This window comes from Oncorhynchus gorbuscha, unplaced genomic scaffold (assembly GCF_021184085.1).
Source record: "Oncorhynchus gorbuscha isolate QuinsamMale2020 ecotype Even-year unplaced genomic scaffold, OgorEven_v1.0 Un_scaffold_713, whole genome shotgun sequence".
Taxonomy (NCBI): Eukaryota; Metazoa; Chordata; class Actinopteri; order Salmoniformes; family Salmonidae; genus Oncorhynchus; species Oncorhynchus gorbuscha.
This window is the reverse complement of record NW_025745775.1, coordinates 36,353-180,531: the sequence shown is the minus strand read 5'-3', so window position 1 is coordinate 180,531 and position 144,179 is coordinate 36,353. Positions and strand designations below refer to the sequence as shown.

Sequence of the window (144,179 nt, the reverse complement as noted above, 5' to 3'; positions counted from 1 at the left end):
ATCGCGGTAGTCAGTCACCTTTCACTAAACAACTACTTTGGTAATAAGCAGATGTACACTGTTAATATCACTCGGTTCAGCTGAATATGACCATGATGTATCAATCAAGACTATGAACTCACCTGTGTTTTGATTGACAGTAGACAGTGACAAAGATGTTGACCTTATGGTTTCTTGCTGTCCAAGGTCTTCCTCCCCTTCACTATGTACCTGTTGTTAAACAAAATTGGAAAACAGGTGGTCAGGCAGGCAGCCATGGGTGGATAGGTAGTCGACTACGCCACCTAGATGTGTCAATAAGCCCTAGGAAGTCAGACTGGAGTAGATTGTGCCATATACCGTAATTGCTGGACTATAAAGCCGCTACTTTATTCCCACGCTTTGAACCTCGCGGTTTATACAATGACGTGGCTAATTTATGGATTTTTCCCACTTTCACAAGATTCATGCCGCCAAAAAACTGAGCACCATCACATAATGTGATGTAAAATCGAGCGCGCGCTCAAACTTCCCATCATTCTGATTACAGTAGTAATTTTGTCACCCTCATCATGGCAAAGACACAAAGAAATGCATATGATGCAGCTTTCAAGTTGAAGGCGATCGATCTGGCTGTTGGAAAAGGAAAGAGAGCTGCTGCACGGGAGCTTGGCCTTAATGAGTCGATCATAAGACGTTGGAAACAGCAGCGTGAGGAACTGACTCAGTGCAAAAAGACAACAAAGGCTTTCAGAGGGGAGAAAAGCAGATGGCCCAAAGTATTTGCAGCCACTCGACATCAGTGTAAATCGTGCATTTAAGGTGGCACTCCTTGTTCAGTGAGAGTCTTGGATGACAAGTGGGGAGAAATCCTTCACTAAATCGGGCTGCATGCGAAGAGCAACTTATGGTGAAGATTGCCAGTGGGTCCTGACAGCGTGAAGCATTGTCAAAAAATCCACTATCATCAACGGGTTTCGAAAGGCTGGACTGCTGCGTGTTGAAGGGGCAGCATGAGCTCAGCGGGGTATTTGCCTCCGGATGAAAGTGACGAGAGCGACAATGAAAACGATCCAACATCGGATGAAACAATTCTGAGGCTATTCAACTCCGACACCGAAGGAGATGACTTCAGTGGTTTCAGTGCACAGGAGGAGGGAGATAGTGACCAAGTTAATTTGTTTCAATGTACCGGTAGGCACCTGCGGCTTATAGACATGTGCGGCATATTTATGTACAAAATACATATTTTTAAATAATTCAGTGGGTGCGGTTTATATTCAGGTGCGCTTAATAGTCCAGCAATTACGGTAGGTTAAATCCCAAATATTCAGTCATTTACCTCCTCTAGCTCAAAGGAGTTGGCCTGTTGACTGTGGGATGCCTCCCCTTGGACCCGGATTGGTGGCGGTTTCAGAGGACTCAGGCACCACTTGTTCTCCCATACACCTGGATAATACTGGGCTGCTGAAGGCACCTCAGTGATACCACCACTGGGAGTGAGAACCATCTCCGGTGTGTATGCAGAACTAAAACTACAAGCCACATCAGTTACAGTGATTAGACAAGGGGACCTCTTTCCACTAGGGAGCTTTATGGGCACGAACGTTGACTCCACCAGTGTCCCAGTTTCTCCCAAACGAGAGTCACCCTCAGACTCAGCCTTTGGAATGGGAGTTATGGCGACCTCTAAACTCTTGGCTGAGTTATTGGTAGTTAAATCCTTCTCCTCCCTGGGTTTGTGTAGTGCGTCTGATGTGGTGAAGGACCGGTCAGATCTGACATTCTCACAGGACACAACAGACGACAAAATGGTCACCATCTGTGTGTTATTATTCCACTGTTGTAGTTGACAGCTGTTGAGTGCCTGGTGCACACTCTCAACGACCTGAGAACATATGACGTCATGGGTAACCTTGGCAACCGGTGCCACCACCGCTGCCCAGTCTGTGGGATGAATTGTGTTGGGAGTTTCTCCAACCTCACAAGTAGAACTTGGAGTAGTAAGGCAAAAGTCCAGCTTCATTCTACTACTGGGTTCTCGCTGACCTGATTCTGAAAGTGATGATGCTCGAAGATTTGGAGTTCCATCGGTGTCTCTCTCTCTCTCTCTAAATCAGCCCCATCCCCATCTGATGACGATCCCTGGTCCAACCCCTTGCCTCTGACTGTGTCTCTATGTCCCTGTGTCTCTGTCGCTCTGTCCTTGACCAGATGTGGCTCCACAGAACTAATCAAACTACTATGCCCTGTGTCCATATCCTGTACATCTGATAACAAACCCTGCTCCATCTCCTTGTCACAGACTGGGTCTATGTGTCCTTGTGTCTCTGTCTCTCTATCCTTCACCATAGTACTCGTGTCCACAGCAGCACTCATCCCATTACTGTCCCCTGTATCCTGATTATCCTCCTCCATGTCTCTGGATACAGCCTCTGCCTTGGCATTCTCCAGGACCAGTCCCACCAAGTCAGGCAGGCTGCTTCTCTTCTTGGGGGACAACCCAGACCCAGGTCCGGAAGAAAATCTCAGACCGTGGCAGGCAGAGTCCGAGCCTAGCTGGGTGGAGCCACCAGAACTAGTATACAGGCACATCTTAGAAACCGTGTCCTTGAATCGCTCCACTGGAGACCTCGGTTCGCTGCGAACGCTTCCCATGAAGCGCCGTCCAGTCTGCTTGTCGGCGGTGGAGGAGATGCTGAACTCGGGAGGGGAAAGCTTCTGAAGGAGCATGCGGGACACATGGGAGTAGAGGGAGTAGAAGGCATTGGCCATGGCTGTTAACACCTCTACCTGCCTGAAACGACCTGCAGGGGGGAGGTGCGTTCATCAGGACAATTGAAAGAGAAACAACCATTTGTTTTGAATGTTCTGGCTGCCTAACACATAGGACAATGAGAGATGCATTAACGTTTTTTGTTCATAGCAAAAACTGAGTATAATGTATTTATTGTATGTTAGGATGATTGGTGGAGAAACATACTATACTGACAGTGCTATGTAAATGTAGACCGAATCATATAGACACTGTCTATTTAGAGATTAAGCTCTTTAAACCATTTAAACTGCATAAAAAGTGCTGCATAACTAAAGTTATTATGCAAATGAAAGTTGACTCATGTACATACCTGGTTGTGTTGTGGGTGGGTGTTTATGACAATGATGATCATTACCACAGTAATGTGTGGGATTCCGACACAATGGTGGTGTGTGTGGGTGCGTGTGTGAGTTGTGTGTGTGTTTGTCTGTGTGCATGCGTTTGTGTCTTACTGGCCAGAGAGAGTCCTGGGTCCTCCTGTCGGAGGCGGTACAGTTGGGACAGGAGGAAGAGGCGGAAGTTGATACCGTGAAGCTGGGAAGGGAAGTTGAGGAAACGGGTGGGGATGCGGTCTGTAACATCAGGCTCGTCACATCCGAACCCCAAATCATACAGAGTCTCCTCTGCATCCTCTGCACACAGTTGCAGCACCTCAGACACACTGGGGTGTGTGTGTATGTGAGTGGTGGGGATGGAGAGATAGAGATGTCCTGACAGACTGTATATACTATATGACTGTTAAGACTGTAACATAAGGTTGATAGTGGTTGGTCCTAACACACCTTGATGTCTTACTGGTGCTGTTGGAGAAGCCACTGGAGGCAATACTGTAACCGAGGTGGAGTAAGGGCAGAGCCAGCCTCTGACGGGGAGTACTGCAGGAACAAAGAGATGAGATCAACATGCGACAGGTGAAAAATAAGCAATGAAACAACTTAAAAAACAAACCAGAATTATTATAGTAACAATATAATAATGGTTGAAGCATGCCTGTATTCAACAGATATCATATGTTAATGTAATCGTATTTAATGTACTAGTAGCTAGAAAAATGCATAAAGAGGGATAGTCAAAATAAACTCTAGAATATAAATATAGCTTGCCATATGTCATAGTTTGTGGGTTGCTCTAACTGACCTGGTGGTGACTCCACCTCTGTGAAGATGTTTGGGTGGCGGAAGCAGCACCCTACACAGGCACCAGTCAGCAGGCACCACAGTGGGAAGATAAAAGCAGGTCAAGCTCAAGTCATGTCAACCAAACTTGACAAATCTAAATCTCCCTCTGAATAGGAAGGAATTTGGTGCATAATTTCTGTAATGAAATCACACATTCTTCATATTCCATTTCTTACCTCAGTTCTGAGACTCCTTTGACATTTAATGCTGTAGCTGTAAAACATAAAAGTTTCAGAACACTGTGTGTGTGTGTGTGTGTGTGTGTGTGTGTGTGTGTGTGTGTGTGTGCGTATGTGTGTGTGTCTGTGTGCGAGCGTGCGCATTCATGCTTGTGTGTGCGCATCTTCCTCCCAGATCTCTGACATTTGGCCCTTTGTGTTGTGAGGCTCCAGTGAGTGTTGCTCCTCTCTTTGCAAACATGCTATTATTATTGCTTTGTAGATTGGGCCAATCTTATAGAGTTTCCGTCAGTCAGCAGCTAAATCGCATGCACCAGGATGTCAGTCACTCATGGAAGAGGTGAAGGATTAAGTACATGTTCCTGGTGTACATGTTCCTGGTGTACTATCAGTGGAGAAGCAGTCCTTAGACATGAGGATGGGGTATGTCACCAACATGTACAGACTTCTACTCTGAATTTAAATGGAACATTTAAAAATTGAAAGTGTCCACTATTCAAACAGGTACAGTGCCTTGCGAAAGAATTTGGCCCCCTTGAACTTCGCAACCTTCTGCCACATTTCAGGCTTCAAACATAAAATATACTGTATTTTTTGTGAAGAATCAACAACAAGTGGGACACAATCATGAAGTGGAACGACATTTATTGAATATTTCAAACTTTTTTAACAAATCAAAAACTGAAATTGGGCGTGCAAAATTATTCAGCCCCCTTAAGTTAATACTTTGTAGCGCCACCTTTTGCTGCGATTACAGCTGTAAGTCGCTTGGGGTATGTCTCTATCAGTTTTGCACATCGAGAGACTGAAATTTTTTCCCATTCCTCCTTGCAAAACAGCTCGAGCTCAGTGAGGTTGGATGGAGAGCATTTGTGAACAGCAGTTTTCAGTTCTTTCCACAGATTCTCGATTGGATTCAGGTCTGGACTTTGACTTGGCCATTCTAACACCTGGATATGTTTATTTTTGAACCATTCCATTGTAGATTTTGCTTTATGTGTTGGATCATTGTCTTGTTGGAAGACAAATCTCCGTCCCAGTCGCAGGTGTTTTGCAGACTCCATCAGGTTTTCTTCCAGAATGGTCCTGTATTTGGCTCCATCCATCTTCCCATCAATTTTAACCATCTTCCCTGTCCCTGCTGAAGAAAAGCAGGCCCAAACCATGATGCTGCCACCACTATGTTTGTCAGTGGGGATGGTGTGTTCAGGGTGATGAGCTGTGTTGCTTTTACGCCAAACATAACATTTTGCATTGTTGCCAAAAAGTTCAATTTTGGTTTCATCTGACCAGAGCACCTTCTTCCACATGTTTGGTGTGTCTCCCAGGTGGCTTGTGGCAAACTTTAAACGACACTTTTTATGGATATCTTTAAGAAATGGCTTTCTTCTTGCCACTCTTCCATAAAGGCCAGATTTGTGCAATATACGACTGATTGTTGTCCTATGGACAGAGTCTCCCACCTCAGCTGTAGATCTCTACAGTTCATCCAGAGTGATCATGGGCCTCTTGGCTGCATCTCTGATCAGTCTTCTCCTTGTATGAGCTGATAGTTTAGAGGGACGGCCAGGTCTTGGTAGATTTGCAGTGGTCTGATACTCCTTCCATTTCAATATTATCGCTTGCACAGTGCTCCTTGGGATGTTTAAAGCTTGGGAAATCTTTTTGTATCCAAATCCGGCTTTAAACTTCTCCACAACAGTATTTCGGACCTGCCTGGTGTGTTCCTTGTTCTTCATGATGCTCTCTGCGCTTTTAACGGACCTCTGAGACTATCACAGTGCAGGTGCATTTATACGGAGACTTGATTACACACAGGTGGATTGTATTTATCATCATTAGTCATTTAGGTCAACATTGGATCATTCAGAGATCCTCACTGAACTTCTGGAGAGAGTTTGCTGCACTGAAAGTAAAGGGGCTGAATAATTTTACACGCCCAATTTTTCAGTTTTTGATTTGTTAAAAATGTTTGAAATATCCAATAAATGTCGTTCCACTTCATGATTGTGTCCCACTTGTTGTTGATTCTTCACAAAAAATACAGTTTTATATCTTTATGTTTGAAGTCTGAAATGTGGCAAAAGGTCGCAAAGTTCAAGGGGGCCGAATACTTTCGCAAGGCACTATAATATTGGATAAAAGGCCTATGTTCTTTAAACATATTCAGTAATGGAAAATTAGTTTGAATAGTTATAGCAAAAACAAAGAGGAAGGTGGTCACACAGAGGCAGGAACAAAGATGAAAATAACCTTTTTCCAAAACATTCATGATGCTCTCCTACTTTTCCTACAAAGCTATTTCCTGCTTTGATTATTTAATATGGTATGCGTGTCATTGGGATTATGTTCTCTTTTATCCTCACCCTCGGCACCCAGACTCAGGTCATCTTCAAAACTGTTCGCTTTCAGCAGAGACTCTGGAAGAGGAGAATAAATTATAAAATAGAAGCAGAGACTATAGTCGGTGTTTTATGCCGACCAGTCGGTAGATTGCAGTCACGCCGGCTTTATTGTCAGACTTACCAACAGTCAGATTATTGCTAGAGTTCTCTGAGCCGGTCTCCAGCCTAGTAAAAATATATTACATACAGAATCCTAAAATGTTGTTTTGGTGTATGGAGGAATGTGTAAGGGTGTGAACTGGCGGCAGAGAAGTCAACGCAGGAGAGAAATAACTGTGTTTCCAACGACGCAGTTTGACAAAAAAAACCACAGGAAAGATAACATAGTAATTCAAATCAATGGGTAACATAACCCCGACGCACACCAGTACAGACGTACACATACACTTACAATAAACAATCACCGACAAGGACATGAGGGTTAAATACACAACATGTAATTGATGGGATTGGAACCAGGTGTGATGGAAGACAAGACAAAACCAATGAAAAAAAAAATATGATCAGCGATGGCTAGAAGGTCGGTGACATTAAAGAAATTTTAAAAATATATTACTTGTTCAACAAAATCTCTGTCTCTGAGCAATTGTATTAGTATAAAATAATATCTAACTTTTTTTGAGCATACTATATAAAATAATAATTGTGTGTGTGCTTCTTATTTGTCCTATTTCACACAAGTACATGTGTGTATTAATACACATATCCCAACTCTTCCTGAGATACTCTTGGAGAGTGGGGTCACAGCCAGGGTCTGCCATAATCAACGGTGACCCTGAAGCAATTAGGGTTAAGTGCCCCATTTCTTTTACAGATAATTAAAACAGAAGTTCACTTTGTCAGCTCGTGACCTTTCCGTTACTGGCCCGATGCTCTCACCGCTAGGCTACCTGCCATCCTAGATATCTATTTTATACAGTCATTTTTGCTCATCTTTATCAAGGGTGTCAATTTCGCAGACCACAGTATACTATACACCTCTGGATCAAACCTATAGGCATGATCTCTAGCTAGCTATCCTCCCAGTCTGTTCAGTTTCAACTGGCCTGGGCCCTAGGACCATGTCCCAGGACTGCCTGACATGAGGACTCCTTGCTGTCCCCAGTCCACCTGGCCATGCTCCTGCTCCAGTTTCAACTGTTCTGCCTTACTATTATTCAACCATGCTGGTCATTTATGAACATTTGAACATCTTGGCCACGTTCTGTTATAATCTCTACCCGGCACAGCCAGAAGAGGACTGGCCACCCCACATAGCCCGGTTCCTCTCTAGGTTTCTTCCTAGGTTTTGGCATTTCTAGGGAGTTTCCTAGCCACCGTGCTTTTACACCTGCATTGTTTGCTGTTTGGGGTTTTAGGCTGGGTTTCTGTACAGCACTTTGAGATATCAGCTGATGTACGAAGGGCTATATAAATAAATTTGATTTGATTTGAGTAAAGCTACAGCTTTTAAAAGTCGGTTCACTTCCTACATAGGAGATGCTCTCAGGCTGAGTGATTAGCAGTCAGATTGTCAAGTCACGTTAACCACAGATGTTTTAAGAACGCCCCAACATTTCTTATCTGACATTATTTTAAATCAGATTCTATAAAACCCACAAAATAGCCTGAACATCCAAGTTCACACACCAGTTTAGCCACATTTTCAGACTCAACTTGATCAGCCATGATCATTAGTAACACATGTGTAATTGCACAATAGTGAAGTTTGCATCCAGTGATGGAACAATTGCTTTTCTGTGTTTACATGACTACAATTTTCTGGTCAACACATAACTGGAAGAATCAACAGAACAAACAGTACTTTTGTACCATTTCCTATGATGCAAACTTGGGACTATAAACACCAAAAGCATTCAAATAGAATGTCCTCTAGTATAAACAGAGCCAAACTAGTTCTAGAACCAAGGTGTTTTGGAACAAGAATCCACTTTGGGCAATGCCATTGACCTGTTTCCATATTCTAAACAGAATTCACATCTGTAACATTTCCCCAAACGGTGGGTGGTTCACCTAGACAATTTATTTTTATTGTTTAACTTACCACTTGCCACTGGCTGACACACATCATCCTATTAAGAGTCTTTCTTGTAAATGTCATTTCAAAGTCAAACCTTGCACCGCATGCTCACTCACTCACCCACAGCCCAGAAGCCAGCTCTCAATATTTCCTGCAGAGCATCCTGTGGAAACAGTGGACATAGAACAGTCTGGGTGAGCATTCAGCATTCAGAAAATTAAAACTTCTTACGCACTTTTTTTCTGTGCTTTGTCGCAAAGATGTGTGATGCATCATGAAGTGGCCAACCGCCCACATATGAGTTATAAATATACCAGACTAAGCAGAGTTTTAACCCCCTGTATGTTCTTTTCTTTATCACACAGATATCTTACAGTAATAAATCAATGTCACTCAAATGTAAATTCTTAATCAAGCTACCAAAATGAGAACTGACCATCTGAGAAGACGTCATCCTCTGATGCAGACTGGTGTTGATCAGAAGGATGGGTATATCCTGGTCGTTGTAGGGTAGATGGGTGGGCAGAGGGGTGGATGTATGGTCCTGGTACCTGTGGATCTAGTTCCAGGGTTAGCCACTGTCGACTGGTCTGGACCCAGGCCTGACGCCTGGTCGTAGAAGATGGGCTCTCCATCAGACCGCTCACCTATTCACTCAACAGCTCACCTATTCATTGAATAGGCTACTTCAATAATTATCAACTGGGAGAACCCAAATCGTGAAGTAAGTACTGTATCAGTAGGTTTATATTGACACAATTCTTCCAAACCAGGACCATCCAAATGATAGTTTCAGTGAAACGACTACACGGCATTTCATGCAGGAACCAATTAACCCCCTGATTTATAATCTAGTACAGCTGGTTGGAATAGCAAATTATTCCAATATTGAAATGAACAGCTGCAGTTTTAAAAGAATTGACACCACACACTCACTCAAATCAATCCATAAGTAGATAATCATAAGTCAAACTCACAAAATAATTGCAATTATGTTAATGTTGTGCTGAAAAATAATAGCCTACATGACAATCACATTAGAAGTTCCCTCTTAGAAAAATTGAGTTATTATATTATATATCTTAACAACTGCCAATATTTGTAGAAAGCTTTATGTGCACATAATTACTCATGTCAAATTTGATACAACTTTATTTCACTGCTCAAGCAAAAACAAGGACATATTTAGAAAACATGGCTGAAAATCCAAACGCATGCAGATGCTGATACCAAAGTAGGCCTACCGTAATATATTTCAATAACTAATGTAGAGAGAAGCAAATCTTCATTTCAAGCCTACCTTCACTGGCGCACCGCAGGTTTCAATTCTGGTTTCTCCCACTGCGCTCACCAGTCTCGATTCGTGTATCTTATTATCAGAATAGCACTGCTTAACGTTACATCATCCAGGTTTTCTTCAGTTTTTCTGATGACAATCTACTTAAACTGTTTATCAAGTACAAATGTTGAGACTATCAACACATCGCCTAGGCTACATGTTCGCGGCTGTCTCGTTCAACTGTCTCTTTAGGCGCAAATACAGAGAAGGTAAAAAAAGGAAGTATGGCTTCAAGTGAAATAAATTAACATTGCGACACATCCTCCCGGCAGTAAAAGAAGCCGACACATACACACTGTAGAATAGCTAGTCTAAAGACGAAGAGCTGACGGTAGCCCTCTTTATACCTGCTGGTGATAACATGCGCCCTGATATTTTCGTAGCAGGTTCAGGAGAATCTACGCTGCAGGTTAGGATAATTAGATGAGGGAAATGGTTGGCTAAATGGGGGAAAAATGGTTTACTTTTGAGGTCAATTTGACAAAAGCTGTATCCCATCTAGACATGACCCTCGAAGTTGGAGAGACACGCAGATAGTTGGCCCAACCTGGTCTCCGTGCATGTTGTATTATTGTGGATGTAAATCCGAGACACTGTTTATTATGATATGTTATGTTTAGTTTGATATGCATTAATTTGTGGATATCCATCACCCATTTTGTATATGTTACAAATTAGTATTCGTATTATATGTTACGAATTTAGAAAGTGTATAATAATCAATAATAATTTAGAAAGTATTAGCCAAATGTTTGAAATATTACAAATTCTAGCTAGGTGGCCAGCTGGCTAGTGTTAGCTAGGCTAGGGGTTAGTATTAGGGGTTGAGGTTAGGGTCAGGGGAAGTGTTAGCTAGCATGCTAAGTAGTTGCAAAGTAGCTACAAAGTAGTAAGTAGTTGAAAAGTTACTACTTTGCTAAAATGCTAAAAGTGTCCGTGATGAGATTTGAACTCTGGAACATTCGGGTTGCTAGACTTAAAGTTATAGGCCCACCCATCCACCCAAAACAAGTAACCATCTGTCTTGTCTAAGTATACCAAATGTAACATAGCACACACATTTTAATGATTTAAGTTTACTATGTTATGTCTAGTCTATGAGACCAGGCTGGACAGACAGACACCAGACCACAGGCTCTCCTGCTAGTGTGTGCCAAGGCTGAGCAGTCAGTGCAAACAGGTTATCTATTATTTATCCCTTCAATTCCTTTACGTTCCTCACAACTAAGTAAAATGGATTTTTATTATAATAGATCCCTTTAATAACAGCAATATTTTTGATGATCCTGAAACAAGACTGAAATCTGAGTTAGGCCGATGCTACTGGAGCCATAATCTTATGAAAGTTGTATTTATTTATTTTTTTAACATTAAAATCATTGCCTGCAGTAGGGTTAGACATGCAGTACTAGTCATAAGTGTAAACACACCTACTCATTCTAGGTTTTTTCTTTATTTTTACTTTTTTGTACATTGTAGAATAATAGTGAAGACATCAAAACTATTAAATAACACATGAAATCATTTAGTAACCAAAAAAGTGTTAAATATATCAAAATCTATTTTACATTTGAGATTCTTCAAAGTAGCCACCGTTTGCCTTGATGACAGCTTTGCTAAACGTTAAACGTTAATTTGTGACATCTTAATGCGTTTGAGCCAATCAGTTGTGTTGTGACAAGGTAGGGGTGGTATACAGAAGATAGCCCTATTTGGTAAAATACCAAGTCCATATTATCGCAAGAACAGCTCAAATAAGCAAAGAGAAATGACAGTCCATCATTACTTTAAGACATGAAGGTCAGTCAATATGGAACATTTCAAGTTTCTTCAAGTGCAGTCACAAAAACAATCAAGTGCTATGATGAAACTGGCTCTCATGAGGACCGCCACAGGAAAGGAAGACCCAGAGTTAAAATCCAATCAATTGTATTTGTCACATGCGCCGAATACCTTACAGTGAAATGCTTACTTACAAGCTCTTAACCAACACCTTTAAAATAATACCTTTAAAAAGTAAGAAATTAAAGTAACAAATAATTAAAGAGATGGTAGCAGCAACATTATGAACAAAATAAGTTACAAACAATGCAAAAAAAAATAAAAAAAATAGCACAGTTGGTTAAGAGCCTATAAAACGGCAACCATCCTCTCCAGCGCCATTCTGTACAGATGATCTGTGTACTGTGTATCCAAGCAAACTATGGGACATTCTAATTCATCATAAACCCAGTTTTTAGTCTGTAACCTATGCCTATCTTAACATCTGGCACATAACAACAGCACAATTGCCAGAAAATAGCCTCAGGTGTCTTGCTCAGAGATTTCAAAATCCTCTCTCGAACTTTTATCACTCATACTCTCCTTTCGGATGTATCTATAGTTATGCAAATGCGCAAAGAGGATGTATTTACAATTATAAACCTGGTTCTAGTCCTGAAAGCCATGGTATATCAGACCATATACCACCATGACTTTTTACTGTTCTAATTACGTTGGTAACCGGTATATAATAGCAAAAGGCATCACAGGAGTTTGTGGTATACAGCCAATATACCACAGCTACCAGCTCTATCCAGGCACTCTACAAGAACAGCCTTTATCCATGGTATATTGGCCATATACCATACCCACTTGAGCCTTATTGCTTAATCATAGCAGTCCAAGTTAAATCTACATCCACTGATGGAAAATGATTTTTGGGTAGTCTAGTTTTCAGGCCTTTTAGATGGGTTTTGAGTGGTCATTGGCCTAGAAATTTTAGCTTGACCTGGCAATCCTGCACTGACAGAAAGTTGGAAAACTTCTGCTGTGTCTAGGAAACATGACAATGGCAGACATGGAATTCACCTTTGTGAAATGTATGCTATTGAAACCACTTCTCTGACACAAAGCTGAATGTGATCAACATGGTCCAAGGAATGAATATCAATATCTAACATCCACAATACTTATTTGGCATTTTTGTGATGGTTTTCTTAAAATATAACCAGGTAGTGAGTGCATAGACTACTAGAATGAGAACATATAGTGTTTTTGCAGAATATTGGATATTTTTATCTTTTTAACCTTTATTTAACTATGCAAGTCAGTTAAGAACAAATTCTTATTATGCTCTTATATGCTCTGTAGTATGCCATAGTATGCCATTTCTCCGTGCCCTTGTACATTCCTCATTATTATTTGTGATTGTGCAACATGGAATTGTAACAGATGTGATTAAATGGAGTCCACAAAGATACGTACTGTATGGTAATTGATTGCATGTAAGTATCACTAAAGCATGGAGTGTATTTATTTAATTCTCAACCTTTTTGTTGCTTTTGTCAGAAAACACGTAAAGAAGAGAATTTGATTAAATCACAAAACACTCACTGAACAGAAAAGGATTAGACTATACATGTACATCAGTTCACATATTGAGTAAACAATATGAAAAGGAACCTCCCTGGTGGTGCAGCGGTCTAAGGCAGGGAGGGTTTGGCCAGCCGGGATGTCCTTGTCCCATCACGCTCTAGTGACTCCTTGAGGTGGGCTGGGTGCATGCACGTCGACTTCGGTTGTACAGTGTTTTCTCTGACACATTGTGTCGCACTGCTTTGCTTTATCTTGGCCAGGTTGCAGTTGTAAATGAGAACATGTCCTCAACTGGCCTACCTGGTTAAATAAAGCTGAAATAAAAAATAAAAAAAATGATAGACATGTCACGACACTGTTATAGCCCTCAATATGAAGTCCAAAGAGTTGTCAATGCCAGTGAAGCAAGCCATCATTAGGCTGAAAATTCTATACAAATCCATCAGAGAGATAGCAAAAACATTATGTGTGGCCAAATCAACTATTTGGTACATTCTTAAAAAGATTGAACACACTGGTGAGCTCAGGAACATCAAAAGGCCCAGAAGACCATGGAAAACAACTGTGGTGAATGACAGACAAATTCTTTCCCTGGTGAAGAAAAGCCCCTTCACAACAGTTGGCCAGATCAAAAACACCCTCAAGGAGGTAGGCGTATCTGTGTCAACGTCAACAATCAAGAGAAGACTTCACCAGAGTAAATACAGAGGGTTTACCACAATATGAAAACCATTAGTAAGCCTCAAAAACAGCTAGACCAGATTAGAATTTGCCAAAAAAACATCTAAAAAAGCCAATGGACAGATGAGACAAAGATCAACTTGTACCAGAATGATGGGAAGAGAAGAGTATGGAAATGGGAAGGAACTGCTCATGATCCGAAGCATACCACCTCATCTGTGAAGCATGGTGGAGGTAGTGTTATGACATGGCTGCCAATGGAACTGGTTCACTTGGTTCACATATTTATTGATGATGTGACTGCTGACAAAAGCAGCAGGATGAATTCTGAAGTGTTAATGACCATATTATCTGCTCAGATTCAGCCAAATGCTTCAAAACTCATTGGACGGCGCTTCACAGTGCAGATAGACAATGACCCGAAGCATACTGCGAAAGCAACCCAATAACTTTTGAAGGAAAAGAAGTGGAATGTTCTGCAATGGCAAAGTCAATCACCTGACCTGAATCCAATTGAGCATGCATTGAGCATGCATTTCACTTGCTGAAGGCAAAATGCCCCAAGAATAAGCAGGAACTGAAGACAGCTGCCGTAAAGGCCTGGCAGAGCATCACCAGGGAATAAACCCAGCATCTGGTGATGTCTATGGGTTCCAGACTTCAGGCAGTAATTAACTGCAAAGTATTGGTGACCGAATTATTAAAACTCACAATTTAATTTATGATTGTTCATTTGTCCAATTACTTTTGAGCCCCTAAAATTGGGGCCTATGTATAAAAGTGGTTGTAATTCTGATAGAGGAAAATATAGTTTAGATGATCAATTATGTATACATTAATGATTAGAACCATTTATGCTAATACTATTATGTTATGATTTGAAAAGTATGGATTCTTAATTGTAATGTTACTGAAAATGTAAGCAGAAATGAATTGTGTCTGTGTCTCCTGGGAAAGTTTAAGAAGGAGGGATAAGATAGTTTTTCAAACAGATAAGAATGTTTTGGTTGGATTCCATTAGTGGAGAGAAGTATATCCTTTAGACAGGTTGGAATGTAGTTTATGAGGGGAGTGAAACTATCTCCAGGACCGAATACTACGCCATTGTAAGGCTGGGAGAGGGTGTGAAACTGATGATGTCATTTTATGTCTTCTTTCTTTAAAATGTAATGTTCTTTGTATTTTGGGTCAGTACTCATTAAGAATAAATGCTGAACTTGTTTTTAAGACTGGTCTATTGCTAATTCATGCAAATGATAAACTTACAACTTATCATGAATTAGAAATGAGTGCGAATTGAATTGATTTTGGCAATAAAACATAAAGTGATTAAGAATTCCTCTATCAATTTGGTCCTTCGAACCGAATCTAAACATCTCTCTCTGTGCCTGGAGGTAGTAAGCTGGAAAATCGTGCACGGACGAGTTTGACTCGTTTTACTAAAGACCTGACCTCTGAATTGAGGTTAAAATTGAAACAGGCCTGCGTATTATCACAGAGGACAGAGAGAGTGACTAGATACAACGAACATTGCTTTCCCAGTCGGCGATAAGGTCAGTATTTTTTATTCTTGATTTTGGGGGGGATTTGAGTTCTTTGATTGATGTTCTAAAATTTTTAGAATTCATCAATAAGGGGAGCTTTGCCATTCCCACCGGGTTTGTATGACCATCATACACTGGGTTTTGTATAACCGATATACACTGAAGCAGGTTCGGAAATAACCTGTGGTAATGTGCACTACTGTAAATAAACTAAACTTAATCATGAGAGGTAAAAACGCCCGAGATTAAGACGGGATATTAAAATAGGTACTGGGGGATAGGACGGTGATCTTGTAAAAATACTAGACGTGGGGAGACGGCAAGAAGCGCAAGATAACTGGATTGGTCATGTGAATAGTGGCAGTATTGATCACCGTCCCGATTCAACTAATACTACGGAAAATATCCAAATAAGGAGGAGAGGGAAACTTAAATCTAAAGAAATGAGATAAAAGCTATATTTGTAGACATGAGGTTTCCAGGCGAGAGGGAAATCTAACAATTAGCGGCGTGAGATAACGATTATTAGCGTTCTTTAAAAGCCCTCTGACACAACCGGAAAATACTAGGGCTTTACAAACCCTGGACTTATGGTTGTAAGGTTAGACCTAATGTTTGTTTCAAAAGTCAAAGCTATTGGTAAGATTTCCATAAAAGAGCTAAACTTGAATCATGAGAAACGCACCCGACCGAGATGGAAAATACAAACTAATTATTTTTAAAGGGACATACACATAGGCAGGCAGAATAGTAACTAGAAGTAACTAAGTAACGGTAAATTACAAATTTATAGAACTGCACGCACATAGAATTTAAAATTATATAGAAAGGCATAGATAAGTGTTTAAAGACCATAGCTACTAGTAACGGTAAGGATTAAGAATAGGAAGAAATGCCTCGAAAGAAGCCCCAGAACTGACGGGAGATCGAGCGATGTTTTTAGTAGTCAGTGTTCTTGATAGTGAAAAGTGATCGTATGGTTGAGGTTCCGTGGGAAGAAACGGAACAGGTGTTACTGTATACGGGTGAGTTAAATGTCAGACTTTAGTAGATGAGGATTCCAATAAAAGAGATATTAACCATAAGGTGTTAAATATTGGAATTACTAGGCGTAAGTAAATAAGGATTCCAATAAAGAGAAATTAACATAAAGGGTTGAAGATTGGAATTATTAAGAGGGGCAGGAATTTATTATAATGGGTAGTAACCCTTCTAAACTGCTTTCTGCAAAGATGGAAGATTACCGTTATATGAAACAAAAAGATAGAAGGAATGTAGATTTCTGTCCTAAATGGGAAAAAGGTATGGTTTTGACGGACGCCTAGATGTCGAAAAGTTAGAATCCCTTCTAAAACAGATACAAAGGGAGCGAGATTAATGAGAATCCTAAACTGAGAGAAAACGTTGGGCGTTTAAATTTGGGCTATTTTCTGTTGTCTAGATGTCGGAGTAACAAATGCAATTAACTGTGAAAATGGGTATATTTGCGGAGAGTCTCAGTCAAAATCCATTGTGCTGGTAGGGGAGTGGTGAGCGCGGCAGTCTCACCAACGGTAATCCACAGTTCGGTTCCCGTTTAACTAAAATTGATTTTAGATCATAATTGACCTATTTGCATGTTTTGCCTGAAAAATATGGTCGCCAGTGTTTGCAAAAGATATAACTGAACAGATATTATGTGTTCTAGATAGAATTGATAAAAGAAGTCATTAAAAAAAACGGCGAAACAATTTCGCTCATATTTCGATACAATTTTGAATCATATTCCGCCCAAAATGATCTGGTGGAATAATAATGTATTGAGATGGGAGTCGTAATTAAATAGATGTATCATAGAAGAGAGAGAGTTACCTAAAGTTAAATGGAGGGGATAACGGAGAGATACAATACAGTTCCAGCCTGCCTGGACGTTATGGCTATTTATGAATCAATTGACATGAGAAGTTTAACACAAAAACAGGGTACGTTAAATGTTAGGGTAAATTAAATTGAGAAGTTCGGTTGGGTTTACTCTGATGATTAGAATTTAAAACTGAACTCAATCGGAATAGGGAATATATATTTTACAAAGGCGGGCAGATTTGTGTCTATAGCCAAGCAACGGAATTGCTAGACACTCAAATGGGGCTATATAGTGCAACGCTTTTGACTATAAATTAGGTAAGAATAGTTTAATCGTAAGAAGTTGTGATTGTTTTTCTGATTATTGATTTTTGGTTAAGGTAACGCCAGTGAATTTGAACAAAAAAGTAACGTATTCTAAAATCGATCTGGTTTCCGTTCTCATTGCGGGGAACAAATGAAAAGTCTTATCTTAAAGGGACAGTGCACGGTAATCACAGTGGTTTGAGTGTATGACAGTGGGAAAAAATATTGTGGGACGACAATTCGAAGAGAGAAAAATAAGTTACATGATACATAAAGAGATTTAAAACGAACGACGTGAAGGGATCATAAGAATTATTGGGTGTCGTTGTAGGAGTAAATGTTTGGGTTAAGGAGGTTTCCCTGTTCCCAGAGACAAGGCATTTTTAAGGCGAGCACTCACTAATGCTGGTCTGAGTTTGTAATTAGACAAGTGAATAATGTATTGGGAATAGAGTTGTAATTAAAAATACTAAGTCAAAGACGAGACAGGTACTTAGAGCAAAATGGATTCTAAATTATGACAAAGAGACAACTATAATTCATGCCCATTATGCCCATCGAAATGTTTTTATAAAATTAGCAATTGAGAGATGTTGATTGATGTTGTAGACTCTAATTCAGGATTCAACAGAGGTGATAAATTAGGTTTGGTTTATCGAACCCGAAATACTGTTGTTGCAGACCATTATTTACAATGAGTTGAAAATCGTTGCGATATGAGTCAAGGTTGAGCGCTTGTTGATGACATCACTCGCGAGGCTTCCGTCGCCACGGAAAATGATGTCGTGACTGGGGGTAACGGAGAAAGTGGTTCGTGTCTTTTAGAAGGAAAATGCGTGCATTATTGTTGAGTCACTTTCCAGAAGTTGATAAAAATGTCGAAATACATTTTTAAAAGAAGTATGTAAGTCGTCAGGAAAGATGCTAAAAACTAGCAGCTGATTCGCTAGATGGATATCATTGTTTTGTGGCGTTTATTTGGACTAATTAGGCCATGAGAAAGGGAAATTGAATGTCTGAATCGTAAAACATCGTGAGAATAGATTTTCATGGTTATTGATTCTTGGTTTGATTGTTTAAGTAACACCAGTTAATTTGAGCACTGTTTCCATTATGTGGAACAGTGTCAGGGTATTAATGGTGAAAAGCAACCTCTATAGTAAAAACATAATTATATATGTTTCGGGAAAGTAGCTAGGTTGAATTTGGTCATTTGAGCTTTTCCCTTGATACGTAGACATACGTAACAGGGGCAAGTTGTTTTTCCTTGAGGATGGTGTGTTGTTTTATTGAGATGTAAATGTAAATTAAAGGAGCCATGAGAGAATGCGAATGCATAATTATTAAATATCGGGGATTAAATTACGGATTCCTTACACTGCGAAATGTACGACATTTGCGGCAGAGAGAAAAAGTAATGCATTGAATAATAATGTTATCGGGTTAATTGTATCTAAAGGTAGCATGGTCATTTAAGTAAACATATCCGTAGACGATGTTTAAAACTTATGATTATTGATTTGAGTCAAAGGGGAATTATCATTAGGTTTTAGAGGCACGCTCACACAGGTGACTATTTCTATTGTAAGGATAAAGGGATCTTTATGTCTAATATGGTATGACCTTTTGACCTTATCATGACTGGCTTATGAGGTCTGATCAGCCTCAGGGGAGAGTCATTTGTATAATGAATGGGGTCATTTTGAGTTACTAGTTTTAAGGTAAATTCATTAGAAATGAAGCAGTTTTGGTTGAGGGCTTAGAATTACTGTTTGAACCGCAAATGAGAAAGTGGTTCAGGATTCTGTTTTATAACATTGCTGTGAAGTTTTTTTTTGAATAGGCTATTAGGGATTTGGTATTGTAACAGAGAGAAAGTCATATTTATCATTGAGAATAAATAGGGGGATTACATGATAACCAATTTGGGACAGTTCTGGGATTGGAGAAGAGGATATCCTTATAGTATAGGGAATACCACAAAGGTGGATAGGTTTTCCATGATATGGGGGAAACCTGGGAGCACTGTTGAACTTTGTAAAGGTGATGAAATCCTACTAACCATCAAAACTATTAAGCTCTCTGATGCAGGCACTTACACCCCCGGACTACAAAGGACCGGGACAGACACGGTGGGTGTGTTTTCTATTAAGGTACTGCCAAAACCGGAGGTCTCAGACGGACCAGGGTCGGACACACTCCTCTATCACCCCTGGACCGAACCTGTCACCACTATGCTAAAAATTCCATTCAGGTAATTAATGTTAGACTATTCAGCTATTGTTCAATTAGGCACGGAGACTGGTTTTGATGGTAGGGACAATTTGTGGCTGTCTTATACAGAATGGACTTGCTTAGAATATGCTTCTTGCTAGTCAGGGGGGAGTCTGCAAAATGTTCAGTGAACAATGTTGTATGTATATCCCTAATAACACCAGTCCAGATGGTAGTATATCTAAGGGCCTTAAATGGGCTTGATGCACTATCTGCTGAGATGAGGACCATGGCGGGGGTAGAGGAGTCTGACTGTCCACCTGGTTGGGAGACTGGTTTGGTAAGTATACTGGTATGGTGGTTGCTGGATTTCTGACCCTAATTCTTGTATTGTTTGTTATTGATGTGATGTGTTGCTTGCATCATACCATGTTTTAAGAAGTCTGTTACAGATGTGGTGAAGGCTTCGGGCATGATGCCTTAGCTTGATGCTCCAGTTGGAGAGGCTGAGGTGAAGCATGCTTTGAGGGGAGGATAAGACTGACTGAGGATGACCCATGTATGTTTGTTCTCCCTGTCGTGAAGGGTGGCATGGTGCCCACCTGGTGCTGGATAAGAATAGCTGAGAGGACCAGATGGGTTATAAGAATGCTTTGTTCTGCTTTACTCTGTTTTACAGGACCAAAGTTTTATTCCACACTTTGCAACACATTAAATCCATGTTATTGTCAGATAGAATACTGAGGGTCCCCAAGGAGAGGGCTTGTTAGTGTAGGAAGGATTTTTAATATGGTTAGCATTTATTAGATTATAAGTTTTTAAATAGTATTATATTTAACAGGAATATAGGACATCTATGAGGAGTTAGGATTATTGTTAGGATTAAGATAGATTGATTAAGGAATTTGGAGAAAAGCCGCTCATAGACATGTTTTTTTTCTAAAAGAGGGTCCATGGGTTTGTAGTTCCCATGTAGTTCAAATTTGGAAAACATGAGAAACATACAGAGGAGCCCTCCCCCGCACTGCAGAGACCTTTAAGGTTGAAGAGCAGAGAAGTTAGAGGGGGGGCCAGGAAGAGCAAAGATAACATAGTGGGTAGATAAGTTACTGAGTGGGGACAAAAGTGAGAATTGGACATGTGGAAAATGAAAGGGACACTCCTAAATGGAATTTCAGACATAAGGATAATTCACTAAATCTTATCTAAGTCATTGTATAAGAATAAGGCAAGGTTGTTACCTGGGCAGTGCCAGGTAACAAAAGGGGGATGGGTAAATAGTGTTCTAGAATAGGATGTGACCTACGGGATAATTAACTAAAAAAAATATTTTTAAAAATTGTTAATTGGTTTGACGAATAAGAAACTGTTTTATTAACCAAACCTGTATGGTCAAAAGTTTTATGCCCAGCAGGAGAACTACAGAGGGAGGTGGCACACGAGATTCAACCAGGAGACTGGATCTGGATCCAATCACTAAAGAAAAAAAACTGGAAGCAGCCTCGGTGGGAGGGACCATTCCAAGTACTACTGGTGACTGCCTTCGCTGTGAGATTAGCCGAAAGAGCTACCTGGGTACATATCACACATTGTAAGGGGGTAAGTCACACTAGCACTGTCGGACGATCACAGGAGTAGGAGAGGAACCGTGACCCATATGGAACGGGGGTCAAACTCCTTCTGAAGATTCCCTATACCCGACCTTTACCCAGCTGTGAGCGTTCATAGAAGTGAAGTGATGGCTTGGCCTCTGGCTGTTGATATGTTCTCGGGGAGAGGTGGGGCTTCACGTGCGCACTGACCGTCCTGAGCTGTTTTATTGTGGGGGCCATATTCCTGATTCACCATGATCCCCCGGAAAGTGCCAAAGAGGATAATTTGACTCATGTGCTAGATGAGGGAAATGGGATGTTACCTAAGATTCTCAGAAGGTCACTGAAACAAAATAGTAAGGAAGTGAGGGTGGAATTGGGCAAGGATCTCTCAGTAGAATTTTGTGTAGATCAATTGGGGTCATTCACCCCTTGGCAGTCTAGAACCATGGGACTCTATGGGAAGTATTTGTGTAAATCACCATATTGATTGTGGACAAGTCATAGCTCACACTGAAAGGGATGGCTACGTAAACCCATACACTCAATTTGGGACCAGGTGGAGTATAGTAAGGGTTGGCGTTTTGGACTGTGTTCCTGAACAGAGGAAGTATTGTATAAAGGTACGAATAGTTCAGACCAAAGACCTCAAAGAAGTTATAGAAGTGGAGACTGGGTTTGGGGAGTCCAACTTATGGTTGGAATGGATTCAATAACGCTAAACCCCAGTTAACAACTATCCCTTTTCCACTGAACGGAATTAATTCCCCTAAGGGAATGGCATGTATGGTAAAGCTGTTCATGAAAGCAGGAATGCCAAATAAAATAAAATGGGCCAGTGTCGACATCTGGTGGTTGTGTGGGGGAATGAGTTTGTGCGGTATTGCCAACTGATTGGACTGGACTATGTGCTTTAGTACATTTAGGAATGCCTTTTACACTCATACAACACCAAGACATGAAGTTAGCCAAAACGAGAGAGAAGAGATGCTCCATCTAGGTCTTTTGGCGAAAGAGTATATATTGATAACATTGGGGTTCCACGAGGTGTGCCGGATGAGTTCGAGGCAAGAAATCAGATACTAGCAGGATTAGAGTCAAGTATTTTTTGGTGGTCTACTCTCAATAAGAATGTAGACTGGATTAATTATATTTAAGCCATTTAGTACTTTGACCTAGTTGAAATATTATCATATTTTTCCTTGACTGTATGTACTGTGCTGTATGTACTGTGTGTATATACTGTACTGTATGTACTGTACTGTATGTACTGTACTGTATGTATTGTTCTGCATGTACTGTACTGTATGTACTGTGTGTATATTCTGTACTGTATGTACTGTACTGTATGTACTGTATGTACTGTATGTACTGTACTGTATGTACTGTTCTGTATGTATTGTACTGTATGTACTGTGTGTATATGCTGTGCTGTATGTACTGTACTGTATGTATTGTTCTGTATGTACTGTACTGTATGTACTGTACTGTACTGTATGTATTGTTCTGTATGTACTGTACTGTATGTACTGTACTGTACTGTATGTATTGTTCTGTATGTACTGTGCTGTATGTACTGTTTGTATATACTGTACTGTATGTACTGTTCTGTATGTACTGTGTTGTATGTATTGTATGTACTGTATGTATGTACTGTTCTGTATGTACTGTTCTGTATGTACTGTTCTGTATGTACTGTGTTGTATGTATTGTATGTACTGTATGTATGTACTGTTCTGTATGTACTGTGCTGTATGTACTGTGCTGTATGTACTGTGTGTATATGCTGTACATTATGTACTGTTCTGTATGTACTGTTCTGTATGTACTGTGCTGTATGTACTGTGCTGTATGTACTGTGTGTATGTATTGTACTGTATGTACTGTTCTGTATGTACTGTGTTGTATGTATTGTATGTACTGTATGTACTGTCTGTGCTGTATGTATGTACTGTATGTACTGTATGTACTGTGCTGTATGTACTGTATGTATGTACTGTATGTACTGTATGTACTGTGCTGTATGTATGTGCTGTATGTATGTGCTGTATGTACTGTGCTGTATGTACTGTGCTGTATGTACTGTGCTGTATGTACTGTATGTGCTGTATGTACTGTATGTGCTGTATGTACTGTACTGTATGTGCTGTATGTACTGTACTGTGCTGTGTGTACTGTATGTATGTGCTGTGCTGTATGTACTGTATGTACTGTGCTGTATGTACTGTGCTGTATGTACTGTGCTGTATGTGCTGTATGTGCTGTATGTACTGTATGTGCTGTGCTGTATGTACTGTGCTGTATGTACTGTATGCATGTGCTGTATGTACTGTGCTGTATGTACTGTATGTGCTCTGGCCCCCAAATGGTGGAACAAACTCCCTCACGACGCCAGGACAGCGGAGTCAATCACCACCTTCCGGAGACACCTGAAACCCCACCTCTTTAAGGAGTACCTAGGATAGGATAAGTAATCCCTCTCACCCCCCCCTTTAAGATTTAGATGCACTATTGTAAAGTGACTGTTCCACTGGATGTCATAAGGTGAATGCACCAATTTGTAAGTCGCTCTGGATAAGAGCGTCTGCTAAATGACTTAAATGTAATGTAAATGTATTTATTATAATCAACAGCGCTTTATCAATTATTCCAGAGATGCGATTAAAGGATTGGCAGAACAGACTGAAGCAACCAGCCTGATGGCTTGGCAGAATAGAATTGTATTGGATATGTTATTGGCTGAAAAGGGAGGAGTATGTGTGATCTTCGGGAACATGTGTTGTACTTTCATCCCGAATGACACAGCTCCGGACGGATCTGTGACCAAAGCCTTAGCTGGTTTGACCACCCTGGCTCACGAGTTGGCAGAAAACTCTGGGGTGGATCCTTCCCTGACTAATTGGTTTGATAGTACATTTGGAAAATGGAAAAGTGTTGTAATCACGGTGTTTTGGGCTGTATTTACCTGTATGACTGTTTTAATTTTATGCGGCTGTTGTCTAATTCCCTGTGTGCGAGGCCTTGTTTCCAGGACTCTGGAAAGATCAATGACCCTACAGATGGTGCATTATGGGCCGATTCCAGGTTCTGACCTGTGGAGGACTGAAGGCATGTCTACAGAGGAAGTGGACGAATCTGGATCTGTCATTTGTGGGGAATTTATGTTTGATGAGGCTAGTGTTGAGATGAAGGGGAATTAGATTGTAATTTGTTTCCATGATTAAACTGTTTTTTTTTAATGAAGGTCGTGACGAAAATCCGGAAGGAAGAGTTATGATTCTGATGTAGGTTTAAAAACAGTTGGAGTTAAGGTTAGAATTGATTAATGAAATGAGAAGAGTTGGATGAACATTTATAATTGATTTGTTGATTATGTGTCTATTCATATGATAATCTGATGAACCTCTATAAAAAGGTTAGTTAAGTTCGTTTATACTTTCATTTTTTATGATTAAATAAAACTAGATGTAGAATTGAATGTATAATATTTGATCAAAGGTAGGATTGATAGAGGAAAATATAGTTTAGATGATCAATTATGTATACATTAATGATTAGAACCATTTATGCTAATACTATTATGTTATGATTTGAAAAGTATGGGTTCTTAATTGTACTGTTACTGAAAATGTAAGCAGAAATGAATTGTGTCTGTGTCTCCTGGGAAAGTTTAAGAAGGAGGGATAAGATAGTTTTTCAAACAGATAAGAATGTTTTGGTTGGATTCCATTAGTGGAGAGAAGTATATCCTTTAGACAGGTTGGAATGTAGTTTATGAGGGGAGTGAAACTAACTCCAGGACCGAATACTACGCCATTGTAAGGCTGGGAGAGGGTGTGAAACTGATGATGTCATTTTATGTCTTCTTTCTTTAAAATGTAATGTTCTTTGTATTTTGGGTCAGTACTCATCAAGAATAAATGCTGAACTTGTTTTTAAGACTGGTCTCTTGCTAATTCATGCAAATGATAAACTTACAACTTATCATTTTTTGTTCCCCAATGGTGGAACAAACTCCCTCACGACGCCAGGACAGCGGAGTCAATCACCACCTTCCGGAGACACCTGAAACCCCACCTCTTTAAGGAATACCTAGGATAGGATAAGTAATCCTTCTCACCCCCCCCCCTTTAAGATTTAGATGCACTATTGTAAAGTGACTGTTCCACTGGATGTCATAAGGTGAATGCACCAATTTGTAAGTCGCTCTGGATAAGAGCGTCTGCTAAATGACTTAAATGTAATGTAAATGTAATCATGAATTAGAAATGAGTGCGAATTGAATTGATTTTGGCAATAAAACATAAAGGGATTAAGAATTCCTCTATCAAATTCCTACACGGTTCATACAAAAAATTTGACAAAACCCTTAAATGAAAGATGAACGTCTACACTTAAAGAACATCTTGATCGATTCCTTTCAAATCCATTGTGGTGGCGTACAGAGTCAAAGTTATGCAAATTGTGTCACTATCCAAATACCTGGCTGTATTTCATTTATTTACAGTGCCTTCGGAAAGTATTCAGACCCCTTGACTTTTTCCACATTTTGTTACGTTACAGCCTTTTTCTAAAATGTATTAAATAAAACATTTTCTTCCTCAATCTACACAAAATACCCCATAATAACAAAGCGAAAACAGGTTTGTCTTATAAGTAGTCAGACCCTTTGGTATCAGACTCAAAATTCCAACTTGGAGTCCACTTGTGGTAAATTCAATTGATCGGACATGATTTGGAAAAACACACACCTGTCTATATAAGTTCCCACAGTTGACAGTGCATGTCAGAGCAAAAACCAAAACTTGAGGTCGAAGGAATTGTCTGAAGAGTGCAGAGACAGGATTGTGTTGAGGCACAGATCTAGGGAAGGGTACCAAAAAATGTCTGCAGCGTTGAAGGTCCCCAATAACACAGTGGCCTCCATCATTCTTAAAAGACTGAGCAATCGGCAGAGCTCTATAGTTCCTCTGTGGAGATCTGTGCGAGAACCTTCCAGAAGGACAACCATCTCTGCACCACTCCACCAATCAGGCCTTTATGGTAGTAGCCAGATGGAAGCCACTCCTCAGTAAAAAGCACACGACAGCCTGCTTGCAGTTTGCCAAATGACACCTAAAGGACTCTGAAAATGAGAAACAAGATTCTCTGATCTGAATGCCAAGCATCACATGTGGAGGAAACCTGCAACCATCCCAACATTGAAGCATGAGGGGGGCACGCTGTGCAGATGTTTATCAGCGGCAGGAACTGGAAGACTAGTCAGGATCGAGGGAAAGATGAACGGAGCAAAATACAGAGATTCTTGATGAAAAGCTGCTCAAAGTGCTCGGGACCTCAGACTGGGGCGAGGGTTCACCTTCCAACAGGACAACAACCCTAAGCACACAGCCAAGACAATGCAGGAGTGGCTTTGGGACAACTCTCAATCAGAGGTTGACTGATTAATCGGAAGGGACGATTAATTAGGGCCGATTTCAAGTTTTCATCTGTATTTTGCAGGTTTTGGACGCAGATTATTTAACGAGGCAAGACAGCTAAGAACACATTCTTATTTTCAATGGAGACATAATAATAATAATAATATATGCCATTTAGGAGACGCTTTTATCCAAAGCGACTTACAGTCATGTGTGCATACATTCTACGTATGGGTGGTCCCGGGGATCGAACCCACTACCCTGGCATTACAAGCGCCATGCTCTACCAACTGAGCTACAGAAGGACCACCCGGAACAGTGGGTTAACTGCCTTGTTCAGGGGCAGAACGACAGATTTTTACCTTGTCAGCTCAGGGATTCAATCTTGCAACCTTACGGTTAACTAGTCCAAAGCTCTAACCACCCTGCCTCACGAGAAGCCTGCCTATTATGCGAATGCAGTAAGAAGGCAAGGTAAGTTGCTAGCTAGCATTAAACTTATCTTATAAAAAACAATCAATCTATCATAATCACTAGTTAACTACACATGGTTAATGATATTATCTAGCATGTCTTGCGTTGCATATAATCGATGCGGTGCGCATTCGCGAAAAAGGACTGTCATTGCTCCAACGTGTACCTAACCATAAAACATCAATGCCTTTCTTAAAATCAATACACAGAAGTATATATTTTTAAACCTGCATATTTAGCTAAAAGAAAGGTTAGCAGGCAATATTAACCAGGTGAAATTGTGTCACTTCTCTTGCGTTCATTGCACGCAGAGTCAGGGTATATTCAACCGTTTGGGCCGCAAACTAATTTCCAGAATTGTACGTAATTATGACATAACATTGAAGGTGTTATGCAGGTGAATGAGGACCCAAAAGCGACTTGGCGAAAACAGAGTCTTTAATCCAGTAAAGTAAATATACAATCATAAAGCACAATTCCACTCGTAGTGACGAGAACAGACTGGAGACTCGATCATGAACTGCAGGTTGCCTCGGGAAGGCACTTGACCGTAGCAGACTCAGACACCTGCTCACCACACAGCATCTGAGGGAAACACGACACGACAGGGCGATACACAGACACAGCACGGTGAACAATAGACAAGGATCCGACAGGGCAGAAACGGAAAACAAGGGGAGAAATAGGGACTCTAATCAGGGAAAAAAGATAGGGAACAGGTGTGGGAAGACTAAATGATTGATTAGGGGAATAGGAACAGCTGGGAGCAGGAACGGAACGATAGAGAGAAGAGAGAGAGGAAGGGAGAGAGAAAAAGGGGAACGAACCTAAAAAGACCAGCAGGGGGAAAACGAACAGAGGGAAAAGCAAAATGACAAGACAATATAAGACAAAACATGACAGTACCCCCCCACTCACCGAGCGCCTCCTGGCGCACTCGAGGAGGAATCCTGGCGGCAACGGAGGAAATCATCAATAAGTGAACGGTCCAGCACGTCCCGAGACGGAACCCAACTCCTCTCCTCAGGACCGTAACCCTCCCAATCCACTAAGTATTGGTGACCCCGTCCCCGAGAACGCATGTCCATGATCCTACGTACCTTGTAAATAGGTGCGCTCTCGACAAGGACGGGAGGGGGAGGGAAGACGAACGGGGTGCGAAGAAAGGGCTTGACACAGGAGACATGGAAGACAGGATGGACGCGACGAAGATGTCGCGGAAGAAGCAGTCGCACAGCGACAGGATTGACGACCTGGGAGACACGGAACGGACCAATGAACCGCGGAGTCAACTTACGAGAAGCTGTCGTAAGAGAAAGGTTGCGAGTGGAAAGCCACACCCTCTGGCCGCAACAATACCTTGGACTCTTAATCCTACGTTTATTGGCGGCTCTCACAGTCTGTGCCCTGTAACGGCAAAGTGCAGACCTCACCCTCCTCCAGGTGCGCTCACAACGTTGGACAAACGCTTGAGCGGAGGGAACGCTGGACTCGGCAAGCTGGGATGAGAACAGAGGAGGCTGGTAACCCAGACTACTCTGAAACGGAGATAACCCGGTAGCAGACGAAGGAAGCGAGTTGTGAGCGTATTCTGCCCAGGGGAGCTGTTCTGCCCAAGACGCAGGGTTTCTGAAAGAAAGGCTGCGTAGTATGCGACCAATCGTCTGATTGGCCCTCTCTGCTTGACCGTTAGACTGGGGATGAAACCCGGAAGAGAGACTGACGGACGCACCAATCAAACGACAGAACTCCCTCCAAAACTGTGACGTGAATTGCGGGCCTCTGTCTGAAACGGCGTCTAACGGGAGGCCATGAATTCTGAACACATTCTCGATGATGATTTGTGCCGTCTCCTTAGCGGAAGGAAGTTTAGCGAGGGAATGAAATGTGCCGCCTTAGAGAACCTATCGACAACCGTAAGAATCACAGTCTTCCCCGCAGACAAAGGCAGACCGGTAATGAAGTCTAGGGCGATGTGAGACCATGGTCGAGAAGGAATGGGGAGCGGTCTGAGACGACCAGCAGGAGGAGAGTTACCTGACTTAGTCTGCGCGCAGTCCGAACAAGCAGCCACGAAACGGCGCGTGTCACGCTCCTGAGTCGGCCACCAAAAGCGCTGGCGAATAGACGCAAGAGTGCCTCGAACACCGGGATGACCAGCTAACTTGGCAGAGTGAGCCCACTGAAGAACAGCCAAACGAGTGGAAACAGGAACGAAAAGAAGGTTACTAGGACAAGCGCGTGGCGACGCAGTGTGCGTGAGTGCTTGCTTAACCTGTCTTTCAATTCCCCAGACTGTCAACCCGACAACACGCCCATAAGGAAGAATCCCCTCGGGATCAGTAGAAGCCACAGAAGAACTAAAAAGACGGGATAAGGCATCAGGCTTGGTGTTCTTGCTACCCGGACGGTAAGAAATCACAAACTCGAAACGAGCGAAAAACAACGCCCAACGAGCTTGACGAGCATTAAGTCGTTTGGCAGAACGGATGTACTCAAGGTTCTTAAGGTCTGTCCAAACGACAAAGGAACGGTCGCCCCCTCCAACCACTGTCGCCATTCGCCTAGGGCTAAGCGGATGGCGAGCAGTTCGCGGTTACCCACATCATAGTTGCGTTCAGATGGCGACAGGCGATGAGAAAAATAAGCGCAAGGATGAACCTTATCGTCAGACTGGAAGCGCTGGGATAGAATGGCTCCCACGCCTACCTCTGAAGCGTCAACCTCGACAATGAATTGTCTAGTGACGTCAGGAGTAACGAGGATAGGAGCGGACGTAAAACGTTCTTTTAGAAGATCAAAAGCTCCCTGGGCGGAACCGGACCACTTAAAACACGTCTTGACAGAAGTAAGAGCTGTGAGAGGGGCAGCAACTTGACCGAAATTACGAATGAAACGCCGATAGAAATTAGCGAAACCTAGAAAGCGCTGCAACTCGACACGTGACCTTGGAACGGGCCAATCACTGACAGCTTGGACCTTAGCGGAATCCATCTGAATGCCTTCAGCGGAAATAACGGAACCGAGAAAAGTAACGGAGGAGACATGAAAAGAGCACTTCTCAGCCTTCACGTAGAGACAATTCTCTAAAAGGCGCTGTAGAACACGTCGAACGTGCTGAACATGAATCTCGAGTGACGGTGAAAAAATCAGGATATCGTCAAGATAGACAAAAACAAAGATGTTCAGCATGTCTCTCAGAACATCATTAACTAATGCCTGAAAAACAGCTGGCGCATTGGCGAGACCAAACGGCAGAACCCGGTACTCAAAATGCCCTAACGGAGTGTTAAACGCCGTTTTCCACTCGTCCCCCTCTCTGATGCGCACGAGATGGTAAGCGTTACGAAGGTCCAACTTAGTAAAGCACCTGGCTCCCTGCAGAATCTCGAAGACTGATGACATAAGGGGAAGCGGATAACGATTCTTAACCGTTATGTCATTCAGCCCTCGATAATCCACGCAGGGGCGCAGAGTACCGTCCTTCTTCTTAACAAAAAAAAACCCCGCCCCGGCCGGAGAGGAAGAAGGCACTATGGTACCGGCGTCAAGAGACACAGACAAATAATCCTCGAGAGCCTTACGTTCGGGAGCCGACAGAGAGTATAGTCTACCCCGAGGAGGAGTGGTCCCCGGAAGGAGATCAATACTACAATCATACGACCGGTGAGGAGGAAGGGAGTTGGCTCGGGACCGACTGAAGACCGTGCGCAGATCATGATATTCCTCCGGCACTCCTGTCAAATCGCCAGGTTCCTCCTGAGAAGTGGGGACAGAAGAAACGGGAGGGATGGCAGACATTAAACACTTCACATGACAAGAAACGTTCCAGGATAGGATAGAATTACTAGACCAATTAATAGAAGGATTATGACATACTAGCCAGGGATGACCCAAAACAACAGGTGTAAAAGGTGAACGAAAAATAAAAAAAGAAATAGTCTCACTGTGGTTACCAGATACTGTGAGGGTTAAAGGTAGTGTCTCAATTCTGATACTGGGAAGATGACTACCATCTAAGGCGAACATGGGCGTAGGCTTGTCTAACTCTCTGAAAGGAATGTCATGTTTCCGAGCCCATGCTTCGTCCATGAAACAACCCTTAGCCCCAGAGTCTATCAAGGCACTGCATGTAGCACCCGAACCGGTCCAGCGTAGATGGACCGACAAAGTAGTACAGGATCTAGATGGAGAGACCTGAGTAGTAGCGCTCACCAGTAGCCCTCCGCTTACTGATGAGCTCTGGCTTTTACTGGACATGAATTAACAAAATGTCCAGCAAGTCCGCAATAGAGGCACAGGCGGTTGGTGATCCTCCGTTCCCTCTCCTTAGTCGAGATGCGAATACCTCCCAGCTGCATGGGCTCAGTCTCTGAGCCAGAGGAGGGAGATGGTTGCGATGCGGAGCAGGGAAACACCGTTGACGCGAGCTCTCTACCACGAGCCTGGTGACGAAGATCTACCCGTCGTTCTATGCGGATGGCGAGAGCAATCAAAGAGTCCACACTTGAAGGAACCTCCCGGGAGAGAATCTCATCTTTAACCACTGCGTGGAGTCCCTCCAGAAAACGAGCGAGCAGCGCCGGCTCGTTCCACTCACTAGAGGCAGCAAGAGTGCGAAACTCAATAGAGTAATCCGTTATGGATCGATCACCTTGGCATAGGGAAGCCAGGGCCCTAGAAGCCTCCCTACCAAAAACTGAACGGTCAAAAACCCGAATCATCTCCTCTTTAAAGTTCTGGTAATTGTTAGAGCAATCAGCCCTTGCCTCCCAGATAGCTGTGCCCCACTCTCTAGCCCGGCCAGTAAGGAGTGAAATGACGTAAGCAACCCGAGCTCTCTCTCTAGAGTATGTGTTGGGTTGGAGAGAGAACACAATATCACACTGGGTGAGAAAGGAGCGGCACTCCGTGGGCTGCCCGGAGTAGCAAGGTGGGTTATTAACCCTAGGTTCCGGAGGCTCGGCAGGCCAGGAAGTAACAGGTGGCACGAGACGAAGACTCTGGAACTGTCCAGAGAGGTCGGAAACCTGAGCGGCCAGGTTCTCCACGGCATGGCGAGCAGCAGACAATTCCTGCTCGTGTCTGCCGAGCATGGCTCCTTGGATCTCGACGGCAGTTACGAGCGTCTGTAGTCGCTGGGTCCATTCTTTGGTCGGATCCTTCTGTTATGCAGGTGAATGAGGACCCAAAAGCGACTTGGCGAAAACAGAGTCTTTAATCCAGTAAAGTAAATATACAATCATAAAGCACAATTCCACTCGTAATGACGAGAACAGACTGGAGACTCGATCATGAACTGCAGGTTGCCTCGGGAAGGCACTTGACCGTAGCAGACTCAGACACCTGCTCACCACGCAGCATCTGAGGGAAACACGACACGACAGGGCGATACACAGACACAGCACGGTGAACAATAGACAAGGATCCGACAGGGCAGAAACGGAAAACAAGGGGAGAAATAGGGACTCTAATCAGGGAAAAAGATAGGGAACAGGTGTGGGAAGACTAAATGATTGATTAGGGGAATAGGAACAGCTGGGAGCAGGAACGGAACGATAGAGAGAAGAGAGAGAGGAAGGGAGAGAGAAAAAGGGGAACGAACCTAAAAAGACCAGCAGGGGGAAAACGAACAGAGGGAAAAGCAAAATGACAAGACAATATAAGACAAAACATGACAGAAGGTTGTGCAATGTAACAACAATATTCAGACAGAACCGTTCCGTATTTCACTGAAAGAATAATCCTTTGGTTTCCAAATTATAGATTCCACACCATATTAATGACCTAAGGCTCGTATTTCTGTGTTATTATGTTATACTTAAGTCCATGATTTGATTGAGCAGTCTGACTGAGCGATGGTAGGCACCATCAGGCTCGTAAGCATTCATTCAAACAGCACTTTTGTGCGTCTTGCCAGCAGCTCTTCGCAATGCTTCAAGCATTGCGCTGTTTATGACTTCAAGCCTATCAACTCCCGAGATTAGGCTTGTGTAACTGATGTGAATTGGCTAGCTAGTTAGCGGGGTGCGCGCTAATAGCGTTTCAAACGTCACTCGCTCTGAAACTTGGAGTAGTTGTTCCCCTTGCTCTGCATGGGTAATGCTGCTTTGAGGGTGGCTGTTGTCGATGTGTTCCTGGTTCGAGCCCAGGTAGCGGCGAGGAGAGGGATGGAAGCTATACTGTTACACTGGCAATACTAAAGTGCCTATAAGAACATCCAATAGTCAAAGGTATATGAAATACAAATGGTATAGAGAGAAATAGTCCTATAATAACTACAACCTAAAAGTTCTTACCTGGGAATATTGAAGACTCATGTTAAAAGGAACCACCAGCTTTCATATGTTCTCATGTTCTGAGCAAGGAACTTAAACGTTAGCTTTCTTACATGGCACATATTGCACTTTTATTTTCTTGTTTTTGCTTTATTTAAACCAAATTTGCCAGCAGCATACCACTGCTGGCTTGCTTCTGAAGCTAAGCAGGGTTGGTCCTGGTCAGTTCCTGGATGGGAGACCAGATGCTGCTGGAAGTGTTGTTGGAGGGCCAGTAGGAGGCACTCTTTCCTCTGGTCTAAAAAAATATCCCAATAATCTCCAGTTTACAATTGGCTCATTCATCCCCCTCCTCTCCCCTGTAACTATTCCCCAGGTCATTGCTGCAAATTAGAATGTGTTCTCAGTCAACTTACCTGGTAAAATAACAGATAAAAAAATGGAATATGTTTCATTATTTATTTGAGGCTAAATAGATTTTATTGATGTATTATATTAGGTTGAAATAAGTGTTTATTCAGTATTGTTGTAATTGTCATTATTACAAATAAATTAAATGAATTGGACGATTAATCGGTATCGGCATTGAAAAAAATCATAATCGGTCGACCTCTCGTCTCAATATCCTTGAGTGGCCCAGCCAGAGCCCAGACTTGAACCAGATCAAACATTTCTGGAGAGGCCTAAAAATAGCTGTGCAACGACACTCCCCATCCAACCTGACAAAGCTTGAGAAGATCTGCAGAGAAGAATGGGAGAAATTTCCTAAATACAGGTGTCATACCCAAGAAGACTCGAGGCTGTAATCGTTGCCAAAGGTGCTTCAAGAAAGTACTGAGTAAAGGGTCAGAATACTTATGTAATTGTGATATTTCCGTATTGTGTGTAGATTGAGGGGGGGAACTATTTAATCCATTTTAGAATAAATCTGTAAAGTAACAATGTTGAAAAAGTCAAGGGGTCTGAATACTTTCCGAATGCGATGTACCTCAAGAGTGAAGTATTGTTTCTGATAATGCTCTAAAGGTTGGTGGGACACGTCAAAAAGCCCAACAGCAAATGAAGAGGCAATTTACATTTATTTTGCCTGCAGAGATCCCAGTAAGAAGAAGCAGCATATCTGTCACATCGCAGGTTGTGGGAAAGTGTATGGTAAGACGTATCACCTTCTAACCCACCTCCGCTGGCACACTGGAGAATGACCATTTGTCTGCAGCTGGTCTTTCTGTGGGAAGAGATTCACACGCTCAGATGAACTGCAGCGCCGTAAGAGGAGACACACAGGTGAGACATGCCAATACAATATATCTTTATTTAGCCTAGTGGTTAGAGCATTGGTCCAGTAACCGGAAGGTTGCTGGATTGAATTCCCGAGCTGACAAGGTAAAAATCTGTCATTCTGCCTCTGAGCACGGCAGATAACCCACTGTTCCCCAGGCGTCGAAGACGTGGATGTCGATTAAGACAGCCCCCCTCTGATTCAGAGGGGTTGGGTTAAATGCGGAAGACACATTTCAATTGAATACATTGAATAACTGACTAGGTATCCCCCTTTCCCTTTATTTCCATTTTACAGCGATAATGGAAATGATATTTTGCTCTCAGTACCCAGCCTCACCACAAGTCATGGCCAAGTCAGGAGCTGTAGATACTGTTGTCACTCCTTACGAGGGCAAGATTTCCTTGACAGACCGTATGGCCAGACCAAGAAAAGCTCTGGGCCCTAGTTACAGGCTCTGAGTTATAATAACTTGGTTTTAGGAATAACCCCTGGCCCTAGCTATTGACATTTCTGTCATTTAGCAGACTCTTCAGTCTTGGCAACTTTTATGGTCAAATGTGACAATGACTGTGCAGTTGATGTATGATGTATTAATTTCTGAATAATTGTTATGAATTAAACCGCTTGATGCCAGAGTGAATACAAAAGAAGGAAAATTTACACGGGATTTATAAAAATTATAAAATATCTGAGAACTAGCTACCAGCAACCATTCATTTTCAATGAAATGAGAACTTGAGAGCCAAGTTCAACATTTCCCAATATTATGCAAATTCCAGACACGTGATGGCCAATCAGGATAAGGCAGCTCAGGCTAGCCAGATTTGACATTGGCTAACAACCTGACAAAGATCCGGTTCGGGTATAAATGTTGATGGGGGGGGGGGGGGGGTTTACAATCTCACATATGCCAGCTGGGACACTAACCTTATGTTTCGTTATTACTTCCAGGTGAGAAGTTCTCATGTACATTGTGTCCAAATCGCTTAATGCGCAGCGACCACCTCTCCAAATACATCAACACCCACCTCAACTTAAAGGAACCACCTGCGGTGCCACGGCCTCCAATAACTCTGCCCCTCAGTCAGGAGGCGGAATCACAAAGGGTGGGGCAGGGGGGCGTAGTCAGCGATCAGCACGCACTTATCGCCATGGAAACACTATCGCCTGAGGGCATTGCCCGATTGGCCAGCAGCGGCATCAACGTGTTGCATGTGGCTGATCTGCACTCCAACTGTAATGGATATGAATTACTGATTGGATGTGGGAGTCAGGTCAGAAGAGGAAAGTAGTGTAGACAGTGGACATGGACTTTTATCTAAGGGCTAAGAAGGGATAATGGATAATATACAGAACAAAAGTACAACTAAATGCTACTGATATGAAGGGAGGGTAGAGTTCCATAAGTTATTTTTGAGAGCTGCGGCAAGGCAGAAAGACCCTGTCCCTTTATTTAGATGTATGGTGTTGCTCCATGGACTTCAAGCCAATGGAATGTTAAGTGGAGTAGAATCTATATGTTGGTTAGCTAGATCTGATGATGGAAGGGTATGAATGGCACTACTAAAGTGGTGATTTAATTTTGTTTTTTATAATTATTTATCTAGGCAAGTCAGTTATGAACAAATTCTTATTTACAATGACGGCCAAACTCGGACAAGGCTGGATGTGATACAGCCTGGACGCCTCTTGCACTGAGATGCAGTGCCTTAGACCGCTTAGACCACTCAGGAGCCCTGTCATAAATTGTCGTTAACATAATCACAAATTCTCCTCTCTGCAACTGGTGTGAGTTTGAGGTAGGCTTCCAATGCAATATGAATCCATCTCTTCCAGTCTTTCTGTACAGCATATGGCTGCACACTACTACTATTGTTACTCAGAGTCTAGCCCCCCCTTCTCAGTTCCCTCTTGGGTCTCTTCTTTTCCAACCCTCCCTCCCTACCTGGGTATAGCACAATGTATACCAGGGCTTCCTTCTATACTCCACTGCACTAGCGCTTGTGAGTGGGTTGGGCCTTGCCACATCTGCTCTGACCCCACCCAGTTTGACCACTAGTTCCTTCTCATTGGAGGCCAGTTTAAAGTTTTTATTTGCAAAGTTTGGAGCGTTTCAACTTGCTGAATATGCTGCAGACCTAGGAGCACTAATCATCAGAGGATGGAAGAACTCTCTGGAAGCCTATTCCCTACTTTTGACCAGAAGTCGTGCACTATGTAGGGAATAGGGTGCCATAAAATCCTAATTTGACATATTTTTTGTTGTTGTTGCCATTTATGATTAATTATAGGTACACATTCAAGCCATCATGCTTTGATAAGTTTACTATCATAACAAAACACTTTTTTGATAACTTTCTATGTACATATATATACTTATTTGTTTTAATTGTAAAGCTATGTAAATTACCATAGGAAGGATCAACTGAACTTTTTGCAAGAAATTGCTTTTCTGTTGTGAGTGATTGTGTATGAGAATCAATCTTAAAATTATATTATAATTATATATTTTATATGAATGTAGATTTAGTTTGTTAACTCTATTTCGAGAATTCTGTCTATAGAATGAACTATGCATGTATTCAATACAGTCCAGTTCTTTCCAGTACAAAAACGTATTTCTGTGGCATTTGTTAACTTGCTTCATACTCAAGCTCTTTCTCTGATGTATTTGGAAATCTAATTCCTCCTTGACTAACAGTTTATTTCCAAATAATGCAAAAAAAATAGACTATGGAATGTAAACTTTTGGATGTAACTGTGGTTGATGTGTGCAGAGGGTCCCTGGTTCGAGCCCAGGTTGAGGCGAGGAGAGGGACGGAAACTATACTGTTACATCTGGAGTGTATGGTCGGTGAAACGGTAGTATGTATGTTGAAGAGACAGAAAGATTGAAGTCGGGGTTGGAAGGGATTTGGGGCATGCGGGAGGGTCTATTATAAGTCAGTGCTCTTTAAAAAAAATATATATATATTTTTCTCAGAAGTACTAGGTAGGAGGATTTAGAAATGTGGAGGTTATGTTGTAAACCGTGATTGACCACACTCCTAAACAGTAGGTGGCGGCATGCAGCTTTAACGTTTGTTTACGGACCGCCATTTTATCATGGAAAAAGAAGCAGCTCAGCGAGTGGAGCCCGATCATCATCTCACACTTCCCTCTTCCCCGAATCCTTTTAAAACTCTCCCCCGGGTTTCTACCCTCCCGAACCTCTCCCTTTCTACCCTCACAACCCCACCCCGACAACGCATCCCAAAACACGGATCAGGTAAGAACATTTTATATGTGTGTGCAATACAATCACAAAAAAAACCACCGCGTGAATTTGCCAGGCCACACGACTTGCACGCAGCTCACAAAGCCAGCCAAATGGCTGCTATTTACGCTTGTCCATTTGTAAATGACGAGTGTTGGTGTTTGTAGCCGGTATATTATTGAAACAGTGCTAGCGTGAATGACTACAGCACAGCCATTCATACAATGTATACATGCTCCACATATGGATGCTAGCCACCCAGTTAACTTGCTAGTTAGCGCGCTATGCTAGGTCGTAAATCTAGCTAAAAGCTAAACTAGAGTCGGCCGGTGAGGCTGAACGTCGTGCTTTAGCTATGAGCGCAGTTAAATTCATTGGAGCCAAGTAATCGGACACATTGTCCATTCATTTACGAACTGAGCCGTAAGTTACTTTCGTTCCGGATTCAGTCTTGGGATCATTAACCTGTTTGTTAGTCTAACATGCCAGGAGTGTGCTACGAGCAAGCTAAAATATGCACACGTGAACCATTGCTATGATGACCACGCCAACTAAATGTGTTCCTTTTAGTCTAATGGCAGGTTACTTTGCATGAATTATGATACAGTTCTAATGATAATCATGGACGCAATCTCATACTATAGAAGACCCCATTCTTTTTGGGGGGTCAGAAGTTAGCTAGCTGAGAACTCAACTCTTTCCATATAACATCTCTACGGAGTTGAGTGTTGGCGGAGTGTACCACTATCAGTCCATACTTGTACAAATATTGTTCATTGCTTACCTTGTACTAGCTTTTCTTTGGGTGCTGATATCCGTAGTTTGAAAAATTAAATAAAAGTAACATTTTTTCCTCTGCATAGCCGTTGTTGAGAAGGAGCAGACCGTCATTTAACGGCAGATTCTTACAGTAGTTTTGGCAAGGGACACAGAATGCATCATAGATTTATCAAACTATGGATTGCAACTGACAAGCACGGGTACCAGTAAGCGTTAAAAAATTGATATGTATTAAAGTATCGAGTAGTAGAGTACATTTTGAAGTCTGAACTTCGCACTACATTGAAAAGCTGTGGATTAAAGGGTGCAATATGACAGACCTCACACAAAATGACTTCTTAATAAAAAACTACTCAATTCAGCACCCCAAAAAAGCCCACAGTTACACAGGACAAACATGGGTACAAGGTGGAATAAAATAGTGTACACTTTTACATCCCTGATAGCGACTCGATGTAGTTGGTGGTACTCCCAGCCAACACTTATAGCAACTCTACTCTGTAAAGGTACAGAGTTGAGTTTATGCAGCAAGGTGACGAGCTGCAAATTGATGTTTCACTCTTATAATAATGGCAATCAGTTTAGATCAGGTGTTATGCATATATTTGATTAGTCTGTAAGAGCATCAGTGCCTACAGATAATCTCATCCATTGAACTAAAAGCAGCTACTGTTGTAAGTGACATGGCATTATTTGGATGGTTTCAGCAGCTTGGATCGTTTACTTGATACCTTCCTATCAAGTTTTGAGTTCAATAGTTTGCTAGCTATTTAGTATTATTGTACAAAGTCATAGGCTGAATTAAAAACCAAAACCACCAGTCTTGTTCTGTTCTCACATTCTATATTCAATTGTTCTCCTGCTCTTCCCTCGGCTCCATAATACTTCCAATGCACTATTCTAACTTTTCCTACTTTTCTCACTGTTTTCTGGTCTTACCTCCAGATCCAATCTTTGTGACCATACCCCAGTTTTGACCCATCTGCAGCAGCTACTCTCCCATCCAGTGGTAGTTATGGACTCCGGTGTTATTGAAGGAGGACTCAATGTCACTCTGACCATTAGATTGCTCATGCATGGCAAGGTGAGCAAGATCCCACAGCAGATGACTGTTAGCCCATGGTGCTAAAGGCTAGGTAATGTCATGCTGACCATTAGATTGCTGATGCAAGGAGTGACCTCCCACAGCAGGTGACTAAAAGTTTAGGAATTACGTTTCTAAATGTATTTGTTTTTCTTTTAGGAAGTTGGAAGCATCATTGGCAAGAAAGGTGAATCTGTGAAGAAGATGAGAGAAGAGGTGACAGATGCCTTCTGTTTCTAAATTACACTAAAGCTGTTTGTGTTTTGTTAGTTGCACCTCTTTTATATAACTCTCTAATGGTGAATTTCCCAACCCCTTGCGTCCAGAGTGGAGCTCGCATCAACATCTCAGAGGGCAACTGTCCTGAGAGGATCATCACTTTGGCAGGCCCCACCACCGCCATCTTTAAAGCATTCTCCATGATCATCGAAAAGCTGGAAGAGGTAACTTAAGTACCCTGTCTTGTCCAGGCCCAACTGTTTATTTGTTACTTTGGCATCTACAGGGAATGTGATGTGGCTACTTTTACGGAACCGATTAACACTACCTCTCAGGTGCATGAATAGAGGGACTGACTGGATGTGTGAGGTGTTCAACTAATCCTAGAGGACTATTAGAAGTTGATTTGAATAAAGGTTCTTTATTAACAATACATCTGTTTACAGTTGTCCTCCAAGAGTGTCTGAACACCTCTCACATATCCATCAATGATGTTGTCAAGTGGACGTTGTGGAGTAAGTTCATTGATCAATCATTCTTCTCTCCCAGGACATCAGCAGCTCCATGACGAACAGTACGGCCACCAGCAAGCCCCCTGTCACCCTCCGCATCGTGGTGCCAGCCAGCCAGTGTGGGTCCCTCATTGGCAAGGGAGGCTGCAAGATCAAAGAAATCCGAGAGGTGGGTGGGAGAACATATGTACTCACATTTGCACTTGCTTTTTCTTACTAGCCAGCAATGCAAACTAGTCACATTTCGGGTGAAATTTTTACGCGTGATTCGTGTAGATGAGGAAAGTTTGGGCGGGGGAGGAAGGGGGAGTTGGCTTTGGATCACTACTGGCTGTAAGCGAACAAGTGAAGCGTGTTTGGAATAATACTGGCTGTATCCAAGGCTCAACCAATCGTTCACATTAACAGAACGCAACACGCGACTGAAGTTAGAAGAGACAACCAATTTGCTTGTTACAGCATCAGCACGTGCTCTGGGATGAGAGTGGAAAGGCAGTTTGCCAGTTGCAGCAGCGCGTTCCCTGAACGATAACAGATGTAGGTGAGAAACCTGACCACGGAGATGGGGGTGAGAAGGTGATGACCTGTATTTCATGAGCTGTAACCGAAAAACAACTGGCATTTGGAAAGTTTGAGGTAAGGTAGGGCTGGGCGCTATACCGTATTTTAATATATACCGGTATTGATGCACAGACCTGTTTGGGGTTTTTACTTTACCTTCTATAATGGTATTTTAATATTTGGTTTGTTAAATGTGATGCGCAGTGTGTAACGTCCGTTTTCATAGTTTACTCCGCTACTTGAGTCAATCCTCTACGCTCTCTCTTTCCATGCCGCTTTCCACACAGACCTAGTCCCACCCCTGTCACTCGAGGAGCGCATTTGTTGCTTGACCACGGGACTGTTTCATTCAGTCTGCATGGTCAATGCAGCACATGCAACAATGTTGATGACAACAATGTTTCCACTTTGATCTTAATATAAATCCACAAGTGTTCTATAATTACAATATTAGTTTGTTTCTTACATCTGCAAACAGCTAGTTTGTATTTTCTTAGTAAGTTCAGCTAAATAGTGTTAGCCACTAATGCTAATCGCTAGCTAATTAATGTTCGCTTATAAAAGTACTGAGTCAGAGTAAATGTAGCTAGCTAATACAGCCTGATACCAGTGCTGGTGGAGGCCTAAAATCAGCATGTTTGTGCAACAGTATATTCTAAATTAAAGAGGAATAGGTGACGCATGAATGTTGGCTACATGAATTTATTTATTTTTATTTTACCTTTTATTTAACTAGGCAAGTCAGTTAAGAACAAATTCTTATTTTCAATGACGGCCTAGGAATAGTGGGTTACGCTCTAACCACTAAGCTTCGCTGCCGCCCCATAAAAGATTGAATGTAGCCAAAGACTGTAAGGTTCCCTAAGAAACACTGAACATCACTTTGGTTCCTACCCTGTCACAATAACTCTTCCATGACATTTTCATTCGTTGTCATGTCAAACAACACTTTTCAAAGTGCCCACTATTAGTTATATTCCAACTATAGAATTATAATAAACATTCTATTTCTGTGATTCCAAAAGTTCACCCAAGTGTTTTGATCTTAATAACAATTGCAACATTTGGTTAAAAATACATTTTGTATTTTTGCCAATATCGTGGCAGTGTGGAAATTGATGGTAATGCAGAAAATTATTTTGGGTTGAATTGAACAGCATAAAACAATCTGAATGGAGAAAGACCCATTGAAATAATTTAGGATATATGTTGCCACCCTAGGGTCACCCACTACTCATAAAGCAAATGTAGAACTTTTATTAATCAAAAAACATAAAATACTGTCAAATGTGAAAAATACCATATGATATTTTGGCCATATCACCCAGCCCTTATGTGAGGGAGAAAGCGTGGTTGAACAAGTATTGTCAGCATTGTTAAGTATCTTGATCGAATTCTCCGTTAGCTAGCCAGAGAAATGTTGGGCAACATTAGCCAACTTAACTGATCAAATAGAGGTTTATGGTGTGAAAATTAGCTGATTTAATAAAGTCAGACAGCTAGCTAGCTAACGTTACAACATCAGATGAGCTAACTTTAGTAACCTAACCAATTCACTATAGTGTTAACTGATATGCGACTCCTTGACGTTTCTCAAGTTATAACGTGTTACTTGCTTACTGGACCCTGGCAATCTGTGTGGAATGTTAACTAGCTAATGAACTAACTGCTCTCTGTGAGCTAATGTTTTCCCTCTACAGAATGTGGTTAATTTTCAGAATGAGAGAATTAGGTGAAAATGAGGCGTTGCTTGTTAAACAAGTGGATTCAGGGATCAAGTGTAGCTGGAGCTGGGCCTGGCTTAAGCTGGATGCCACTGTAGAGGTTAGAGGTCGGCCGATTATGATTTTTCAACACCGATACCAATACTGATTATTGGAGGACCAAAAAAGCCGATGCCGATTTATAAATAAATAATAATAAATAAATACAAATAAATAATAATAAATAAATACAAATAAATGGATTTGTAATAATGACAATTACAACAATACTGAATTAACACTTATTTTGACTTAATATAATACATCAATAAAATCTATTTAGCCTCATGTAGATAATGAAACGTGTTCAATTTGTTTTAAATAATGCAAAAACAAAGTGTTGGAGAAGAACGTAAAAGTGCAATATGTGCTATGTAAGAAAGCTAACGTTTCAGTTGCTTGCTCAGAACATGAGAACATATGAAAGCTGGTGGTTCCTTTTAACATGAGTCTTCAATATTCCCAGGTAAGAAGTTTTAGGTTGTAGGAATTATAGGACTATTTCTCTATACCATTTGTATTTCATATACCTTTGACTATTGGATGTTCTTATAGGCACTTTAGTATTGCCAGTGTAATCCTTTTAAGATGAGTCTTCAATATTCCCAGGTAAGAAGTTTTACAGTGGGGTAAAAATGTATTTAGTCAGCCACCAATTGTGCAAGTTCTCCCACTTAAAAAATATGAGAGGCCTGTAATTGTCATCATAGGTACACTTCAACTATGACAGACAAAATGAGGAAACAAATCCAGAAAATCACATTGTAGGGTTTTTAATGATTTTTATTTGCAAATTATGGTGGAAAATACATATTTGATCAATAACAAGTTTATCTCAATACTTTGTTATATACCCTTTGTTGGCAATGACAGAGGTCAAATGTTTTCTGTAAATCTTCACAAGGTTTTCACACACTGTTGCTGGTATTTTGGCCCATTCCTCCATGCAGATCTCCTCTAGAGCAGTGATGTTTTGGGGCTGTTGCTGGGCAACATGGACTTTTAACTACCTCCAAAGATTTTCTATGGTGTTGAGATCTGGAGACTGGCTAGGCCACTCCAAGACCTTGAAATGACCTTGAAAGCCACTCCTTCGCCCGAACGGTGTGTTTGGGATCATTGACGCACAACGAACATCTGCTGGCAAAACGCACGAACGTGCTGTTTGAATGAATGTTTACGCGCCTGCTTCTGCCTACCACCGCTCAGTCAGATACTTAGATACTTGTATGCTCAGTCAGATCATATGCAACACAGGACACACTAGATATTATCTAGTAATATCATCAACCATGTGTAGTTAACTAGTGATTTTATGATTGTTTTTTATAAGATAAGTTTAATGCTAGCTAGCAACTTACCTTGGCTTACTGCATTTGCGTAACAGGCAGTCTCCTTATGGAGTGCAACGAGAGAGAAGCAGGTCGTTATTGTGTTGGATTAGTTAACTGTAAGGTTGCAAGATTGAATCCCTGAGCTGACAAGGTGAAAATCTGTCTTTCTGCCCCTGAACGAGGCAGTTAACCCACCGTTCCTAGGCCATCATTGAAAATAAGAATGTGTTCTTAATTGACTTGCCTAGTTAAATAAAGGTGTATATATATTTTTAAAATTCAGCGCCCAAAAATACCGCTTTCCGATTGTTATGAAAACTTTAAATCGGCCCTAATTACATTTACATTACATTTAAGTCATTTAATTAATCGGTCGACCTCTAATGGAGGTGAAAGGAACACTACCACCACCCCCAATCTCACTTTTTCAATACACTTTTTCAATTATGCCAACAACGGGTATCATGCTCAGCTGGCACATTGTAGATTTTCTGCCTGTGGACATCTGTTCTACAATGTAATAATGTGCAGTGTAGCCCAAAGATATTGGTTTTGTTGAACTTTCCTATAAAACTTGTGTGAGTGAGGGGGATTATTACATTTTTACTCTGAATGTTATTTTTGTACACATGTAGCCTTGTGCACTTGATTGATGTCTACTATAGTGGCCACTATAATAGAAAAAAATAGAATCCCTGTTTCATTCTATTTCTACTTTAAATGTTTTTTTTCTGAAGTGCAATATATAGATTGTGTGTGGTCACAAGCTTTCTATTATAAAGGCTGTCATGGCTAACTGCCATTTTAGTGTATTGTTTTTTTTCTCGACTTGTGTTTGCAGTAAAATCTAGGCAACAAATAACATTGCATTGCTTTCTTACTTTTTTTTAGCTGTGAGTTAGGTTCATGTTAACCACTTTATCTTACACACAGACTGATCATGTAGATTCTTTGTTTTAATTAACTTGTATTTCCCCCTAGCAGGGATTTTATGGATGTTTCAGTGCAAAGAAAGTGTCACCTTCTTGGGCCCTCACCAGTTTGCATACCTGACTTGCACAGATTTAGCAGAAAGTGGCTTTTTTGAAAGGTTTTACTTGCAGTGACTAAGTTACTGCTGGTGGTCGTTTTACCTACCTTAGTTCAGAGCACTGATTGTAAGTTTTGTCTGGATATGAGCGTCTGCTAAATTACAAAAATATTAATGTAATATGTAAGTCCAGACCAGTCAATCTCTCCTCTCTCTCTAGTCGACAGGTGCTCAGGTACAGGTGGCAGGGGACATGCTTCCTAACTCTACAGAACGGGCCATCACCATCGCAGGGACCCCCCAGTCCATAATTGAGTGTGTCAAGCAAATCTGCGTGGTTATGCTCGAGGTAAGTGTAAGTAATATCCTCAAATCGTTGATCTATTTTTATTCAGCTTAAATATTTATAATTTTATTAATTTGTCAAATGACCCATACAACCTCTTTGCTACCCATTTTTGCATCTCTTGCTTACTTATACAAAAGTGTTTTGAAAACACGTCTGAAATAAAACCATTTTCCTGTCCTGTCTCTCCTTTTCTCTTTCCCTTCTCTCTTTCCTCCAGTCTCCCCCTAAGGGGGTCACCATCCCATACCGACCAAAACCTTCAGGATCCCCTGTCATCTTTGCTGGAGGACAGGTATGTTTGATATATTTTTACACATTTATATACAGTGGGGCAAAAAAGTATTTAGTCAGCCACCAATTGTGCAAGTTCTCCCACTTAAAAAGATGAGGCCTGTAATTTTCATTATAGGTACACTTCAACTATGGCAGACAAAATGAGAGAAAAATATCCAGAAAATCACATTGTAGGATTTTAAATGAATTTATTTGCAAATTATGGTGGAAAATAAGTATTTTGTCAATAACAAAAGTTTATCTCAATACTTTGTTATATACCCTTTGTTGGCAATGACAGAGGTCAAATGTTTTCTGTAAGTCTTCACAAGATTTTCACACACTGTTGCTGGTATTTTGGCCCATTCCTCCATGCAGATCTCCTCTAGAACAGTGATGTTTTGGGGCTGTTGCTGGGCAAAACGGACTTTCAACTCCCTCCAAAGATTTTCTATGGGGTTGAGATCTGGAGACTGGCTGGGCCACTCCGGGACCTTGAAATGCTTCTTACGAAGCCACTCCTTCGTTGCCCGGTGTGTTTGGGATCATTGTCATGCTGAAAGACCCAGCCACGTTTCATATTCAATGCCCTTGCTGATGGAAGGAGGTTTTCACTCAAAATCTCACGATACATGGCCCCATTCATTCTTTCCTTTACACGGATCAGTCGTCCTGGTCCCTTTGCAGAAAATCAGCCCCAAAGCATGATGTTTCCACCCCCATGCTTCACAGTAGGTATGGTGTTCTTTGGATGCAACTCAGCATTCTTTGTCCTCCATACACGACGAGTTGAGTTTTTATCAAAAAGTTCTATTTTGGTTTCATCTGACCATATGACATTCTCCAGAACCTCTTCTGGATCATCCAAATGCTCTCTAGTGAACTTCAGACGGGCCTGGACATGTACTGGCTTAAGCAGGAGGACACGTCTGGCACTGCAGGATTTGAGTCCCTGGCGGCGTATTGTGTTACTGATGGTAGGCTTTGTTACTTTGATCACAGCTCTCTGCAGGTCATTCACTAGGTCCCCCCGTGTGGTTCTGGGATTTTTGCTCACCGTCCTGGTGATCATTTTGACCCCACGGGATGAGATCTTGCGTGGTGCCCCAGATCGAGGGAGATTATCAGTGGTCTTGTCTTGTATGTCTTCCATTTCCTAATAATTGCTCCCACAGTTGATTTCTTCAAACCAAGCTGCTTACCTATTGCAGATTCAGTCTTCCCAGCCTGGTGCAGGTCTACAATTTTGTTTATGGTGTCCTCTGACAGCTCTTTGGTCTTGGCCATAGTGGTGTTTGGAGTGTGACTGTTTGAGGTTGTGGACAGGTGTTTTTTATACTGATAACAATTTCAAATAGGTGCCATTAATACAGGTAACGAGTGGAGGACAGAGGAGCCTCTTAAAGAAGTTACAGGTCTGTGAGCCAGAAATAAACTTTTGTTATTGACCAAATACTTATTTTCCACCATAATTTGCAAATAAATTCATTAAAAATCCTACAATCTGATTTTCTGGATGTTTTTTCTTCTCATTTTGTCTGTCATAGTTGAAGTGTACCTATGGTGAAAATTACAGGCCTCTCTTCTTTTTAAGTGGGAGAACTTGCACAATTGGTGGCTGACTAAATACTTTTTTGCCCCACTGTACATGTTCTTATTTAGATCATTTAATCAACTTACTGCTGGCTGGGAAGGGGAATGGGGGGTTCCTCTGAGAACTAACCTGTAGTTGATCTGTTGGGTTCTGCTGTATTTTTATAGGGAATTTACCAATAATAAACTCTATGATACTTTTGCCCAGCCTTTGGTTTTGTGTTACTGTTATGACATCTCTGGTGGTTACCAACAGAAATAGTGATGTGCACGGTTATTTGAACATCTGAACGGACATTAGTATTCAAATACTTGTGGGAGTATTTTTTTTGGGTGGAAGGGTAGCCTAGTGGTTAGAGTGGTGGACTTGTAACCAAAAGGTTGCAAGTTCAAATCCCCGAGCTGACAAGGTACAAATCTGTCGTTCTGCCCCTGAACTGTTCCTAGGCCGTCATTGAAAATGAGAATTTGTTCTTAACATTTAACATTTACATTTAAGTCATTTAGCAGACGCTCTTATCCAGAGCGACTTACAAATTGGTGCATTCACCTTATGACATCCAGTGGAACAGCCACTTTACAATAGTGCATCTAAATATTTTAAGGGGGGGGTGAGAAGGATTATTTTATCCTATCCTAGGTATTCCTTAAAGAGGAATTAATTCTTAACTGACTTGCCTAGTTAAATAAAGGTAAATAATTCATTTTTGTGGGCAAGAGTGTAGGGGCCTACTAAACAGAGAAAATGGCTTTTTTCCCAAGTTAAAATATCCATGTTACATACCATGACATTTTCAAATGATTAATTTAAATAAAAACCTTTTCAGTGTAGCTATGCCCTCCCATACGTCATAGGAGAGTCAGCTTGCTCCCATTTCACTGGCCCCTCTGCAGCTTCAGCAATATCGCGCCACCCTCTCTCCCTTGTGCCTTAGTGCTAAGGTTTAAAACTTAAGTAAAAAATATCCAGAAATCCCACACAAATGCATGCTATTATTCGAATAGTGAACTTATTTCAAGCCCCATCCCTAAACTGAAGTAGACCTCCGTCCACCCACCATTGTTACTGTTACTGGGAGAATTAATGAATAAAATCCCCGAAAATCCAAGCCCAGTTCATGCTCCGCTAGGCAGAATGGAAACGTGCTTTGTTTTTTCTGTGTTTTCAATCGCTTTAACATTCCTTTAGAAATGTTATCTTTCTCTATTAATATGGATACTATGTTCAAGATTTGGCTACTTTAAAATGTATTGAGAGCATTTAGAGATATAGACATATAGGATCTGTGTGTGTTGAAGAAAAAGATTGTTTGGGGACATGAAACATTCAGGCACTGCACAGACACTATGGAAGCTCTAGTCCTGAGCGCAGAGTTAAATAGTTTCAAACTATTTTTAAACTCGAAATTGTTGTTTGAGATGGATGTACAATGCCTAGTGAAAGTCGACACACCCTTGCAACGTTTTTACATTTTGTTGCCTTAAATTTCTATAAAATAAAAAAAAAGGATCAAATTGAGATTTTCCCTCACTTATCTACACAATTACACTCCAAATTTTCAAAGTGAAAGCGAAATTATAGAAATGTTCGGAAATTGAATAAAACAGACCTCTTTATTGCAAATGTCTTCAGACCCCTTTCTGTGGCACATCTAAATACGTTCAGGAGCAAATTTTCATTTAAATTTCTTGGATGAGGATTTTATACTTTTAACATTCTAACATACGTTTGTCCTGTATACTATTGTGGCTGCGAATCGTGATATGTGAACAGGATGCCTATGAACACGTTCTTTTTTCAGGCGTACGCCGTTCAAGGACAACATGCGATACCACAGCCAGATGTAAGTGCTGTTGTCACAATTTCTTCCTCCTGGTGTCCGTATTCTCTCTACCCTCTGTCCTTCCCCCAAATTCCTTACCTGTCCCTGCCCTACCTTTCCGTACCTTCCCTACCTTATGCTATCATCCCTACCCTTCACCTCTCAATTTATACCCCCCCAGTTCCCTATCCTCTGTACCTCCCTGCCCTCCCATTTCTTTTATCTACCATTCCTAACCTACCCTCCCTCCAACCAGTGCACTAGGAAAAGGTGTTAGGTAGACTGTAGGGCCGAGGCTCCAAACCCAGCCTGGTTGTAAAATGCCTTAAGAGGAATGGTTTGATGAGACATTTGCTTTATGGTGAAGAGATGATATTAATAGACAAATCATTTAGAGGAGTTGGTGTATTTAGTAGTGTGTTAACCAGTAACGTCATTCTCAACATTTTTTATTTAACATAGCACTGGGTGGTTTAAGAAATTGTTTATGTTCACTATTGATCTTGTATTATTGTCCTAACTATTACTGTGTTGATTATACCATGGCCTGTAGTTGTGTGGGCCTGGTTGGTTTTGTTTGGTACAGGCCAGGAAATATCTATTCCTACATACTGAGAACATGTAGTGTCATATCCATCTGCCAGAAGACTATAAGCAAACATTCCGAGTCAGAGTTCTCCAGAGCTACAGTGGAAAGACCATGGGGTACAAATTTATTAAGAATGATTACACAACCCATCCAACACTTGTCCATTTTAGAGAAATAAAATAAGATGGCTGGGTTGTGTGTTTATCAGTGCATGCAACTGAGTTTAACAGAAAAGGTCCAGGTAGTCCCTAACTGTTCGTTAGTTTGGTATGTAATGAACACAACTCCAACTACTATTATGAGTGAATGTCATGGTGAATGAAATGGTTTTGGTACTTTACTCACTGTGCTTCTTGTCCCTTCTCTTTCCTTTCCATTTATCTCCTCCCTCCCTGCCCCATCTCTTGCCCTCACAGTCTTCCTCTATCTCTCCACAGCTCACCAAGTTACACCAGCTGGCCATGCAGCAGAGCCCCTTCCCAATGGCCCCAAGCAACCAAGGATTCCAAGGTACTAAGGACATAACAATACAATAGTTTGTATAAAAAAATAGAATAAAAACATTGAAACTACTGCGCTCAGAACTGGTGTGTTGCCCAAATTAGAACATCAGCAGGAGTGCAAACTGCATTTTATGTTGTTTTTTTTTTGTTTTTGTTTTTCTTTCGTTGAGGCAAAATGCAAATGTTCTGGCTGTCAGGCCATCGTTGGTTTGTCACATGGATAGAGAAAACAACTCCTCGACGAAGGCTTTACCTACTGAAATGTCAGTTAAGATATTGTTACATTGAACCTGCCACCACAATGGCATTTACATATCATGAAAAGTGCCAAATTGTTCCGGATCCTTGTTTTATGTATTTTTGGCTTGTTGATTTAGGAGGGATGGATGCGTCTGCCCAAACTAGTTCCCATGAGATGACCATTCCAAATGATGTAAGTATTTCCACAGTGATGACTGACCCTCCCCTTCCATTTCCCTCCAGTGGTTAGACATTTCACACTATCAATCGACTCCTCTCTAATTGATTGACGTAACTGAATTCCTGGTTCTGTCTCCCCTCTTGTTGATTGGCTTAACTTACTTCCTGTTTTTCTTCCTCCTAGTTGATTGGCTGCATCATTGGTCGCCAGGGTGCTAAGATCAATGAGATCCGCCAGATGTCGGGTGCCCAGATAAAGATAGCTAACCCTGTCGAGGGCTCCGCAGACAGACAGGTCACCATCACTGGTTCCCCCGCCTCCATCAGCCTGGCAGAGTACCTCATCAACGCCAGGTCAGACACATTAGTGACAAGCTTTTTAACCAACTACCATCTTTTGTCCTTTTAGAGTCGGGGATAAATTGACTTTGGGTTGCAAAATTCAATAAACTTACCTCCCTGCACATTCCCTCCTGATTCTGGAAATCCTCCAACATGTTTTCTGAAAAACCTGAGGACTTTGGGTTCTGGGAACTTTCAGGAATTTTGCTCCTGGTCCTGGAGCACCACAGTTGCTTGGTGCAGTAGGCTTTTGATCCAGCCCAACGCAAACTAAAACAGCTGGGTTGGAACAAAAGCCTGTGGCTCTCCAGAAGGACCTTCTTCCGCCCAGTATTCAACCAAGCCCCCCTACTTTTTTTTTTTTTTGTAGAACTGAGAATCCACCCAATCTCATCTACCCCCACACCATGGTACTTCCTTTTGACATTTGGGTGACTCCCAGTTAGTCTGCCTACAGTGCAATGTGTTTGTGTTAACTGCTTAACCCCCACCCCTATCCATGGCATGTTTGAGGGGATCAGTTTGAACAAGACGAGGCACATAATCACTGACCTTTATCACGTAATGAGTAGTTATTTGGGGATGGAAGGTGATTTGTAGATCAGTGATCCTGTGCAGTCCGGCTGGAACTTAGTCGATCTCAAACACTCACATTGTCTATTGAAACATGAGTTGGTCTTCTAATGATGTTTACTCATTGATGGCCACTATTGTCAGTTTTTCTATGCCTGTCACTCTCACACCCCTCCCTGACTGTCAGTCTGTGCTTATGATTCCCCCTCATGCACCCTCCCAACCCTGAAGTCTACCCCTCACTCCTTCCATACTCACCAGCCTATCCCGGAACCCATCCCGACTGTGTGTCCCTCTTTTTCCTTCTTGTCTCTCTTGTTTCTACAGCGTAGAGTCCTCTAAATTCTCCTCCTCGAACCCTGAACAGACCCACAGCACCAGCCTCCTCTGCCCTCCTCTCTCCACTACTACCACCTCTCCTGCCGCTACCTCTACTGCTTCCTCCTCTTCTTCCTCCTGTTTGGCGCCCCCCTCCGCCTCCATCTCTCTGTCCTTGTTGGCTCCTCAAGGACCTTCTTCCTCTGACTCACCACTCCCACCCAACTCCCCTGCTGTCCCCTGTGTCTCCAGTCTGCTCAGTCTTAAGCCCCTCCCCCTCCTGGCCCTCCATGTTGTTTCCACTGGCCCCACCTCCTCCGGTAACCCTGTCCACTCAGCCAATCCCGAGCCAAAGCTTTCCTCAGAGCTGGGCTCCAAGTCTAAGAGGCGAAGGCTTTCTCTGTACTAAAGCTACAGCCATAATAGAAACTACAGTACAGATGTGAATTGTGTCCCAAATGGCACTTCCTTATTATAGTGCACTACTTTTCACCAGGGCCCTCGTCAAAAGTGGGCTCTGGTCAAAAGTGATACACTTTATAGGGAATAAGGTGCCATTTGGGATGTTGCATAGCGTTGTCTGTACTTGGTCGTCACTGCTTTAAACCTGGCTGTGCCCTATGCCACATGCTTCTTAACTATACAATTAATCAAAAAATGCCACAAAAAAAGTTACACTTCCAGATCTGGCTTCTCTCCTCCATGTCCTTTGGTCCACTGCTTGGTTTATGTCTCGCTCACCCTCTTGAAGGTCCCTGATTGTTCTATCTAAAGACTGCATCCTCATGGGCACGCTTGTCTCAGACCGACTTCAACGTTACTAATTAAAAGCTTTTGGTTGGATTTTCTCTCTTGCTGTAAGCTCAGGTAGCACCTCTCATGCCATCTTTATGTTAAGATCTCCTGCTGTACTTCATTTATTTGAATATTAACTTTGTCCTGGATAATACAGTTTAAGTCAGAAGTTTACAAACACCTTAGCTACATTTCAACTCAGTTTTTCACAATTCCTGACATTTAATCCTAGTAAAAATTCCCTGTCTCAGGTCAGTTAGGATCACCACTTTATTTTAAGAATGTGAAATGTCAGAATAATAGTAGAGAATGATTTAGTGCAGCTTTTATTTCTTACATCACATTCCCAGTGGGTCAGAAGTTTACATACTACTCGATTAGTATTTGGTAGCATTGCCTTTAAATTGTTTAACTTGGGGCAAATGTTTCGGGCAGCCTTCCACAAGCTTCCAACAATAAGTTGGGTGAATTTTGACCCATTCCTCCTGACAGAGCTGGTGTAACTGAGTCAGGTTTGTCGGCCTCCTTGCTCGCACACGCTTTTTCAGTTCTGCCCACAAATGTTCTATGGGATTGAGGTCAGGGCTTTGTGATGGCGATTCCAATACCTTGACTTTGTTGTCCTTAAGCCATTTTTCCACAACTTTAGAAGTATGCTTGGGGTCATTGTCCATTTGGAAGACCCATTTGCGACCAAGCTTTAACTTCCTGACTTGATGTCTTGAGATGTTGCTTCAATATATCCAAATCATTTTCCATCCTCATGATGCCATCTATTTTGTGAAGTGCACCAGTCCCTCCTGCAGCAAAGCACCCCCACAACATGATGCTGCGTCCTCCATGCTTCATGGTTGGTATGGTGTTCTTCGGCTTGCAGGCCCTCCCCCTTTTTCCTCTAAAAAATAACAATAGTCATTATGGCCAAACAGTTCTATTTTTGTTTCATCAGACCAGAGGACATTTCTCCAAAAAGTACGATCTTTGTCCCCATGTGCAGTTGCAAACCGTAGTCTGGAGTTTTTATGGCGGTTTTGGAGCAGTGGCTTCTTCCTTGCTGAGCGGCCTTTCAGGTTATGTCGGTATAGGACTCGTTTTACTGTGGATATAGATACTTTTGCACCAGTTTCCTCCAGCATCTTCACAATGTTTTTTGCTGCTGTTCTGGGTTGATTTGCACCTTTCGCACCATTCATCTCTAGGAGTCTTCTTACTGACCAGTATGACTGCTGCGTGGTCCCATGGTGTTTATACTTGCGTACTATTGTTTGTACAGATGAACGTGGTACCTTCAGGCATTTGGAACTTGCTTCCAAGGATGAACCAGACCCTTGGAGGTCTACAATTTGTTTCTGAGGTATTGGCTGATTTTCTTTTGATTTTCCCATGATGTCAAGCAAAGAGGCACTGAGTTTGAAGGTAGGCCTATCCACAGGTACATCTCCAATTGACTCAAATGATGTCAATTAGCCTATCAGAAGCTTTTAAAGCCATTACATAATTTTCTGAAATTTTCCAGGCAACTTAGTGTATGTAAACTTCTGACCCACTGGAATTGTGATACAGTGAATTATAAGTGAAATAATCATTCTGTAAACAATTGTTGGAAAAATTACTTGTCATCCACAGAGTAGATGTTCTAACCAACTTGCCAAAGCTATAGTTTGTCAAAACAAGACATTTGTGGAGAGGTTAAAAAACAAGTTTTAATGGCTCCAACCTAAGTGTATGTACATTTCCGACTTCAACTGTATGTGAGGTAGCTAGTTATATTTGTAAAGTGTTCATTATAGTGCTAAAATCTTGTTTTGTTTATGTATCTATCTGCCACATGGGGTAAAGTTGGGCTTAATCACTATAATAATTTGACCTCTGGTATCATATAGCCCTGCTAATCATGGGCTGTTGGACCTTTACAATTTCAGGAAATTGATGTCCTTGATTAGGACTCTTGAATCGAGCCAAAACTGCTTCTTTTATCCTTTCGCTGGCAATCACTGATGCACTACAATTTATTAGCACTGATCAGGTCAGTGACTGTAAGGTGAAATGGAATACACTCTTTGAAGAGGTTGATGTCAAGGAAACAACATCCTCTTATCCACTGATGGTTAATACACCTCTAGAGGTTTATCTATTGGGTAGACATTTTATGAACTGAAAAAAAGCGGTGTGGAGGTTTGTGTGGAGGTTTGTAAGAAGGTTCAATTGTGAAAAGGTGAGTTTGTCCTGTTTTATCATTGTAATTTGAAACGCACAGCATGGCTTATTCTCTCCCCCTTCGATCTCTCAATGTGTCTCTCTCCAGGCTCTCCTCTGAAGCTACAGGACTGGCGGCCAACTGATAGAACAGACTCTAGATGTGATCTGCACTAATCACCCCCACATTTTACCTCTACCACCAACGGATCCATCAGTCAGCTCTCTCCTTTTAAAGTGGTCAATGTAACTATCCAACTTAGTTTATTTGTATTCTTTTATGAAAATCACGCCCACCCACCGGATTTTACTTTGATCTGCATTCATTTATGTTTTTAATTATTGTTTTTAATTAAGGCCCTTTGTGTCCCAGTTGGATGTTTTTAATGATTTGTTCTTAGGTTCTTTTTTGTTGAAGGGAGAAAGTTTTCCATATCTTTCTTGACACCATCACAAGAATATAGGTAGAAAAATCTGAATAGGTTTAGTTCGTTAAAAGTTTTTGTATTTTTTTATTTCGAACAAATAAATGTCCAAACAAAATATCTTTTTTCTTCTGCATTTTTAGCCCCCCCACCCTGGATCCTGGATCCCGGATCCCCTAGTAATTTTATCCATTGCAGCAATTCAGAACTCGCCGTCATTTGGTTATGTCACTTATGCTCACAAAGTTAAAGAGGAAATCGGTCACTGCTGGTATTTTGGGTATGACAAACAGCTCTTACACTACTAGAAGACATGGATATTGCATTTGTTGAAATCAATTTCAAACTGTATGTATTCATGTCACCTTAACTTTTTTTGTTTCTGTGTCATTCCTATTTTTCCACCTTTGCCCCACCCACCCGTGTGATCATGTTTCTTCAATGGAGGAAATATTTGTTTTAACTACCAAAGGAGAGAAACTCCTGAACTGACTGGTGTGTCTGTGAGTGTGAGGAGAGTAACTAAGATATTATGAATCGCTGAAACTAAGACAGGGCGATTAAAAACAAATGAATTTCCTGCTCTTTGCTTTCTTTGCTCAAGTCATATTTAATTTTTTATTATTTGCAGGAAATAAAGTAACTTTTGTGCACGTTTTGGAAAGAAATGTCGACATTGGGTACCATAACATTGTCAAAAAACTACAGAAATAAAGATGAAAAGAGAACTACAAATTCTTGTTCGTGTTGCGTGCAGTGTGTAACATTGTTCATTGGAAATTAAAGTTGATGGAAGTTCATTGGAATGGTCACTGCTATGACTTTATGAAAACCTATACTTACCCAGCATTAAAGTCTGACACCCACATTTCCAGTTTTTGAACTGTGATTTTTATTTGTCTTAAATGGTTTCTTAAATATTTATTGTACACAGATGCAATTATAAAAACAAACATGTACGTTCAAAGGAACGAGGAGTCTGTTTGATTCAGAATATTGGAAACTAGCTTGGAGCCAAATCTGTTTATAGTGTTCTGAAAAAACATTAACGTGACATTTACCATAGGGACTTAGTAAGACAAATCAACATATCAGGCTAATCGGAAAAATACAAGAGCCTCTTTCTCCAGTCACCATAGGGCAGTGGTCTTTTGCTGTATTGGCAACAAAACAAATCCACATCTACGGTCAGGTCCAAAATTACTGGCACCCTTGAGAAAGATATATTTTTTTAAAGAGTTAAGAGGACAGAATTCATTCAGATTTTTTTTTTACGTTTAAAAATCTATGCTTTTCCAGAAAATAAATACTAGTGGATCTATAAAACCTTACAGAACACAGGAGCTGCCATTTTATAGCTTATCAAATGGAACCTGCTGAGTCATTTGATAGGATGGAACGGAGGCTGTTGAAACATAGGCCTCTATTGCATCCCAATGCTGCCCAAAATAAAGGGAACACAAAAACAATGTAACTCCAAGTCAATCACACTTCTGTGAAATCAAACTGTCTACTAAGGAAGCAACACTGATTGACAGTAAATTGCACATGCTGTTGAGCAAATGGAATAGACAACAGGTGGAAATTATAGGCAATTAGCAAGACACCCCCAATAAAGGAGTGGTTCTGCAGGTGGGGACCACAGACCACTTCTCAGTTCCTATGCTTCCTGGCTGATGTTTTGGTCACTTTTGAATGCTGGCGGTGCTTTCACTCTAGTGGTAGCATGTGACGGAGTCTACAACGCACACAAGTGGCTCAGGTAGTGCAGCTCATTCAGGATGGCACATCAATGAGAGCTGTGGCAAGAAGGTTTGCTGTGTTTCAGCGTAGTGTCCAGAGCATGGAGGCGCTACCAGGAGACGTGGAGGAGGCGGTAGGAGGGCAACAACCCAGCGGCAGGACCGCTACCTCCGCCTTTGTGCAAGGAGGAGCACTGCCAGAGACCTGCAAAATGACCTCCAGCAGGCCAAAAATGTGCATGTGTCTGCTCAAACGGTCAGAAACAGACTCCATGAGGGCCCGACATCCACAGGTGGGGGTTGTGCTTACATACAGCCCGTGCAAGACATTTGGCATTTGCCAGAGAACACCAAGATTGGCAAATTCGCCACTGGTGCCCTGTGCTCTTCACAGATGAAAGTAGGTTCAAACTGAGCACATGTGACAGACGTGACAGAGTCTGGAGACGCCGTGGAGAACGTTCTGCTGCCTGCAACATCCTCCAGCATGACCAGTTTGGCGGTGGGTCAGTCATGGTGTCGGGTGGCATTTCTTTGGGGGGCCACACAGCCCTCCATGTGCTCGCCAGAGGTAGCCTGACTGCCATTAGGTACCGAGATGAGATTCTCAGACCCCTTGTGAGACCATACGCTGGTGCGGTTGGCCCTGGGTTCCTCCTAATGCAAGACAATGCATTGTGGTTGGAGTGTGTCAGCAGTTACTGCAAGAGGAAGGCATTGATGCTATGGACTGGCCCGCCCGTTCCCCAGTCCTGAATCCAATTGAGCACATCTGGGACATCATGTCTCGCTCCATCCACCGGGCATATCTATAGCATCAATGCCTTCCTCTTGCCATGTTGCACCACAGACTGTCCAGGAGTTGGCGGATGCTTTAGTCTAGGTCTGGGAGGAGATCCCTCAGGAGACCATCCGCCACCTCATCAGGAGCATGCCCAGGCGTTGTAGGGAGGTCATACAGGCACGTGGAGGCCACACACTACTGAGCCTAATTTTGTCTTGTTTTAAGGACATTACATCAAAGTTGGATCAGCCTGTAATGTGGTTTTCCACTTTAATTTTGAGTGTGACTCCAAATCCAGACCTCCATGGGTTGATAAATTTGATTTCCATTGATAATTTGTGTGATTTTGTTGTCAGCACATTCAACTATGTAACGAAAAAGTATTTAATAAGAATATTTCATTCATTCAGATCTAGGATGTGTTATTTTAGTGTTCCCTTTATTTTTTTGAGAAGTGTATTTGGATTGGGAGTTGGTGATTCCACCATATTTCTTACAGCAGTCCTTTCCTTTTCAATCCAAGAAGGGAAGTGAACAAGTACGCATTTAGTTGATAAGGATTTAGAATCTTGGACACAACCTTAGCTGACAGGAAAGTAACTAGTTGCCAGACAACTAGTTTGTTCTTAAACTAACTAGTCTGCTACTCGTGAGTGGTAGATTTCCTTTTTTCAATAGATTCTGTTTCTATGGGTGATTAAGTCCCTTTGATCTGAGCCTCATGCTCTGACTAACATCTGCATTTGGACAAAAATACAAGTACAACCCATACATACTATATTACAACCATGCTTTAGTGATCTGATCTAGGATCTTGACACTTGTAGATGGTAATGCAAATGGTCGGTGACTGAGGCTTCGTCTCGAATGGCACACTATTTCCTATGAAGTGCACTACTTTTGACCCAGAGCTGTGGGGATTAGGGTGCCATTTGAGATTTGACCTGAGTTTTTGTTCTCAATGGTATCCTAGTACGTAGTATTGCATGTTAATACAGTATAAAGACTGCAATACCAAATAAATACAATAGTTCATCAACAAAAACAAGTGCGGTTAGACCCTGAAAGAAAGGGGCTGTAGTTTTAGTTTACTCCACGGTGAAGTCAGGGGAATGATTCAGGGTTAGTGTACATATTGCTTGGTGTTGTTCATTATCTATTATTGTTCTGTTCTCTTCAACCTGTCTAATGCCATAGAAATATAATTATTAGATTTCTATGCTTATTAATGCCCTGTAATCATCATCATCATCATGAACAGCATCCGGTATCAGACCAATAGAATATCTGTTCAGGGCCATGTTCAGTAGGCAAACATTGAATGGTTCAGATAGAAATGTCATGAATAGAGCTGACATGATTCATTTGTTCTACATGTCAGAGAGGTATGTATGTTCTACATAATCTATTTCTATCTGAAATATCCACAATGTTGTGCCCTGCTGAATGCTCTGTTCTGTTGTCTGGTACAATTCAATAGCGCCCTCTAGTGTAAAACATTAGTCAGCACCATTAGATGATCCAGTCTCACATTTCAACTCTTACAAATGTTTGTTAATTGTCCAAATATTTACATACAGTTGAGGTTACATTAAATAAAATACAGATTGTATAAAAAAAAGTTGGACAACAAAATCCCTGATGAAAAACATTTATAAATACATGTGAAAATGTAAAGAAGAATGTAAACATTGATTCTCTAATACCCAATAAATAAATTAAAACGACACTCAGTGCACAATCCTTGCGAGGAAACAAAAGATTTTGGACATGAAATAATCAGTACCAAACAAGTAAACAAAGTGCAGATGCCTCTCTGACAATGTTGACATATAATCTGAATGGGAGACTTTACATAGAATAGATAAAGTATGACAATATTTGGACAAAATATAGAAGTAAGAAACAACGGATAATGAAAGAACAACAGATAGTGAAAGAATCACTATAACATGTAGAAGTTACATCTGTAGTATGGTGTTGCAGAGGTACCTGTAGTAGGTGAGGTGAGTTGGCTTGTTGAAGTGTTTTTGCAAGGCTGGGACTGGGAAGTGAGAGAAGGGAGGTTGAGGTAAGGGGGTTTGGTTGGCTGTACATAGGCCTGTCCAGGAGACTGGGGCTGGGGGGGGGGGCTGGCCTCCTCACCAGTTGGTGCTTGGGGGTCTATGGGGCTGGGGCTCTGTGCAGCCTGAGTAGCTCAGCACTGTCACACTCAGAGTCATCATACAGGCCCTGGGGTGAGGTGGAGAGGCAGAGTTAGAGGATGGCAATGGGCATTACTGCATTGTTATTAATACCGTTTTCCTAGCCATTGATTAAATACATATTTCCCTCATCAATCTACACACAATACCCCATAATGACAAAGCGATTACAGGCTTTTTGAAATCTTAGCAAATTATACTTATTTACATAAGTATTCAGACCCTTTGCTATGAGACTCAAAATTGAGCTCAGGTGCATCCTGTTTCCATTGATCATCCTTGAGATGTTTCTACAACTTGGAGTCAACCTGTGGTAAATTCAATTCCTTGGACATGATTTGGAAAGGCACACACCTGTCTATATAAAAGGTCCCACAGTTGACAGTGCATGTCAGAGCAAAAACCAAGCCATGAGGTCGAAGGAATTGTTCGTAGACCTCAGAGACAGGATTGTGCCGAGTCACAGATTTGGGGAAGGGTACCAAGACATTTCTGCAGCATTGAAGATCCCCAAGAACACAGTGGCCTCCAAATGGAAGAAGTTTGGAACCACGAAGGTTCACCTTCCAAATGCAAAACGACGCTAAGCACACAGCCAAGACAACACAAGAGTAGCTTTGGGACAAGTCTCTGAACGTCCTTGAGTATCACAGCTAGAGCCCAGACTGAACCCGATTGAACATCTCTGGATAGTAGAGGTCGACTGATTAATTGGAATGGCCGATGTCAAGTTTTCATAACAATCGGTAATCAGCATTTTTGGACACAATCATGGCCGATTACATTGCACTCCGTGCTGTTATGTGAGTGCAGCAAGGAGCCAAGGTAAGGTGCATTAAACGTATCTTATAAAAAACAATCAATCTTAACATAATCACTAGTTACCTACACATGGTTGACGATAGTTTACCGAGCTTGTCCTGCATTGCATGTAATCGATGAGGTGCCTGTTAATTTATCATTGAATCATAGGCTACTTCGCCAAACGGGTGATTTAACAAGCGCATTCGCGAAAAAAGCAATGTCGTTGCACCAATAATGTGTACCTAACCATAACATCAACACCTTTCTTAAAATCAATACACAAGTATATATTTTTAAACCTGCATATTTAGTTCAAATTGCCTGCTAACATGAATTTATTTTAACTAGGGAAATTGTGTCACTTCTCTTGCGTTCTGTGCAACAGAGTCAGGGTACATATGCAGCAGTTTGGGCCGCCTGGCTTGTTGCGAACTGTGTGAAGACTATTTGTTCCAAACAAAGACAGCCAACTTCGCTAAAATGGGGGATGATTTAACAAAGCGAATTTGCAGGAAAAAATCCACAATCGTTGCACGAATGTACCTAACCATAAACATCAATGCCTTTTTTTAAATCAATACACAGGAGTATATATTTTAAACCTGCATATTTAGTTTTAAAAAGTCCAGGTTAGCAGGCAATATTAAATTAGGGACATTGTGTCACTTCTCTTGCGTTCATTGCACGCAGAGTTTGGGCCGCCTGGCTCGTTGCGAACTAATTTGCCAGAATTTTACGTAATTATGACATAACATTGAAGGTTGCGCAATGTAACAGGAATATTTAGACAAATGGATGACATCCGCTAGATAAAATAAGGAACGGTTCCGTATTTCACTGAAATAATAAACGTTTTGTTTTCGAAATGATAGTTTCCGGATTTGACCATGTTAATGACCTAAGGCTCGTATTTCTGTGTGTTATTATGTTAGAATTAAGTCTATGATTTGATATTTGATAGAGCAGCGTTTCAATCGATGACATCGTTCGCCCTGAGCCCTGGAAGTAGTTGTTCCCCTTGCTCTGCAAGGGCCGTGGTTTTTGTGGAGCGATGGGTAACGATGCTTCGAGGGTGGCTGTTCTCGATGTGTTCCTGGTTTGAGCCCAGGTAGGGGCGAGGAGAGGGATGGAAGCTATACTGTTACACTGGCAATACTAAAGTGCCTATAAGAACATCCAATATTCAAAGGTATATGAAATACAAATGATATAGAGATAAATTGTCCTATAATTCCTCTAATAATTATAACCTAAAACTGCTTACCTGGGAATATTGAAGACTCATATTAAAAGGAATGACCAGCTTTCATATGTTCTCATGTTCTGAGCAAGGAACTTTAACATTAGCTTTTTTTACATGGCACATATTCCACTTTAACTTTTTTCTCCAACACTTTGTTTTTGCATTATTTAAACCAAATTGAACATGTTTCATTATTTATTTGAGGCTAAATTGATTTTATTGATGTATTATATTAAGTTAGAATAAAAGTGTTCATTCAGTATTGTTGTAATTGTCATTATTACAAATAAATATCGGCAGATTAATCGGTATCTACGTTTTTGGTCCTCCAATAATCGGTATCGGCGTTGAAAAATCATAGTCGGTCGACCTCTACTGGAGAGACCAGAAAATAGCTGTGCTGCAACGCTCCCCATCCAGCCTGATAGAGCTTTAGAGGATCTGCAGAGAAGAATGGAAGAAACTCCCCAAATACAAGTGTGCCATGCTTGTCGTGTTATACCCAAGAAGACTTGAGGCTGTAATTGCTGCCAAAGGTACTTCAACAAAGTACTGAGTAAAAGGCCTGAATACTTATGTAAATGTGATATTTCATTTATTTTTATACATTAGCAAAAATGTCTAAGAACCTGTTTTTGCTTTGTCATTATGGGGTATTGTTTGTAGATTGATGAGGGGGGGAAACGATGTAATCCATTTTAGAATAAGGCTGTAATGTAACAAATTGTGGAGAAAGTGAAGGGGTCTGAATACTTTCCAAATGCACTGTACTTTTGTATATATAGTGTACATTGTTCATAAACTGTGAAATCAAATAGCATCCATTTTTACAGCACAAAGTAAATGGAATATCCTGGAGCACTCAAATGTGCACTCAGTCAGAACTTCTGAGTCTGGTCTAGCCTCCCTCCTAATGAGTCTCTCGCACGGTGGCTTGCGTCCGCACATGAGACTAGATCTGCTCTATCAGGTACAGATGGTGCTAAAGCATAGTTAATTGAAATTAATCTGGAAATAAATCATCATAAGTGTCATCAGAACCTTAGCCGGACATTTACATCAAACAAGGGTCCAAGGACAGATGGATACACTAGCTAGAACTTTCTCATCACGGATATAGTAGGACAAAAAAACATGACTGTGGCTGGACAATTTTATGGTTTCCTCCACGGTGTTCGTCAGGTTCTACTGAAGGTGACAAGGCAGCATGTTGTTTGGACTAAACAGCATAAAACCGGGTCTATCACAAAGCATGATCAAATTAATTAGCTAGCTAACAGTAATTTTGAGAAAAATTGAGAAATAGTTTGGTAAATATTTTGGTCAAATTAACCAGTTATCTACCTTTGATAAGTAGCTAGCTATAGCTAGCTGGTTGCTAGCTAGCTGGTTGATAGCTAGCTATCTCCCATGCCAATTTCTAATATCTGACTTACTCGTAAATATGAAGATATTTCATAATGAAAGTTAACTGGCTAGCACATCAAGGTTTGTGACATTAGCTATCCCCAGTTAGATCATATGTTTTCACTTATTTATTGCATCTGCATGCTTGTTGCATTCTCCCTGGTGCACTTGTTTGTTTGTGAGCTGGCTGCTCATTCTAAATAGTATAATCTAATCTGTTCAAAACAGTGGCATCATGTGACATGCAAAAGTGAAATAAGCGTATTTATGCTGTTGTTCAAATGCACAGATCACTTTGAATATCTTTTCAAAGAAACTACCGGTAGTTTGAAAACTTGGCATATTTCTGTCATGCTGCTTTGTTGACAACTTCAACCACGACCACCTCCCACGCCCATACACCCAGCCAATCAGCGGCCGCCACTGGTCCCTACACAAGAGCCAAATCCAAATGTAGACCTATATTCTGTTATAGGGATGGCAGCCTTAATGATCAGAGCATGCATTATGATCAGGATTTCGGCTCATCATTTCTCATCGATTATTACTAAACATAACAGTTCTCATGGTAACCTTACCATAGTTCTAGTTGTCACGGTAACACTTTGTCATAGTTCTAGTCGTTACAGTATCCCACCTCATAGTTCTACAGTTCCCAGAGTAACCCTGTCTCTACCTACCTCATAGTTCTGCTCTGAGTTGAGCTCGGTCTTGACCTGGCGGATGGTGGCCTCCTCTGATAGGCCTTCGGCTGGGTCAAGGGTAGGGTCGACAGTGATCTCCGACCCCTGGGACAGAAGGTCGTCGCTTTTGTCGTCCAGCCGCTCATCCGTGTTGGTGCTGACCACTTCGGGCGTGCCACTGTGGGAGTGGTCGCTGGTGTTGCCCTCCTCTCCGTCCGACACGGACACTGGTGACAGGTTCTCAGAGCTGAAGGTGGACAGGGACTGGCACTTGATGCTCACTGGCCGACTGCATGGGGAAGAGAGGAAATAGATTAAATAATGGGGCTCTCAATAACTCAGACACAAGCTCTTTTTAATCACACCAAGAAGTTCTTCCTGCTGGACTATATACTATAGAATCTTGACTAAATACACTATAATGTATAAGATGTATATTCTCACCGTCTCCGTGGTAACTCCACCTCCCTGTTCACCTCCCCTTCCTCTGACGACACACCACATCTCTGGAGGAGACATGGAAGAGATATGATGAGACTTAGAAAGGGATCAACTTCATCTTACAACTATTTTTCTCAATTGATTTGGCACATGGTCGGAATGTTTTTAGGAAAAGAACCAGCACAGCATGCATTACAGAAAATGCACCACAGACAAACATATTTTTTTCTGGCCCAGCATCTTTATTTTTTACAACTGTGGCAGATCTACCTGTTTGCGTGTGACTTGTTTCCGGTAGAGCAGTGCTGCAGGTGTGAGATAGCCCCTGGGTGACCTTATGATTCCCGTCTCCTCCTCCTCATCCTGGGGTATTCTCCCTGGGCCTCCCAGCATCGACCCCCTCCCTGCTGTCGCCCCCGTCCCACTAGGCGAATCTGGGCTACTGGAGAACGGGATGGAGGCCGTGTCCTCGCTGGGGGTGTCACTACGCATTGGGGTCTCTGTCTGATCGTCTGTCCCTCCCCCACCTCGACCTCCTCCTCCACCTGCAAGTCATTTATACCAACCAGCATCAGTTTCCTTATTTCATAAACACAGAAGGACTATACACTGTAGATGTTGTGTTATGGTGTATTTTTTAACAAATGTCTGTCTGATCATGTCTTGTGATTTATGTCCTGTGACTGAAGTGATGTAGGTGATATATTATGGATGCATCCCAAATAGCATCTTATTCCCTTATCGTGCACCACCATACGTCTCTAGTCAAAAGTAGTGCACTATGTAGGCAATAGGTTGCAATTTGGGATACAGACTATACGTACGCCATGTATCTCTGTATATTACCAGCAAATTTCCCTATGGGACATTATTATAACTATTCATCACCTCTTCCTCCCAGGCCAGCAGAGGCGCTCTGACTGCCCCCTCTCTCCAGGCCGGGCTTGCGGCGGCCCTCTGCCTCCAGATCGGTGGAGATAAGGTCTGGGCTGGACGAGGACATCTTCTTCAGCAGCAGGTCATGTTGGAGACCTCTCAGGGCTGCGCTGGGGTCCAGGTGCTGCTTGCTGCTGGGGGGGGGGGGGGGGGGGATACATCTTTATTGTGAGCACTGAAGGCCGATTTGAGGATAGTTTTCAATGAGTGTACAAAATATTAACTTTCCATGACAGACTGTCCAGGTGAATCCAGATCCCTAAGATCCCTTATTGATGTCACTTGTTAAATCCACTTCAAATCAGTGTAGATGAAGGGAAGGAGACCAGTTAAATAAGGATTTTTAAGTCTTGAGACAATTGAGACATGGATTGTGTATGTGTGCCATTCAGAGGGTGAAGCACCATCAGTTTGTGTTAAGAACTGCAATGCTACTGGGTTTTTCACACTCAACAGTTTCCTGTGTGTTTCAAGAATGGTCCACCACTTAAATGACATCCAGCCAACTAGACACAACTGTGGGAAGCATTGGAATCAACATCGGCCAACATCCCTGTGGAACTCTTTCGACAAATGGGGGTTGGGGGGGATGGGGTGCAACTCAATATTAGGAAGGTGTTCTTAATGTTTTGTGCAATCAGTGTAGATACCTGGGTGTGGAGGTGTGGAGTGTGGAGGTGGTGGTGGTCAGTGACATAGTATTAGCCAAGCCCAGGTTAGAGGACAGGGCTGCCTTCAGCCCAGCCAGGTCTCCACTGCTGCCCTTCCCTGCTTTCCTGTAGCGGGGCTTGGCCCGACGCGACCTCCCCGGGGACATGGAGCCCTTCTGGGGGCAAGAGGGGATGGTCACCTGGGTCATGGAGGAGTCCAGTTTGGGGAGGATCACCTCTGACTTCAGCAGGTCTGGCCTACTGGAACACACAGTGAGTAAAGTCTACAGTACACTCAGTACACTGAATAAGTCAAGTCAAGAGAAATAGATACACCTACAGCCTTTCTCCTTGTATCCAAATAAACAATATACAGTGAGGGCTCAAACTGTACATGCTTACGACCAGTAATAATACATAATAACTGTATGCCCAGTAAGTGTTACATGCTATTTAATTCAAAACACATGTATACAGACAGGGATTGAATGTGTGGGATTAGTGAGTGTGAATGGTTCAATGGTTTCCCCCTCAGGGTCACCTCTTGGTGTGAGAGGTCAGTTTCTGAGGTATGTTGCGTTTCTTGATGAGTTTCTCCATGGAGTTGGATGAGCGTTCTTGTCTGGAGCTGTGGTTTTTGACGCATACTGGGTACTTCTTATCCAGGGAATGCTCCCTCCTGGGAGACACACACACAACATCATTCATTCATTCTTTACTTGGCCACAATAAGCATATCACAAACATCTGTATAATGTATTACATTATGTCTGCTATTCCCTCTCCCTGTATGTGTCTTTGGCAGATGAGCATGAATAGTGTACACACAGGTAGATATTGATTGTAAGGTGTGCAACAATAAATATGATTATTACTTGAGTAGCTCTTTCTCCTTGAGTTCCACCTGTAGCATGACAGCATTGAGCTCCATGTAGAGGCTGTTGACTCTGTCCAGTTCTTTCGTAGTGCTCACGGATGTCCAGGGCATGCCTGAGATGGAGAGATAGAGAATGGAACGGGACGGACGGGGTTAAAACATGGGGTACAGCTAGCCATTAATTTGATGTATGCAAAGGCGCAATTAACAAAATTGGGAGCAGCATCAACAATATTGGACAGCCATAAACAACACACACAGTACAGCTTTTTCTGTATGTTGATACGTACAGTAAGTCGGAAGTTCACATACACCTTAGCCAAATACATTTAAACCCAGTTACACAATTCCTGACATTTAATCCATGTAAAAATTCCCTGAAATTCCCTGACCCACAATAAGTTGAGTGAATTTTGATACATTCCTCCTGACAGATCTGGTGTAACTGAGTCAGGTTCTTGCCCGCACACGCTTTTTCATTTCTGCCCACAAATTATCTATAGGTTTGAGGTCGGGGCTTTGTGATGGCCACTCCAATACCTTGACGTTGTTGTCCTTAAGCTATTTTTCCACAACTTTGGAAGTATGCTTGGGGTCATTGTCCATTTGGAAGATCCATTTGTAATCAAGCTTTAACTTCCTGACTGATCTATTGAGATGTTTCTTCAATATATTCACACAATTTTCCATCCTCATGATGCCATCTATTTTGTGAAGTGCACCAGTACCTCCTGCAGCAAAGCACCCCCACAACATGATGCTGCCACCCCCGTGCTTCACGGTTGCGATGGTGTTCGTCGGCTTGCAAGCCTCCCCCTTTTTCCTCCAAACATAACAATGGTCAAATTGAGCAAACAGTTCTATTTTTGTTTCATCAGACCAGAGGACATTTCTCCAAAAAGTACCATCTTTGTGCCCATGTGCATTTGCAAACCATAGTCTGGCTTTTTTATGGCGGTTTTGGAGCAGTGGCTTTTTCTTCACGGAGTGGCCTTTCAGGTTATGTCGATATCGGACTCGTTTTACTGTGGATATCGATACTTTTGTACCCGTTTCCTCCAGCATCTTCACAAGGTCCTTTGCTGTTGTTCTGGGATTGATTTCCACTTTTTGCACCAAAGTATGTTCATCTCTAGGAGGTAGAGATGTTTCCTCCTTCCTGAGCAGTATGACGGCTGCGTAGTCCCATGGTGTTTATACTTGCGTACTATTGTTTGTACAGATGAGTGTGGTTGAGAGCCATGCGTCCTCTGAAACACAACCCAACCTAGGCGCACTGCTTATTGACACAATGCACATCCAACCCGGAAGCCAGCTGCACCAATGTGTCTGAGGAAACACCGTTCACCTGGCGACCTGGTCAGCGTGCACTGCGCACGGCCTGCCAGACAAGGATATCCCTGCCGGCCAAACCCTTCCTAAACCGGACGATGCTGGGCCAACTGTGCGTCGCCCCATGGACCTCCCGTTCACGGCCGGCTGCGACAGAGCCTGGGCTCGAACCCAGAATCTCTGGTGACACAGCTAGCACTGCGATGCAGTGCCTTAGTCCACTGCACCACTCGGTAGGTCCACATACTTTTCTTGCCACTGTATGCATGCATGTAGCTATGTACAGTGGGGAGAACAAGTATTTGATACACTGCCGATTTTTGAAGGTTTTCCTACTTATCATAGTTACACTTTGGGGCGGCAGGGTAGCCTAGTGGTTAGAGCGTTGGACTAGTAACCGGAAGGTTGCAAGTTCAAACCCCCGAGCTGACAAGGTACAAATCTGTTGTTCTGCCCCTGAACAGGCAGTTAACCAGTTAATTTTATTGCATGACATAAGTATTTGATCACCTACCAACCAGTAAGAATTACGGCTCTCACAGACCTGTTCGTTTTTCTTTAAGAATCCCTCCTGTTCTCCACTCATTACCTGTATTAACTGCACCTGTTTGAACTAGTTACCTGTATACAAGACACCTGTCCACACACTCAATCAAACAGACTCCAACCTCTCCACAATGGTAGACCCGCACAAGGCTGGGATGGGCTACAGGACAATAGGCAAGCAGGTTGGTGAGAAGGCAACAACTGTTGGCGCAATTATTAGAAAATGGAAGAAGTTCAAGATGATGGTCAATCACCCTCGGTCTGGGGCTTCATGCAAGATCTCACCTCGTGGGGCATCAGTGATGATGAGAAAGGAGAGGGATCAGCCCAGAACTACACGGCAGGACCTGGTCAATGACCTGAAGAGAGCTGGGATCACAGTCGCAAAGAAAACCATTAGTAACACACTATGCCATCATGGATTAAAATCCTGCAGCACACGCAAGGCCCCCCTGCTCAAGCCAGCACATGTCCAGGCCCGTCTGAAGTTTGCCAATGACCATCTGGATGATCCAGAGGAGGAATGGGAGAAGGTCATGGGGTCTGATGAGACAAAAAATAGAGCTTTTGGTCTAAACTCCACTCGCCGTGTTTGGAGGAAGAAGAAAGGATGAGTACAACCCCAAGAACACCATCCCAACCATGAAGCATGGAGGTGGAAACACCATTCTTTGGGGATGCTTTTCTGCAAAGGGGACAGAACGATGTATTGAGGGGAGGATGGATGGGGCCATGTATTGCGAGATCTTGGCCAACAACCTCCTTCCCTCAGTAAGAGCATTGAAGATGGGTCGTTTCTGGGTCTTCCAGCATGACAACAACCCGAAACACACAGCCAGGGCAACTAAGGAGTGGCTCCGTAAGAAGCATCTCAAGGTCCTGGAGTGGCCTAGCCAGTCGCCAGACCTGAACCCAAGAGAAAATCTTTGGAGGGAGCTGAAAGTCCGTATTGCCCAGCGACAGCCCCGAAACCTGAAGGATCTGGAGAAGGTCAACAAAACTAAGGAGATGATTGTGGACTTCAGGAAACAGCAGAGGGAACACCCCCCTATCCACATCGATGGAACAGTAGTGGAGAGGGTAACAAGTTTTAAGTTCCTCGGCATACACATCACAGACAAACTGAATTGGTCCACTCACACTGACAGCGTCGTGAAGAAGGCGCAGCACCGCCTCTTCAACCTCAGGAGGCTGAAGAAATTTGGCTTGTCACCAAAAGCACTCACAAACTTCTACAGATGCACAATCGAAAGCATCCTGGCGGGCTGTATCATGCCTTTTGTGTATGTCGTTAGCTGTATTACTTTGCTCATGCGTCATGCAAACGAATTGTAAAATATACAATACTGTAGTTTTGTTGCTGTTTTTAGTGTAATATGCTTTGTTATTCTACATAGATGGTTATACATTATTAGAGTAATGAAAGGAGCAATTACCATATGGTTAACAATTAGCTATATGGTTTGGCATCATGCCAGATGCATGGTACCTTAGCGCGTGCTTTGTATTTATGCAACTTCAAATGTTTAATGTACATCTACAGTATGTCGGTAGTATGTCGGTGTGAATTGAACACTAAAGTATATTCTTTTCTGTATTTTGCAGTTTCACAACATAAACGTTTCAATATATTCATTCAAGAAAAGTCACGCCTTGGGAGTTTTATTGAAGACTTAGTTGTTAGCTATCTGTCTAGTTTTGCATGGGAACGCAAACTCAAGGGCAGAATAGTGAAAAAACATCATCACAGCGGGCTCAAGCACAAGAATAACTGCACACGGTGGTTATGTTTCTACGTTCATCAGCCAACAAAGCCTCTTATCCTAGGGAAGACCAGCAGTCTACGATGCAACAACCAGAGCCAGGTGTTCAACAGAGAGAGATGGAAGAGCCTCTTCAGCACATTGGGACCAAGTCTCAATCTACAAGATCAAGGTCATCAAAACAGTCAAGCAGATCCTCAACAGCGAGTTCTGCAGCCGTCAAAGCACGCGCCAAGGCGGAGGCAGCACGCGCACAAGTCTCTTATGCTGAGAAGGAAGCTTCTGTGATGAAGCAAAAGGCAGAAACAGAGAAGCAAAAAGCTGACCTCGAGGCAACTTTATATGTTCTCCAAGTTGAGAGAGCAGCTGCTGCTGCGTTGGCTGAAGCTGCAGCCTTTGAAGAAGCTGTAGAATCAGAACGCAGAGAGCTTCGCAAAGAACTAGACACAGGGACACAGCCCTTAAGTCCAGTCCAACGTATATGTGAGTATGTGCAACAACATGCTAGGCCCTACTTTGCTGAACTTCCATTTGAAGTGGAGAAACAAGAGCTTAGTGTTGACCCAGCTACATGCCATAATCCAGAAAGTAGCAAACAACAGAACATGAGCAGAGACTCTCCGTTCAAAAGAAATGAACAGCAGCATGGTGGAAATGGAAAGCAAGCCCACTTCCAGTCACACACACACAACTTCCCTGAGTCACAAGTGGCACCAGACCTCACCAAGTACCTCCTACGACGTGAGATGGTGAGTTCAGGACTCCTGAAGTTTGATGATCGCCCTGAAAATTATTGGGCATGGAAAGCATCCTTTCTCAATGCGACCAGAGACTTGAATGTATCAGCCAGGGAAGAGTTAGATCTAATTACCAAGTGGCTAGGGGCAGAGTCGTCTGAGCAAGCAAACAGAATTAGATCTGTCCATATTTTCAACGCAACAGCAGGGCTTAACATGGTCTGGCAACGTCTAGAAGAGTGCTATGGTACACCCGAAGTGATCGAGAATGCACTGTTGAAGAAAATTGATGATTTTCCAAAACTGGCTAACAAAGACAATCACAAACTAAGAGAACTAGGTGACATTCTTCTCGAACTGGAGTGTGCTAAAGTAGAAGGGTACCTTCCAGGCCTCGCTTATCTGGACACATCTCGGGGGGTAAACCCTATTGTAGAGAAACTTCCATTCAGTTTACAAGAAAAATGGATAGCACAGGGATCCAAATATAAGGAGGACTATCGGGTAGCATTCCCACCATTCACGTTCTTCTCGAGATTCATCAGGAACCAGGCAAAAATTAGAAATGACCCCAGCTTCACCCTCTACACCTCAACTAACCAGGTGTCCATGAAAAGTGAGAAACCTGCCAGGTACAGCAGCAAGACACCTGTGACTGTATACAAGACAGATGTGTCATCTGAGGCTTCAGACCACCAAACCAAACCCAGTAAGACAAAGGTTGAAAACCCTGACCGTCACTGCCCAATACATAACAAGCCTCATCCTCTTAAAAAGTGTCGTGGGTTTAGATACAAAACTCTAGATGAGCGCAAATCATATCTCAAAGACAATGGCATTTGTTTCCGATGTTGTGGGTCACAACTCAGCACAGAGCTAAAGACTGTAAGGTTTCAATCAAGTGCTCTGAGTGCGACAGCGACAGGCATCTTGCAGCTCTGCATCCAGGCCCCGCCCCTACAAATACATACACCGCTACAGCAGAGACAGATAATGGCGGGGAGCAAGGTGACGATGCTCTTCTATCTGTCACCTCAAAGTGTACAGAGATCTGTGGTGAGGCAGTCAATAATAATAATAATAATAATATGCCATTTAGCAGACGCTTTTATCTAAAGCGACTTACAGTCATGTGTGCATACATTGTACGTATGGGTGGTCCCGGGAATCGAACCCACTACCCTGGCGTTACAAGCGCCATGCTCTACCAACTGATCATGTTCAAAAATATGCCTAGTCAAAGCTTATCCGGCTGGGAAAAGAGAGAAAGCTGTCAAAATGTATGTAGTGCTTGATGAAGAGAGTAACAAATCTCTGGCCAAGACAGAGTTTTTCAGTCTCTTCAACATCAATGACAACTCTGCTCCATACACCATGAAGACGTGTTCTGGGGTAACAGAGACTTCAGGCAGGAGAGCCGTCAACTTCATGGTGGAGTCTATAGATGGACACATGCAGCTCACTCTCCCTACTCTGATAGAGTGTGATATGATGCCAGACGATAGGATGGAGATTCCCTCCCCCGACATTGCGTATCATCATCCCCATCTGCAACCAGTTATGGACAGAATTCCAGCTGTGGACCCAGACGCTCCCATCCTCCTGCTCTTAGGACGAGACATCTTAAGGGTACACAAGGTACGAGAGCAAATCAATGGGCCCCACGACACTCCTTATGCACAGCGACTCGACCTCGGGTGGGTCATTGTGGGTGAGGTCTGTCTGGGAACAGCTCACCGACCAGCCAATGTTAACGTGTTCAGGACAAACATACTTCAAAATGGTCACACATCCTATCTGAGCCCTTGCCCTGACATCATCCAGGTAAAAGAGAACTACAACAGCGTAGCTCAGAAACACATCTCTCCCTCTACAGTGCACTTGAGAGATCCAATCACAACTGTGAACACAGACAGCCTGGGATGTTCCGTGTTCGACAAAACACAAGACGATGATAAACCAGCACCATCAGTGGAGGACAAAGCCTTCTTGGACATTATGGACAAACAGGTTTTCCAGGATGATGGAAACAACTGGGTGGCTCCACTACCCTTTCGCCCCAATAGACGTCGCCTTCCTAATAACAGGGAGCAGGCCATGAACCGTCTCGCATCACTTCGCAGGACTTTAGACAAAAAGCCTGACATGAAGCGTCATTTTATTGACTTCATGCAAAAGATGCTGGATAACGACCAAGCCGAACCTTCACAGCCACTAGAGGGAGACAAAGAACGTTGGTATCTGCCCATATTTGGTGTTTACCATCCACAAAAGCCTGAACAAATACGAGTAGTATTTGACTCCAGTGCTAAGTGTCAAGGCGTGTCACTTAACGATGTTCTGCTCAGTGGTCCAGACTTAAACAACACACTCTTGGGTGTCCTAATACGTTTCCGCAAGGATTGCATTGCACTAACAGCAGATGTGCAACAAATGTTTTACTGTTTTGGTGTACGTGAGGATCACAGAGATTACTTAAGGTTTCTCTGGTATGAAGACAACAACCCAGATAGAAACATAACTGAGTACAGGATGAAAGTCCGTGTATTTGGGAACAGCCCTTCACCAGCCGTAGCCATCTACTGCATGAGACGAGCAGCGCTACAGGGTGAGAAGGAACATGGGTCAGAGCCCAAGCAATATGTAGTGAGGAACTTCTACGTCGATGATGGTCTGACATCAGTAGCTACTACAGAAGAAGCTATCAATATTCTAAGAAAAACACAAGCAATGTTGGCGGAGTCCAACATGAAACTACACAAGATTGCATCCAATAGCAAAACAGTTATGGAAGCCTTCCCTATGGAGGACCGTGCAAAAGACTTAAAAGATCTGGACCTAGGAGTGGATCCTCTCCCCTTTCAACGGAGCCTGGGACTTTCCTGGAACCTGGAAACAGACAGCTTCTCATTCCAGGTGTCCCACAATGAGAAGCCTTTTACTCGGAGAGGCATCCTGTCCACAGTGAATAGTCTTTATGACCCCCTTGGGTTTGTGGCTCCAATAACAATGCAAGGTAAAGCCTTAATCAGAGAACTCTCTTCTGATCAGAGTGAGTGGGATGTCACTCTTCCAACAGAAAAAGAAGAGAAATGGAAACAGTGGAAGCAAGTCCAGTGTCTCGCTGACACCTTTTGGAAAAGGTGGAGACCGGAGTACCTGACAATGCTGCAGAGACGCAGAAAATGGACAGCAGAAAAGCCAAATGTAAAAGTGGGAGATGTTGTCTTATTGAAAGACAGTCAGGCACACAGATATGACTGGCCAGTCGGGCTTGTGGTAAAAACCTTTCCCAGTACTGACAAAAAGGTTAGGAAAGTAGAACTAAAAATTGTCAAGCAAGGAGCTGCTAAGGTGTTTCTGAGACCAATCTCAGAGATTGTTGTTCTTCTTTCTGAAGCATCCTAGAGACAAAAGATAAAAATAGAAAGGACATTTGTTTCTTGATATGTTTTATTTAATAGTGGCACAATTTCATTATACCAGGCGGGGAGTGTGCTGCCATCCTGTTAGAAGATAACAGATTATTTTATTACAATGGTTAAATTGGATTTTCATTGTGTTCAATGGTGTTATTTGCCCCCTAGTGGCGCTTTCTGGTACTTAAGAAAGACAACGCAAACGGGAAGTTCAGAATTTGTTTTGCACGCAAAGAAGCAGCTACAAACAAGGCTACGGTGCAGGTCTTTCAATGTAGTTATTTCTTGTCACGCTTCAGCCTTGGAAAAATATTTGTTTGTAAGTTCAATTCAAGCATTTAGCTAATGATAATAATCTTGTTATTGATAGAGTTTCTTACATATCAATGTTGGTTGCATTTACTCACAAATTGCAATGCCTTTTGTGTATGTCGTTAGCTGTATTACTTTGCTCATGCGTCATGCAAACGAATTGTAAAATATACAATACTGTAGTTTTGTTACTGTTTTTAGTGTAATATGCTTTGTTATTCTACATAGATGGTTATACATTATTAGAGTAATGAAAGGAGCAATTACCATATGGTTAACAATTAGCTATATGGTTTGGCATCATGCCAGATGCATGGTACCTTAGCGCGTGCTTTGTATTTATGCAACTTCAAATGTTTAATGTACATCTACAGTATGTCGGTAGTATGTCGGTGTGAATTGAACACTAAAGTATATTCTTTTCTGTATTTTGCAGTTTCACAACATAAACGTTTCAATATATTCATTCAAGAAAAGTCACGCCTTGGGAGTTTTATTGAAGACTTAGTTGTTAGCTATCTGTCTAGTTTTGCATGGGAACGCAACTCAAGGGCAGAATACAGCTTATATCTCAAGGCCATCAGACTGTTAAACAGCCACCACTAACATTGAGTGGCTGCTGCCAACACACTGTCATTGACACTGACCCAACTCCAGCCACTTTAATAATGGGAATTGATGGGAAATGATGTAAATATATCACTAGCCACTTTAAACAATGCTACCTTATATAATGTTACTTACCCTACATTATTCATCTCATATGCATACGTATATACTGTACTCTACATTACCGACTGCATCCTTATGTAATACATGTATCACTAGCCACTTTAACTATGCCACTTTGTTTACTTTGTCTACATACTCATCTCATATGTATATACTGTACTCGATACATCTACTGTATGCAGCCCTGTACCATCACTCATTCATATATCTTTATGTACATATTCTTTATCCCCTTACACTGTGTATAAGACAGTAGTTTTGGAATTGTTAGTTAGATCACTTGTTGGTTATCACTGCATTGTCGGAACTAGAAGCACAAGCATTTCGCTACACTCGCATTAACATCTGCTAACCATGTGTATGTGACAAATAAAATTTGATTTGATTTGAAGGTCTGTATGGAGGTATTTGAGGTATTTGATACAAGGGGACAGGACGACTGCACCGTGATGTATAATACATAAGTATTTGATACATCAGAAAAGCAGAACTTAATATTTGGTACAGTTTGTCTTGTCATGCAATAAAATGCAAATGAAATTCATAAAAATCATACAATGTGATTTTCTGGATTTGTGTTTTAGATTCCGTCTCTCACAGTTGAAGTGTACCTATGATAAAAATTACAGACCTCTACATGCTTTGTAAGTGGGGAAACCTGCAAAATCGTCAGTGTATCAAATACTTGTTCTCCCCACTGTATGTAACTTTTGTAGCATTATTCCTGTATGTTCATTCCCTCGCTTTCTTACTCACTCACTCACTCACTCACTCACTCACTCACTCACTCACTCACTCACTCACTCACTCACTCACCCACTCACCCACTCACTTAAATATTCATTCATCTGTCCATAATACTCTCCCTGTACCTGAGCTCCTCTTTGCATCGTATGATCATCTCCTCATCCAATCTGTGTATACAGGTCCCCTCAGACTTGATCTTTTCAAAGTGCTGCTTCACCTCCACTCGCCACTCCGCCTGCACCACAGACACAGCAACAGATAATGTGTTAGTTAAAACTCAGCAACACAGACCATAGTGTCTCAGTCATAACAGTCAGACAGACAGCAGCATAGACATACCATGTTTCAATCAAAACAACGGTCAAAACGAATCCATGTCACAGAGCATCTCAATCGTGCTCAGTAAGCACAGTGAAAACATTCTGAAAGGACACCGTGGACATTTTCCTGACTGTGTATCATTCTGACCTGTCCCTCTAGCTGCGGTCTGTTTGTCTTTTACAAGGACAGAAAGGTTTTAAAGAGAGAGAGATTGTGTGTGTGTGTGTGTGTGTGTGTGTGTGTGTGTGTGTGTGTGTGTGTGTGTGTGTGTGTGTGTGTGTGTGTGTGTGTGTGTGTGTGTGTGTGTGTGTGTGTGTGTGTGTGTGTGTGTGTGTGTGTGTGTGTGTGTGTGTGTGTGTGTGTGTGTGTGTGTGTGTGTGTGTGTGTGCTCGCGTGCATGTCAGTCTATCACGGTCCCTCTGTGTGTGTGTGGCTCTTGTTATTAAGCTAATGCAGCCATCCCTCATTCCTCTATGTCCCTCCCTTCTCTCTGCCTCTCCTCCCTGCATTTCCTCCCCTCTTGCCTGCCTCTCCTCCCATCCTCTCTGCTTCTGTCCCCTCCCTCCCAGACTCTCCTCCTCTCCTCTCCTCCCCTACTCCTTGCTTTTCCACCCATCCTATGGTGCACTGCCTATCAGCTAGCTGTCAGTGCCCTCCCTATTTGTTGTTGTTTCTCTCCACTCCAAATGAAATCCACAACAACAATATCTGCACACCCCCAATTCAGGTATCTATTAGTAGCCCCTATCATTATTTGGTGGTAGAACTAAACTAAGCATTTCTGCTGTTAGACAGGATTTATATCGAAATAGGGGCGACATTAGCCTCTGGTTTAAGGTTTATGACATAAGCCACTCTAGTGTAATAGTGGGTACAGTAGAGCAGTTGTTCCCAAAATGTGGGTTGGTGTATTATTATTATTTGAATACACAGTGCATTCAGGAAAGTATTCAGACCCTTTGACTTTTTCCATATATTGTTACGTTACAGCCTTATTCTAAAATGTATTAAATAGATGTTTCCCCCCTCATCAATCTACACACAATACTTCATAATGACAAAGCAAAAACAGGTTTTTATACATTTTTTCAAATGGATTACAAATACAAAACTGAAATATCACATTTACATAAGTATTGAGACCCTTTTCTCAGTACTTTGTTGAAGCACCTTTGGCAGCGATTACGGCCTAGCAAACTAGCCAATGTTAGCCAACAGCTTGACTGCTGTTTTTAGGTCAGAACGCTCGGATCCACCCTACTCCTTGGGTTTTTAAAAATGTTAGCAAATGTATTACAAATAAAACGCATAAATACCTTATTTACATAAGTATTCAGAATCTTTGCTATGAGAATAATTGACATCAGGCGCATCCTGTTTCCATTGACCATCCTTGATGTTTCTGCAGCTTGATTGGAGTCCAACAGTGGTAAATTCAATTGATTGGACAAGATTTGAAAAGGCACACACCTGTCTATATAAGTTCTAACAGTTAACAGTGAATGTCAGAGCAAAAACCAAGCCATGAGGTCGAAGGAATTGTCCGTAGAGCTCCGAGACAGGATTGTGTCGAGACAGAGATATGGGGAAGGGTAGTGAAAAATGACTGCAGCATTGAAGGACCCCATGAACACAGTGACCTCCATCATTCTTAAATGGAAGAAGTTTGGGATGACCAAGATTCTTCCTAGAGCTGGCCGCCAGGCCAAACTGAGCAATCGGGGGAGAAGGGCCTTGGTCAGGGAGGTAACCAAGAACCCGATGGTCACTCTGACAGAGCTCTAGAGTTCCTCTGTGGAGATGGGATAATCTTCCAGAAGGACAAACATCTCTGCAGCGCTCCACCAATCAGGTTAAGAGTGGCTAGACAGAAGCAACTCCTCAGTAAAGGCACATGACAGCCCGCTTGGAGTTTGCCAAAAGGCCCCTAAAGACTCTCAGACCATGAGAAACAAGATTCTCTGATCTGATGAAACCAAGATTAAACTCTTTGGCCTGAATGCCAAGCGTCACGTCTGGAGAAAACATGGCACCATCCCTACGGTGAAGCATGGTGGTGGCAGCATCATGCTGTGGGGATTCTTTTCAGTGGCAGGGACTGGGAGACTAGTCAGGATCAAGGGAAAGATGAAAGGCGCAAAGTACAGAGAGATTCTTGATGAAAACCTGCTACAGAGTGCTTAGGACCTGAGACTGAGGACAAGGTCCACCTTCCAACAGGACGACCCTAAGCGTTGTCTTGGTTGTGTGCTTAGGGTTGTTGTCCTGTGGCTTCGGGACAAGTCTCTGAATGTCTTTCAGTGGCCTTGCCAGAGCCCGGACTTGAACCCGATCTAACATCTTTGGAGAGACCTGAAAATAGGTGTGCAGCGAAGCTCCCCATCCAACCTGACAGAGCTTAAGAGGATCTGCAGAGAATGGGAGAAACTTCCCACATACAGGTCTGCCAAGGTTGTAGCGGCATACCCAAGAAGACTTGAGGCCATAATCGCTGCCAAAGGTACTTCAACAAAGTACAGAGATATTTCAGTTTTTTATTTTTCATAAATGTGCCAAAATTATTTAAAAAACAGTTTTTGCTTTGTCATTATGGGGTATTGTGGGTAGATTGATGAGGATTTTTTAAATATACATATTAGAATAAAGCTGTAATGTAATAAAATGTGGGAAAAGTCGAGGGGTCAGAAAACTTTCCCGAAAGCACTGTATACAGACACATTTTCGGAATGGAAAAACACTTTCAATGTAAACTTAAACGACCTACACCAAATAGAATGTTTTTGCCCATTGAAGTTGGTTAACAATGCCGAACTGCAGTCAGGTCAAGTCTCTGGTAAGGACGACAAGCACGCAGATGAGCTTCCCTGAGACGGTTTCTAACATTTTGTGCAGAAACTCTTCAGTTGTGCAAACCCATAGTTTCATCAGCTGTCCGGTAGCTGGTCTCAGACGATCCTACAGGTGAAGAACCCGGATGTGGAGGTCCTGAGCTGGCGTGGTTACACGTGAGTCCGGTTGCACTTCCTGCCAAAATGTCTAAAATGACGTTGGAGGCAGCTTATATCTGGTGGACATTCCTGCCGTCAGCATGCCAATTGCCCGCTCACTCAGACTTGTAACACTTCTGTGGCATTGTGTTGTGTGACAAATCTTCATATTTTAGTGTGGCCTTAATTGTCCCCAACACAACATTTGAGAGGAATAAGCTTTTTGTGCTTATGGAACATTTCTGGGATATTTTATTTCAGCTCATGAAACATGGGACCAACACTTTACATGTTGCGTTTATATTTTTGTTCAGTATATTTTTCTTGTGACAGAAGCAAGAAGTATTAGCTGGTAGATTTTAGCTTTTGATGGCTGTAGATGTGCATACAGATAAACACACGTAACTTTACTTGCCGCAGTCTGATGGTTTATTCACCAGCTAGCATACAGCCAAATATGCTCCTTGTTCTATCTGTGATACAGTGGTACCAAAGACAGCACAGTATGAAGATAGGCAGAAACTGCTTCTCCAATAGAAATCCCTGATCACGCTTGTAGGCGTTGTCAGGCAATGTTGGCTAGATAAGCTACAACACAGAAACATGCCTTCGGGTCTAACATTCATCTCGCACCGAACTGCGAATGTGTAGACCATCAAATCAAAGGCACTCCTTCAATATAAAGTAGCTTTTGTCACTGTCACAAGGTTGGAGTAATAACATGTTCAACTATTTTAGACATTAGCTCAACTCTAGGTTGTACTTTTAGATTTCAAGAAAATTAACAACCAAGGAAGAATTTTTCACTTCTCTTATTGACTTCTCAAACTGAAAACCCCGGCCTCATCTGCTTGGTCTGTTTCGCAAGTGTAAGCACCTCTAGCTTTAGAATCTCTGTGGCGGTACTGGTACATCCAGATACCTCCGAGTGACTGTGACCTACCCATGATGCTCTAGTGATGACCTAGGCAACAATAAACAAAAACACATTCCATATTTAGGCTAAGGCTAGATTAGCCATAACATTGCCTATGGCTGGTTCTGGAGATGGTTTGTCATAAGCATTTAGGGAAAACTTTGCCATCTAATGTTCTCTAAATTGGTGTTCTTGTGTCCACTGCAAGTGAAAATCTGTGCTGCAGAGAGGTAGAGGAGAAAGCATATGTTGCAGATTACATTTCATTCTCAGTACATAGTCATCAATCATGCAAGGGAAAATGACTGGTTGTTATGAGCTCTTTGTTGTTCACACAAGAAACCTATTTCCAATGATATAGCTACCATCACATAACAGATGAAAGGGTAAAGGGTTTATAATAATCTTTGAGCAAAAGTGTATGCCATAAGATTAGGAATGAGTAATTTAATAGGATCTCTGTGGTGTATGAATGCACTGTACAGGTGATGGCAAAGTGCAAAAACGTATTGGTGGCATGCTACACCCAGGATTTGCCCTATATGCCTCAACCCATATGCCCGGCTGTATGCAATGCTTACAGGCAAGAACATGGGGACATGGATGCTGAAATAAGTGGGTAGGTAAATGCAAAGTATGCTATGTTAGAGCATAGGAAGGCTTCTAATTATAGGGAGACTGGACATCCCTATAATAACTGATATATAAATTAACCCCCAGTCAATCGAGAAATCTAACCATGAGAAAAATAATAGTGGACTAGAACACACCTGTAGGTAGGCTTTCTGTAGATTGGAATAACTTTTTATTCCATTTCAAAGTCTTCAATCAGATCAAGCATTAACCAGTGATAGCAGACACTCATATATGTTTTGGCGGATGCTTTGTTGGTGTCAGAGGTGGAACTGCATTGGTCAAATCGGTGAGCAGCTGCTCTTGCAATCATTTTCACAAAGCCACACACGCCTTACTCCAGTCAGAAGTTCAGAATGAGAAAGTGTAGGCTATATAGCAATAATTACGCTCAAATTGAAAAATCATTAAAGGAAATTAGGATCTCTTATCCTAATCGAGGTGTAGAGCACATTTTATATTCCAGTGTTCGAACTTGTACACAAGGCTGCATGGGATTCTGTTAATGCGACACGGTGCAGCCAATGGCAATGTCCACTTTAGGTATAATGCCGGGAGCCACTTGAGGATTTGACAGCTCGAATGCAGTTCCACCCTGACACCGTCAAAACAACTCTGCAGATGTTGGCTAAAGCGGATCTGATTGAATCGAGCCCTTAGTTTGCAATTGATAACAGGTTCTGAAAGGTAGGCAAATCGTTGGCAGAAAGTTGTTGTCCATTAGTGTCGTGAGTACCTAAGAACAAATGTCCACTTGGTAATCCCAGCGTGTGCAGACCAGCTCCCCGATCCCACCTACACTGGCTTAAAATTAACCCAATTAGAATGATTTAGTGAGTCAAATTGTGTAAACATCTTTACTTTATTTGAAGGATATAACTCTTTTAAAAACGGTATTTATTGCAATTACAACCACTGCCTCAGCCTCTGTCCATCTGGTCTCATACAGCACAGCAGTCCTGTAAAACAAATGGAGGTGGAATCCTAAACTTGAGATCTATGTAATTTCACTTTTGTGCAAATCATGATGTGATGTCAGTAGAAGATTTATGGCACAAATGATGTGTTGATATGACTCAGCCCATTATGTTATGGCTCCAAATCCAACATCAACAAATCTTAGTGGTAGGATTCCGTGACTTACCTTCACTATACTTGAATGAGTGTGTAGACAGCACTCTGAGCACAGACATGAAATACAGAGTTATATTACAGTTGAATAGTGATCAGTCTCCATAATAGCTCCAGATCAAACATCAACATTACCTAGTGATAGAATTTAAAGACACACAACCGTTCAAAAGTTTGGGGTCACCTAAAAATGTCCTTGTTTTTGTTTTTTTGTCCATTAAAATAGCATCAAATTGATCAGAAATACAGTGTAGACATTGTTAATGTTGTAAATGACTATTGTATCTGGAAATGCCTGATTTTTAATGGAATATCTACATAGGCGTACAGAGGCCCATTATCAGCAACCATCAGTCTTGTGTTCCAATGGCACATTGTGTTAGCTAAGTTTATCATTTTAAAAGGCTAATTGATCATTAGAAAACACTTTTCCAATTATGTTATCGCAGCTGAAAACTGTTGTTCTGATTAAAGAAGCAATAAAACTGTCCTTCTTTAGACTAGTTGAGTATCTAGAGCATCAGCATTTGCAGGTTCAATTACAGGCTCAAAATGGCCAGAAACAAAGCCTTTCTTCTGAATCTCGCCAGTCTATTCTTGTTCTGAGAAATGATGGCAATTCCATGTGATAAATTGACATATTGAGGCCTGTGATACATTTTCTCCAAAAAGTACAATCTTTGTCCCCATGTGCAGTTGCAAACCGTAGTGTGGCTTTTTTATGGCGGTTTTGGAGCTGTGGCTTCTTCCTTGCCAAGCGTCCTTTCAGGTTATGTCGACATAGGACTCGTTTTACTGTGGATATACATACTTTTGTACCTGTTTCCTCCAGCATCTTCACAAGGTCCTTTGCAGTTGTTCTGGTATTGATTTGCACTTTTCACACCAAAGTACATTAATCTCTAGGAGATAGAACGTGTCTCCGTTCTGAGCGGTATGACGGCTGCGTGGTCCCATGGTGTTCATACTTGCGTACTATTGTTTGTACAGATGAATGTGGTACCTTCAGGCGTTTGGAAATTGCTCCCAAGGATTAACCAGACTTGAAGGTCTAGAATTTTTTTTCTGAGGTCTTCGCTGATTTCTTTGGATTTTCCAAAGAGGCACTGAGTTGGAAGGTAGGCCTTGAAATATATCCACAGGTACACCTCCAATTGACTACAATTATGTCAATTAGCCTATCAGAAGCTTCTAAAGCCATGACATAATTTTCTGGAATTTTCCAAGCTGTTTAAAGGCACAGTCAACTTAGTGTATGTAAACTTCTTACCCACTGGAATTGTGATACAGTGAATTATAAGTGAAATAATTTGTCTGTAAACCATTGTTGGAAAAATGACTTGTGTTTTGCACAAAGTACATGTCCTAACCGACTTGCCAAAACTATAGTTTTTTAACAAGAAATTTGTAGAGTGGTTGAAAAATGAGTTTTAATGACTCTAACCTAAGTGTATGTAAACTTCCAACTTCAACTGTATACACCTGTTCTGAAAGGCCACAGAGTCTGCAACACCCTGCTAAGCAAGGGGCACCACCAAGCAAGGGGCACCATGAAGACCAAGGAGCTCTCCAAACAGGTCAGGGACAAAGTTGTGGAGAAGTACAGATCAGGGTTGGGTTAAAACCATTATTAAACAACAAACCTGCCAAGAGAGTGCCGCCCACCAAAACTCACGGACCAGGCAAGGAGGGTATTAATCAGAGAGGCAACAAAGAGACCAAAGATAACCCTGAAGGAGCTGCAAAGATCCACAGCGGAGATTGGAGTATGTCCATAGGACAGCAGGGGGGCGGCAGGGTAGCCCAGTGGTTAGAGTGTTGGACTAGCAACCGGAAGGTTGCAAGTTCAAAACTCCTGAGCTGGCAAGTCTGTCATTCTGCCCCTGAACAGGCAGTTAACCCACTGTTCCTAGGCCGTCATTGAAAATAAGAATTTGTTCTTAACTGACTTGCCTAGTTAAATAAAGGTTAAAAAAAAATTCAAATACAATAAGCCGTACACTCCGCAGAGCTGGGCTTTACGGAAGAATGGCCAGAAAAAACCCATTGCTTAAAGACAAAATAAGCAAACACATTTGGTGTTCGCCAAAAGGCATGTGGGAGACTCCCCAAATATATGGAAGAAAGTACTCTGGTCAGATGAGACTAAAATTGAGATTTTTGGCCATCATGGAAAATGTCTGGCGCAAATCCAACACCTCTCATCACCCTGAGAACAACATCCCCACAGTGAAGCATGGTGGTGGCAGCATTATGCTGTGGGGGTGTTTTTCATCAGCAGGGACTGGAACACTGGTTCAAATTGAAGGACTGATGGATGCGCTAAATACAGCGAAATTCTTGAGGGAAACCTACTTTATTCTTCTAGAGATTTGAGACGGAGGTTCACCTTCCAGCAGGACAATGACCTTCAGGATACTGCTAAAGCAACACTCGAGTAGTGGTTTAAGGGGAAACATTTAAATGTCTTGGAATGGCCTAGTCAAAGCCCAGACCTCAATCCAATTGAGAATCTGTTGTATGACAAAGATTGCTGTACACTAGCGGAACCCATCCAACTTGAAGAAGCTGAAGCAGTTTTTCCTTGAAGAATGGGTAAAAACCCCAGTGGCTAGATGTGCCAAGCTTATACAGACATACCCCAAGAGACTTGCAGCTGTAATTGCTGCAAAAGGTGGCTCTACAATGTATTGACTTTGAGGGGGTGAATAGTTATGCATGCTCAAGTTGTCGTGTTTGTTTCAGAATTAAAAATATTTTCTATCTTCAAAGTAGGCATGTTGTGTAAATCAAATGATTACAATCCCCCCCAAATCTATTTTAATTCCAGGTTGCAAGGCTACAAAATAGGAAAAAAGCCAAGGGGGTTGAATACTTTCGCAAGCCACTGTACATTTCAGTCATTTAGCAGACGCTCTTATTCAGAGCGACTTACAGTAAGTATTTGAACTTGTCCTCTGTGGGACCATCGAACCCACAACACTGTCGTTGCAAGTACCATGCTCTGTCAACTGAGCCACCAGGCTCTCCTGGACATGGTTAGCTACCGATGTCCACTTTGTCAGAATTTCCTAACCAGTACAGGTGGTTGATTATGGACCTCCCCCAGCACCTCACCACATCACAGTTTATCTCCTTCCCAAGAGCATTCTCCCATTCTTCTCTACAGATCCTCTCAAGGTCTGTCAGATTGGACGGGGAGTGTCGCTGCACAGCTATTTTCAGGTCTCTCCAGAGATGTTCGATCGAGTTCAAGTCCGGGCTCTGGCTGGGCCAATCAAGGATATTCAGAGACTTGTCCCGAAGTCACTCCTGCGTTGTCTTGGCTGTGTGCTTATGTGCTTAGGGTCATTGTCTTGTTGGAAGGTGAAACTTCGCCCCAGTCTAAGGTTCTAAGCACTCTGGAGCAGATTTTCATTTAGGATCTCTACAATTTGCTCCGTTCATCTTTGCCCCGATCCTGACTAGTCTCCCAGGCCCTGACCCTGAAAAACATCCCCACAGCATGATGCTGCCACCACCATGCTTCACCATAGGGATGGTGCCAGGTTTCCTCCAGACGAGACATTTGGCATTCAGCCCAAAAAGTTCAATATTGGTTTATCAAACCAGAGAATTGTGTTTCTGAGAGTCCTTTAGGTACTCCAAGCAGGCTGTCATGTGCCTTTTCCTGAGGAGTGGCTTCAATCTGCCCACTCCACGATAAAGGCCTGATTGGTGGAGAGCTGCAGAGATGGCCATACTTCTGGAAGGCTCTCCCATCTCGACAGAGAAACTCTGGAGCTCTGTCAGAGTGACCATTGGGTTCTTGGTCACCTCCCTGACCAAGGCCCTTCTCCCCCGATTGCTCTGTTTGGCTGGGCGGCCAGCTCTAGTAAGAGTCTTAGTGGTTCCAAATCAATTTAAGAATGATGGAGGCCACTGTGTTCTTGGGGACCTTCAATGCTGCAGACACATCTGTGCCTCGACACAATCCTGTCTTGTAGCTCTACGAACAATTCCTTCGACTTCATGGCTTGGTTATTTCTCTGAGATGCACTGGCACACACTGTGTGTGCCTTTTTTATTTTTACATTTGCAAAAATGTCTAAAAACCTGTTTTTGCTTTGTCATTATGGGGTATTGTGTGTAGATTGCTGGGGATTTCAAAATGTTTATCCATTTTAGAGTAAGGTGGTAAAAAAATGTGGAACAAGTCAATAGGTCCTGAATACTTCCCGAAGGCACAAAAGTTTGCTAACAAGTCTTTCACACTGGCTTTAGCCAGGGCCTCTCTGGTGTCTGGCCTGGCAGCACTTGCCTCTAACAGCTATCACGACAGCTCAAATGGCTTTGAAAAAATACAATTTCAGCTAATAGGGAGAAGTGTCTAACAAAATAATTATATTATGGAATTCACTAATCATAAACTATTTACATAAAATTGAAATGTGGGTACATTTGTGGACAAAATTCAAAATGACTGAACTGTACCATGAAAGTTTCATTTCTAAATGGCCGTCCTGTAGCATGTCAATGTCCATTCTAGTGTTTCATTTATTTATGTACCTGATATTGTAAGTACGTCTCTTGTGGGGTTAGGGTTAGAGAGCTGTACTCTGCTGGGCTCTACTTTACCTGAGATTTGAAGTATGTCTCCTGTGGGGTAGACAGCAGGTCAGCTGAAGCGATATCCAGATGTAGGAGGATCTGACGGAAAGAAGGTCTGTTCCTGGGCTTACAGCTCCTGGGAGCAGAAAAAAAACAACATTAGAACATGTCTACTTCTACCGTTTAAAGGATACCTCTCAACCCCAATTTCCGCCTTTGTCCAACCCCTTCAAAAAAATAAAAACGCATTCATGTGAGAAGTTGTGGGTGGGGAGAATTGCTCATAAATACTAATTTTGGGGGTGGGTAAATGTAGTTATACCTGACCCCAACAATTTCTCACTAGCATACTGACCAGAAGTCCACTGGCATGCTCTGATAATAAAATGGTGTGCATCGCAAGCAAATATGGCTCTGGATAGTTATCTCACCGTTCCTGACATTAATTGCCACTTGCCAGTTCAAATTCCCCATGCAGTTATTTATTTATTGTGGACTCTGTATTGTTTTGGGAAGAAAAGTGCTATCGTCACTGTGAAAAATTAAGATTAGGGGCTCAATTCAATCCAACCCGCATTGCAGTATTTACCCAGTAGCTTTTTTTCCAGTGGTCAAATTACTCACAGATTTGTCTTGGGTACTGTATAACAACTACTATCACCCATCTCACAGGTATGCTTTCCCTTTCAGAATTAGATGTGTGTGCAGGTAGCTTGCGATTGACCTGTTGGAGACCACAGACATAGAGGTGCCTCTACATCAGGATTTCAATCGTAGAGTTGAACCGCTGTGGGCAAAAAGAGCTAGATTTACAACTGAAAGACCAAAAGAAGTATGTGAACACCTGCTCGTCGTACATCTCATTCCAAAATGATGGGCATTAATATGGAGTTGGTCCCCCCTTTGCAGCTATAACAGCCTCCACTCTTCTGGGAAGGCTTTCCACTAGATGTTGCAACATTGCTGCAGGGACTTGTTTGCATTCAACCACGAGCATTAGTGAGGCCGGGCACTGATGTTGGGTGATTAGGCCTGGCTCGCAGTTGGCGTTCCAATTCATCCCAAGGTCAGGGCTCCGTGCAGGCGCCAAGTTCTTCCACACCGATCTCGACAAACCATTTCTATATGGACCTCGCTTGGTGCACAGGGGCATTGTCATGCTTAAACAGGAAAGGGCCTTCCCCAAACTGTTGCCAAAAAGTTGGAAGCTCAGAATCGTCTAGAATGTCATTGCATGCTGTAGTGTTAAGATTTTCCATTACTGGAACTAAGGGGCCTAGCCCGAACCATGAAAAACAGCCCCAGGCCATTATTTCGCCTCCACCAAACTTTACAGTTGGTACTTTGCATTGGTGAAGGTAGCGTTCTCCTGGAATCCACCAAACCCAGATTCGCCGGACTGCCAGATGGCATGTTTCATCACTCCAGAGAACACGTTTCCACTGCTCCAGTGTCCAATGAGTTTTACACCACTCCAGCCAACTCTTGGTATTGTGCATGGTGATCTTAGGCTTGAGTGGCTGCTCCGCCATATAAACCCATTTCATGAAGCTCCCGACGAACAGGTATTGTGCTAACGTTGCTTCCACAGGCAGTTTGGAACTCGGTAGTGAGTGTTGCAACCGAGGACCGATTTCTACGTCGAGTGTTTCAGCACTCGACGGTCCCGTTCTGTGAGCTTGTGTGGCCTACCACTTCGTAACTTACATTTTTTTCATGAAATCTACTCTTGTAGCTCCTCCTCAGTTACAGGCATGTTTATGGCCTTTCCTCCACGACTCCCTCCCTTCATCCTTCTCTCCATTTCTGTACCTCCCACCCCTTTCCCCTCCCTTCCTCTCTCCCATTCCTCTATCTCACCAGCACTGTCGCAGCAGTATTTTGAATCCATCTGGGCAGCTCTCTGGGACGGGCAGGTTCAAGCTGTTGTTTCCCACTCCCCAGATGATGGCCGAGGAGTCCACCTCTTTATACGGCACCTCTCCTGTTAGCATCTCCCACAGTACCACACCAAACGACCTAGAGTGAAAGAGAGAGACATCTATGAGCTCCAACTAATCTTTAAGACTAACCTTTCCATACCACCCCGCATCCTACAGCTGGCCTGCTTCTAAAGCTAAGCAGGGTTGGTCCTGGTCAGTCCCTGGATGGGAGACCAGATGCTGCTGGCAGATGATGCTTCCCTCTAGTCTAAGGAGATCCCAGGATAGTGAAGGGGATATTGCCCTGCCTAGGGTGCCATCTTTCAGATGAGATGTTATAAGGGTGTCCTGTGGTTTAAAAGAAATCTCATGGCACTTATCGTAAGAGTAATGTTCTAAACCTTGGTTTCCTAGCCAAATTCCCAATCTGGCCCCTTTCAATCATGACTACCAAATCATCCCCCTGATTCCCAATTGGCATATATCACACCTCATTTCTCCACCATGACAGCTGATGTGTGGTGAGTGTTCTTAAGCAAAATGGTTTCCATGAATCCCCCTGTTACACATTGGTCAAGGAAGAGGTAAGTTTTCCACCTTACTATGTAAAGCACTTTTAGCACCTACTGTAGGAGGAAAGGCACTATATAAATGCAATAAATGATTATACAATAAAGACTGAAATCACTCTAGTACACAAGTTTTCTAAGACATCAAATTCCTACCCCACTTGTGTTTGTTTTTCAGCCTCTTATGTACCCACCATACTTTTTCCAATGTTGTTTTCATCTCTGAACTAACACACAATGAACACAACACTGTGTACATGTTTGTTTGAGTAGTAAAGGGGTTAGTCAGACAGCCTGTGTTTATGTGTGTACTGTGCTCCCCTGGCCGCCGATGCAGGTCACCACCACTCATGAGGACTGTGAGCTCTCGTTCTCCGTGGCCGACGCGAGTAGGAAATGTAAGCGTGCTAACCCTCGCAAGGCTGCCGGCCCAGACGACATCCCAAGCCGTGTTCTCAGAGCATGTACAGACCCGTTCAATCTCTCCTTATCCCAGTCTGCTGTCCCAATTGCTTCAAGATGTCCACCATTGTTCCTGTACCCAAGAAAGTGAAGGTTACTAAACTAGCACGCACTTCTGTCATCATGAAGTTCTTTGAAAGGCTAGTTAAGGATCATATCACCTCCACCTTACCCGGCACCCTAGACCCACTACAATTTGCATACCATCCCAACAGATCCATGGATGACACATTCGCCATCACACTGCACACTGCCCTATCCCATCTGGACAAGAAGAATACCCATGTAAGAATGCTGTTTATCAACTACAGCTCAGCCCTCAACACCATATTGCCCTCCAAGATCATCAGTAAGCTCTGGACCCTAGGTCTGAACCCCACCCTGTGTAACTGGGTCCTGGACTTCCTGACTGGCTGACCCCAGGTGTTGAAAGTAGGCTGATCCTCACAAGGGTGCATGCTGGGCCTCCTCCTACACTCCCTGTTCACCCATGACTGCGTGGCCACGTACGTCTCCAACTCAATCATCAGATGACGCAACAGTGGTAGACCTGATTACCAACAACGATGAGACAGCCTACAGGGAGGAGGTGAGGGCCTTGGCGGAGTGGTGACAGGAAAATATCTCTCCCTCAATGTCAACAAAATGAAGAAGCTGACCGTGGACTTCAGGAGACAGCAGAGGGAGCACGCCCCACGTCCACATTGACGAGGTCGTAGTGGAGACTGTGAAGACAATGTGGTGAAGGAGGCGCTACAGCGGCTCTTCAACCTCAGGAGGCTGAAGAAATTCAGCTTGGCCGCTAAGATCCTTACAAACTTCTACAGATGCACCATTGAGAGCATCCTGTCGGACTGTATCACTGCCTGGTACAGCCTCTGGAGAGCCCTGTGGTTGCAGGCGGTGCAGTCAGCCCAATGCATCACCGGGGGCACACCGATGGTCCTCCAAGACAGCTACAGCACCCGGTGTCAAAGGTAGGCCAAGAATATTGTTGGAGCCAAATTCTCATTTTCTTTATTTGTGCTATAGTTATTGTTTTGCTCAATTTATAAAAAATATATTATTGAATAAGTGTAAGTATAAATATTTAATTATGAATTATGGAGAATGGTTGTAGAACTCATGTGTTTCTATTATGATTATCACGGGTACTTAAAAGCATTATAGAGCCTTTCCTGGACACACCCCTTTTTTCCCATGTTCCCCTTCCTTTTACCTATTTAGTTTTTTTGCAGTATGGGTCTACTAGGCCTCAGGTATGGTGGTACCTTCCCATTTTATTGACCGCTACACTACAACTTGCAACTAAGACATCTCCTACGAGTCTATCTTTCATTTACAGTTTAAATCTGATCGCTTTGACTTTGTTCATCGATGGAATATAGCCTATGAAGTGGAAAATAAATGTTTGTTTTTACACTATTTGGGCTTTGGATTCCCTGTTCTGTGGTTGCTTTGGAAGCGCATCTGACTACGACATCACATACAGTACCTGTGGCCTCAAGGCAAGTTTGGCCTTATATAAGATCATCAAGGACCTCAGCGACACGAGCCATGGCCTGTTCCCCCCGCTACCATCTAGAAGGCGGAGACAGTAGAGGTGCATCAAAGCTGGGACAGAGAGACTGAAAAACAGCTTCTATCTCCAGGCCATCAGACTTTTAAATTGTCACCACTATAGCTGGCCTCCATCTAGTACACTGCCCTGAACTTAGCCACTGTTATTAGCCAGCTACCACCCGGTACTCTACCCTGTACCTTGGAGACTGCAGCCCTATATACATAGTCATTGAACACTGGTCACTTTGATAATGTTTACAAACTGTTTTACCCACTTTGTTTGTATATATTGTATTCTAGTCAAAGTTAGCTTCCGTCCTCCTCTGGCTACATTGACTTCAATACAAAACCCAGGAGGCTCGTAGGCCTCAGCCCCTTCCATAGATATACATGATAATTATGACCACTTCAACCAAACAATTATTTTGCAGTAAGAACTGACATGTTGTCCATCCAAACATAGAATTAGGATCAGAGAATGAACCTAGTGTGTTGTATTGGGATTGTGCCACAGAGCATTTATGGGGGTTCTGTGGGTTGAGAAACTTGGTGACATTGTTGGACAGAGATTAAGATCAACTCTATAAGGCCATAATTAAACAATAGAATGCTCATCCATAAGCGGTGCTCCTAGTGGCCGGGAACTTTAATGCAGGCAAACTTAAATCCGTTTTACCTCATTCCTACTAGCATGTCACATGTGCAACCAGAGGGGAAAAAAACTAGACCACCTTTTCTCCACACGCAGAGATGCATACAAAGCTCTCCCCGCCCCCCATTTGGTCCTGATTCCTGCTTACAAGCAAAAACTAAAGCAGGAAACTCAAGTGACTCGCTCAATACTGAAGTGGTCAGATGACACGGATGCTAAGGACTGTTTTCCTAGCACAAACTGGAATATTTTCCTGGATTCATCCAATGGCATTGAGGAGTATACCACCTCAGCCATCGGCTTCATCAATAAGTGCATCGATGACGCCGTCCTCAGTGATTTTACGTACATATCCCAACCAGAAGCCATGGATTACAAGCAACATCCGCATTGAGCTAAAGACTAGAGCTGCCAATTTCAAGGAGTGGGACACTAATCCCGCTATGCCCTCATAAGAACACAGCGTCAATTCAGGATTAAGATTGAATCCTACTACACCGGCTCTGATGCTCGGCAGATGTGGCCGAGCTTGAAAACTATTACGGACTACAAAGGGAAACCCAGACGCAAGCTGCCTTGTGACGTGAGCCTACCAGACGAGCTAAATGCCTTTTATGCTCGCTTCGAGATAAGCAACACTGGAGCATGCATGAGAGCACCAGCTGTTTTGGACGACTGTGTGATAACGCTCTCGGTAGCTAATGTGAGCACGAACTTTAAACAGGTTAACATTCACAAAGCCACAGGGCCAGACTGATTACCAGGATGTGAACTCAAAGCATGTGCGGACCAACTGACAAGTGTCTTCACTGACATTTTCAACCTCTCCCTGACAGAGTCTGTAATACCTACATGTTTCAAGCAGACCACCATAGTCCCTGTGCCCAAGGAAGCGAAGGTAACCTGCCTAAATGATTACCGCCCCGTAGCACTTACATTGGTAGCCATGAAGTGCTTGGAAAGGCTGGTCATGGCTCAGATCAACAGCATCCCCTGGACCTACTCCAATTCACATACCGCCCCAACAGATCCACAGATGATGCAATCTCAGTTGCACTCCACACTGCTCTTTCCCACCTGGACAAAGGGAACACCTATGTAAGTAAGAATGCTGTTCATTGACTACAGCTCAAGGTTCAACACCATAGTGCTCACAAAACTCATCACTAAGCTAAGGACCATGGGACTAAACACCTCCCTCTGCATCTGGATCCTGGACTTCCTGATGGGGCGCCCCCAGCTGGTAAGGGTAGGCACCAACACGTCTGCCACACTGATCCTCAACACTGGGGCCCTTTGGGGGTGTGTACATAGTCCCCTCTTGTACACCCTGTTCGTGACTGTGTGGCCAAACACAACTCCAACACAATCATTAAGTTTTCTGATGACACAACAGTGGTAGGCCTGATGACCGAAAATGATGAGACAGCCTATAGGGAGGAGGTCAGAGACCTGGCAGTGTGGTGCCAGGACAATGACCTTTCCCTCAATGTGAACAAGACAAAGGAGCTGATCATAGACTACAGGAAAACGTGGGCCGAACAGGCCCCCATTAACACCGACGGGGCTGTAGTGGAGCAGGTTGAGAGCTTCAAGTTCCTTGGTGTCCACATCACCAACGAACTATCATGGTCCAAGCACACAAAGACAGTCATGAAGAGGGCACACCTTTTCCCCCTCAGGAAAATGAAAAGATTTGGCATGGGTCCCCAGATCCTCAAAAAGTTCTACAGCTGCACCATCGAGACCATCCTGACCGGTTGCGTCACCGCCTGGTATGGCAACTGTTCAGCATCTGACTGTAAGGCGCTACAGAGGGTAGTGAGTATGGCCAAGTACATCACTGGGGCCAAGCTTCCTACCATCCAGGGCGTATATAATAGGCGGTGTCAGAGGAAAGGCGGAATCAGAGACTGTTTTCTCTGCTACCGCACGGCAAGTGGTACCGGAGTGCCAAGTCTAGGACTAAAAGGCTCATTATAGCTTCTACCTAGGGGCTGAACCAGAGTGCCACCCCAAAATTTCGGGTGCCACCCCAAAATGTAATTCGCTACTGGCAGTTTGATGCTGATTGACATCTCATTTCAACTCTTGTTGAAAGAAGCATTTATTTTGATGTTTGGCGGCAGATTTTACAAATCGAGGATGAGGAAGAGAGAATATTAACTTTGGTTGCGCGATACATAAGAATAAGAAGAACATACAGAAGGAGAAGAGGGAATATCTCCACAGCTCCACAAGCTCTTTTTGTGATTAGCGAAAGCATCATATTTGAAGTAAGTTTTAAGGTTTACCAACGGGTTTAGGTTTCCTGAACAACACTGTGTAAGTTAACGTTAGACCTTTGGCTCCAGTTAAAAATATATGTACTGTATATATTTCACCTTTATTTAACCGGGTAGGTCAGTTGAGAACAAGTTCTCATTTACAACTGCGACATGGCCAAGATAAAGCAAAGAAGTGTGACACAAACAACAGAGTTGCACATGGAATAAACAAACATACAGTCAATAACACAATAGAAAAATCTATATACAGTGTGTGCAAATGTAGTAAGATTAGGGAGGTAAGGCAATAAATAGGCCATAGTGGCGAAATAATTACAATTTAGCAATTAAACACTGGAGTGATATATGTGCAGAAGATGAATGTGCAAGTAGAGATTAGAGGTCGCCCGATTAATCAGAATGGCCGATTGTCACATCTGTTCGTATGTGTTTTCCTTGTTTTAGTGTTGGTCAGGACGTGAGCTGGGTGGGCATTCTATGTTGTGTGTCTGGTTTGTCTATTTCTATGTTTGGCCTGATATGGTTCTCAATCAGAGGCAGGTGTTAATCATTGTCTCTGATTGGGAACCATATTTAGGTAGCCTGTTTTGTGTTGGGTTTTGTGGGTGATTGTTCCTGACTCTGTGTTTGCACCAGATAGGACTGTTTAGGTTTTCACTTTTCTTGTTTTATATAGTCTGTTCATGTATAGTCGTCTTTAGTAAAAACATGAATAACCACCACGCTGCATTTTGGTCCGCCTCTCTTTCACCAGAAGAAAACCCTTACACCGATTAATTAGGGCCAATTTCAAGTTTTCATAACAATCAGAAATCGGTATTTTTGGACATACCGATTTGGCCGATATTTGTATTTTATTTTTTTACACCTTTATTTAACGAGGCAAGTAAGTTAAGAACACATTCTTAATTTCAATGATGGCCTAGGAACGGTGGGTTAACTGCCTTGTTCAGGGGCAGAATGACAGATTTTTACCTTGTCAGCTCTGGGATTCAAATGTATCATGGGCAGTACTCACGAGAATAAACGCAGCTGGTTGATTTCAAAGACTGGTCACTGCCCATTTTATACAAATAAGGGTCTTACAAACTCTTATGAATTGGCAGAGTGATTCATTTTAATTGGGTATTAAAACATAGAGGAATTTAATTCCTCTAACACAAAGACAGCCAACTTCACCAAACGGAGGATGATATAACAAAAGCGCATTTGTGAAAAAAATCACAATCGTTGCACGAATGTACCTAAACATAAACATCAATGCCTTTCTTAAAATCAATACACAGAAGTATATATTTATTTAAAAGAAATCCAGGTTAGCAGGCAATATTAAACTAGGGAAATTGTGTCACTTCTCTTGCGTACATTGCACGCAGAGTCAGGGTATATACAACAGTTTGGGCCGCCTGGCTCCTTGCGAACTAATTTGCCAGAATTTTACGTAATTATGACATAACATTGAAGGTTGTGCAATGTAACAGGAATATTTAGACTTATTCGTTTAGTTATCCGTATTTCACTGAAAGAATAAACGTTTTGTTTTCGAAATGATAGTTTCCGGATTCTACCATATTAATGACCTACGGCTCGTATTTCTGTGTATTATTATGTTATAATTAAGTCTATGATTTGATAGAGCAGTCTGACTGAGCGATGGTAGGCACCAGCAGGCTTGTAAGCATTCATTCAAACAACACCTGTGCGTTTGATTTTGTATACCTTTATTTAACGAGGCAAGTCAGTTAAGAACAAATTCTTATTTTCAATGACGGCCTAGGAACAGTTCAGGGGCATAACGACAGATTTGTACCTTGTCAGCTCGGGGGTTTGAACCTTCCGGTTACTAGTCCAATGCTCTAACCACTAGGCTACCCTGCCACCCCAGCAGCTGTTCGCTGTGCTTCAAGCATTGAGCTGTTTATGACTTCAAGCCTATCAACTCCTGAGATTAGGCTGGAGTAAACGATGTGAAATGGCTAGCTAGTTAGTGGGGTGCGCGCTAATAGCGTTTCAAACATCACTTCCTCTGAGACTTGGAGTAATTATTCCTCTTGCTCTGCATGGGTAACGATGCTTCAAGGATGGCTGTTGTCGATGTGTTCCTGGTTCGAACCCAGGTAGGGGCAAGGAGAGGGACAGAAGCTATACTGTTACACTGGCAATACTAAAGTGCCTATAAGAACACCCAATAGTCAAAGGTATATGAAATAAAATATTGTATAGAGAGAAATTGTCCTATACTATAGTAACTATAACCTAAAACTTCTTACCTGGGAATATTGAAGAATCTTGTTAAAAGGAACCACCAGCTTTCATATGTTCTCATGTTCTGAGCAAGGAACTTTAACGTTAGCTTTTTTACATGGCACATATTGCACTTTTACTTTCTTCTCCAACACATTGTTTTTGCATTATTTAAACTAAATTGAACATGTTTAATTTTATTTGAGGCTAAATTGATTTTATTGATGTATTATATTAAGTTAAAATAAGTGTTAATTCAGTATTGTTGTAATTGTCAGTATTACAAATATATATATTTTTTTACATCTGCCCATTAATCGGTTTCGGCTTTTTTTGGTCCTCCAATAATCGGTATCGGCGTTGAAAAATCATAATCGGTCGACCTCTAGTAGAGATCCTGGGGTGCAAAGGAGCAAAAACATAAATAACAGTATGGTGATGAGGTAGTTGGGTGGGCTATTTACAGATGGGCTATGTACAGGTGCAATGATGGGTAAGCTGCTCTGACAGCTGATGCTTAAAGTTAGTGAGGGAGATATACAGTGGGGCAAAAAAGTATTTAGTCATCCACCAATTGTGCAAGTTCTCCCACTTAAAAAAAGATGAGAGAGGCCTGTAATTTTCATCATAGGTACACTTCAACTATGACAGACAATATTAGAAAAAAAATCCAGAAAATCACATTGTAAGATTTTTAATGAATTTATTTGCAAATTATGGTGGAAAATAAATATTTGGTCAATAACAAAGTTTATCTCAATACTTTGTTATATACCCTTTGATGGCAATGACAAAGGTCAAATGTTTTCTGTATGTCTTCACAAGGTTTTCACACACTGTTGCTGGTATTTTGGCCCATTCCTCCGTGCAGATCTCCTCTAGAGTAATGATGTTTTGGGGCTGTTGCTGGGCAACACGGTCTTTCAACTCCCTCCAAAGATTTTCTATGGGGTTGAGATCTCGAGACTGGCTAGGCCACTCCAGGACTTTGAAATGGTTCTTACAAAGCCACTCCTTCGTTGCCCGGGCGGGGTGTTTGGGATCATTGTCATGTTGAAAGACCCAGCTACGTTTCGTCTTCAATGCCCTTGCTGATGGTAGGCTTTGTTACTTTGGTCCCAGCTCTCTGCAGGTCATTCACTAGGTCCCCCCGTGTGGTTCTGGGATTTTTGCTCACCGTTCTTGTGATCATTTTGACCCCACAGGGTGAGATCTTGCATGGAGCCCCAGATCGAGGGAGATTATCAGTGGTCTTGTATATCTTCCATTTCCTAATAATTGCTCCCACAGTTGATTTCTTCAAACCAAGCTGCTTACCTATTGCAGATTCAGTCTTCCCAGCCTGGTGCAGGTCTACAATTTTGGTGTCCTCTGACAGCTCTTTGGTCTTGGCCATAGTGGAAATTGGACTGTTACTGTTTGAGGTTGTGGACAGGTGTCTTTTATACTGATAGCAAGTTCAAACAGGTGCCATTAATACAGGTAACGAGTGGAGGACAGAGGATCCTCTTAAAGAAGAAGTTACAGGTCTGTGAGAGCCAGAAATCTTGCTTGTTTTTAGGTTACCAAATACTTATTTTCCACCATAATTTGCAAATAAATTCATAAAACATCCTACAATGTGATTTTCTGGATTTTTTTTCTCATTTTGTCTGTCATCTTTTTAAGTGGGAAAACTTGCACAATTGGTGGCTGACTAAATACTTTTTTTGCCCCACTGTATAAGGACAATTCATGGCTTGAAGATTCAACTTATTGTTTCGCCTGTAGGCATTATTCTCTGCCCAATACACCTGAATCTGCCTTCACATCACAGTCAAGTTTTTGTAACTGGAAAAGGCACTGTTTAAACATTCTGGGTTTAAGCTCCATTTGAAGGCAGAGCATCATATCAATGCTAGGTATGCTTGGAATCAACATAAAAGGGCTATTGACAGCAACTCATCAATGAGATGTCTTAAATGAGGACCGTAAAAAGAAAGTGGAGGAAAACTGTACTTACATTAAAAGAATTGCAGATGTGCTCCTATTAACTGCCACTCAAAATATAGTGCAGAAGTCATCGAGAGCCTGATGACTCTCACAACAAGGTTAATTATTTGACAATCGTGTAAGAAATAGCAAAGCATGTCCCTCTCATAGAGAAAAGGATGAATGCAAGGGCCAATGCAAAGTACACAAGCCACCAAATCCAGAACAAAGTTCTTGAGGGCAAGTCTGAGATGGTACAAAGAGTAGTAAAAGAAAGTTACATTTGTGTAATTTATTTATGTAACCTTTATTTAACCAGCAAGGGCTCATTGAGATTAAAATCTATTTTTCAAGAGCGCCCTGGCCAAGATAGGCAGCACATTACAAAGAAATTACAGACAGAAAACATGAAAAACTACAAGCAATCTAGTAAAAACCATTGAATTCACAAAAGTATAAAACAGCAAATTAAAAACATTGACAGGTCAGGGAATCAGCTTCAAAATCCTTTGTCAATAAAAGTATTTTGTAAAGTGTAAGGACGATGGCGCAGAGTACATGAAAGCCCTTTTACCAAATTCAGTTCGGACATTTGGAACAGTTAGCAGGATAAAGTCCAGCGAACGAAGAGAGTACCCACCACATTTCTGAACAATAATAATGCACAAACAAAAAGGTAGTGAACCCAAAATGGCTTTGTAAATAAAGGTATACCAGTGACTGAGCCTACGAGTGACTAGAGAAGGCCAGCCAACCCTGGTATACAAAGTGCAGTGGTGCGTAAGGGTTTTGCAGTTTAAAATAAATCTCAAAGTGCCATGGTAAAAAGTGTAAATTGATCTCACACACTGAGCGGAAGCATTCATATAGAAAATATCCCCATAGTCTAGTAAAGGCATACATGTAGCTGATACTAGACTCCTTCTGGCTTCAAAAGAAAAACAGGCCTTATTCCTAAAATAAAATCCCAATTTCAGCTTCAATTTTTTTGTAAATTGTTGAATATGCAATTAAAAAGACAGGCCGTTATCAATTAAAATTACAAGATATTTATATGAGGTTACAACCTCAATCTCCTTGCCCTGGCAGGTAGTAATAGGTGAAAGGTTCAGGGGTATATTTCTTGCATTAGAAAACACCATCAGTTTAGTTCTCTCAGTATTGAGGATACGCTTCAATTGACACAAGGTATGTTGAACAGTATAAAAAGCAGTTTGCATGTTCTGGAAAGCTTTTGTAAGAGATGAGGCACAGCAGTAAATAACAGTATCATCAGCATAAAAATGTTGTGCATTTTGGACATTTTTGTCTAAATCATTTATATAAATAGTGAATAAAGAGAGGACCAAGAACAGAGCCTTGGGGCACACCATTCAAGACAGACAATTTTTTGCAGATTGTTTGCAGATGAAATCAAAGATGTAAAGAAAAAAATAACAAATGTCTTTAGTTGTGAGGTACTACATTGAGGTACTATTACAACGGGGCCATCTGTCACGCCCTGGTCTAAGTATTTTGTGTTTTTCTTCATGTATTTGGTCAGGCCAGGGTGTGACATGGGTTTTTGTATGTGGTGTGTAGCTTAGTGGGGTTGTAGCTTAGTGGGGTGTTCTAGGAAAGTCTATGGCTGTCTGAAGTGGTTCTCAATCAGAGGCAGGTGGTTATCGTTGTCTCTGATTGGGAACCATATTTAGGCAGGCATATTTTTTGGTTGTATTGTGGGTGATTGTCCTGAGTGTCTTGATGTCCTTGTTAGATGTTAGTTGACACATGTATAGGCTGTTTCGGTTTTCGTTTCTTTTATTGTTTTGTCGTGTTCGTGTTTAGTCGTGTTTTACGTTTGTTTAAATAAACATGGATCGAAATCGACACGCTGCAGTTTGGTCCGACTCTCCTTCACCATTAGAAAACCGTAACAGAATCACCCACCAAAAACGGACCAAGCAGCGTGTCAACAGGCAGGAGCCACAGGAGAGGCAACAGAGGCAGGAGCAGCAGCAGCATCTGCAGTGGGAGAGGCTGCACTACCTGGAGAAATGGACTTGGGAGGAGATTCTAGACGGGAAAGGACTCTGGGAACAGCCTGGAGATTATTGTCGCCCCAAAGCCGAGCTGGAGGCAGCAAAAGCAGAGAGGCGGCATTATGAGGAGCTAGCACGGCAGAGCGGATGGAAGCCCGAGAGTCAGACCCAAATATTTATTGGGGGGGAGGCTCACAGGGAGTATGGCTACGCCAGGTAGGAGACCTGAGCCAACTTCCTGTGGTTACCGGGGGGCTAGAGAGACCGGGCAGGCACCGTGTTATGCAGTGGTGCGCACGGTGTCCCCAGTGCGGGTGCATAGCCCGGTGCGGTATATTCCTACTTCTCGTATCGGCCGGGCTAGAGTGGGCATCGAGCCAGGTAAGGTTGGGCAGGCTCGGTGCTCAAGAGCTCCAGTGCGCCTGCACGGTCCGGTCTACCCAGTACCACCTCCACACCCCAGCCCTCCGGTAGCAGCTCCCCGCACCAGGCTTCCTGTGCGTGTCCTCGGCCCAGTACCACCAGTGCCAGCACCACGCATCAGGCCTACAGTGCGCTTCGCCTCTCCTGCGCTACCGGAGTCTCCCGACTGTTCAGCGCAGCTAGAGCCTTCTTCCTCTACAACGCTGCTGGAGTCTCCTGTCTGTTCAGCGCATCCAGAGCTGTCAGTCTGCATGAAGCAGCCAGAGCTGTCAGTCTGCAAGGAGCTGTCAGTCTGCAAGGAGCTGTCAGTCTGCAAGGAGCTGTCAGTCTGTAAGGAGCTGTCAGTCTGCAAGGAGCTGCCAGTCTGCAAGGAGCTGCCAGTCTGCAAGGAGCTGCCAGTCTGCAAGGAGCTGTCAGTCTGCAAGGAGCTGTCAGTCTGCAAGGAGCTGTCAGTCTGCAAGGAGCTGTCAGTCTGTAAGGAGCTGCCAGGATCCGCCAGAACTGCCAGTCAGCCAAGATCCACCAGTCAGCCAGAATCTTCCAGATCTGCCAGTCAACCAGGCTCTTCCAGATCTGCCAGTCAGCCAGATTCTTCCAGATCTGCCAGTCAGCCAGAATCTTCCAGATCTGCCAGTCAACCAGGCTCTTCCAGATCTGCCAGTCAGCCAGATTCTTCCAGATCTGCCAGTCAGCCAGAATCTTCCAGATCTGCCAGTCAACCAGGCTCTTCCAGATCTGCCAGTCAGCCGGGATCTGCCAGAACTGTCAGTCAACCAGGCTCTTCCAGATCTGCCAGTCAGCCAGACTCTTCCAGATCTGCCAGTCAGCCGGGATCTGCCAGAACTGCCAGTCAGCCAGGATCTGTCAGTCGGCCAGGATCCGCCAGTCAGCCAGGATCTGGTAGATCCATCAACCTGCCTGAGCTTCCTCTTACTCCTGAGCTTCCTCTTACTCCTGAGCTTCTTTTCACTCCTGAGCTTCTTTTCACTCCTGAGCTTCCTTTCGCTCATGAGCTTCCATTTCACTCCTGAGCTTCTTTTCACTCCTGAGCTTCTTTTCACTCCTGAGCTTCCTTTCACTCCTGAGCTTCCTTTCACTCCTGAGCTTTCTTTCACTCCTGAGCTTTCTTTCACTCCTGAGCTTTCTTTCACTCCTGGGCTTCCTTTCACTCCCGAGCTTCCCCTCAGTCCCGAGCTTCACCTCAGTCACGATCTGCTCCTCAGTCTAGCGGGGTTCTGGGTGAGGACTACTAGGCCATGGTTGGCGGCGAGGTTGGACTATCCAGGGACGCAAGGAGAGGGGACTAAGACATTAACTGAGTGGGGTCCACGTCCCGCACCGGTGCCGCCACCATGGACAGATGCCCACCCGGACCCTCCCTATTGATTTGAGGTGTGTTCTGGAGTCCGCACCTTAGGGGGGAGGGTTCTGTCACGCCCTGGTCGAAGTATTTTGTGTTTTTCTTCATGTATTTGGTCAGGCCAGGGTGTGACACGGGTTTTTGTATGTGGTGTGTAGCTTAGTGGGGTTGTAGCTTAGTGGGGTGTTCTAATATATGCCATTTAGCAGACGCTTTTATCCAAAGCGACTTACAGTCATGTGTGCATACATTCTACGTATGGGTGGTCCCGGGGATCGAACCCACTACCCTGGCGTTACAAGCGCCATGCTCTACCAACTGAGCTACAGAAGGACCACACTAGGAAAGTCTATGGCTGTCTGAAGTGGTTCTCAATCAGAGGCAGGTGGTTATCGTTGTCTCTGATTGGGAACCATATTTAGGCAGGCATATTCTTTGGTTGTATTGTGGGTGATTGTCCTGAGTGTCTTGATGTCCTTGTTAGATGTTAGTTGACACATGTATAGGCTGTTTCGGTTTTCGTTTCGTTTATTGTTTTGTCGTGTTCGTGTTTTACGTTTGTTTAATTAAATAAACATGGATCGAAATCGACACGCTGCAGTTTGGTCCGACTCTCCTTCACCATTAGAAAACCGTAACACCATCCACAAAAGCTTTTTGGACTTTCAGTCAGCTGACAGCTTAGAAGCAGCAAGTCTCACAAAAATTATAATTGATTGCCTTGAGAAACATGGTCTGGACTACAGAAATAATCTTGTGGGGCAAGGCTATGACTATGTGCATCTGTCATGAGCGGAAAGCATTCTGGTGTGTCTGCACGGATTAAAAACAGTGCAAGATTTGCATTTTATGTGCAGTGGTAATGCACATTGTTTGAATTTGGTTCTTGTCGATGCTGTAAAATCAGTACCTGAGGCAGTTAACTTTTTTCCTCTCCTGCAGAAGATGTATAACTTTGTATCTGGCTCGTAAGTTCATCTCAAGTGGCTTGCAGTTCAGAAAAAGCTGTATCCACAGCAGCAGCCCAGGGAACTACAGAGACTTACAGATGGATGTAAGGTGGACATGCAGATACATGGCGTGCTGTAATCTGAGAGACATGCGTCCAGCAGTTCTGAGAGTGCTACAGGATTTCACACTTGAAAATAGTGGCAATAGATCAGTGGAGACAAGGGGCCTTCTTTCTCACATATATTCAACTAACATCAAGGCGGTGGCCCGTTCCTGTAGGTTCATGCTCTACAACATCCGCAGAGTACGACCCTGCCTCACACAGGAAGCGGCACAGGTCCTAATCCAGGCACTTGTCATCTCCCGTCTGGATTACTGCAACTCGCTGTTGGCTGGGCTCCCTGCCTGTGCCATTAAACCCCTACAACTCATCCAGAACGCCGCAGCCCGTCTGGTGTTCAACCTTCCCAAGTTCTCTCACGTCATCCCGCTCCTCCGCTCTCTCCACTGGCTTCCAGTTGAAGCTCGCATCCGCTACAAGACCATGGTGCTTGCCTACGGAGCTGTGAGGGGAACGGCACCTCAGTACCTCCAGGCTCTGATCAGGCCCTACACCCAAACAAGGGCACTGCGTTCATCCACCTCTGGCCTGCTCGCCTCCCTACCACTGAGGAAGTACAGTTCCCGCTCAGCCCAGTCAAAACTGTTCACTGCTCTGGCCCCCCAATGGTGGAACAAACTCCCTCACGACGCCAGGACAGCGGAGTCAATCACCACCTTCCGGAGACGCCTGAATCCCCACCTCTTTAAGGAATACCTAGGATAGGATAAAGTAATCCTTCTCACCCCCCTTAAAAAATTTAGATGCACTATTGTAAAGTGGCTGCTCCACTGGATGTCATAAGGTGAACGCACCAATTTGTAAGTCGCTCTGGATAAGAGCGTCTGCTAAATGACTTAAATGTAAATGTAAATGTAATATATTTACATTTAATAGGGCGTTTGGTTACCTTTTGTATAGTGCTTGGTGATGCCAAATTTCTTTCTGACATGCTCCAATCAAGCTCTCTTGACCTAGCAAGGGCTGTGGATCTAGTAGGTGCCATTACAGACACAATACAGGAGTGAGGGTTACTTTGGAGAACTATGGAAAGAGGTTGAAGGAGATTGCAGAGCATTGCAAAATAAGTGTACAAACAGTGTATAAAAGACAGCCTAAAACAAGCTTAAGATTGCACAACTCATTGCATTTAACATTTACATTTAAGTTTAAGTGTAACAATTACAACAATACTAAATGAACACTTTTTTATTTTACAATAAAATCAATTTAGCCTGAAATAAATAATGAAACATGTTCAATTTGGTTTAAATAATGCAAAAACAAAGGGTTGGAGAAGAAAGTAAAAGTGCAAGATATGCCATGTAAAAAAGCTAACGTTAAAGTTCCTTGCCAGACCATGAGAACATATGAAAGCTGGTGGTTCCTTTTAACATGAGTCTTCAATATTCCCAGGTAAGAAGTTTTAGGTTGTAGTTATTACAGGAAATATAGGACTATTTATCCCTATACCATTTGTATTTCATATACCTTTGACTATTGGATGTTCTTATAGGCACTTTAGTATTGCCAGTGTAACAGTATAGCTTCCGTCCCTCTCCTCGCCCCTACCTGGGCTCGAGCCAGGAACACAATCGACAACAGCCACCCTCGAAGCATCGTTACCCATCGCTCCACAAAAGCTGTGGCCCTTGCAGAGCAAGGGGAACAACTACTTCAAGGTCTCAGAGCGAGTTACGTCACCGATTGAAACGCTATTATCGGTTACACCAGCCTAATCTCGGCAGTTGATAGGCTTGAAGTCATAAACAGCTCAATGTTTGAAGCACAGCGAAAAGCTGCTGGCAAATGCACGAAAGTGCTGTTTGAATGAATGCTTACGAGCCTGCTGCTGCCTACCACCGCTCAGTCAGAATCATAGCCATAATTATAACAGAATAGCACACAGAAATACGAGCCTTAGGTCATTAATATTGTCGAATCCGGAAACTATCATTTCGAAAACAAAACGTTTATTCTTTCAGTGAAATACGGAACCGTTCTGTATTTTATCTAACGGGTGGCATCCATAAATCTAAATATTCCTGTTACATTGCACAACCTTCAATGTTATGTCATAATTACGTAAAATTCTGGCAAATTAGTTCGCAACGAGCCATGTGGCCCAAACTGTTGCATATACCCTGACTCTGCGTGCAATGAACGCAAGAGAAGTGACACAATATCCCTAGTTTAATATTGCCTGCTAACCTGGATTTCTTTTAAATAAATATATACTTCTGTGTATTGAATTAAGAAAGGCATTGATGTTTATGTTTAGGTACATTCGTGCAGCGATTGTGATTTCTTTCGCAAATGTGCTTTTGTTGTATCATCCTCCGGTTGGCGAAGTTGGCTGTCTTTGTTAGGAACAAATAGTCTTCACACAGTTCGGAACGAGCCAGGCGGCCCAAACTGCTGCATATACCCTGACTCTGTTGTACAGAACGCAAGAGAAGTGACAATAGCCTTATTAAAATAAATTCATGTTAGCAGGCAATATTAACTAAATATGCCGGTTTAAAAATATATACTTGTGTATTGATTTTAAGAAAGGCATTGATGTTTATGGTTATGTACACATTGGTGCAACGACAGTGATTTCTTTTGCGAATGCGCTTGTTAAAATCACCCGTTTGACGAAGTAGGCTGTGATTCAATGATAAATTAACAGGCACCGCATATATATGCAATGCAGGACAAGCTAAATAAACAAGTAATATCGTCAACCATGTGTAGTTAACTAGTGATTATGTTAAGAATGATTGTTTTTATAAGACACGTTTAATGCTAGCTAAAACCTTACCTTGGCTCCTTGCTGCACTCGCATAACAGGTAGTCAGCCTGCCACGCAGTCACCTCGTGGAGTGCAATGTAATCGGCCATGTCCAAAAATGCTGATTACCGATTGTTATGAAAACTTAAAATCGGCCCTAATTAATCGGCCATTCCAATTAATCGGTCGACCTCTACCTCAAACACGAGGTTCATCAAACCAAGCGGCTTCTTAATAGCACAGAAAAGTGGAAGGGACAGACTGTCTACTCTCCTTGACTTTGTTGTGTTTCTGGAAACTTTATAAAAGAAGTCTTCCATGAGATATTTCGACTTTGTAAGATTTCTGTTGTTACACCAGTCAGCAGTGCTTCTTGCAAGAAAATCTTCTCAGCTTTAAAACAGATTAAAACCCACCTTAGGACAACAATGGTTGAAGCCACCTCGGAATTCTCAGTGTGAGTCAAGGAGGGCAAGCTCCCTCAACATGCATGACATTGTGAAACATTTTGCCAGTTCTCTCCAGAACCGCAGACGTATGCTGTTTTAAATCTACCTAGGATAATTTGGCACTTAGGCGGTCCCTATAGTCATGATTAAAACCTGCACTGTGTACTAGCTAGTACACTTACATTCTAAAATGATCAATCCAAAGGGTATCATGTCACACAGATTTAATTTGGTCTTGATTAGGCCAATTCCAAAACTTTTCTTTGTTATTAGTTAACATAATATATATGAGCATAAATATGATACTGTAAGTCTGTAATATTGATGGGCACCAAAATAATTTTGGTTTTCAAGTCCATTTCTGCTTGATACCTGGTATGTTAAATTGTAGTGTTTTTTTGTAAACATACTTTTTTCTAAATAAACTATGTAATTTATGTAACACACAAATGCTATCTTATCTCCTTGGTGCTTGAGCTTTATTTTCTGAAAATATTTTGATGTTCAAAACACTTATAGACCCAGATTATATATTCATAAAAACAGAGTGACTCAAGTCTCTCCATGTATGTGAGTACAGTGTGTGTGTGTGAGAGAGAGTAAGAAATTGAGCTGCAGTTCCGAGGTAGAGACACTGACTATTCATAGTATGTTAAAGAATTCTAGTGAGGCAACCCTTTTGGACAACACTTTCTGCCACATTGAAGAACTCCGGGTTAAGTGAATTATCACTTTTACCTCTAATCAGCAATCATAGGATTCATTCATGATCCTTAGACACCAGGTCAGGGTTACACACTAATTTTATCTCATGGTCTATGGACCCCTCGAAGTAACCTTGGCCACCATGTATAAAACTCTAGTTCTGCCACTGCTTCTACCCCCAAGTCAAGGACTGCTGAACAATTAATGAAATGGTCAACGGACTATTTACATTGACACCATCCCCCCATTTATTTTGTACACTGCTGCTACTCACTGTTAATTATCTATGCATAGTCACTTTACCCCTACCTACATGTATAATTTACCTCAACTTATATGTACCCCCACACATTGACTCGGTACCAGTACCCCCTGTATATAGCCTCGTTATTGTTATTTTCTTGTCTTACTTTTTATCATTTTTTACTTTTGTTTATTTGGTACATATTTTCTTAACATCTTGAACTGCAGTGTAACGGCCTTCCTCCTCCTCTAAACGTCCATAACGTTTATTTAAAGACATAAACAGAACACCACAAAACAATAAACGTGAAACGAACTAAACCCGAAACAGTACCGTGTGACAACAAACACACACGGAAAACAAACACCCACAAACCAAAGGTGAAACCCAGGCTACCTAAGTATGATTCTCAATCAGGGACAACAATAGACAGCTGCCTCTGATTGAGAACCATACTAGGCCGAACTCAAAAACCAACATAGAAAAACAAACATAGACTGCCCACCCCAACTCACGCCCTGACCGTACTCATTTTTTTGTTTATATTAAAAATTGGGCTGGCTAGGCTGCCTACACGTTTTTAATCCAAAATTATTAAGTGGAATTAATCAGTCAATATAATAGTGATGACTGATGTGAGTAAATGTTTTATAAGCCCTACAGTTGCATTGGCCTGCATGATGCTAACATGCATAAAGCAAGCTCAGCCCTGTGAGTTATATTGTCTATCAGTTGTTGTCTGTGTCTGGGTAGAGGAAATCCCCCTCCTAGTCTTGTCTAAATATAATTTATAGAAAACAAATTTAAGGTAGCTGCAGTTTGACAGGGTTTTCACCTCCCAGGGGAGGAACTGGGGTAAGAAGAAATTTCCTTAACTATAGACTTAAGAAGAAAGTTAAGCAAAGGTGCTATTCCTATTGGAAATGTTCTTAAGGTTTTTCCTAAATGTCTTCCTAAGAAAACAGTTAAGAAATGGGATTCTTAAATAGTTATTTAGGATTTTGATGTACAGTAGCTAACGTTAGTCTGGCTATAATGTGTGTATAAAGGGTTCGCGAGCCAACTAAAAAAAATATATTCTCGAGACATAAAGCAAAAAAATAAATGTAACAAAATGTAAATATCAACATTTTATTATAGTGGGCCAAATCCTATCATCCCTATCACATAGGCTTATTTATTAGTTTCAAGCACGTTACTAATTAAGATATTTACTAAGTTTTTAAGAAATATATTTACGAAGTTCCTAAGAAAACTACAAATTCACAAAGAACATTTTGAGGAATTGCATATTCAAACTATCTTATGAACTTCTTTTTTGTCTTAAGCAGCTTCTTAAGTTTTTTCGTAAGTAATGTTTTGTGAATCCGACCCCTGGTCCCATCATAGCCCATATAAAACATTTTTTTTTACAACTGATTAATCACTGTCATTCATACCTTGTAGGGTCCAGAGTTTTTCTACTTAGGTTAACGTAAGGAAAAACTCCAGGCCCCAGGGGGTAAAAATTGCCCCACTTCTCTGGGATCTAATGGTGCCACCATTCTGCTTGCAGATGTCAGTTATCGTCGGGTATGTGGATGATCAGGGCTTTATTCAGGAACATTTCTTGGGCTACTTTGATGTGTCAAGTGGGCGAGATGCGCAGTCTGTTTTTCACTTTATGAATTTTGAGATGTCTAAGTTTAACATCATAGAGAAACATATTGTCCAAACCGACGATGTAATGGAATGTATTTGCTATTTGTATTTATAAGTCCCCTCCTGTTCCCTACATTTGTCACTACCACTGTCAACTCTCTCCTGACATGAACTGAAGCCACGTCTCATGTGCCCACTCATCCACTGGTTTCCCCTCCATGCACTGAGTACCTCTATCAATTTTCTCTCCTTACTGTATGTAGAGTCAATCACAAACACAAAAACAATCACATTATTACACATCAGTGATTTTACTCCTTGCTTGGACTAACTCATTCTTAGCTCTTTTGTCTAACTGTGTAGCTAACTGCATTAGCATCGAATAGCCCCCGCGATATGCAACTTTTCAGGGAAGTCAGGAACCAATATACACAGTCGGTTAGGACAGCAAAGGCTAGCTTTTTCAAACAGAAATTTGCATCCTGTAGCACTAATTCCAAAAAGTTTTGGAACACTGTAAAGTCCATGGAGAATTGTCCGCCTGGTCAAACTGAGCAATTGGGGGAGAAGAGCCTTGGTCAGGGAGGTGACCAAGAACACGATGGTCACCCTGACAGAGCTCCAGAGTTCCTCATGGGGATGGGAGAACCTTCCAGAAGGACAACCATCTCTGCAGCACTCAACCAATTAGGCCGTTATGGTAGCAAAGCCAGATGGAAGACACTCCTCAGTAAAAGGCTCATGACAGCCCGCTTGGAGTTTGCCAAAAGTCACCTAAAGATTCTCAGATCATGAGAAACAAGATTCTCTGGTCTGATGAAACCAAGATTGAACTCTTTGACCTGAATGCCAAGTGTCACGTCTGGAGGAAACCTGGCAACATCCCTACGGTAAAACATGGTGGTGGCAGCACCATGCTGTGGGGATTTCTTTCAGCGGCAGGGACTGGGAGACTTGTCAGGCTCGAGGGAAAGATGAACTGAGCAAATTACAGAGAGTTCCTTGATGCAAACCTGCTCCAGAGTAAGTATGAGGTTATTTTCTGCATATGCATCTTGATTTGACGCCAAACCCACCGCTGGTGTACGTGGTTCCAATCCAAGTGCCAATGCCTTTTAACAAGCTTCAGGCATTTACATTTCTTGGTTAATGTCAATAAAGGCTTTTTCTAGCAACGCTTCCAAATAGCCTATTGGCATTGGGGTGGCGTCCAATTGTAAATTAAGAGACTCTGTGAGCTCTCCAAATCTCCAACTGTGGCTTTATACTTTTCTTTGCCTCCAGAAACATCTTCCTGACTTTGTGTGGGGACAAGATACTGGGCACAGATGTCAATTCAATGTCTATTCCAATGTTGGTTTAATGTCATTTCATTGAAATTACGTGGAAACAACATTGATTAAACCAGTGTGTGCCCAGTGTGCCTGGTGCCTTGGGACACAGAGACACACAGAGACACAGAGATTACTCTTACCAGATGTCGACCTTCTCTGAGATGGGTTCGTTCCTGATGACCTCCGGGGCCATCCAGGCGACCGTACCTGCGAACAACATCTTGGTGCTCTTATCACTCATTTCCTTAGATGTGCCAAAGTCTGAGATCTTCACTGCGTCATCGTACGTAATCAACATGCTGGAGGGAACAGGCACAGTCAGGAAAGTGTACTGTAGCCACAGCTACAGCCATTCTAGGTTTCCCTGGCCTAGAACTATTCAAATGACCTTAACGAGAATATGGTTTTGAGGTCTGGTACCGTGATACACTAACACTAAAACACCCTCAATGGAAGTAAGTCATATAAATTGATATTTACTTTGTGTATGACCATATGTTTGCATGACAATGAACACAATAGAGGCGTTGGCTCAAGCACAAACAGGACTGCAATGAAGCTAAAGTATAGTTATCAATGTAGGTAGAACTTACTTGGGTGACTTGAGGTCCCTGTGGATGATCTTGTGGAGGTGAAGGTAGTTCATGCCCCCAGCGATGCCCATGGCCCAGTCGATGAGTAGGGAGGGGGTGATTTTCCTGCCCGCCCTTAGCACCTCATACAGCTGGCCCTGTGCACAGTACTCCATTAGGATACAGTAGCAAGGAGCCTGGGTGCAGATACCCCTAGAGAGGAATAGAGGATGGGAAGGAGAAGAAGAGAAGAGTGGGTGAGTAAAGACATGACACAGTACTCCATGATGATGCAGTAGCACAGAGCCTGGGTGCGGATACCCCTGGAGGGAGGAGAGGAGAGAAGAAAGGGGGAGAAGAGCATGAGTAGACATGACTCAACATATAATATTTTATAACTTATATATGTCTTTGTAGGGAAGAGAGGGAACAGTGGGATTATAGAAGGCTTGAGGAAATGCGCCAGAAAGACCCTGAACATATAATCACTATTTACAAGCTCCTGTACCTACCGGAAGGAATTAATAAATAAAACGTATTGATTCTCTAAGGGGAAATTTGGTTTGTCACCAGTATAACACAAAAACATGGACAACCCAGACACAGGCATACATGATCAGAACACAAATATCTGAGGACTAATGGCGAGGAAAAGAGGAAACTGGGGACGACATGAGCAGATGAACAAGAAACCCCCTGATATTTCTGCTAGTATTCTCACTTGAAGGTGATGATGTTGGGGTGTTTGAGCTTCCTCAGGTGTCTAATGTCTGTCTCCTTGATGTCTCGAACCTTCTTCACAGCTACTTCCTGTCCGTGGAGTTTCCCCAGGAAAACAGCCCCCTGGACCTCGCTGCCCACCCACTGCAGCTCTGAGATGTCCTCAAACGGTACCTCCCACAACTCTGAAGGGGGGAGAGGAGAGGGTATAGGAGGGAGGGGGAGAGAACACGGAGAGACGGAGAGAAAAGAGAGAGGTCAGTGATACAGTATCGTCAGAAAAAAGGGGTCGGGGTGAGACACATCCTGTTTATGAGTGAGTGACTCACTGCTTTTAGAATGACAGTAATTAAAACCAACATTTCCAATATTACTGCATCTAGGATGGACACCATTCCTTGATATACTATGTACATGTACATATTGTATGTCACGCTCGTCTGAATGAATGGACCAAGGCGCACCGTACATAGAGCATGCGCAGTAGTACACTCCTGTACTCCCTGTTCACTCATGACTGCACGGACAGGCACGAGTCCAACACCATCATTAAGTTTGCAGATGACACAACGGTGGTAGGCTTGATCACCGACAACGACGATTCAGCCTATAGGGAGGAGGTCAGAGACCTGGCCGTGTGATGCCAGGACAACAACCTCTCCCTCAACGTGATCAAGACAAAGGAGATGATTGTGGACTACAGGAAAAGGAGGACCAAGCACGCCCCCATTGTCATCAACGGGGCTGCAATGGAGCAGGTTGAGAGCTTCAAGATCCTTGGTGTCCACATCACCAACAAACTAACATGGTCCACGCACACCAAGACAATCGTGAAGAGGGCACGACAAAACATATTCCCCCTCAAGAGACTGAAAATATTTAGCATGGGTCCTCAGATCCTCAAAAGGTTCTACAGCTGCACCATCGAGAGCATCACTGTCTGGTATGGCAACTGCTCAGCCTCCGACCGCAAGGCACTACAGAGGGTATTGCGAACGGCCCGTTACATCACTGGGGCCAAGCTCCCTGCCATCCAGGACCTCTATACCAGGCGGTGTCAAACGAAGGCCCTAAAAATTGTCAAAGACTCCAGCCATCCTAGCCATAGACTGTTCTCTCTGCTACTGCATGGCAAGCGGTAGCACTAAGTCTAGGTCCAAGAGGCTTCTAAACAGCTTCTACCGCCAATCTATAAGACTCCTGAACACCTAATCAAATGGCTACCCAGACTATTTGCATGCCCCCCTCCCCGTTACACCTCTGCTACTCTCTGTTGTTATCATCTATGCATAGAAACTTTAATAACTCTACCTACATGTACTTATTACCTCAACTAATCGGTGCCCCCCGGCACATTGACTCTGTACCAGTACCCCCTTATATATAGTCTCGCTATTGTTATTTTACTGCTGCTTTTTAATTACTTGTTACTTTTATTTCTTATTCTTATCCATATATTTTTTAAACTGCTTTGTTGGTTAGGGGCTTGTAAGTAAGCATTTCACTGTAAGGTCGACTACACCTGTTGTATTCGGCACATGTGACTAATAACATTTGATTTGATTTGATTCTCATCTAATTTTTATGAGAAATATTACTGTGATTAAAAATTCCAGGTTGTCTGGAATATCAAATAACATTCAGCTCAGACACCCATACATACCCCACAAGACATGCCTTCACAGTCCCCAAGTCCAAAACGAATTCACGGCAACGCAGAGTATTATACAGAGCCATGATTGCATGGAACTCCCTTCCATATCCAATTACTCAAGCAAACAGCAAAGTCACCTTTAAAACTTGATTAAACAACATTTCATGGAACGGCGGGGACTGTGAGGGGACACACACAAACACACGCGCAAACATAATTTTTGTTGTTTTATTGTTTTTATATCATTGTATCTAACATTTTGGTGACTGTCCTTGTCTATCAGTGTATCAGTGTTTTGTTGCTTGTTATGTTTTGTGTATCTTGTGGACACCAGGATGAGTAACTGCTGCTTCTGCAAAAGCTAATGGGGATCCAAATAAACAAATAATAGGGTTGCAGTGCAAACCATGCATGAACGAAAGACAACTACAACAACAACAGAATATAACAATCATACTTCATGGCAATAATTGATACACTTCTGAAAAAAACAAATCCAAGGTAGATCATTAATCATTCGTAGCGCCCTGGCTAATTTGATAAATGTATCAGAGAATTATCCCTGTGATGGAAGGGAACAGCAGAACAGCAGTAAATTCTGCATCCTGTGTTAACCGTCTGTCTGTCTGTCTCCCCTTACCAGGCACACTCCCCTTCCCAACCCCCATCACCCCCTTCCCTGGGGAATCTCCCCCACCCCTCCTCTGCTATCCTTCCATATTAGCCTCTCAAATCCCTCTCTTCCCGTCATCTCAACACTCCCCTCATGTTCCCTCGCTCTACCCCCTCCTCTTCTACCCTTCCACAATAGCTTCCAAAATCCTTACCTTCCTCTCATTTTCCCCTCTCCTCCTTCTCCCTTTCCCTCTCCCACTACTTTTCCCCTCTCCTCCTCCTCCTCCTCCTCCTCCTCCTCCTCTCCTCCCCCCTTCTCTCTCTCTGTCCCCTCTAGAGCACAGAAGTATTGTTACAGTCGACTTGCCAAGTGTTTTTCCAGCGCGAGTACTACAGTCAATGTGTTGATAGAACTTTGATAACGTTTTCCTCAAATTCAATTTTTTTAAATCCCCAGCTACAATAAATGCGGCATCAGGATATGTAGTTTCCAGTGGAGGTCCTTGGGGGCCGTCATAGTATCGGCTTGAAGGGGAATATACACGGCTGTGACTATAACCAAAGAGAATTCTCTCGCGAGGTAATACGGTCATCATTTGATTGTGCGATATTCTATGTCGGGTGAACAAAAAGACTTGAGTTTCTGTACATTATCACAATCACACCACGAGTAGTTAATCATGAAACATACACCACCGCCTTTCTTCTTTCTGGAGAGTTATTTATTCCTGTATGCACAATGTACTGAGAACCCAGCTGGCTGTATGGACGGGGACATTATATCCGGAGAGAGTCCCTGATGCCTCTTTGGAAGGAGATCCTCGCCCTGAGCTCGTCTACTTTATTGTGCAGAGACTGAACATTAGTGAGACGTCTACTCCGAATACTTCTTCTCCACCGGGGGCGTCTTGGAGCAGACTCTGGAACAAGTTCAATTGCCTTGGGGGGTAAAATCTAAGAATCCAATTCAGGAAAGTCGTATTCCTGGTTGTAATGCTGGCGAGTTACTGCCGCTCTGATATCCAAAAGTTATTTCCAGCTGTATGTAATAACAAAAAAACCTTCTGGGCTAATGTAAGAAATAACACAGACAAAAAACTAAATCCAGCAAAGTTGCTTAGGAGCTAGAGGCAGAGCTGCCATGTCTGTCGGCGCTATCTTTACTTGTTTGGACCACAGACTTTGTCTTGTGCTCAACATACTACAGCAAGAACAATGTATTACCCTGCTGACCACCATCATAGACACAATATCAACTCACAACTGTAGTAGACAAAAGAGAAACTGTCATTGCAGTTCAGTGTAATACTGATAAGACTGTTTATTGTATTGAAGTGTGACAGTGCTGATTCAAGTCAATAATGTAGAAAATACATATTCACCACATGAAGATGAAGGTGCAGTTGTTCCATCTTGAGTGGTTGTAGGTTCAGTTGTTGGGAACATGGCTGTTGTTACACGGTGCACTTGGGAAAGTATTCAGACGCCTTGACATTTTCCACATTTTGTTACATTACAGACTCATTCTAAAATTGTTTAAGTAGTTTTATTCCGTCGTCAATATACATACAATAGCCCATAACAACAAAGCAAAACAGATGTAGAAATTTGTGCAAAAAACCCTCCCCAAAAAACACTGATATATTACATTTACATAAGAATTCAGACACTTTACTCAGTACTTTGTTGACGAAGCTTTGGCAGCATTTACAGCCTCGAGTCTTCTTGGGTGGGACACTACAAGCTTGGCACACCTGTATTTGGGGAGTTTCTCCCATTATCCTCTGCAGATCCTCTCAAGCTCTGTCAGGTTGGATGGAAAGCATCGTTGCACAGCTATTTTCAGGTCTCTTCAGAGATGTTCGATTGGGTTCAAGTCCGGGCTCTGGCTGGAGCCCTCAAGGACATTAAGACTTTTCCTGAAGCAGCTCCTGCGTTGTCTTGGCTGAGTACAATCTTGGTGTCATCAGTCCAGAGAATCTTGTTTCTCATGATCTAAGAGTCTTTGGGTGCCTTTTGACAAACTCCAAGCGGGCGGTCATGTGCCTTTTACTGAGGAGTGGCTTCCATCTGGCCACTCTACCATAACGGCCTGATTGGTGGAGTGCTGCAGAAATGGTTGTCCTGGAAGGCTCTCCCATCTCCACAGAGGAACTCTGGAGCTCTGTCAGAGTGACCATGGGGTTCTCGGTCACCTCCCTGACCAATGCCCCTTTCCCCTGATTGTTCATTTTGGCTGGGCGGCCAGCTCTCGGAAGAGTCTTGGTGGTTCCCAAACTTCCATTTAAGAATGATGGAGGCCACTGTGTTCTTGTGGACCTTCAATGCTGCAGTTCTTGGGGTACCCTTCCCCAGGTCTGTGCCTTGACACAATCCTGTCTCGGAGCTCTACAGATAATTCGGTCAACCTCATGGCTTGGTTTTTGCTCTGACATGCTCTTTCAACTCTGGGACCTTACAGAGCAGGTATGTGTGCCTTTACAAATCATGTCCAATTGATTGAATTTACCACAGATGGACTCCAATCAAGTTGTAGAAACATCAAGGATGATCAATGGAAACAGCATGCACCTGAGCTCAATTGAGTCTCATAGCAAAGGGTCTGAACACTTATGTAAATAAGTATATGTTTATTTAAAAACCTGTTTTCACTTTGTCATTATAGGATAGTGTTGTAGATTGCTGAGGAAAATGTTACTTGCTGAGGAAAATGGAAAATGTCAATTTTAGAATAAGGCTGCAACAAAACAACATTTGGAAAAGTCAAGGGGTCTGAATACAGTAGTGCAGTGGTTTTGTTCAGTTGAGGTTATTGTTGGTACTGGAGTGGCTGTAGGTTCAGTTGTCAGCAGTGGTGGTTGTAGGTTTAGCTGTCAGTAGTACAGTAGTTGCAGGTTCAGTTGTCAGTTATCCTTCCTGTTTGGCCCTGTCCGGGGGTGTCCTCGGATGGGGCCACAGTGTCTCCTGACCCCTCCTGTCTCAGCATCCAGTATTTATGCTGCAGTAGTTTATGTGTTGGGGGGCTAGGGTCAGTTTGTTATATCTGGAGTACTTCTCCTGTCCTATTCAGTGTCCTGTGTGAATTTAAGTGTGCTCTCTCTCTTTCTTTCTCTCTCTCGGAGGACCTGAGCCCTAGGACCATGCCTCAGGACTACCTGACATGATGACTCCTTGCTGTCCCCAGTCTACCTGGCCGTGCTGCTGCTCCAGTTTCAACTGTTCTGCCTTATTATTATTTAACCATGCGGGTCATTTTTGAACATTTGAACATCTTGGCCATGTTCTGTTATAATCTCCACCCGGGACAGCCAGAAGAGGACTGGCCACCCCACATAGCCTGGTTCCTCTCTAGGTTTCTTCCTAGGTTTTGGCCTTTCTAGGGAGTTTTTCCTAGCCACCGTGCTTCTACACCTGCATTGCTTGCTGTTTGGGGTTTTAGGCTGGGTTTCTGTACAGCACTTTGAGATATCAGCTGATGTACGAAGGGCTATATAAATACATTTGATTTGATCAGTAGTGGTTTAGGTTGTTGGAGTCATGGCTGTTTACTTTAAAAAAAAGATCCATCCTGTGAATTCCGTCAGCAAAAAGGACACTTCTGAAGCACCATATCAAACTGACCACATTTCCATCTACAGTTATGAGAATAAAGTCGTATCGATTTTTTTTTATCACAACAGCTGTGATAGAAACAGGGAGTTTCGGTGTAATTTTATAATTTCCGACAGATCATTTGTCCATTCAACATGGTGGGATGTTTGTCATGGTACTGAACAAAAATATAACATGTGAAGTGTTGGTCCCATGTTTCATGAGCTGAAATAAAATATCCCTGAAATGTTACAACTTATTTCTCTCAAATGTTGTGTACAAATTTGTTTACATCCATGTTAGTAAACATTACACAGGTGCACCTTGTGCTGGGGCCCACTCAAATGTGCAGTTGTGCAACAACAACGCCACAGATGTCTAAAGTTGAGGGAGCATGTAATTGACATGCTAACTGTAGGATTGTCCCCCAGAGCTGTTGCCAGAGAATTGAATGTTCATTTCTCTACCATAAGCCACATCATTTTAGAGAATTGGACAGTACATCCAACTGGCCCCACAACCGCAGACCACGTGTAACCATGCCAGCCCAGGACCTCCACTCCATTTGGAGCGATGATATGGTGTGATCCTCCCACTATGACTGGGGAAACCATGCAGTTTATTAGGCCAAAGAGTAAATAAATGATGAACTTCATAGGGTGGTGAAAGTGCACAGTGATGAGCTAGATGCTAATTTCCAATTAATATTTTAGGGTCTATTCCTGGTGACATGCTGACCGATGCTTGACAAATACAAATGTTTTTGCTCTTATCCATAATTATCTCGTCATGTCGACCAGACAACTCACACAGCCTAGCCGCATGGTACTGTCAATCTGCCAACTTCTGTCTGTAGTGTCCGAAGGTTTAGGTTACACACATACACACACACCACTACGGAAAGGCGAGAGTCATGAATACATTGGTTGTTTTGCTCTAGGACACCCACAAGACTCACAACTCATCTGAAGGTAGCCCGGTACTAGTAAAAAACTAAAAAAGTATATGGAAGTAGTTTAGTGCCCCCAAAAAAGGGGTTAAATATAGGTAAAAAATATATATACACTACCATTCAAACATTTTACAACTCCTATTCATTCAAGGATTTGTCTTTATTTTGACAATTTTCTACATTGTAGAATAATAGTGAAGACATCAGAACTGAAATAAAACATATGGGATCATGTATTAACGAATTTAAGTGTTAAACAAATCAAAACATATTTTATATTTGAGATTCTTCAAATAGCCACCCTTTGCCGGATGACAGCTTTGAACACACTTGGCATTCTCTCAACAAGCTTCATGAGGTAGTCACCTGGAATGCATTTACATTAACAGGTGTGCCTTGTTAAAAGTTAATTTGTGGAATTTCTTTCCTTCTTAATGTATTTGATCCAATCAGTTGTGTTGTGACAAGGTAGGGGGGTATACAGAAGAACGTCTTTTACCAAATAGGGCTAACTCCATATTATTGCAAGAATAGCTCAAATAAGCATAGAGAAACGATAGTCCATCATTACTTTGTCATGAAAGTCAGTCAATAAGGAACATTTCAAGAACTTTGAAGGTGTAGTCGCAAAAACCAGCAAGCGCTATGATGAAACTGGCTCTCATGAGGACCGCCACAGGAATGGAAGACCCAGAGTTACCTGTGCTGGAGAGGATAAGTTCATTAGAGTTGCCAGCCTCTGAAATTGCAGCCCAAATAAATGCCTCACAGAGTTCAAGTAACAGACAAATCTCAACATCAACTGTTCAGAGACCATGTGAATCAGGCCTTCATGGTCAAATTACTGCAAAGAAACCATTACTAAAAGGACACCAATAAGAGACTTGCTTGGGCCAAGAAACACAAGCAATGGACATTAGACCGGTGGAAATTTGTCCTTTGGTCTGGAGTCCAAATTTGAGATTTTTGGTTCTGCAGTGTCTTTGTGAGATGCGGTGTGGGTGAACAGTCTGTGATTTATTTAGAATTCAAAGTATACTTAACCAGCATGGCTACCACAGCATTCTGCAGCGACACACCATCCCATCTGGTTTGGACTTAGTGGGACTATGATTTCATTTTCACCTCCAGGCTGTGTAAGGGCTATTTTACCAAGGAGGGGAGTGGCGTGCTGCATCAAATGACCTGGCCTCCACAACCACCCATCCAAATTGAGATGGTTTGGGATGAGTTGGACCGCAGAGTAAAGGAAAAGCAGTCAACAAGTGCTCAGCATATGTGGGAACTCTTTCAAGACGGTTGGAAAAGCATTCCAGATTAAGCTGGTTGGAGAGAATGCCAAGTGTGGAAAGCTGTCAAAGGCAGAGTGGCTATTTGAAAGAATTTCAAATATAAAATAGATGTAGATTTGTTTAAGACTTTTTTGGTTACAACATGATTCCATGTGTGTTATTTCAGTCGATTTCTTCACTATTATTCTACAATGTAGAAAACAGTCAAAATAAAAACCATTGAATGAGTAGGTGTTCTAAAACTTTTGACCGGTAGTGTACATTTTCTTATCTCTTGATTAATGTCTCTGTTTTTCCATGTATGAATCTGTTGTTCAATTAATTTCTATGGGCTAATACACTACATGACCAAGAGTATGCGTACACTTGCTCATCTAACATCTCATTCTAAAATCATGGGCATTGATATGGAGTTGGTCCTCCCTTTGCTGCTAATAATAGCCTTCACTCTTCTGGGAAGGCTTTCCACTAGATGTTACAACATTGCTGCGGGGACTTGCTTCCATTCAGCCACAAGACCATTAGTTGGGCACGGATGTTGGGAAATTAGGACTGGCTCGCAGTCAGCATTCCAATTCATCCCAAATGTGTTCGATGGGGTTGAGGTCTGGGCTCTCTGCAGGCCAGTCAAGTTCTTCCACACCAATCGTGACAAACCATTGCTGTATCGCTTTGAGCACAGGGGCATTGTCATGCTGAAACAGGAAAGGGCCTTCCCCAAACTGTTGCCACAAAGTTGGAAGCACAGAATTGTCTAGAATGTCAGTGAATGCTGTAGCGGTAAGATTTCCCTAAACTGGAACTAAGGGGCCTAGCCCAACCATGAAAAAGAGCCCCATCCTCCTGGCATCCGCCAAGCCCATTCGTCCGTCAGACTTCCAGATGAAGAGCGAGTCATTACCCCAGAGAACGTGTTTCCACTGCTCCAGAGTCCAATGGAGGAAAGATTTACACCACTCCAGCAAACGCTTGGCATTGCGCATGGTTATCTTAGATTTGTATGCGGCCATGGAAACCCATTTTATGAAGCTCCCGACAAAGTTAGCGCAGACGTTGCTTCCAGAGGCCGTTTGAAACTGAGTGTTGCAACAGGACAGATCATTTGTACTCGCTTCAGCACTCTGCGGTCCCGTTCTGTGAGCTTGTGTGGCCTACCACATTGCGGTTTTTCTGTTGTTCCTCCTAGACATTTCCACTTCACAATAAGAGCAATTAAGTTGACCGGGGCAGCTGTAGCAGGGCAGAAATTTGACTTGTTGGAAAGGTGGCACATTGGAAGTTACTGAACTCGTCGGGAAAGGCCATTCTACTGCCAATGTGTGTATTTTACACCTGTCAGAAAAGGGTGTGGGCGAAATAGCCAAATTTGTAGGGGTGACCACCTTCACACAAGGCCAAATTCAGTGTGTCAAATAATTGTTTTTGATCCCTAAAGGGGTCGTAAACTCAAATCACAAGCTAAATGATCCTTGGTATGACCATCTTAAAACCAATTCCATATGTTAGTTTATTAGAACCCGCCATCATGACTTAACGGATATCTCATTGACGATAAGACTATCGCAACTGGGGTCTCAGCCATCACTCTTCCCATCTGTACTACATTCAGTCTCCATCTCAGACCAGCTCTGGCACTAACGAATCTGGACAGGGAAGCTCCTCAACTTGTCAGAAGTTTCACATTTCTCGCCAATGATCATATGGTTAACTGTTGTGAACTCAAATTAATGTTTACAGTCACAGTACCCCATCAACACTTCACATTCTGGGAGCGCCGAGTAAGACTCATAATATTACCCAGGTAGCAGTATAAGGTTTAATACAGTATACTTTACTGGAAGGGCCACTGTGGCATTAAGGCAGGGGTGTAAAACTGAATTGGAAGGCATGAGTCTGCTGGTTGTAATTTCCTTTCAATTAGTAGCCAATAAAGACCTCTACAACCAGGTGAGGAAAGTTCCTAACTGATCAATGACCTTGATCAAGGCCTATTTTTTTCCCCTTAAGATGCACAAGAAACCTACAGATTTGTTTCCAGATCTTTGTACTTTTGCCATTTTTGCTCCAGTTTCAACTGTTCTGCCTTACTATTATTCAACCATGCTGGTCATTTATGAACATTTGAACATCTTGGCCACGTTCTGTTATAATCTCCACCCGGCACAGCCAGAAGAGGACTGGCCACCCCACGTATGCTCTCTCTAATTCTCTTTCTTTCTCTCGGAGGACCTGAGCCCTAGGACCGTGCCCCAGGACTACCTGACATGATGGCTCCTTGCTGTCCCCAGTCCACCTGACTGTGCTGCTGCTCCAGTTTCAACTGTTCTGCCTTATTATTATTTGACCATGCTGGTCATTTATGAACATCTTGGTCATGTTCTGTTATAATCTCTACCCGGCACAGCCAGAAGAGGACTGGCCACCCCACATAGCCCGGTTCCTCTCTAGGTTTCTTCCTAGGTTTTGGCCTTTCTAGGGAGTTTTTCCTAGCCACCGTGCTTTTACACCTGCATTGTTTGCTGTTTGGGGTTTTAGGCTGGGTTTCTGTACAGCACTTTGAGATATCAGCTGATATACGAAGGGCTATATAAATAAATTTGATTTGAATTTGATTGTCAAGCAAAACAGGTTTAGCAATGACAAAAAGGCAAACAAATTGTGCTCTATTACACTGGTGGCACTCACATTGGGTCATGTCTTTGCTGTCAACCTAGACCAGGGCATTTCTTTGTTAACTTAGTTGCTATACGTAATCTTTATATAACATTTAGGAACATCACCCAACCATGAATGACAAGGCCAAAGGAAGTAACTTGCATTGTAATTTATTGTGGTTTAACAGATTCTTTCCACAGCATGAAGCATACAAAATTCTAGGGCCATTCACACATCGATTTGCAGTATTGCAGTGACAGAAACCCCAAACAGTCTATTGACCCAAGTCCATTAAACATTATATGCCCACAAGTCAAATGCATTGACATGCTGTGTTAGGCCAATATTAATAAAAACCGACCACTGCATTTCAGAAGCCTACGCATATCTGAGATGACTGACTCCCAACACAAACCACATCAATATTGTTCATAGGGTGTGACAGTACACCCAAGGTCAAAAACACCTGTTTTCTTGGCAGGCCTCTTCCTCTGACCATTGGTCTGGCCCCTTGGGAGTAATGGGGGGCATCTGAGGACACCAGGGCCCCACCAGACAATTGAGGGACATGTTGTGGACCAGGTAGTCCAGGATGGCATCCAGAGAACCACTCACTTTGCCCTGAGGTCTAATGCCCAGGTGGGGGTCGGTAGAACTAAAGTTGTTTAAGATCTGTGAGGCAGAAAGCAGCACACACACAGCCTGCTGCTGGAGGTGGCGGGGGAGATTTTGTAGGCTGCAGGCCAGGGTCAGACAGTTTCTCTGCAGCTGGTGACTCACACTGGGAGAGACATTCAGGCAGTGGATAACCACCCCCTGGAGAAACAGAGGTTATGTACTGCTTAATATATGGTACTCTGCTGAACCATGCAAGCGAACACAACCAATGCTTGGTCTGGGAAAAGCAACAGCATGGTTGAGCACAATTCTGTTTTATTTAACATGTTAATTCAGGTACTGAAATGTTTTCAGTAAGGATTTCTCAATTAGCCACTTGAATATGAGCCAATTTCTAGGGAAAGAATTTGAGAACCCCTAGAGCAAGCTTGTAACAGTAATAATCACAGCTTTTAAGACCCATTTCCACCAACAGTACATCAGTAAATAGATTTGATAATACCTCTGTCTCCTTGTCTTCCTTCTCTTGAACGTTACTAGTCCATTCCACCAAGGCGCCAAGATTGTCCTGCACACATTAATTCCATCAGAAGCATAATGGACATTTTGGACTCAAAAGTAGCATTTCTATTTCAAGACCATGGATTATACTGAATATAAATGCATCATGCAACAATTTCAAAGATAACAGAGTTCATATAAAAGTAGTCAGTCAATTGATATAAATTCATTATTCCCTAATCCATGACATATGCATCTGTTGGGCACAGATATCTTAAACAGGTAGGGGGTGTATCAGAAAACCAGTCAGTATCTGGTGACCACCAGCCTTATGCAGCACAACATCTCCTTCACAGAGTTGATCAAATGGTTTGTGGCCTGTGGAATGTTGTCCCACTTCAATGGCTGTGCGAAGTTGCTGGATATTGGCGGGAACTGGAGCATGCAGCCATACACGTTGATCCAGAGCATCCAAACATGCTCAATGGGTGACATGTCTGGCGAGTATGCAGGCCATGGAAGGACTGGGACATTTAGCTTCCAGGAAGTGTACAGACCCTTGCGACATGGGGCCGTGCAGTATCATGAGGTGATGGCGGTGGGCCTCAGGATCTCGCCATGTATCTGCATTCAAGTTGCCATCAATAAAACTAAATTGCGTTCGTTTTCTGTAGCTTATGCCTGCTCATACCATAATCCCACAGCCACCATGGAACGCACTGTTCACAACATTGACACCAGCAAACCAAATCAAACCAGGACCCCAAACTGACCTGAAACTATTAGGCTACCAAACCCTATCAGTAGGTCCCATTCCCAAATGGACTTCTAGAGAAACTGGTTTAAGCATCTACCAGGCTTATTACCAAGTGCATGGTGTGCTGAAGCAAGTTGAGGGATTTCTGACAGCAGACTTTGACAAAGCGCATCTTCTCCTCTGCCTGGTGGTATGCTCGTCTACACAGCTTGACCGTGAGGGAAACCAGTCGGACAGGGGAGCTGGGCCTGGCGGCGGCAACGTCAAAGCCAGTCACAGTCTTGACCTCGTCTTCTAAAGACAGAAGAGTAAGTGTGATGAGAGATTAGAAGAGAACACATCAGCTTTCAGTTGCCTTTCATTTGTGTCAGTATAAGTTTCCAGAGGCCTTGGAAAACCATATTTAAGGTGCAAAACATTGTTGAGTACACTTTGATATGCTGGTGTAAATAGCCCCTCACTTCCATTACGAAATATTTTGCTAAATTTCGCTATGGTGTGCCACTAATGCATACACCACAGTATTAGCATCACTCACCCATCTCTTCATCAGTCGGAGGAAGGGCTTGGTCCACCAGGGTTTCTGACAGGCTCAGTGCATTTTTCAGTCCCATACTAACCAGCTGGACAGCAGGTTCCAGGGACACAATGTTGGCTCTCCCACCACTTGCTCCTTTTGTCATCGCAACCATGCCAGTCAGGGTGTAATGCATGCAGTTCTTTGCTCCGTAGACAGCAATGACTACAGCATCTTTGGCCTCCATCATTATATTCTTCACATCTGAAACAATCTGGGTAATGACACACAGAAATATTTCTTACAATAATATAAAAATATATTTGTCACAAAGGACAGCCAATAGAGGATTTGGACATATTTGAAGATTGAATTCACCTGCTGTGAAGGCTGTTGAAGCACTGGCAACGTACTCTCAAGCTTATCCAGGCCTTTGCATGCAAGATCATTCACAACAGAAACTGTGGGAGCACAGCATAGGGGTTGGATTTGGTGAGAGAATTGTCACAGCTCAAGCCCTGGATTGGCCTAAAGTGATTCCATAAGTGGAACAACTTGAAAGGTGACAGAGCATCAAAGTACTTACTTTGGGGCTCCAGCTTAATGATGATGGGGGTGGCACTGTTACAGGCTACGGAGGATAAGGTCGTCACACTAATTTCCACCACTTCACACAACAATCGGATGTAGGGGTGGTTGTGCTTGGTGTCACAATACAAGACCGATACGAGTGCACACGCTGAACTAACCATGGGGAGGTTAGCCAAACGAAAGACCGCATTCTGTCAAGGAACAAACCAAAAATTGTAACCACAAGTCATGACTAATAAAAATACCTATGACCAATGCAAAAAACACTTTCACTGGGTATGGCTACTTTAGATCGTGTGAAGCAAGCAGTTAATATAGCTAGAACATGGTTGAGTAGTGGAATACAAAGCATAGGGAGCATGTGCTGTCTAGGCCTAGTGGCTGGGGACAAGAATGTAAATTCAACCAACCTGACTCGAGTTAAGATTCCCAGGCATCATATTTGGCCCTATTAAGATTAGGGAATTTAAATGTATATAATTTTACAATACAATTAAAATTTACATGAGAAAAAGAGATGGTTCAAAGTATAAATGTATCGCATATGCTACCTGAGAAATTACATATTTTGCTTTATAAATTGTGGCTGTCTATTCACCTGCCAAACTTTTACCGGCATGTTCTTTGTAAAACCACATTCTTTCTTGAGATGTCCCTTGCACCATGGCGTAATGACGATAGAATTGGTCAGCAAAAATAATATGTTAAGGCTAATCGCAAAGAAAACGCAAACAGGGTGGATCTCTATAGTATGAAGTGGTGTCCTCTCCTTTGCCTTATCGGTCCTATGAATGAAATGCGACAGGTGAAACCCAATTCCTGATATATATTCATTAGGCTATTGCGTCACCTGTTGTTTCACCCCATAATTATTGACTATGAATCAGTGTAGACGAGGAAAGGAAGACGTTTGAGATGCGCGCGCATGCACACAAGCGATGTCAATTACACTTTGAAGGATAACTGTGTGTGTTTGTTTTTTGCTTGCCACTTAAATTATCAATCAGATGGTGTGAACAATATGACCCAGTGCTTAATGCCAGATCTGCGCCTGCAGATAAGATTTTTTTCAAGTAGCCTTTTGCCGAAAAAGTGAAGGCTTCGTGGTAGGCTAGCTATCAACTTTGGCAAATTACAATTCTGTGTCGTGGAACGAATATATTGTTTACTATTGTCATGCCGTTACATTTACATTTACATCCATAAAGAATAATTTTCTAATTGCATTTTTGCATAATTTCCTAGGAGTGACATCACTTCCTAACACAGCCTAATCACGGCTACAGCTGATAATTGTTTATGCAATCGTAGTCCAATTAGAATTTTGTAGTTCATGTTATTGTTCATATTCTTTGGTTATTAGGTTTACTCATTAAATTGTTGGGAGCATGTGTGTGTCTTTCTTTATTTTCATACTTATTCATGTTCTTGTCAAATTGCAAAAAAAATTTTTTCTTGCAGTCGGCATTAATGTCCATATCCCCACCTGCTGTCATCCCCACCTCCTGCTCTGACTCAGCGTGTGTTCACACAGATTACAGTGATAAGATTTTTTTCAAGTAGCCTTTTGCCGAAAAAGTGAAGGCTTCATGGTAGGCTAGCTATCAACTTTGGCAAATTACAGTTCTGTGTCGTGGAACGAGTATATTGTTTACTATTGTCATGCCGTTACATTTACATTTACATCCATAAAGAATAATTTTCTAATTGCATTTTTGCATAATTTCCTAGGAGTGACATCACTTCCTAACACAGCCTAATCACGGATACAGCTGATAATTGTTTATGTAATCGTAGTCCAATTAGAATTTTGTAGATCATGTTATTGTTCATATTCTTTGGTTATTAGGTTTACTCATTAAATTGTTGGGAGCATGTGTGTGTCTTTCTTTATTTTCATACTTATTCATGTTCTTGTCAAATTGCAAAAAAAAATTTCTTGCAGTCGGCATTAATGTCCATATCCCCACCTGCTGTCATCCCCACCTCCTGCTCTGACTCAGCGTTTGTGCACACAGATTACAGTGACAAGTTCCACTTTACAGGAACTGTGGCTCCTCAGGCTTCCCAAAAAATTAACAATGAGCTCAAGCCGTTGGATGGTGACATGTCCAATACCACCACCTTCAGGTTAGTTTCAGTCAATTTATTCGGTCTACACAGTAAAAGCTATAGTGTTCATTTTGTAGTCCCTTGCCATATGGATCATGCCAAAACCACTTCCATGGAAGGCACTACACTCAATTGGCACAAGGAGTATGTACTCCTTATACATTCAGGGTCTGGAATGAGTTTGTGTGCTGTCTTGCAGAAGGGGTATGGTGCGGCATCCATGCTGTATGTAGGCCTAAGTTCATCGAACCACCTTCCTCTCCCAGTACACTGCCAAGAATGCCCACCAGTATGGTTATTTAGTATGGTCAGGGCGTGAGTTGGGGTGGGCAGTCTGTTTGTTTTCTATGATTTGGGGATTTGTATGTTTCGGCCTAGTATGGTCCTCAATCAGAGGCAGGTGTCATTAGTTGTCTCTGATTGAGAATCATACTTAGGTAGCCTGGGTTTCACTGTTTGTTTGTGGGTGATTGTCTATGTTGATTGCTTGTGTCAATCACAGTTCTCATGTAGCTTCACAGTCGTTATTTGTTTATTGTTTTGTATAGTGTGTTTCAGTGTTCAGTGTTTTCGTCATTAAATATCAAGATGAACACAAACCACGCCGCATTTTGGTCCTCCTCTTCTTCCCATGAAGAATATCGTGACAGTTGAAATCATTTGAGTCTGTGGAGAGTAGTTCGACAGAAGTTTCTGGTTGTGTAAGTCTCTGGTTGTCTACCAGAGGTCACAATGTACTTAGTAGTTATGGTAGTAGGCTTTCTTTGTTCTGGAAGTGTTCATTAGACTGGATCCATCAGAGTACCACACGGTGGTGTGAGGGAAATGTTCTTCCCCTCTCATCTTCATTAGATTGGTTCCTTCAAAGTTACACTCGCGGTGGTCCTCGGTCGAGCTTACTAGACTAAAGTACTTAAACAAATGCAGACTGAATGTTCCAATGTCGTCTTTATCTTCTTAACTCGAGAGTTTGAATCTTACCATTTTCTGGTCTAGTAGAGTCCAACCATTCATGACGTCCGGCTCAACACCGTCCATATACTGGTCTCAATGGTTGATTATTTATGGTACAGCTAGACATGCCAGTAGCAACCTGGCAATGTACTGGTCTATAGAGATTTCTTCTTCTCTGTTGAAAGTTTCAGAGTTTCTAACCATTTTGTACTTTTCAGCTCACGCTGTCGGTCACACTGGTCTTTAGTTTTAAACCATTTCTCAGCCGTATAGCCACTGTCTAATATGTTAATTCTTCAGCGCATCCTTTTAAGCACTTGCATTGGAGGGCGGTTCCATCACGTTGCACCAATGTCTGTGCTCACGTGTGCATGGTTAATGACTTGGCAAAAGTCTATTTAAAAACATTATCTCATTTAGAAGGCTACAATCACATTTCATCTTCTCACAAATAGTTTAATATATTACAACATTTAGACAACATGACCCCTTGAATGCATACACTTTCAGAGATAGTTATTTCATTATATCGTCCTTAACGATATCACAAAACAACAACTGATAGGATATGATTATAGTTTAAGTCCCACCAACCATTTCCCACATTATTTCCATTAGAAATATTATTTTAATATCCAACCTTTTGATGTTACAGCACTGCAAAATCTCTCCTGTTGCAACAAGGATTTTTAACTTCCATTTCTGCAGAGTGGGAGAGAGAGTTCCTGCGAGGTATTTACGACCGTCAAAAACTGTCCAACTCCCACAAGAGAGGGGGGCTCTTGAAACCTTTGGTTTGCTGGCACCTTTGATCTCCATCCAGGAGGGCAAGTCATGACAACTCTAAAGCCTTGACTAAAGCCGTATTACCAACACTAGTTCCTGATAAAAACAATACTTATTTTAAAGTCAAAGAATAAAAGAAATGTGTTCTGAAAAAAATGCATTGTGGTTGAAATGCTACATCATTACCAAACAAATAAGATAATGTATAAAATCTGACATTTCTACACAGCTGTATAAAAGCATAATAACCATTCTCCAGCCATACAGTAAATAATGAAAAGTTACAAAAGGTTGGCCTACAGTAGTCTACAATATGTGTTTTCAACTGTAATCCTGTCAAACATTTCTGGATTAATGATGTTCCTAGACTAATATCCATTATAGCTTCACACGTTTCATTATTTATATGTATGGGCAAAATGGAACCACACATGCACGGGTTGGATGCACACACTTCAACAGGCCAATGTCTGTGATACGAATATGGGTGTTTGGGGGTGACCTTGCAACAATATCTATGTTTCCATTCATTTGTCCAGTGATTTTATTGTCGACATTTATACATTTGGCATAGAAAATAGTTGCGACAATTGCCTTCTAGGGTGCATTTCAGAGGAGGCTGGTGGGAGGAGCTACAGGAGAATTGGCTCATTGTAACATGTGTCTCCATGTGTGCCATATATTCCACTCCACCCATTACAATGTGTCTGTCCTCCTACAGCTCCTCTCACCATCCTCCTCTGAAATGCACCCTATAAGGCAATTGTTGCATCTATTTTCTATGCAAACTTTTTTTTAACTATCTTGTGTCGATAATAACAGCTGGACTAAATGACGTTACACCTAAAGTGTCAAATAAAAATGTGGTGGGTGATGTGTTTCCATTACCCATTTAGGCAAATTGGCATGAATAAATTGACTGTTTAATGTCTCAGGTAGCCCGCAAAAGCCAGCATGGATAAAATACAATAATTGACAAATATTTGCCATGTTCTAATAACTCATATGTCATTGGAAACCTGCCTAGTGTATCGCCAACATTTCATTGGGAGAATCTCAATTACATAAACTCAGCAAAAAAAGAAAAGTCCCATTTTAAGGACCCTGTCTTTCAAATATAATTAGTAAAAATACAAATAACTTCACAGATCTTCATTGTAAAGGGTTTAAACACTGTTTCCCATGCTTGTTCAAAAAACCATAAACAATTAATGAACATTCACCTGTGGAACGATCGTTAAGACACTAACAGCTTACAGATGGTAGGCAATTAAGGTCACAGTTATGAAAACTTAGGACACTAAAGAGGAATTTTTACTGACTCTGAAAAACACCAAAAGAAAGATGCCAAGGGTCCCTGCTCATCTGTGTGAACGTGCCTTAGGCATGCTGCAAGGAGGCATGAGGACTGCAGATGTGGCCAGGGCAATAAATTGCAATGTCTGCACTGTGAGACGCCTAAGACAGCGCTACAGGGAGACAGGATAGACAGCTGATCGTCCTCGCAGTGGCAGACCCTGTGTAACTACACCTGCACAGGATCGGTACATCCGAACATCACACCTGCGGGACAGGTACAGAATGGCAACAACAACACCCCAAGTTACACCAGGAATGCACAATCCCTCCATCAGTGCTCAGACTGTCTGCAATAGGCTGAGAGAGGCTGGACTGAGGGCCTGTAGGCCTGTTGTAAGGCAGGTCCTCACCAGACGTCAACAACATCGCCTATGGGCACAAACCCACCGTTGCTGGACTAGATAGGACTGGCAAAAAGTGCTCTTCACGGATTCATGTCTATTATCGAAGGAATGAGCGTTACACCGAGGCCTGTACTCTGGAGCGGGATCGATTTGGAGGTGGATGGTCCGTCATGGACTGGGGCGGTGTGTCACAGCATCATCGGACTGAGCATGTTGTCATTGCAGGCAATCTCAAAGCTGTGCATTACAGGGAAGACATCCTCCTCCCTCATGTGGTACTTTCCTGCAGGCTCATCCTGACATGACCCTCCAGCATCCATGTGTGATTTCCTGCAAAGACAATTTCCTGCAAGACAGGAAATTCAGTGTTCTGCCATGGCCAGCAAAGAGCCTGGATCTCAATCTCATAGAGCACGTCTGGGATCGGAGGGTGAGGGCTAGGGCTATTCCCCCCAGAAATGTCAGGAAACTTGCAGGTGCCTTGGTGGAAGAGTGGGGTAACATCTCACAGCAAGAACTGTCAAATCTGGTGCAGTCCACGAGGACGAGATGCACTGCAGTACTTAATGCAGCTGGTGGCTACATCAGATACTGACTGTTATTTTTGATTTTGAACCCCCCTTTGTTCAGGGACACATTATTCCATTTCTGTTAGTCACAAGTCTGTGGAACTTGTCCAGTTTATGTCTCCAGTTGTTGAATCTGTTATGTTCATACAAATATTTACACATGTTAAGTTTGCTGAAAATAAACGCAGTTGACAGTTAGAGGATGTTTCTTTTGTTGATGAGTTTACTTCAAGTCCTTTCTCTGCTCTCCTCGCCTCCTTCTCAAACCCATTGAAGGAGAAGGTCAGAGGGGTGGAACCTCTGGCTTTCTCATCCAATGGGTTTTGAGAAGGAGGTGATGAGAGAGGATGCGAGGAGAATGTAATTGAAATTCTACAATTGTATGGGGGGAGGTCCATTTGCTGGTTTATTTTCAAGAGGACAGAGAGGAAGAGGAAGAGAGTCCAAACTTGGCAGAAAATCTGTCTCCCTTCAGTAGGTAGCGTTTTTACCCTGTTGGAGCTTTCGTGCTGAATCCACTGCTCTGTTTCAAGAGAAACTTTATGGTCATGTCGCAGCAGTTAATAGGATGGAGATTCCAAGATGTGGGAAGTGTGCAGGAGGGCATGGGATAGAGGATTGTGTAGCTTCCGTGGATAAAGTTGTGTGAGTCAACTGTAGGGGTGCCCATGTTTCTGGGGTTCGGGAGTGTCCGGTGTGAGAGAGGCAGGTGGAGGTGGCTAGAGTCAGAGTAGTGCAGAAGGTGTTGTCGTCAGTGAAGAAAGTAGAGGATGATGGGTCAAAGTGTGAGTAGTATATCTGTGCCATCCCACAGGGATAGGCCAACGAGTGATATATGCTTCCGTAAGGTTTGCTTCTTATAGCGTTCATAGCAATGGTTGTACCGCAGAAATGGAATGTAAATCACAGAAAATAGATGTTGTGGTGTTTAGGTGTGTTGAGTGGTGGTGTCCCATCCTCCGAGGCCACAGGAGAAGATAGAGTCAAAGTAGTGGGATGGGGTAGTGGGTTTTTAATGAGTGTAGGGTTATTTGGGTGATTTTTTGTATACTTTTTTTGTTACATTTTTAAATTATTATTATTATTTAAAAAACAATGTAACACAAAGTATCATGAATTTATATGGAAGTCCAGTTGGGGGCGGCAATGCAACATTTCAACCGCCGTTAAAGAAGATGCAGAAGATGGCATTTTTCGTTGTTTTGCCGACCAGGCAAGGAGTTTTTGTATGAAAGTCAATGAGAGAGTGTTTAATTTGGTCAACAAAAAATGTATGGCTTGTTTGTGAGGTTTATTTGATCGAAAAGAAGTTAAGTTGCTAAGAGTATATTGATATAAGTAGGACACAAATAAATAAACGTTATGTCTCGAGATGGCAATGCATAATCATGGGATGATGCTAGTAGCATGGCTTCTAGGGCTGTTGCGGTGACAGTATTACCGCCACACTGGCAGTCATGGGTCATGACCAGAGTCAAATTCTATGTGACCGTTGAGTCATGGTAATCTCCTTTTATGCAAGGTGGACTTATGTCAATCAGTAAAGCCATTTGAAAACCCTGTCTCCTCGTTTGCGAATTGTCAAAACACCCACAGAAGAAGAAAAGAGGAATGGGGAGCCAAGGTTTTTGATTGGCTTCGATATGGTTTCACACAATTATGCATGCATAGCCATTCGGCTAACTTCCAGCTAGCTCAAGGTGTCTGGAGGAGGTAATACTCTTCAAACAGGACCCTTTTACAGAAAATATATGCACTTTTCAGGACATCGTTAGGCAAATACCTCGGCAGTAGAGTTGTGAATTTCTGAATTGGTGTCAGAATAACAATTATGACAGCAGATCTCATGTGTCCACTCGTCCACACACTTTTCAATACCAGGCCTTAGAGACATTAGTGTGACGAGTCGATCAGGTAATTGCTACCGAGGTCCCCATTTCTACTCCTAGCAGCCACCTTTCTACAAGAGATGCCGGGTGTATGGCCAACAACACGGTTAGTTTTTCTTGGAAGGACAAGGAGCCCAATGATCATGCCCAGAGACACATTTGCCAGGTCGGTGGAAGCTTTAGCCTGCAAGGCAACTCACTTGAGTCCGATGATATAACGTTTTACATGTAGGCAAAGTGTCACACTGCAATGGACTGTATGCCAGGGAAATGCAAGGCCGCTGTCACTTCTTACTGTGACATGGCTTTAGAAAAATAACTTTGGCACTATAACTGTGCACATGTACAAACCCCATGTTCTAGATGAGGCTGTAGTAGCATTTGAGAAGGTATTGTAACTAATCTACAGGCTACAACAAGGCCGTTGAAATATTTAATACGTTTCAGAAATCACATGCAGGATGAGCAGTGCACCGTCTCCTCACTTTGTGCTCTCACAGTTTAGAGACAAACCTCTGTCTCTCCTTCTCACCTATTGTTAGAGGAAATTATAGTTGAAATGATTAATTATGTATACATTTTTGATTAAAACCATTTATTCTGATACTATTATGTTATGATATGAAATGTATGGGCTCTTGGTTAAGCTGGTACTGAAAATGTAAGTAAAAACTAATTAATTGTCTGTACCTTGCGGGTTTAATTAAGGGGGAGAGATGCTATAGCTTTTCAGACAGATAAGAATGTTTGGATTGTGTTCCATTAGTGGAGAAAAGTATATCTTTTAGACAGTTTGGAATGTAGTTTTATGAGGGGAGTAGAAGAAGATTTCCAGACCTGTAGACACTGATATATTGTGGGGATGGGAGAGAGTGTGTGAAACTGATGATGTCATTTTATGTTCTCTCTTTAAAATGTAATGTTCTTTGTATTTTGGGTCAGTACTCACTTGAATTAAACGCTGTTTACCTGGCTTTTAAGACTGGTCTCGATCTACTTCATGCATAATTAATGAACTTACACCTCATTAATGAACTAGAAATGAGTGCGAATTTGGTTTTGGCTACAAAATACATAGGAATTTAGAATTCCTCTATCACCTATCCAAAATCATAATTACAACTATTGATAAATTATCCAACCAAGTGCAACGCTTGAGAGATGAGAGTTCAGGCTCATGTCTATTGGAGCAGAGAGGGAAAGAGATCATAGAAAGTGAATCTCATTCTAGTTATGTGAGAGATACTGGCGCACTTCTCACGCAGCCACCGGTCTCAAACATATACTATGCCCACATACTCTAACTTAGCTGTGGGGCTTTACAAGTTTGAATTTCTTATAGCCTAATTTTCAAGACATCAATGTCCAGCAACATTTTTAGGCATCACTGCAGAAACCCCCTTTAGCAATCCATGACCTCACATAGAGGACTGGGTTGAATTGGGTCAGGGGTGGGCCAATTAGCTTCAGAAGGTGTAGCCCTGATATGGTGGAGGTATGCAGAGAGGCGCAGGTTGAGGTGCAAATCAGATTAATTTGAGAAAATCCCTGCTCGCATTCTGCACTGGAGATGGGGATGGTGCTGACCGTCATTAACAGCTCTTTACGTCCATCTGGAATGTATCCTTTATCATTACCATTAGTGTCCCTGTACTGCCTGTAGGCCCGTATGAGAATGACCATAGGTGGACTGTCAATGCCAAACCGCTGGTAGAGAGATTATATCTGTTTCTCCATACAGGGCTCCTGCGTCCTGCGGCCAGTATTGCAGGCAAATTTTGCAGGCTGTTTATTTATATGCACAGTGCATTTGGAAAGTATTCAGACTCCCTTGACTTTTTCCACATTGTTACGTTACAGCATTATTCTAAAATTAATAAAATATATTTTTGTGACCATATTTCAGTTGGGGCTGGTTGAGATTTTGTGAGAGATTTCTGGTGAGACTTCCATCTCTTTCATTGTGATATACCTTCTCAGAGACCTCTGTGGACAGTTTTAATGCAAAACAAATACATTTGTTGTAGATCATATCTTCTGTATTATGAACATATAGAATTGTCATGCAAGCATGTTACCTCAAGCTATTTAAATGCATTTCTTGCACAGTGCTTCATTACATGTAGGTATCAGTACACAAGAATATGTAGGCACTTTGAATATTTCTCAGCTGCAAACATTTGTAGATTTACATGTCAAGAATGCACACTTAATATCAAGCGATCATCAACAAGATTCAGCCGCAGGCCGAAATTTCTGGATTGGATGGTTGGCGGGGGGGGGGGGGGGGGGGGGGGAATATATCTACTAATAATTGAGACGGCAAATTGACAGCAAAAAAAAAACAAACAGATACAGTGAGGGGAAAAAGTATTTGATCCCCTGCTGATTTTGTACATTTGCCCACTGACAAACAAATGATCAGTCTATAATTTTAATGGTAGGTTTATTTGAACAGTGAGACAGAATAACAACAAAAAAATAATTTTGCATGTCAAAAATGTTATAAATTGATTTGCATTTTAATGAGGGAAATAAGTATTTGACCCCTCTGCAACACATGACTTAGTACTTGGTGGCAAAACCCTTGTTGGCAATCAGAGGTCAGTTTCTTGTAGTTGGCCACTAGGTTTGCACACATCTCAGGAGGGATTTTGTCCCACTCCTCTTTGCAGATCTTCTCCAAGTCATTAAGGTTTTGAGGCTGACGTTTGGCAACTCGAACCTTCAGCTCCCTCTACAGATTTTCTATGGGATTAAGGTCTGGAGACTGGCTAGGCCACTCCAGGACCTTAATGTGCTTCTTCTTGAGCCACTCCTTTGTTGCCTTGGCTGTGTGTTTTGGGTCAACGTCATGCTGGAATACCCATCCACGACCCATGCCCTGGCTGAGGGAAGGAGGTTCTCACCCAATATTTGATGGTACATGGCCCCGTCCATCGTCCCTTTGATGCAGTGTAGTTGTCCTGTCCCCTTAGCAGAAAAACACACCCAAATCATAATGATTCCACCTCCATGTTTGACGGTGGGGATGGTGTTCTAGGGGTCATAGGCTGCATTCCTCCTCCTTCAAACACGGCGAGTTGAGTTGATGCCAAAGAGCTCCATTTTGGTCTCATCTGACCACAACACTTTCACCCAGTTGTCCACTGAATCATTCAGATTTACATTACATTTACATTTACATTTAAGTCATTTAGCAGACGCTCTTATCCAGAGCGACTTACAAATTGGTGCATTCACCTTATGACATCGAGTGGAACAGTCACTACAATAGTGCATCTAAATCTTAAAGGGGGGTGAGAGGGATTACTTATCCTATCCTAGGTATTCCTTAAAGAGGTGGGGTTTCAGGAGTCTCCGGAAGGTGGTGATTGACTCCGCTGTCCTGGCGTCGTGAGGGAGTTTGTTCCACCATTGGGGGGCCAGAGCAGCGAACAGTTTTGACTGGGCTGAGCGGGAGCTGTACTTCCTCAGTGGTAGGGAGGCGAGCAGGCCAGAGGTGGATGAACGCAGTGCCCTTGTTTGGGTGTAGGGCCTGATCAGAGCCTGGAGGTACTGAGGTGCCGTTCCCCTCACAGCTCCGTAGGCAAGCACCATGGTCTTGTAGCGGATGCGAGCTTCAACTGGAAGCCAGTGGAGAGAACGGAGGAGCGGGGTGACGTGAGAGAACTTGGGAAGGTTGAACACCAGACGGGCTGCGGCGTTCTGGATGAGTTGAAGGGGTTTAATGGCACAGGCAGGGAGCCCAGCCAACAGCGAGTTGCAGTAATCCAGACGGGAGATGACAAGTGCCTGGATTAGGACCTGTGCCGCTTCCTGTGTGAGGCAGGGTCGTACTCTGCGGATGTTGTAGAGCATGAACCTACAGGAACGGGCCACCGCCTTGATGTTGGTTGAGAACGACAGGGTGTTGTCCAGGATCACGCCAAGGTTCTTAGCGCTCTGGGAGGAGGACACAATGGAGTTGTCAACCGTGATGGCGAGATCATGGAACGGGCAGTCCTTCCCCGGGAGGAAGAGCAGCTCCGTCTTGCAGAGGTTCAGCTTGAGGTGGTGATCCGTCATCCACACTGATATGTCTGCCAGACATGCAGAGATGCGGTTCGCCACCTGGTCATCAGAAGGGGGAAAGGAGAAGATTAATTGTGTGTCGTCTGCATAGCAATGATAGGAGAGACCATGTTCATTGATGTTCATTGGCAAACTTCAGATGGGCATGTATATGTGCTTTCTTGTGCAGGGGGACCTTGCGGGCGCTGCAGTATTTCAGTCCTTCACGGCGTAGTGTGTTATCAATTGTTTTCTTGGTGACTATTGTCCCAGCTGCCTTGAGATCATTGACAAGATCCTCCTGTGTAGTTCTGGGCTGATTCCTCACCGTTCTCATGATCATTGCAACTCCACGAGGTGAGTTCTTGCATGGAGCCCCAGGCCGAGGGAGATTGACAGTTCTTTTGTGTTTCTTCCAATTGCAAATAATCGCACCAACTGTTGTCACCTTCTCACCAAGCTGCTTGGTGATGGTCTTGTAGCCCATTCCAGCCTTGTGTAGGTCTACAATCTTGTCCCTGACATCCTTGGAGAGCTCTTTGGACTTGGCCACGGTGGAGAGTTTGGAATCTGATTGATTGATTGCTTCTGTGGACAGATGTCTTTTATACAAGTAACAAACTGAGATTAGGAGCACTCCCTTTAAGAGTGTGCTCCTAATCTCAGCTCGTTACCTGCATAAAAGACACCTGGGAGCCAGAAATCTTTCTGACTGAGAGGGGGTCAAATACTTATTTCCCTTATAATGCAAATGAATTTATAACAATTTTGACATGCATTTTTCTGGATTATTTTTGTTGTTGTTGTTTCTCACTGTTCAAATAAACCTACCATTAAAATGATAGACGATCATTTCTTCACCAGTGGGCAAACGTACAAAATCAGCAGGAGATCAAGTACTTTTTTCCCCCCACTGTGTGTTTGACTAAAACAAAGAATTTCAAACCTTGCTTACATTTGTATACGATCACAGCTCTCTATTATGCATGGGAATACTTGGGAACAAATTTCTTAAATCAAAATCACATTGTGTTTAATTTTGTAACCTTGCTTAATGTTATGTATTCCGTCCTGTATTTATGTGTACAAGGACACTTATATACAGACAGATGTGTATGACTGCTATATATGTAAACTAATGAGTAGAGAGATACAAGTACCTTGAAAAGTTGTGCTATCAGTGCTCACTACTACTCACTCCTGTTCAATTCCGTGTATTTGGGCATCAGTAACTTTAATGTGTACTTTCTTGATATTTCACAGCACTTTTGAGGTAGCCTGCAAATAAGCATTTCATTGCATAGTTTACACACCCCGCTGTACCGTGTATAAAATTAATACATTTTCCTATAATGGCTCTAAGGCCGATGGAAATTAAATTGTTACACGCACCAGTGCTTCAACTACACCAAAAAGGTCACCAGTAACACCTGAGAAAAATCCTGCCATTTAATTATAAATATGACCATAGACAAACATGGGGAATTATTGGATCGGTTGTATTAGGACCAGACAAAACTTAACGTACAGAATAATTATATTCACAATATTGTTCCAACAGTAGTCATAGATAGTAAGGCCTAGATTAAATCTGGACCACATTATAATGCAATTGACATGTAAAGGTCATGCCCGACTGATGAAAGTATTCAGACCCTTTACCTTTTTTCCCAGTTACAGCCTTATTCTAAAATGTATTAAACATCTCAATCTACACACAACACCCCATTTTGACAGAGCAAAAAAAGTTCAGAAATGTTTGCAAATGTATTGAAAACCAAAAATACCTTAAGTATTCAGACCCTTTGCTATGAAACTCGAAATTGAGCTCAGGTGCCTCGTTTCCATTGATCATCCTTGAGATGTTTCTACAACTTCGAGTCCACCTGTGGTAAATTCAATTAATTGGACCGGATTTGGAAAGGCACACACCTGTCTATGTAAAAGGTCCCACAGTTGACAGTGCATGTCAGACCAAAAACCAAGCCATGAGGTCAAATTAATTATCTGTAGAGCTACAAGACAGGAGTGTCGAGGCACAGATCTGGGGAAGGGTACCAAAAATGTCTGCAGCATTGAATATCACAGAGGCCTCAATTCTAAAATGGAAGAAGTTTGGAACCACCAAAACTCTTTCTAGAGCTGGCCGCCCGGCCAACGAAAACAATTGGGGGAGATGGGCCTTGGTCAGGGAGGTGATCAAGAACCCGATGGTCACTCTGACAGAGCTTCAGAAGGACAACCATCTCTGCAGCACTCCACCAATCAGGCCTTTATGGTAGCGGCAAGACTGAAGCCACTCCTCAATAAAAGGGCTCACGCCAGCCCGTAAGGAGTTTGCCAAAAGGCACCTAAAGGACTGACCATGAGAAACAAGGTTCTCTGGTCTGATGAAACCAAGATTGAACTCTTCGGCCTGAATGCAAAGCGTCACATCTGGAAGAAATATGACACCATCCCTACTGTGAAGCATGGTAGTAACAGCGTCATGTTGTGGGGGATGTTTTTCAGTGGCAGGGACTGGGAGACTAGTCAGGATCGAGGCAAAGATGAACAGAGAAAAGTACTGAGAGATCCTTGATGAAAACCTGCTCAAGAGTGCTCAGGACCTCAGACTGGGATGAAGGTTCACCTTCCAACATGACAACCCTAAGCACACAGTCAAGACAATGCAGGAGTGACTTCGGGACAAGTCTCTGAATGTCCTTGAGTGGCCCAGACAGAGCCCGGACTTGAACGCAACCTAACTTCTCTGGAGACCTGAAATTAACTGTGCAGAAACGCTCCCCATCCAACCAGACAGAGCTTGAGAGGATCTGCAATGAGGAATGGGAGGAACTCCCCAAAGACAGGTGTGCCAAGCTTGTAGCGTCATACCCAAGAAGGCTCGAGGCTGTAATTGCTGCCAAAGGTGCTTCAACAAAGTACGGAGTAAAAGGGTCTGAATACTTATGTAAACGTGATATTTCAAAATGTTTTGTCTAAACCGGTTTTTGCTTGGTCATTATGGGCTATTGTGTGTAGATTGAGGACTTAAAATATTTCAGAATAAGGCTAACGTAACAAAATGTGGAAGGGGTCTGAATACTTTCCAAATGAACTGTATGCAGCATTTACTGTGAATTTGGTCTCCGAACGCAGGAACATTGCGCTTTTTGGCTTCACAACAAGCACACCAGTCACTGAGGTAAAAGGTATGAGACTTCAAGAGTTTAATCATTTCAACTTGGCAGTAGAAGACTAGCCATTAAGTTTATTTTAATCCCAGAACAATTGACAGTCACAGCACATAGATACCAGTAGCAGAACTTTTTGAGAGGTCTATGGAAAGTTTATTTAGTTTGACTAATTCCCATGAAGAATGGAGGAATTAAACAGACAACTCTTGATAGTAAAAATGGGGTAAATAACTTTTTTCATCATCAGTTGAACATAACACAAAATACTTCGACCAGGGCGTGACAGTTATGTATTTGGTCAGGCCAGGGTGTGACATGGGTTTTTGTATGTGGTGTGTAGCTTAGTGGGATTGTAGCTTAGTAGGGTGTTCTAGGAGTCTATGGCTGTCTGAAGTGGTTCTCAATCAGAGGCAGGTGTTTATCGTTGTCTCTGATTGGGAGCCATTTACATTACATTTAAGTCATTTAGCAGACGCTCTTATCCAGAGCGACTTACAAATTGGTGCATTCACCTTATGACATCCAGTGGAACAACCACTTTACAATAGTGCATCTAAATATTTTAAGGGGGGAGGGGGTGAGAAGGATTACTTTATCCTATCCTAGGTGTTCCTTAAAGAGGTGGGGTTTCAGGTGTCTCCGGAAGGTGGTGATTGACTCCGCTGTCCTGGCGTCGTGAGGGAGTTTGTTCCACCATTGGGGAGCCAGAGCAGCGAACAGTTTTGACTGAGCTGAGCGGGAACTGTACTTCCTCAGTGGTAGGGAGGCGAGCAGGCCAGAGGTGGATGAACGCAGTGCCCTTATTTGGGTGTAGGGCCTGATCAGAGCCTGGAGGTACTGAGGTGCCGTTCCCCTCACAGCTCCGTAGGCAAGCACCATGGTCTTGTAGCGGATGCGAGCTTCAACTGGAAGCCAGTGGAGAGAGCGGAGGAGCGGGGTGACGTGAGAGAACTTGGGAAGGTTGAACACTAGACGGGCTGCGGCGTTCTGGATGAGTTGTAGGGGTTTAATGGCACAGGCAGGGAGCCCAGCCAACAGCGAGTTGCAGTAATCCAGACGGGAGATGACAAGTGCCTGGATTAGGACCTGCGCCGCTTCCTGTGTGAGGCAGGGTCGTACTCTGCGGATGTTGTAGAGCATGAACCTACAGGAACGGGCCACCGCCTTGATGTTAGTTGAGAACGACAGTTTGTTGTCCAGGATCACGCCAAGGTTCTTAGCGCTCTGGGAGGAGGACACAATGGAGTTGTCAACCGTGATGGCGAGATCATGGAACGGGCAGTCCTTCCCCGGGAGGAAGAGCAGCTCCGTCTTGCCGAAGTTCAGCTTGAGGTGGTGATCCGTCATCCACACTGATATGTCTGCCAGACATGCAGAGATGCGATTCGCCACCTGGTCATCAGAAGGGGGAAAGGAGAAGATTAATTGTGTGTCGTCTGCATAGCAATGATAGGAGAGACCATGTGAGGTTATGACAGAGCCAAGTGACTTGGTGTATAGCGAGAATAGGAGAGGGCCTAGAACAGAGCCCTGGGGGACACCAGTGGTGAGAGCGCGTGGTGAGGAGACAGATTCTCGCCACGCCACCTGGTAGGAGCGACCTGTCAGGTAGGACGCAATCCAAGCGTGGGCCGCGCCGGAGATGCCCAACTCGGAGAGGGTGGAGAGGAGGATCTGATGGTTCACAGTATCGAAGGCAGCCGATAGGTCTAGAAGGATGAGAGCAGAGGAGAGAGAGTTAGCTTTAGCGGTGCGGAGCGCCTCCGTGATACAGAGAAGAGCAGTCTCAGTTGAATGACTAGTCTTGAAACCTGACTGATTTGGATCAAGAAGGTCATTCTGAGAGAGATAGCGGGAGAGCTGACCAAGGACGGCACGTTCAAGAGTTTGAGAGAAAAGAAAGAAGGGATACTGGTCTGTAGTTGTTGACATCGGAGGGATCGAGTGTAGGTTTTTTCAGAAGGGGTGCAACTCTCGCTCTCTTGAAGACGGAAGGGACGTAGCCAGCGGTCAGGGATAAGTTGATGAGCGAGGTGAGGTAAGGGAGAAGGTCTCCGGAAATGGTCTGGAGAAGAGAGGAGGGGATAGGGTCGAGCGGGCAGGTTGTTGGGCGGCCGGCCGTCACAAGACGCGAGATTTCATCTGGAGAGAGAGGGGAGAAAGAGGTCAGAGCACAGGGTAGGGCAGTGTGAGCAGAACCAGCGGTGTTGTTTGACTTAGCAAACGAGGATCGGATGTCGTCGATCTTCTTTTCAAAATGGTTGACGAAGTCATCTGCAGAGAGGGAGGGGGAGGGGGAGGAGGATTCAGGAGGGAGGAGAATGTGGCAAAGAGCTTAGGGTTAGAGGCAGATGCTTGGAATTTAGAGTGGTAGAAAGTGGCTTTAGCAGCAGAGACAGAGGAGGAAAATGTAGAGAGGAGGGAGTGAAAGGATGCCAGGTCCGCAGGGAGGCGAGTTTTCCTCCATTTCCGCTCGGCCTTCCGGAGCCCTGTTCTGTGAGCTCGCATTGAGTCGTCAAGCCACGGAGCGGGAGGGGAGGACCGAGCCGGCCTGGAAGATAGGGGACATAGAGAGCCATATTTAGGCAGCCATATTCTTTGGTTGTATTGTGTGTGATTGTCCTGAGTGTCTTGATGTCCT

At 42.7% G+C, this 144,179-nt stretch overlaps 3 protein-coding genes and 1 pseudogene across 11 annotated transcripts in view; 1 reads left to right on the top strand and 3 right to left on the bottom strand.

The window, feature by feature from the left end:
• The window catches only part of LOC124019876 (protein TESPA1-like), an 11,883-nt gene extending 1,568 nt beyond the window's left edge, over positions 1–10,315 (bottom strand). Inside the window, exons 1-11 of one of the 4 annotated variants that reach the window (XM_046335314.1) lie at positions 9,880–10,315; positions 9,016–9,262; positions 8,700–8,742; positions 6,681–6,724; positions 6,521–6,574; positions 4,152–4,188; positions 3,935–3,985; positions 3,580–3,672; positions 3,250–3,458; positions 1,322–2,786; positions 123–210 (exon numbers count right to left, since the gene is read on the bottom strand). In XM_046335314.1, the coding sequence (XP_046191270.1) occupies positions 2,002–2,786; positions 3,250–3,458; positions 3,580–3,672; positions 3,935–3,985; positions 4,152–4,188; positions 6,521–6,574; positions 6,681–6,724; positions 8,700–8,742; positions 9,016–9,214 (1,515 nt within the window). In that variant the 5' untranslated portion in view covers positions 9,215–9,262; positions 9,880–10,315 and the 3' untranslated portion in view covers positions 123–210; positions 1,322–2,001. Of the gene's footprint in view, positions 1–122; positions 211–1,321; positions 2,787–3,249; positions 3,459–3,579; positions 3,673–3,934; positions 3,986–4,151; positions 4,189–6,520; positions 6,575–6,680; positions 6,725–8,699; positions 8,743–9,015; positions 9,263–9,879 lie in introns of those variants that run through there. The other 3 variants (XM_046335313.1, XM_046335316.1, XM_046335315.1) reach the window with 3 other exon arrangements.
• A 27,693-nt stretch (positions 10,316–38,008) lies between these two features.
• Positions 38,009–56,381, top strand: LOC124019874 (poly(rC)-binding protein 2). 6 transcript variants are annotated; one of them, XR_006835862.1, is made up of 12 exons: positions 38,009–38,176; positions 39,890–40,028; positions 40,188–40,244; positions 40,355–40,471; positions 40,797–40,928; positions 45,668–45,802; positions 46,014–46,088; positions 49,465–49,506; positions 50,512–50,584; positions 50,748–50,840; positions 50,955–51,010; positions 51,182–51,267. XR_006835862.1 is itself a non-coding variant. In XM_046335309.1 (12 exons), exons 2-12 carry the CDS (start codon positions 39,960–39,962, stop codon positions 55,365–55,367), a joined length of 978 nt encoding a protein of 325 aa, XP_046191265.1. In that variant the 5' UTR covers positions 38,009–38,176; positions 39,890–39,959; the 3' UTR covers positions 55,368–56,381. The 6 variants fall into 6 exon arrangements, 4 of the variants coding, with proteins under 4 accessions (XP_046191265.1, XP_046191266.1, XP_046191264.1 ...); XR_006835861.1 differs by having other exon boundaries at positions 50,491–50,584; XM_046335309.1 differs by lacking the exon at positions 50,748–50,840 and adding an exon at positions 55,331–56,381 and having other exon boundaries at positions 45,668–45,796; positions 50,491–50,584; positions 51,182–51,351.
• Positions 56,382–60,335: 3,954 nt separating this feature from the next.
• LOC124019873 lies at positions 60,336–114,872 on the bottom strand (annotated as a pseudogene).
• Positions 114,873–123,463: 8,591 nt separating this feature from the next.
• LOC124019877 (perilipin-2-like) lies at positions 123,464–127,265 on the bottom strand. Its single transcript, XM_046335317.1, has 8 exons — positions 126,892–127,265; positions 126,704–126,741; positions 126,289–126,484; positions 126,081–126,163; positions 125,724–125,976; positions 125,295–125,479; positions 124,430–124,495; positions 123,464–124,125 (listed from the first exon to the last, which is right to left on the bottom strand). The coding sequence occupies exons 1-8, from the start codon at positions 126,956–126,958 to the stop codon at positions 123,766–123,768; spliced, it is 1,248 nt and encodes a 415-aa protein (XP_046191273.1). The 5' UTR covers positions 126,959–127,265; the 3' UTR covers positions 123,464–123,765.
• Positions 127,266–144,179: the final 16,914 nt, after the last annotated feature.

What these genes read in the sequence shown, in the direction of transcription:
- LOC124019877 (XM_046335317.1), bottom strand. Translation starts at nt 126,958, where the DNA reads ATGGTGCAAGGGACATCTCAAGAAAGAATGTGGTTTTACAAAGAACAT. An exon ending in GGAATCTTAACTCGAGTCAG is followed by an intron (nt 126,485 to 126,703) that starts GTTGGTTGAATT and finishes GTTCCTTGACAG; the next exon opens with AATGCGGTCTTTCGTTTGGC. An exon ending in TTCAGCACACCATGCACTTG is followed by an intron (nt 124,496 to 125,294) that starts GTAATAAGCCTG and finishes TAATGTGTGCAG; the next exon opens with GACAATCTTGGCGCCTTGGT.
- LOC124019874 (XM_046335308.1), top strand. Translation starts at nt 39,960, where the DNA reads ATGGACTCCGGTGTTATTGAAGGAGGACTCAATGTCACTCTGACCATT. An exon ending in TCATCTTTGCTGGAGGACAG is followed by an intron (nt 46,089 to 49,464) that starts GTATGTTTGATA and finishes TTCTTTTTTCAG; the next exon opens with GCGTACGCCGTTCAAGGACA. An exon ending in AGATGACCATTCCAAATGAT is followed by an intron (nt 51,011 to 51,181) that starts GTAAGTATTTCC and finishes TCTTCCTCCTAG; the next exon opens with TTGATTGGCTGCATCATTGG.